This window comes from Pantherophis guttatus, chromosome 1, assembly GCF_059756535.1.
Source record: "Pantherophis guttatus breed Tessera chromosome 1, ASM5975653v1, whole genome shotgun sequence".
In the NCBI taxonomy this organism is placed as follows: domain Eukaryota; kingdom Metazoa; phylum Chordata; class Lepidosauria; order Squamata; family Colubridae; genus Pantherophis; species Pantherophis guttatus.
In genome coordinates, this window is record NC_142063.1 from 292,596,396 (window position 1) to 292,720,706 (window position 124,311).

Below are 124,311 nucleotides of genomic sequence, written 5' to 3' on the forward strand. Positions count from 1 at the left end.
ATTCTAATATCATTATAGCCAGCATCTTGACAATAGGAGGCAATCTGTTTCTGTGCATAAATTTGTAATCCCAAAGATGCTTTTTCAGGAGGCAACTGGACTTTCTTGTTTTTTCTTTTGAAGACGTTTTGCTTCTCATCCAAGAAGCTTCTTCAGCTCTGACAGGATAGTGGGGAATAGAAGGATTTATATTCCTTTAAGACAGCTGGTATCTGCATCCTTTTAGAGGGTCATTGAAGCACTTGGAGGTTTATCTCTGTCCTCAGTAGTGGTGGGTTGCCCCCGGTTTGCACCGGTTCTATAGAACCGGTAGTAAAACCAGTGGGAGGCTCTGCCCCCCGCCCCCGATATCATCAGAACGCTTCTGCGCATGCACAGAAGAGCGCACGTGCGCACGAGCGAAGCAAACACATGCACGTGGCCCCATTGCAAACCGGTAGTAAAGGTAAGTAGAACCCACCCATGGTCCTCAGGGTCACCTGAGTAGTGCTCATGGTTCCTGTAGTCTGCAATTTTTCCTCTGGAAATCCATTCCTACTGAAATGAATGAAATGAAACAACATAGCCAAAGAGGAATACCAATGATATCCCTTTTGTCTTCACTCCATCATATGTAAATTTAATATGCTTTCTAATACATCTACTGCATAGGATTTGGCCCAGGTTTGGTGTTTCACTGCATGTGTAACATTGATTTGACTATGTGATGGATGAAAATAGACCAATTTAGTGACACTTTATGTCCTAAATTATCAAGACATTTCCACTGACATTTCTGAGATTAAAATAACATTGGCTTATATTAGGTAAGCAAGCTGCTCAGTGTAACCAGAGATAGAAGGGGAGCAAAGCTAGTGAACAGATGCATAAGAGAGTTTTCAGCGATTATTTCCAAAGAGAATAATTGGAATAGTTCAAAATATGTACAGCTTCATATTAGGTCCAATTTATGTGGGATTATTTACATTTTGGTTGGTTACTTTCCTTTGATTAGCATAAAGCATTATTATGATTATTTAAACTACCATGACGGGAATTGATCTCTTTTAAGTGTTGATACCCTAGACAATAAAATGTTGAGCCTTCAGCAACAAGGCTAATTTGATGATGAATTTGTGGTGTTATCTAATGCTGTGCAGAACAATCCTCATACATTTTTATTATTACCAGTTCTAATTAACTGATGAAAGAGAATTTCTTTTTGAAATGTTTTTCAAAGGAGAAGTGATTTAAATGAACTGTTCTGAGTGAAATCTGGGATTATTGCATTTAATTTGTTATCAGTTGGCAAGACATATATGCAAATGTCTTGTATTTTATTGTACAATCTTCTTCCTAGAGATCTGTTACCCCCCTACCTTCTCATGCTGCAATTATTTCCTAAGACAAGGGAACTATGATTTTTATTTTCAGTATGGGAGGTTTGGGAGCTGTGAAGGCTTAGTGGAATTGTAGAGCTAGACGAGACCACAAAGATTATCTAGTCCAATATTGCACTTCAATTGTTTTTAATGCACTTCTCCTATTAGAAGAATAGAATAAATGTCTATTTTACTTTTATCTTTTCCTTTGATTTTAATTTCTTTGTATAATGTAAATGTAGGAGGAGTGGCAGAATCTGGGGTTGGAGCCAAAAGAGGAATCAGCCTAGAATCTCTACATAGTCACAAATAGACTAAATTCAACCTCCCTTGAATTCCATATCTAGTGCCAAAATAGTGCTAACCCTTAGTTGAATCAATCAGTTTAATTAGAACTTCACATGTGGTTCTGATCTTTTGTACCTGACAGTAATTTCCTATTTGTATAAAAACATTTAGTCAATAGTTACAACAAATGTGAACTTGAACTCTAACTGAAAGTGCTACCTGAGAAAGAAATAATTGCACTGAAAGACAATCAAGGATTTACAGACATCTTGTGACCTCTTAGAGAACTTTACTAAGAATGAATCCCATAAATATAGAGCTGATTCTTTCCTGTAACAGAAATAAATTAGTATCAGTTTAAGCATCAGAATAGTGCAGTAATACTTTTTAAAGTCAACTTTTAGGAAATTCAACAAGAAAGTGTATTAGTTCAATATTGCATGGCGTAAGGGAAAGAATTTTGAAACATTTTTTAAAGATATATAGCATTCTAACACAGGATATTTTATTTTTAAAATTACATTTTATAAACAGGTTCATGATGTAACAAACATTTTAACTTATTTTAAATAAAAAGAGAAAGTGGCTGTTAACTAGATGACGAGAGAATATTGAAGTTTAAAACATCATTTCTGTAGAATTATATTTTTAAAATTAAAAATACAAGAAAGAAAATAAGCACCATGTAGAAATGCATTTGTTTATGAATGATTATGCATGCATATTCCAAGCTTATTTTATAAGATTTCTAAATGGTCTGCCATGGAGACAACAATTTAATAATTGATTTTTAAAAATTGGATTACTAAATGGATGGTATTTATTCATAGACTAAATGAGTATAATGGTGGAATAACTGTGAGGAAAATGATTTAGAGAAGATGGCACCTTATAAGTGTGCTTATTCAGAGTGGTTCATGAGCTATGTTTTCTTTTATGCATTGAGTGTATTAGTATTGATCTAAGGAGCAGATTACTATCCTAGAGATATATAGTAGCTTATAACAAATGGATTATTTTACACTAGCTACTTGATTGAAATTTGTTCAGACATTTGAAGAGGCTCAATTTTTTTTTCCCAGAAAAAGATTTGTTTTTTGTATGCACTGAAGAAGTTTCAAGTGTGATAATCAAAGTTTTCATACTCCCCTGATAAGCTTTTCACTCATCTTTTCACTCATCTTAGTCTGCTAATTCTATGATGTAGCACTGGATGAGTGCTATCAGATCCTTGAGTTATTTTGTGTGACAACAGGATTTTAGTTTGAACAGTTTATGAAAACAAAATAAGGGAGGGAGGGAGGGAGGGAGGGAGGGAGGAAGGAAGGAAGGAAGGAAGGAAGGAAGGAAGGAAGGAAGGAAGGAAGGAAGGAAGGAAGGAAGGTTTCCAATGTTCCCTACTTCCCACAAGGAAACTCAATAAGGAAGTTACTCCTTCTCCCACTGTTTTTTTTCCCACCTGTGGTCATTCTGTTTCTCTGTTTAGGTAAGGAAATATTTCTGAAACAATAACTTAATGGATCACAGGATGTCTAGTTCTTGTTTAAAGTTGGTAAATATTTTATTATGAAAAGTCACTAGATGGCAATATTACCTCACCGAAAATGTAGGTACTTCAAGAATTATATTATTTTCACTTTACTTCTGTGTGAGTTAAAGATGTAAGCCGCAAATAGTGATAAATCACACCTTATAGTAGGTACCAGCCCTCTCCAGTCTGATGATTTCCAGATATTTGGATTGGAACTCCCAGAATTCAGGCTAATATGAGCAGTAAGAACTATTATATTTGTAGTTCCAGCTAGTCTGATAGCCCTCAGAGGAAGGAAATATGATCTGTACGTATATAATTTTTATTATTCTTTTAAGTAAAAAGGGTATCTCTGTTCCTGATAATGTAGATAGAGCTCTGCCATTTGTGCATTCTGTATATAAAGATCTAATGAAGATACAGAAATTATCTGGATAGCAGCTTGTGACAATCTTTTGTCCATCTTTCAAAAATACATGAAATGTTTCATATACACATATCATGGCATCTTTCATACATAATTAAGGAAGTCAACTGACTTCAATCGTATTATGGCCACATCTCTATATCTACAAAAAATATCTGGGTAAGTAGGGCTTCTATTACTGATGAATAAATACCAGTAAAGATCATGCCAGCTTCCACAAGGCAAAAAAGTAGGACTTATTGTTTTTCAGTTTCCAGTACATTATCTTGTCTAGAATCCAGTTGTAAACATCCACTTGGCCCATTACTCCAGAGAAAAGTTCTCATACATAAGAGGAGGGCTGGTCCTGACTCTGATCTCCAAATTAGGTGTATGTCCGACACCACCATGTTGATTACATGAATAACAAGAAAGGGCATTTTCATTTGAACAAATTGAACCATTCCCAGCAATTTCTATTGAAGAACTGAGTACAACTCCAAATTTTCCAAGAAAAAGAAATGGTGCTTAGACAACTTTAGCTTTGGCTGGACCTTATCTTAAATCAGTGATGCTTCCAAGCACCACAGACAAATGCCATTTCTTAGCAATCAGAAATGACAGGTTGTTGTTGTTGTTGTTGTTGTTGTTGTTGTTGTTGTTGTTATTATTATTATTATTATTATTATTATTATTATTATTATTATTATTATTATATTTTATTCATTAAACATGGAACTCGGTCAACTAAACATTCAAAATGCATCACAAATACCATTAACTGGTGCTAATGTTTGATGCAAGTTGCTGCCAGCATCCTAGGTATCAACCAAGTACCTTCTTAAGATGTACGATGTTCCGAGTAGCGCAGTTTTTTGCAGTTCCGCTGGTGTTATTGCAGGAAGCTGCAATTTCTTGATGTATTTTATAAAATTCTTGGACATGGTACCAAGTGCCCCAATGACAATGGGTATCACTGTTACATGTTTCATCCATAATCGCATAGTTTTGATGGCCAGATCGCGATATTGCATGATTTTTTCCAGGTTTTTTCTTCAACTCTGGCGTCTCCTGGTACCATGATATCAATAAATTGTATGTTTCGGTTTTCGACAACTGTGATATCTGGCGTGTTGTATTCCAAATGACGATCCATCTGTATTCGAAAGTCCCACAAGATCTTCATCTTCTCACTTTTGATAACTTTTTCCACTTTATTATTACCGTGTTTCCCCGAAAATAAGACATGTCCGGATAATAAGCCCAATTGGGCTTTTCAGCGCATACGATAATATAACACCCCCCTGCAAAATAAGCCCCCCCCACCAACTACTTACATGCATGCACAGCCGGTCCAGCCTTTTCCTCTGATTGCTTGCTGCACAACCAAAATGAGTTGAGGAGGCGAGACCTGAGGGTGAAAAGTGGGGGACATGCCCTCCCCTCCCTGTTCTTCGTGCCAGCTGAGGGGCCCAACATGTCCCACCCCAGCCCAATGGCAACAGCAACCTGGCTGCTTCCCTTCCCTGCCGTCTCTTTATCAAGAGGGGTGTCAGGTGGGGTGGGGGAGAAGCAAGATGTGTGGAGTGACTCCCCTTGCTGTCTCTTCTTTCCCCCACCTTCGCCGGGCATGGCAAAGCTCCTGCTGCTCGCTTAGCCACCCGCCCCCTTTAGGGGTGCAATTTGGGGGTGGCAGGTGGGGCAGGCGAGAAGGGGGACACAGGTCTTACCTTTCAAGCTCCATCGCGTTCCTTGCTGTTGTGTCCAGGGAAACACACAGTAAAAAAAAAAAAAAAAAACTTCTTGCAAGTTCAATTAAACTTCTCAAACTCGCAAGGTTTTCTTTTACAGCGTGTTTTCTTGGACACAATGACGAAGAAAGCTAAGGAGCTTGAAAAGTAGACCTGTGTCCCGCTTCTCACCCGCCCCACCTGCCACTCCCAAATTGCATCCCTAAAGGGGGCAGGTGGCTAAGCAGGGGGCAGGAGCAGGGGTGAATCTGGTAGTGATGGAGGCAGGTGGTTCAGAGAACTGGTAGCAAAAATCCCTGCCCCCCGCATTGCCCAGCTGAGCCACACATTTATCAGAGGCCTTTTTTTATTTTTAAAAGCATTTTTTCTACAGCCTCTTTGGCCGAAAAAATGCTTTTAAAAGTTTTTTTAAAAAGTTTCTGATGATTGTGTGGCTCAGCTGGGATCGTCAGAGGCTTTAAAAAAAAAAAGAAAGCCTCTGCCGATCAGGCAATTCAGTTGGGATCGTCAGAGGCTTTTAAAAGCATTTTTTTTTACAACCTCTTCAGCCGAAGAGGTTGTAGAAAAATTGGTTTTAAAAGTAAAAAAAAAAAAAAAGTTGGCCACGCCTACTCAGTCATATTACCCCCCCCCCCCACCAAGCCATACCCACAGAACCGATAGTAACAAATTTTACATTTCACCACTGGGCAGAAGCCCTGCCATGCCCAGCGAGGGGGGGTTAGAAGAGACAGCAAGGGGAGCCACGTCTCACTCCATGCATCTTGCTTCTCCCTCGCCCCACCTGCCACCCCTCTTGATAAAGAGACAGCAGGGAAGGGAAGCAGCTGTTGCCATTGAAGTGGGGTGGGACATGTTGGGCCGCTCAAAGAACAGGGAGGGGAGGCGACGGCAGCAATGGGACATCCAGTCCCACGCTTGCCGCCTCCTGCATCACCAAAATAATACCCCCAGATAATAAGGCCAAGCCTTATTTGGGGGGGGGGTGTCAAAAGAAAATAAGACCCTGTCTTATTTTCAGGGAAACATGGTATATTATTATTATTATTATTATTATTATTATTATTATTATTATTTAATCTTTAGTGAGATTCACAGCCTTTGAGGCTGGTTATTAACTCAGCAGCTTGAGTCCTAACCAAGGACCTAGGAACTGTTAAGGTTGTTGTTGTTGTTGTTGTTGTTGTTGTTGTTGTTGTTGTTGTTGTTGTTATTGCCTTGTGCCTAGGAGTTCCCAAACATATATAAAATATAATTGTCCTGTTATACTGTACATCCCAATATTAGTCGCAATCATTATTGACCTGGTTTTTTTTTTAACCTCGGGATACTAAACACCTTTGACTTTGCTTGGAGTGGTTGATCAACAAAGCTGTCACAATGATGGATTTTTCCTGAATTATTGCTTAATTAGCTTAGCTGAAGGTATAAATCAAATGCTGTGCCAATTGCTTTATTCCACACACTGGCGCCCATGCTCAGCCTGCCTGTAATGAATTATTAGCTTCTGCCACAGAATAACTGTAACGTACAATATCAAGCTCATAATGAGAAAAAAGCCCAAATGCATGTATAAATCTAAAAAATGGGACAACTTTACCATGGATGTAACAATATGGGTTACACTTTTAATTTCATTACTCTGTTAAGGGATGGGCTTTCAGACCTGTGACTAAATTCAGATCGTGATCTGACATACATGTCACAAGAAAATATTTTGCCTTTGGCAATGTCACATCTTGACATATTTAGCCAGCACATATCACACAAAAACCAAAATGCTTTTGAAGTTTATTACAGATCTCTATAATATTATATAATTCAAGTGGGGAAATGGGCAATCTTAACACAGAAATTCCAATTTAAGATTGATAAAGGTAATTAAAAACAATATTTTGCAGATTCTTACTATTTAGCAACTGAGAGTTTAAGTTGCTTGAATTCTATTGAAAAGCAAAGTAATAAATTGGAAGAAACTCGATGATCTATAAATCTTGGGGATTGGAAATGATTTTTTATCAATTCAGTGATCTGGTAAGCAAGTGGAGAAGGGAAACCATAAACTAATATAGAACTCCAAAGAAAAATCATCTCCAGGCAAATGGTTTCCCCTCTTCCACTTTAGTTTTCCAGGCTAGGACTGAGCCCTTTGATTTAAAGCCTTGGGTACTTCTCTATTTGGCCATGCCGTTCGCATGGGAGGGACTGAAGTTTCATTTAGATCTGAAACTTATAAAATGCTACTGAAGACCTCAATTTCTCATGGGCACCTGAGCAATACTAACAGTGACATCCTAGATTTTGGGAATTCTGTGAAATTTCATTCCACAGCAGGGTTTCTCGGCCTTGACAACAAGAAATCTGGAACTTGAAGTCAGGGGTGAAAACCAGCAGGTTCTGGAGAACCGGTAGCGGAAATTTTGAGTAGTTTGGAGAACTGGCAAATACCACCTCTGGCTGGCTTTGCCCCTATCTATTCTCTGCCTCCTGAGTCCCAGCTGATCAGGAGGAAATGGGGATTTTGCAGTAACCTTCCCCTGGAGTGGGATGGGAATGGAGATTTTGCAATATCCTTCCCCCAGGAGTGGGGTGGAAATGGAGATTTTGCAGTATCCTTCTGCTGCCACGCCCACCAAGCCACACCCACCAAGCCACGCCCACAGAACCGGTAGTAAAAAAAAAAAAGGATTTCATCACTGCTATACATATTCAAGTTGCCAAGGTTGAGAAATACTGTTTTACAGGAAGCAAGCTTGAAGAGGATGTCATTTGATTTCTAGGAAATCAAATGCCCAGAATCTTCAGCAGCCAAAGTTTCTGGGCTTCCAAAAGTGTACACATGAATGTCCCAAAGGCGCTTCTTCAGAGCTGAAGAAGCTTCTTGGGTAAGAAGCAAAATGTCTTCAAAGAAAAACCAAAAAGTCCAGCTGCCTCTTGAAAAAGTGACATTGGGACAATCATGACTTGGATGACTGAGAATCTCCATAGATATATACAAACAAATGAAACATATAATCTTTATTGTCTGTAGAGTAGTCTCTTTTTATTAGCAACAGACCACAGAAATCTCTCTCTCCCCTACCTATTCCTTTTAAAACTTGTTATGGCTATTGAGGGAGGAGGCCATTTCTATTTCTATTTTGAATCATGGTTAAAAAAATGGAAGAGAATTCATTTGAGTATTGAGATCTCAGGATACAGCTCAGCATCTCTAATGCTCCAAACATTTGTGGGGAGGAGAGAGGAAATGAGTGGTCTCCAATAATGTTACTTATTGTTGTCAGAAGGAAAGTAGGAAGGGAAACAAGGTGCTGCGATGGGATCTTAGCTCATGAATTGGTTAAGTGCTGGATTCTATCAGAATATGGCTAAGTTTATAATAAGTCCAATCTTTTATTTTAGAACCCTTCTCTCTCTCCCCCCTCCTCTCCTTTTCTGAACTTTAATGCCATTAGGTTGTACAACTTCACCTTGGACAAACAGAATAGGGGAACAGGCAGGAAAACTTTTGGGCATAATTTATTTGTCTTTTCAGGTTTGTTTGAAATATGTGGGGATTCAGATTCCATCTGTTACTGCAGCAGCAAAAAGACAGCAGGACAGGTATTAACGCAGCCTAATAATCATGGATCTCTGGAACTGTTGATGCAAAAACCAGGTAAGGCACTGTGTCAATCTGTGACTCACTGCTGTAATGAAATTTTAATGCAGCGCTATAGAATTTTCTGTTTGTTTACTTTTAAAATGAGTTGGCTATGGATTATTGAGTTCTGATTAGGCAGGTAGCATGTGGAACTGTCTTCTCTAGTGATTAGCTAACATACAATGGAGCAGGTTTAAAAATATTTTTAAAGCTACATATGCTCTATGTGTTAAAGTTATCTCTCACTCTCTTTTACACATCCAGATTGTTAAATTATACATGTAGGTTTCTATATCAGGGACTTGCAGACTTTAGAGATCTATTTTGTATTTAAATTGATCTCCAAGTTTCTAAAACCAGGTGCAACAGACTTACAATAGCATTTTATTAGATACAAGGGCGTTTCGTTTAAGCATCTTCTAAGCCAAGGATTTGACTTTCAGCACCAGAACCAAACTGACTTCTAACACCTTTCATTTAAAAATCTTCTGTTACTCTAAATTTCAGGATTTTTGGGAAGGAATTGGCACCACTGCCTATTCTAATATAACTATATGTGCTCTTGGGTTTATTACAGGTGCTGCCATTTGCTGCCAGCTTTGCCTTTCTCTCGACATCTCTATTACTTGGGATATTTGAAAAGTAAGGTAAAACTGACAAGAGTTCTGCCAGGTTCACTTTCCAGTCCGTGATGCAAGAAGGCTCACAATTTTCTGAACATCTGGTAAACCTCTAGCTAAAACAAATGCTAAGGGATTAGGATGGACTGCTTTTGGCTTTTTGTCCCACAAACTGTTAGCTGGGTCAGTTTTAGACTCAAGTCTACTTATCTTCCAGAAGACCAATAGATATGTGTTTAGAAATAGGCCACGTAACAGGTTACCAGCTGATAATAAATCATCTGAGTAATCTGAATGGGGCTAAATTTTTTGCCCAAGGCTCTTTACACAGTCTATTAGGAGAATAATTAGTGGCTTTTCTTCCACAGGCTAATGACACAGGGAAGGCAGGGATACAAGCCTGGGGGATTTACCAATTAATAAAGTCTCAAGGACATGGCCTTGGTACTGAGTCACATTAGAGCTGAGTCATCTGGACAATGAAAAATATGTCAGCATATTTTTCCTTGGACTCAAGACTAGAGAAATACATATTAATGAGGATAGTCCTACAGGCTGGAAATATATTTTCTGCCTGTGTTATTTTCCCTTGCTCACCTTGAAATGCAAGTGAAAATCACAGTCATTGCACCAAATTGCAGAAATTCATATTTGCTTAAAGGTAAATGTTCCCCTCGCACATATGTGCTAGTCATTCCCGACTCTAGGGAGCAGTGCTCATCTCTGTTTCAAAGCCAAAGAGCCAGCACTATCCGAAGACATCTCCATGGTCATGTGGCCAGTATGACTAAACCCCAAAGGGGCACAGAACACTGTTACATTTCCACCAAAGGTGGTCCTTATTTTTTACGTGCTTTTGAACTGCTAAGTTGGCAGAAGCTGGGACAAGTAATGGGAGCTCACCCCATTATGCACTAGGGATTCGAACCGCTGAACTGCCAATCTTTTGATAGAAAAGCTCAGCATCTTAACCACTGAGCCACCACATCACCCATATTTGCTTAGATCAGTGCTTTTTCTAGATAGTTGTATGACTTTGCAATAGTGGCAAATATCTGTAGCTCGGGTATAGGATGAGGGTGAATGTTCATTTTCTGAACTTGAGGGTTGATTTCTGAACGTTTCATTACCAGGTTAGGTAATATCTTCAGTGGAGTTTAGGGAATGTCAGTGTCAGTGTTCTTCTGTTTATAGGGGCTTCAGATGTGGATATGTCAAGTGAGGGTCTTGTGATTGGTCAGCTGTGAGTCATCAGTGAGTCTTGTGACAGGTCTTGTGTTAAGGAGATTACATGAGATCAGGGTCATTGGGAAGTGAACTGCTGGGGGTTCCATGGGTTAGTTGAGAGTCAGTGCTGTCTCTGGTTGGCTTGTAGTTAATTTGGATTCTGAGGGGGTCGTAGGCTGGTTGTAAGTCAATGTGTCTATTGATGGAATTGCTTGTGGAGTGTCAGGCTTCGATGAACTCATGAGTGTGGCAAGTGGTAGTGTGGCTGATTATTTTTGTGTTGCTCCACTTGAACTGGTGCTGTTTGGTGTCAGTGTGAATAGAGTTGTATGATTTCCAACAGTAGCCCAATAATAGTGTGGAAAGATTAGGTGCATTCCTAGCTTGGGAAAAAGTCTACAAATAGAGAAGCAAATAAAGATGACTTCTGCCCATTCCATTAGATCCAACACAAGAGGCATGCTCCAAGTCCTATCAGTGAAGCATCTGGTGAGACTTGGGAGATGCCTTCTCTGTCATGGAACAGGCTCCCCTTGAGTTTTGCATGGCTCCAATCCTATGGTCTTCTGCAAGTGTTTGAAGGCTTGAGTTTTTCCTCAGTCACTGATGTTGGGATGTTAATAGTAGGTGCATGTGGGAAATGTTGCTAAAGTCTTTCTATAGTGGCTTCGACTTGTTTCTTTTAAGGTATAATGAATTGTATGCTATTTTTTGTTTGCTGTCCATTAGTACATAAACAGTTACATAAATTTATCAAATAAATAAATAAATAATTCAGTTTCTCTCAGAATTGTCAACAATATTTATGCAAATAAATGTTTTTCTTGGGGGGCGGGGAATGGATTCAATGATTTCAGATGGTCTTTTCAAAATATATTTAGGACTGGCTCCAATCCATTCTGTTCAATTTCCCTTCCAGCTAGGACACAAATTATATTACCAACGAAGCATATAAGAATATATTTAAAACATGCCCCCCAAATGTTTGTGATTCATACATTTAAATGATAGTGTTGACATTTCAACAGTCATAAAATTGGATAGAGTGCAAACTGAAATCCAAACTTGAAACTACATTTCAAAGAATTATTTCTTGAAAAGCAAATGGCAGAGGGGTATCTCCATTATTCTGGTGTAGCAAAAACAACAGAACAAAATACATCAAGTTCCTTTCCCTCCTCCTTTTGTTTCCTTAAAACTATTATAGTACAAGCTTTCATGTACTACTATAGCTCATGAAGCACATACCATAGTAAACTTCTCAACCTTAAGATGCTACAATGTACTTCTTTATATTCAAAGGCTTAAAGAAAGGTGAACATTTGTTTATACCATGTGTACGTTGGAAACATTTTCATACTTCATTTCTATAAGCTAAATTTGTGTTTTTCATCATCTTCAAGTCAATGCCATTCAATAGTCATATCTTTGATTTGCTTATATAATATTTATTATTATTAATCATTGCATATTTACCTTTACATATTTATCCATGCTTTCAACAGCTTTATATGGTTCTATTCCTTCCGCCCCCTCTTTTTGTACTCAGCCTAAATCATTTTATGTATTACATAAATGAATACAGATTTGATACCTCTATATCCTAAACCCAGAATAGGCAATTTGATATTATTCTAATTGTTGAGATACATCTGGAAAATGGTTGTGGGAGTTATAAGACATCAAGTTACTTGTAACTGTAAACTATCTTAATTCATGTACTTGTGAGTTTTTCCATTTGATCTGCATCTTACAGAAAGTGCAGTGATTTTAGAAAAACCAAATGAAAATTCACATTGGAAATTCCTCATCCTAGGAAAAGTGGCATCAGCTCAACTTTGTTTAAAGCAAATTATAGACAAGATTTTACTATGCCATTTTTCAATGTATCCAAGTATTTTAAATATCCAAATAATGATTAACAATATAGCTGCCAACAGTAAGACAAAGTATAATAGGCTTCATAGCATTTCACTTCAATCAAATATATCCAATAGCCCTAATTTCGGTGGACATATTATTTCCTTAGTCAAAATATTAAATTCATCAAAAACTTTTTTAAAAAAAAAAGAACTAATACTTTTTCACAGTTTGACCAAAGTGGAAAAATGTTCTCTCCTATTAACAACCCTTCTAATGTTAATCTGAATCATTATGGGACACGTGCTATTATTTATGGGGATTAAATGATCTCACTGCAAAATCTTCAAATGTAATTTCTGCCTATTAATTTCTCAAAGTTTGTTAACAGGCAATTTGAAAATTTCATTACCTGCCTAGTATATAAAAATGATTTTATTGGAAGCCATAAAAATAGTGTTTTATATCCTAACTGTTGTTCTCTTTCCTCTTTATGAGAAGGTAAGGGACACTTATAAAAATCTCTTAGCTATATAATACCTTTCTACATTTTTATCTGCCCATTTCTGTATTATCTGCAAAAGCTCAAGAGTTTCAAAGGTTAGGGTTATAAGTGCTGCATAACTCATCCTCCAGTTCCAGATCATAACTTATATAAATTCATTAAAATAAGTTTGATTGTACTTACTTTAAATAGATCTTTGAAGAAAACAATTGGCTTAAGTATTCAAATTTTGTAAATTTTCAAGTTCTGCCTGCTGTTTTGACTGGTCTTTCAAGGTGAATGCGATGATTTGTTTTAGTTGCACAGTCCCATTTTAAACATGAAACACACTGTCTCCAACTTTTCCATTGTCCAAGATATATAGAAACTTTTTCTATTGATTTTTGAACAGCCTTGGTTAGCATGCTCAATTAAAATTTAAGAAATGGACACTAGGGAGAGCTAAAGGGAATTAAAGATTACAAACTTGACTTACAATACAAAATAAAGCAAAATATTTTAACAATAGACTTATTGGAGGGCATTTTAAAAAATGGACCCAGCCGTTTATTTTAGCAGTGCTGACAGAGATATCTCCCAGTATGGAAAGACTATGTCCAAAAATGTTATGGAAGAGGAACAATTTCTACCTGACAAAATCAAGACTAAGCTGAAAGTGGACTTATAAATGACTGACTATAACAATGACATAGAAAAAGCTGTTATATTGGAACTACAAAAGAAACTAATTGATATCTTAATAATTAAAAAGGATGTACAAACAATAAACCAACAGAAAGATTTTTTTGCCCTGTTCTATTTACAGAAGAGATTTTTTGAAGTTTTGAAGAATATCATGCGAAGGAAACAAATAAAAAATGAGAAGGAATCAAGTTCCACTGTAGTATTTGAATAAACTAAAGATTAAGATTGTTAGAAGTAGAAGGAAGAAATATAAGGTTGGTTTATTTGATCAAGGTTAAAATATACATATTGTATTTTGGGTAATCCATAATGGATTTTTGCTGATATAGGACTTAAATGATGATACTTTATAGATTGTTTATATATAAGTGATGGAATATGAGAAGAAGATATAATTGTTTGGATATCGGGCATCTCCCTTCTTGACCACATCACAAATGACACCATTCGACAGCATTTTGGTGGGGCACCAATCATATGAGAGAAGCCCAGCTCCACTGGTATGGACATGTCCAGAGAGCAGCACCTTCCACTGTTGCCAAAACTGCCTACCAACTAGAAGTCAGTGGTCAATGACCTCGCAGCACCCAAAACAGAGATGGCAAGTCTCGGGAAATAAAGTGCTAAAACACAATCAAACCAATATAAGATTAGGAATGTAAATTTATTGGTTACCGGTACATTGTGGATGATGGGAGTTTATAAAGTTCAACAAACCTGAATGGCTGTAACTTGGAAGGTTATTCCATGTAACAGAATAACAGTTGGAAAGGATCTTGGAGGTCCTTAGTGTGGATTATTTTTAAAAAGTCATCCCAAGACATTCATAAGGTAGCAAACATTTTTTTTCTGCACATTTTTAGCATTATCTTATGTGGGTACCATTCTTTGCATGTTTTTTATTCTTCTGATTATTTCTAGATTCCTTGATGCCTTTGACTGATTCTATTCCATCTCCAATTAAACAGGCCTTCACAATCAACAACTTTCTTTTGAAACTTGGAAAAGTGAGCAGCCTAAAAAAGAAAATGAGAATTAAATCCAAGGTCTTTTTGCTTACAGTATTTATTAAATACATCAATGATCAGAATTATACAGTACACAGTATTTAAGGATAAAACTCCAGTTTTGTCCTACATGTATCAGCCTAGCCTTGCTATATTTTTAAACAAAGAATTAACAAATTAACAATTTCCATATAAGCAAGAAATGTGCAAGTTCTAGGAATATCTGGGCCAAGTCTTACCTGTATTCAAAAGTAGTTTAATTAGATTAGCAATACATTATCATGGTCATCCACTAAGATAAAAGGAGGATAAGAAGAAAAAAAAGAAAACACTAATTAACATTTTTCAATAAAAAAAATTGTAAAGTATATGTAGGCAATAAAACAGCAAGAACATGCAATCCTATTTTCATTTTGGAGCTGAGATTTATTTCATGAATGTTGGTAGAAATGACTTCCTTCAGATCTGTTAATTGTGAAAACTTTCACATTCTTTTCCTGTGTTAGTGCTTTTATGTTCCCTTAAAGGGTATCCTTTTTGAGGGAAAGATTTTTTTCTGCTTTCTTCACTTACTGCATATGTACCTTCTGTTATATATGACCACAATCCCAAATGCTTGAGGCACGTTTTTCAAATAAGTGATAGAAACAATTACATGTAAAACAATCATCCTAGATTATCACAGGGATTTGGAACATTTATTTGTACTGAAGGCTGAATTGCTCTATTAAAGGTATACAGCCTGTTTTTATTGGAAAGCAAAAGTGTTGTTCTGAGCCACCAACCTTAAATGTTAGGAACTGAATCTACTGTGTTTCTCCAAAAATAAGACCCTGTCTTATATTTTTTTTTGAACCCTGAAATAAGCACTTGGCCTTATTACCATGCGCTCAAAAGCCCAACTGGGCTTATTATCAAGGGATGTCTTATTTTGGGGAAAACAGGGTAGGACTTTCTACATAAAGAACAAGTCATCTATCACTGAATTCCCTGAAAACACTGTGGAAAAATATTGCTGAATCAACATCTAAAATTGATAACAAAACAGAGAGTGGAAAGCAAACCATGTGCTGAAAAGTCTTTTTAGAACACCTTGAGCAGTCTGCAAAATGCTGACAGATGAATAGGTTATTTATTCCATATGTTGAATGGCTAAACCTGGACATTTTTTTGGTTTTCATTCTCTCACCTTAATGAATTATCTGGTTCTGTGAGTAGCACCACATAATTAATATTATTGCTAGAGAATCAGTGTGTGAAAGTATCTAGGAGTATTTTTCCCTGTTGAAACAATTTGGGATATTCCAGTCTAGGCTCTAAATATTAATTATATCAAGGAAACTTCCACAACTTAGGATCTCTGTTTTGTGGACTTCAATTTGCAGAATATTCAGCAAATTCTCCCCAGAGTCACTGGGAATCAGGCAGTATATACATTTCATAAATTTTATAAATAAATAAATGGAAAGAAAAGAATCCTGTGAATTGATGTTATCATATCTAATAGAAGTTTGGATATCTAGTTCACATCATCCAGAACCACTTTATTGGTCAAATAAGCCTTAATATTAAAGTAATAAGAACTGAAGAAGGGAAAATTTTTCTGACTCCCTCATAAAGCCCAGCAATTTTATGATGGCAATAGTGGAATTTTTCTTCTAAACTCCACTGTTTTATTACAAATATGGCAGGAGGCAGGTGGATTAACTGCCTCAGCAGTTTTGAGTCTTCTCTGCAGTTCTTTCAAAGTAAGTTAAAAGAAGATGGTATGTCCCTCACTACATCCAGGATATCCTACTTTCTATGCCTAATGTTATCAGCTTTCCATGGAAGTAACAAGAAACAAAGACATTTTAACAACAGGGCTTTTTCGCTGTCAACACAAAAAGATACTATTTCCTACTGCTGCTCTCAACTGGCAATAGGATTACATTCTTATACATGTCATTTTCCCAATTTAAAAAATACCAAAATCCTATAATACACACACACACACACACACACACACACACAAGCACACACACATTTTACTGTGAATATTAAATTCTGTTTAGCTTTTTCAATTTTTGCTCCTTAGAAAACAGTTTCATTTGAGGAGAAAAGCCATTTATTCCCAAAGATTTTTAAAAAAAGACACAAAGGGGGGGGGATTCTACTCACCTCATCTTCAGTAAAGCAAATACTTCCCGTATTTTTTGATAAATTGAGGAATGCCTCTGTTTGATAGAAAACAAAATTATTTTGAGGATGCTAAAGAAGACAATGCAGTTTTTATTTACTGTAAATTCAGTCAACATTTGAAACAATGCAAGAACTAAAGATTAAAACCAAGTATGCAAGTATAAAACTTCAAAACTATTTTTTTAAATAATAAAAATAATTGGGAAACTGTAGAGTAATTCCACACAATGTGATCCAGCCCTGGCACATGTTTATTCCAAGTCATGACATGGTCTTCCACCGAAGCCTGTGCTATCTTTGAGGAACCCCCCCCCAAATTTCCTCTGAAATTGCATTGTGTCCATTAGTTGCCTGATCAAATAGCCCCCATCTCTCTACAGTAAGGATGGCTGAGAAGAACTCTAGGGCCAAGGGGAATGATCTGTTCATGTCAAGGGGCTAAAGTTAATATCCTCCAATTCTAAATCATGACACCACTGTGTGATGTGATCTAATATGTGAATTCCCATGTGAATTGGGCCTTACATCACTTGACATGTTTGAAGATTGCCATGAGGCCATGAACTCCTTAGCTACTCAGATTCCATGCCAAAAAATATTATCTAGCATATTTATACAGAAACCTTTTGAGTTACTAGGTGTAAAACTACCAAATAACCTTAAGTAACTTTTTAACATTAGCTATGGACAGGGCCAGATTTAGATGAAAAGAAGCCCTAGGCTATTCCACTTATGAGGCTCTTTCACCTATAGTGAAAGTGTAATTTTAATTATTTTAATTTTGCTAACAATTTGAATGTAGGCCCCTCTTGATCTTGAGGCCCTAGGCTGAAGCCTAGTTAGCCTATAGGAAAATCCGGCCCTGGCTATGGAGTAGCATAAGAAGAAAGGTAATCAATATCTTGGTTATGAGTTCAAGAAAACACCTTTTATTAGGTCTGTGCAAGGAAGCATTTACCTCAACAAGGGACTTCAGGCTGACATGCCTCAATAAGGCAAAGAGGCAATCGATTTCCTTCAATCAGTTATTTTCTATAGTGTCATAGATAAGATACAAGAACACTAATAAGTACTAATACTAATAGGTTTGAGCACTGAACAATGAACAGACCAGCCATCTTGTTTACAAGCCTGGCAGAGCCTTTTCAAGGACACCAACGTTGTAAATCTCACTTTCCAATTGCTTTTGGAAACTGCCTATTAACCATCTTAAAGCTAGTAGAGACCTTTGGAATGACAAATTTGAAAAGTCTTCATTGAATAAGTTTATCTTCAACTCTGAGCAAAACAAAAATTAATTATAAGTTTAAGAACTTAAAAAAGTTGAAATAAACAGCAAGTTTAGTTTTTAATGGTTATTAATTGTTTAGTTTTAATCTGTAAATGGGTTTTAATTCGCATTGTTTTAATTCGGGCCAAAGTATATAATTCTTTTAATTAATTTTAAATTTTGTATTGTTATGTATTTTAGTTTTGGCTGTGCACCACCCTGAGTCCACTAGGAGAAGGGCGGTATATAAATTGAATAAATAAATAAATAAATAAATAAAATAAAAGCTAAATAAGCTTTTCCTCTAAGAAAGTTATAAATGGACTAATGGTCCAAATAAATTTGGAATATTGACTTACTATAAGATTTTGGAATGAATTATAAACAAAATAAACAGCTTCTCTTGGGAAATAGATTTAAATTAGACTTAGATTTAGAATAACTTTATTGTCACTTTGAATGTACACTAATCAGCATACATTAAAATGAAATTTCATTGCATACAGTTCTCAAGGGGTCACCACCTCCAAGATACACTACATAAATATGACTAAATAAATAAATACAAAATTATGCATATATCCACATATATTATATGATGCAGAGAAACAACACATTCTAGCTCAGATATATGTTTGGATGTGAGAAAAACAAATCTTGCAAGTTTACTAGAGGAGGGCATAGGGAACAAAGCTGAACAGAATCTGGTAGTCCTGCTAGAAATAGAAATTTATCTATCCTGGCTATCATAAGTCATAACAAAATTTAGTGATGGCTTGAGAAACAGGATACTAGAGAGTATCAAAGATTCTAAGTCTTTTTTTAAAAGACTGTTTTTAATGTCAGTCAATACTGACAGTAATACTTACAAAATGGCACAAAATGTTGTAATACCAGAAATGTTAAAGGAGATTTTTGAAGAATGGAATCAGGACTTAGTAACTATAATATTATCAACACTATCAGTAATGATGTCTGCTTCTATGGATAAACTATGTCTAAAAGATGTTAATGAAGATGTGGAACAAATGTTACTTGATCAGACAGAGAAAGTACCAAAAATGGAACTACAAAATCCAAGAAAATGGTTTGAAAAAGGACATTTTACTGGTTATACAAAAGGAAACGGCTGTAATTTTATAAAATTAAAGAGAAATAAACTAAGAGAATAACCTGGAAAGTGTTTTCCTATTGCAACTAATAAAGAGGCTTGTGAAGACATTGAAGAAACCTGTGCCTTGGAATAAAGAAGAATTGAAGAGAAATAAAATTCTGTGATAAAGGACTGATCAAATTAAAAATTAAGACTGTTAAAAGTAAAAGGAAGCAATGTAAAGTTGGTCTATCTGATGAAGGTTAAGATAAGACCTTTTTTTAAAAGTTCTGGCAGTTCTTTATGGACTCTCTGATGACCCCAGAATTGAAAAGTTGATGGATTTGTTTATTGATTAGTGATGGGAAAAGGATTGAAGAGATTTCATGTAACTTTATGGAGGTGGGAGTTATTGTTTATACTTCTTGTGATGAAGGTTGGAAGTTAATATTTATTGTTTTATTATATTATTATTTTTCTTTTTCGTCTTTCTTCTTTCTTTTTTCATTCTTTCCTCTTTCTTTAAGTATACTTTGTGTTAGTTTTCTTAATCAAAAATCAAATGATGACAATAAATAATGAGTTAAGTTACAATCTGAGATGGAGAACAAGATACTTATACCAAGTATTAGGTTTAAGAATGCAGTTTCTTTGTGTTTGGGATGTTGTCCTGATGTCTGTAACCTCAGAACCAATCTATATATGCAAAACCAAGACATAATTCTCAACATCAAAGTAATTCCCGAAGCAAGGGAAGATGCCTTGGTAGTACAGTGGTCTAAGGCACCCTGTTATTAAGCTGGTTATTAAGACCAGCTGCCTGCAATTACTGCAGGTTCGAATCTCGCCAAGGCTCAAGGTTGACTCAGCCTTCCATCCTTTCTAAGGTAGGTAAATTGAGGACCCAGTTGTGGGGGCAATAAGCTGACTTTGTATAAATATACAAAAGGATGAAGGCTATTGCTGAGCACATTGTAAGCCGCCCTGAGTCTCCGGAGAAGGGCGGCATATAAATCAAATTTAAAAAAAAGAGAGAGAGAGAGAGAGAAAGAGAAATCACATGCATAAATGGCTGACTTGGTTGTTTACAGTTTTTAGCATCAATCTGAACATACACTGAACTTTAAAAGGTACATTATATATTTCAATCATATTGTGTGTGTGTGTGTGTGTGTGTGTGTGTGTGTGTGTGTGTGTATTCTAATTAAACTGCTCTAAATTGGCTCTAGTTAAGCTGCAGGCTTAGAAAGCGTAGGCAAGAATTCTCAGAACAAAATTGTTGTGGTCTTAATGGTGCTTCTTCCGTTTACTACAAATGATAAAAGAGGAGATTATTTTGATGTAGGTATTATTAGCATGATTATGCAAGGAAGAAAAGCCTATTTATTTATTTAATTATCTGTTCTCAATTTAGGTTGCTGGTATACTGCCCCCCTCTCCCCCCCCCATTAGCTCAATGATCTTTTCCTGAGAAAGCCTCACAGGCAATGTATAATGCACTTTAAACCTTCAGTAAAATAGTAACTGAAAAGAATTAGTAAATGTTAGGTGCTAAGCTTGGAAGTGTGCATATTTTTTCAGTAGTTTTTGAATGATCCCACCCTCCACCCCGGCAATCAAAGGCACTTTCATTTAAATACATATCCTTTCAAGTGACATATCCTTAGCATCCGTGAGATGAAAAAATTAAGGAAATGTCCTGTAATGTACTTTGTTGCCTATGATTTTTTTTTCCAAAAGGTTTTTTTCTGAATGATTTTTTTTAGCAGTTGTACCTGGTAAAATCCAGTCTAAAGAAAAAATCAAAGATAGGATAATGAAATAGCACAGATGCAACATCAGCTCTCCTTTTGCCCTGATTTTTCCAGTTCATCAGAACATAAGCAAAACTTTTGATGATCAGGACAAAAGCTTATCTGGCTCATCATTCTGTGACCCAGTAGCCAACCATACAGAAGCTTATAAATTGAATATGTGAATGATCTCTTGTACTTCAACTGCTGGTATTTAAACACTTGCTGCTTATGATTCCATAGCCATCAAACTTAATTCAAGAGATAATAGGAAACACATATGAAAATCATTTAATGTATGTGAGGGACAACTCTCACCCTGGTCATCACTTCTTTACCCTCCTACCATCGGGAAGGAGATATAGAAGTATAGCCAACTGCACAAACAGGCTGAAGAACAGTTTTTATCCGTGGGCTGTCAGACTCCTGAATGAGAAATAACATCATAACTACGTAGTATGATGGACTGCAGGGCTGGCGCAATGTGTAACATGTTCACGCTGGTGCAATAGGACTAGGTGTTTTGTTAATGTGATTTATTGGGTTGGGGATTTTCTGTTTTCACTGTGAGTTGTATTGTGTTGGAGGGGGCTGCACTGAGGGAGCTCAACCAATCTCATTGTACATATGTTGTACACTGACAATAAAGGTTTGAATTTATGTATGAGAGCTAATGTGGTATAGTTGATGAGGACTGGGGAGACTCAAGGTGAAGTCCGCCTTCAACATAGATGCTCACAAGTTGAAACAAGATTTGGACCCCACTGAAATCAAAAATTACAGACCAATCTCCCTCCTCAACGTAGATTACAAACTATATACATCCATCATAACACAGAGACTGAAAACCTTTATCAAACATTATATACATCCCGACCAAAATGGCTTTATCCCTGGATGACAAATCCAAAATAACACAAGAACAATTATGGACACCCTTGAATTCTATGAGCAAAGACCGGACAAACAACTAGCCTTAATCTTCCTGGATGCTCAAAAAGCGTTTGGTAACCTTAATTGGACATTTCTCATTGCACAACTGGAAAAGATGAAATTTGGAGAAAGATTTGTAAAGATGATTAAAAGGATATACAGTACCCAAACTGCAAAAATATTAATTAATGGTGAGACAACAGGACAATTTGATATAAAAAGAGGGGTAAGACAAGGATGCCCCCTATCCCCCATATTGCTTATATTAACTTTGGAAATACTATTAGAAGAAATCAGAAAGGATACAGAAATAACGGGATTAAAAATAAAAAATCAAGAATATAAATTGCAAGCCTGCGCTGATGACATAGTACTTATATTAGAAAAACCACTACAATCGGGATTAAGTCTACTAACTAAAATACAGCAATATGGAGAAGTGGTGGGCTTGAAAATCAACAAACAAAAAACTAAAATTTTAACAAAGAATCTCACCAAACACCAAGAAAAAGAGTTGGAAAATATGCTAGGAATGCAAACAACAAAAAAGTTCAAATACCTAGAGGTATGGCTTACCAACAAAATATCGATGCTGAAGGAAGATAATTATACTAAACTAGCTAAACAAGTAGAAAAAGACTTGGAAAAGTGGACAAAACTCCAGTTATATTTTTAAGGTAAAATTGCCACTATCAAAATGAATATTCTACCAAGAGTGCTGTACCTATTCAGGGTGATTCCAGTAAACCCGGGCAGAACATACTTTAAAGATTTGGACAGGATGATACTAAAATACATATGGCAGAAAAAAAGGCAAGAATCAAATTAAAGCATTTACAGGATAAACGAGATAGAGGAGGAATGGGACTTCCCAATTGGCAGATTTATTACAAAACGTCAGTATTAACATGGATAAAGGATTGGATTGAATTGAAAAATAGATGAACATTAACATTGGAAGGTTTCGACTTGACAAAGGGATGGCATGCATACTTATGGGAAGACAAACCCACAAAACAAGAACAATTCCGTAGACACATTGTGAGAAATACCCTGATCAAAACCTGGAATGAAATCAGAAAGATTCACTATGATAAGATACCACGTTGGATCTCTACAATGGAAGCACGAATCTACCCAAATACAATGGACCCAAATAAAATGATCTTGGGCTGGTCATTTTCACTCAGCCCAGCCTACCTCTTGAAACTGGAGGAGAGGGGCTTACATTTACCACCTTGATAATTTGGAGGACAAACCTACCAAACAAACACTGCTAGCAAGTTTCATTTCATATGGCTAAATACAGATTAAGAATCTACACAATATTGCAGAGTACAGATCAAAACTCCAAGAGAACACCTTAATATCTGTTGGGACCATGTAAGTACAAATTTGAAAGGTAGCAAACAATTAGGAGGTAGTTTTAGACAAAAATAAAAGCTTGGTACTTTTACTACACAATCTGTTTTAAAGGAAATCAAAATGTTACAAAGATGTATTTCATTACTCTTTATTTGAAAAGAACACTATAATTATTGTGCCAAAAATATTCTGCATATTTTTTACTGTTCGATCATTAAAACTTAAGTGGAAAAAAGTTACTTTCTTCTTTTCCTCCCATGGGTAAAAAGATTAACTTTAGTGAAATTCCTATGAGAGGAGTGTGGTGTTCTTGCATTTATTTAGTGGCAATGTACACAGCGTGTGTCTGTGTGTCCATCTGCATGCACATGTGCATGCTCAGTTTACATTTGTCTCTCCAGCTCTTTCCCATGCTTCAATTGGGAAGCTATCTTGAGGGACTAATTCCCATACTGGTTTGTGTATATTAGTCAATGTAGGCTTCTGAATGATGGAAAAAGATATTGCAAAATAAATATCATCATCACTATTACTTTGCAACAGTAAATAAGCCATGGGCTTCAATAAAAAAACTTCTAAAACAACTGTAAAATACTTCAAAATGAAGGAGAAAAACTGAAGCTTCTTTCACAAAACACTATTAAACTCTAGGCTATTAGAATATGGATTGTGGAACTATATTGTCTCATATACTTGTTATTCTATGAAAGTTGGTTGAATGGTGGTACCTATACCTCTATAACTTTAGTTTAAACAGGAATATTTCATTTGAGTCAGTCAGATATCCACAATGATTTTCCTTCAGTTTTGGAAAAGATGGAAAACACATTCTAAGACTGTATTATAGATGGGCTGCTATGATGATTTGCATTTTTGGGGTGACTTTTCAGATATGAGGTATGGACTTACCTTGGAGCAATGTTTCCTTCTTGAGTTTTGAGCTCTGCTTAATCATTTATTCAAAGTTTTGAATGTTACAAGGTGGCACTCTGAATTCACAGTATGCCACTTTCAAGGAAATTCACGCGAATAACACCATCTGCATCCCCATAAACTGTAACTATAGGTTTTCTTGCTGAAATCTGGATTTTGTTTTGCGGTTTTTTTGATATATTTTTTTAAATGAAGCACGGTAACCATATTTCATGGACTAATGCTTTATTTCTAGATTATAATGTTTTGTCAGTACCCTCACCTTCATTTTTATAGTATGAGAGTGACTGCCAATTCAACTCTTGAAACTCTTGGAACTCATTTGTTCCATCAGTATGTGAAGAGCTCATTTTGCACATAAAATCCAATGCTGAAGAACATCAATAATTTAACTCATATTTTCCTGTGAAATGCCAAACTTGACAGCAATTTCTTCACTGATGGTCCTTAATCAGTTCATCAACTTTTCTCATGTAAAACTTATCAGTTGCTGTCACAAGCTGTCCACTTCATTCTCAGCAATATAAAGCATCTCTTTTTAATTCATGTTTACATTTTTTTGGCCCAGCAGTTCCCAGTACTCATACCAACATGGTTATGACCATAAACAACTAATCATACTTCAAAAGTAAGCCAGTCAGTCACAGCATATTGCTTAAAATGGACTGACTTCATCCTTTTATTTCATAAACAAAAAATGTCTGTGGAGATTCTCATCACCCAGGTAATAGTTGTCTTAAAGGTGCTTTTTCAAAAGGCAACTGTCTTCTTCTTCCTCAAGGAAAAAAAAAAACAGTCCAGTTGCCTTTTGAAAAAGCACCTTTGAGTTCACAAACAGTAGCAACACAAACTTTATTTTATTTATTTATCATATTTAGAAACCACCCATCTCCCTCACACAGACACCCTGGACAATGTACAGATAAAATGTTAAAAACATATAAAATGTTAAAAACATAAAAACTGGATATAAAAATTTAAAATACGGTAGGAATAGTTAAAAAGGGACTTTAACTGATTATATTGATCTTTCACAGTGGTGAAATGTAAAATTTGTTACTACCGTTCTGTGGTTTGGTGGGGGGGGGTGTAATGTGACTGGGTGGGCATGGCCAACTTTTTTTTTTTACTTTTAAAAGCATTTTTTCTACAACCTCTAAAGAGGTTGTAGAAAAAATGTTTTTAAAAGCCTTTGACGATTCCAGCTGAGCTGCACGATCATCAGAGGCTTTTTTTTTCTTTTTTACTTTTAAAAGCATTTTTTCGGCCGAAGAGGTTGTAGAAAAAATGCTTTAAAAAATAAAAAAAACCAGCCTCTGCTGATCGCGTGGCTCAGCTGGGCATGGGGGAGGGCACAGGGATTTTTGCTACCGGTTCTCCGAACCACCCGCTGCCATCGCTACCGGATCGGGCAATCCGGTCCAAACCAGGAGCATTTCACTCTGATCTTTCACCTAAATAAACATCATGATAATACTGTTCAAATTCAGTTTGGTAAGGAGATCAACTTTCTAAAGATATATTTTCTCACAATTGTAACTTTCTACCAACTGCAGTGAAAGAACATATGTTTAAAACACATCTAAGATCCTAGCACATAAGTATTGCCATCTGTTGGCAAATTATATAATTGGAGACATTACATTTCATTCAACCCTCTTATTTGCAATCTGTTTTCAGGTTCCTTCAAGTGAATCCAAGAAAAATGCACTTTCCGATCCTGAAAATATTACAGATAGTTCTCGCTTAACAGCACTAATTGGGACTGGAATTTTCATATTGAAGCAAAGAGGTCATTGGGAAAAATGTCACGTGACTGCACCGCTTAGCAACAACACTTCCAGTAGTCCTGGTTGTGGTTGTTAGGCAAGGATTTGCACATCTCCTGGTGTGATAGAATATGTAGATGACCTTGGGGAATGAGGGAAAGAGATGCTGTCTAGAAAACAATGGAATAAAAGATCCCCCAGTGGCTTAATATGTCAGACAAAGAAACTTAAGAATGACCTGCTCATTCAGTTAAAAGCAGAGGTGGAAAGTCTGTACTTTCAGACATGCAAGATTCTCTTAATGTAGCCTCATAATAAAGTAGAATTAATTAATCTAATAATATCTGGTTTATCAGGGATGGCTGACACCTGTTTTGCATGAACTGTTGGATCTATCTTGCTACCTCTTCCTAAACTGGGCCTGGAAGCTCCCTTTGGCAGATGATATCTACACAACTCTTCTGTACTCATCACTTCAACTCCCCCCCACATCATCTAACCTATCATCTCTGCCCTTCATATAGGATATCTATGCCCTTTAAATAGTTTGGAATGGAAAAGGTATTATTTCTAGCAGCTCACAGGATAGATAGAGAGTGAACAATCAGAAAATAGATTCCCATTCAAGATGAAATCTTTTACACATGCTTTGTTGCTGGACCACTTTATTTTGCTGCTGCTCGGTGCATCAAATACCTGCTGAGTGTACCACTTACTTGCCATTGTCTCAAGACGAAACATACAGCACACAAAATCAGGAAAGTTTATTCTCTGGGTTGAGTCTCCATAGCGTAAAACCAGGAGCTGGAGGACTTTGTCACTGACATACGTGCCTACAAGCAACCATAGAAGAAAACCATATGTTCTCAAAATGACACAGCATAACAGTGCTCAGCAGCTGTAAGGATCTGCTACTCCTATCATTTCATGCAGAGCAACTTATTACATCAACACTGTTTGAAACAGCTAACAAATTGGAAATAAATCTGTATGTGTGATTGGGAAGTGCACCAAATTACAACATAAACTACTGATGTTGGATGATTTCAGTGAAGTTACTCCTATGTCCGTGGGTATTTAAAATCCCAAGTTAAAATTCACTAATGAAAGCAATTTTGATTTTTGTGCAAACTAGGAATCTGTAGATCTTCATGCATACGCACCAGGGGTGGGTTCCACTTACCTTTACTATCGGTTTACAGTGGGAGTTTGTGCATTTCTGTGCATGCGCAGAAGCTTCTGCGTATGTGCAGACCACTCATGATGACATCATGGCAGTTGGGCGGAGCCTCCCACCAGTTTTACTGCCGGTTCTATAGAACCGGACAGAACCGGGAACAATCCACCACTGATACACACTTAGGGCTGCATTAGTTCAGATTAGGATAACACTTTAAAAAAAAAATATGCTACTTCCAAGAAGCCCCAGAAAAACAAAGAATGCAATAAAACTATCAGCAGCCTACCTCCTTAAAGCAAGCCAGGGGTTTAAAAAAATTAAAACAAACTGAAAGAGACAGTCTTCTTTAAAAATAAATTTTTAAATACATTTTTAAAAAGTAAACACACACAACTCCATTCTTTGTGAATTTTGGTGTGCTGATGTTCCTAAATTCCTCTGAGGAGAAAAACCTAAATCTGGCCCAAGAGGAATGTATGGTGGATTTATTTACATCCCAAGGGTAATTGTCATGCTTGAAATCAAAATAATATTAAAAACTAGACTCAGGTTGAAACTTGACCTTTACCTTACCCTGTGGATAACTAAACATAATTCCAAAAAATAAAACCATAGGGTTTTAGAAAGTGTAGAAGCAGGGATAAGAGATGCTTCAGTGAATAGATTTCTCTTCCCTTGCAGCTACTCAGGTTTCATGACAAAAAGACAAAAGGAGCAACTCCAATTGTAATGGATGGATTTTTTATCTTGAACAATTGGAAGAGCCGAGGTGGCGCAGTGGTTTGGGTGCAGTACTGCAGCTACTTCAGCTGACTGCGAGTTCAGCAGATCAGCGGATCAAATCTCACCTGCTCAAGGTTTACTCAGCCTTCCATCCTTCCGAGGTGGGTAAAATGAGGACCCAGATTGTTAGGGGGCAATATGCTATTTAGTATACTGTCTTTGGTGTAAGCCGCCCAGAGTCCTCGGAGAGTGGGCGACATAGAAATATGACTAATAATAATAATAATAATTCATCCATGAACTCTTTTACTTCTACAGAAATGAAACAAATGTTTTTAAGGTGCAATGAACTCCTCCGTTATTTTTTTCCTTTTCTTCGAGAAATAATTAAGTGATCTCTTGAAGAACAGAGATTCTTAAGTTTTAAAAACAATCTTATCTTAAAGGGTTCTTTCCCATCTAAGTCCCAAAGCAGGGAGTAATACTACTAAGTTTAGTTCTAAATGAGTTTGTTTAAATCACCTCACTGCAATATTACTGTTCTAGTACAGTAATAGATTTTAACACCAGTGAAACAAGGTATAGTGAAAGCTAAAGATGTGATACAGGACAAGTCCAGTTATGTAAGTAACCTGAATTTTTGAGTTACTAGTAAAATTTCAGGCAACCAAGAGGATACTAATAAAGGATAATATTTGGTGCTCAGGGTTGACATGAGGGGTTCTTGGTGCTCTCGGAGCTTGCTTGTTTTCTTTCAGATGTTCATTACCCAAACTAGGTAACATCATCAGTGCTACTAAGGAGTGTAGTTTGCTGACAGTTTATATTCTGGTGGCTTGTCCTGGGGGTCATTTAGAGATTCTTTGATTGGGCTGTTTGCTGTTGGCTTCTTTGGCAGTTTCTTGACTGGGGTATTGTTTATTTGATTGTTGGTCTGATGTTAACCTTGGAGTTAGTCTATGCTGATCTGGTGCTGATTGCTGGTGGAGAGGTGCTTGGATTTTTGTTCCTTTTTGGGCTGGGTGTTAGTCACTTCTGCATAATTTATAGATGTTGTTAATGTTTATGTGTCTATTGATGGCTGATTTGTCAGAGTGCCAGGCTTCTAGAAATTCCCTGGCATTTTTGGACTTGGCTTGGTCTAGGATGGTCACATTTTCCCAGTTGAAACTATGGTTAAATCTGTCTATATATGTTGTGAAATATATATAGAATTTTCATCATGTCTTCTGACTGCTAGTTGGTGTTTATGGATGCGTTCTGCCAATCTTCTGCCTTTTTGTCCTACATAGTGGTTGTTGCAGTCCTTACATTGTATTTTGTAGATGACTTGGGTCTTTTGGTCTGCTTAGGATGTTTTGAAGGCCTTTAGTTGGCTTGTGTGCTATGCTGATTCCATATGGTTGTAGTAGTCTGTTGGTGGTTTCTAAGATATTATTGATATATGGCACTATAATTCTTTTTAGGGTTTGTGTTGGTTGTGCTGTATTGGGTTGCATGAGTTTTTGATAAAGTTGCAAAGATACCCATTTTGTTGGAATATGTTGTATAGATGTTCTATTTCCTTTTTCTGCTGTTCTGAGTTGCTGTAGTGTGTTTGGACTCATCACTGCAAAGAGGATTTCTGAGGACTCTTTGCAAGATTAATGGGCTCTCATGTTCCACAATTTCCTTTGCATAAAATATGAATACCAATAATGTACGTAATGTGGCCATTGAATGTAGAAATAAAAGATTTGATTTGACGATACTTAGAATAACAATTCATCAAAATCGTTAGGATCCCCTGTTAATACTGTACTAAATTCCAATGATTTCAATGGATCCATTTTATGAATGAATATGCGTAGATCTAGTAACTAAAAACCTTGTGGCAAAGCACATCCTAATATTCAGTTTGGAAATTCTGTGTGCTCTGATATAGAAGAGATTTCATATTATTCAGTACCCTCACATAGGAGAGGTGACAATGAAAGACAATTGTGCTGCTCAGGTCACTTCCTGTTGTTCTTGTTGCTTTGTATAATTCCTTTCCCATTGCAAGCTTGGGAGGGTATGAATTCTAGGGTTTGTCTAAATACTTCCTGCATTTGGGAGTGGGAAAGTGGGGAGTGAGGATAAGTTTAAGATCCTTTAGCTTTGTAGATAACACCCCATGTATCTTTTTCCAATCTTTCTTTGTTTCTATTCAGGACCCATCTTATATATAACAGAATAACAGAGTTGGAAGGAGCCTTGGAGGTCTTCTAGTCCAACCCCCTGATCATGCAGGAAACCCTGTACCATTTCAGACAAATGGTATATATATCATAATCCTAAACAACCACAAAAAAAACATAAAATTATAAAAATCACTAATAAAACTGCCGATGTCCCAAAACCAAACACTTCTTCATACTTCACCCTAATCCAACACTTCCCAAAGTCAAAGTTTCCATAACAGGAAGACCTGACCATAGAATCTAGTAGGGGAATCAGATGTTGGCTTCCCTTTGTAGAAAATCTGATGTATTCTGGAACTTGGAACTATAATTCTGCTTCTTTTTATAAGAAAGCAGTAGGGGTGTGGGGGTGTGGGGTGTTTGACATGTAATCCACAATCAAAGCCAAACAAGTATTATTTTTAAATAGTTTACTCAGATAGATAGCCCTGAGGTATAGTATTAACCAGATTGATGGATTCTTTTCTAAGAAGCCAAGAATATTTGTTAAATGGAGAACAGGAAAAGAATTTTATTTGGGGTTATACTTTCCGCCGTTTCAGAAAAAGAAGCAGACTTTGCTATATACATATTAGTATTTTTTCAGGCAAATAGAAACTTTTCTTCAGTTCATTAACTATACTGTTTGCTGCTTGCCTTTAAGGACTGCACAGCATGGAGTTTACCATTCAGGACTATACTGTATTGTCTTGATTATTACAATACCCTCCTTTTATCTCTATTGATGCAGTACATTAGTGATAAAAATCATAGTACTCTTAGAGAGCTAACAATTTCCTCCTCCCTTCTTCCTTGTCACCGTTCTCCTCCTCCTTCTCTCTCTGGCATTTGCTTACCTCTTCCTTTTTACTTCCTCACACGGGAAATCAATACTGTAACTTGCACTGCCATCTAGACTTGTAAATGTTCATCTTAAAAGTACATTAGTGGATATTAGCATCTTCTGTACAATATGATGGATTCCATATATAAGTACATCCACCAAACAATTCAGTTACAACTCAGAAACTGAGGAAGTGAACATGAAACTGCAAAGAGAAAGGGTTTTTTTTTTTTGAAATTCCTTCATTATTCAGCAGATGGCAGTGTTAAGACAAAGAATTTTGAAGTTGCATTCCATGGGAATGAGTGAAAATGAGAGTAAAATTGAAATCAATGAGTTTCCATTTTTTTTAAAAAAATCTGGAACAGAGGAAAAAGCTACCCTGTTGATTTCTACTTTATTTTTTAAAATGTATCATACTTCAAAATAACTTTGAATATATTTTCAAGGAACATCAGCGTATCAACTTACCTGTTTCTTGCACAATTCTTCGCAAACTTGAAACAGTTAGGAATCCAGAATTATTTTCATCCTCTCTTCCAAATATATCCTGAAAAATATTTATATTTAAGATAATATATTAAAACAGGAAAAAAATCTATTTGTAAGTACTGTGGAAGATCACACTTGTCTAATGACACAAAGGCTGGGAACTGAAATATACTTAGTTTAATAATGTAATATTATTAACAGTTTAACAAATAATAGGACAAAAAGATAGTCATGGCAACAGTTGAGAAACTAAGTGAATAAATTGCATACATACCTCATATTTCTTGAATGCTCTCCACAGTCTTTTAAATTCTTGGAGTGAAAGTTTTCCATTAGCATTTATCTGTATTTGTAGTCAAGTTTTAAATAAGGTGTGATATAAATGAAGCCATACAGTAGATATAAATGAGGAATAGATGTAAACTTAGGAAACACTGCAGCTTACCTTGGAGAAGTATCAGAATCTGCATTTTTGCCTTATTGACTACTATGTTGTGACACAATTCTTTCTAAACTGAGAATAACTGAAAATAACTACAGGTTTTAATGCCTCTCTAACCAAAACAAAGTAAAACATCTCAAAGCTAATGCCTCTCCAGGTACAGAGCAAACTTGATGAGAATCTACCTGAGATATTTTGTTTCCATCCAGCAGGTAATGCTTCTCTATGTGTGTTTTTAAATAGGAGATGGATCAGACTGCTTAAGAGACGTACTGTACATATGCCTTATGCAAAATACCATGTGCCTCAAACAGCAGATCTGAATGTGTGGTAGCTCATATATTTGATCTGTTGAGCTCCCTCCCAGAATGCCTCTGGCTTTCCTTGCTGGCCAGAGATTACTGCCCATCTATCTGTCTGCTGGATTTGCAACAGCAGGAAAAAGCCTACACAATTCCCTAATCCACAGTACAGAGTAAGGGATTTGGTACAGTGTCTCCAGAGACTCCTATTTTTTTCTTGTTCTAACAGCAAATACTGTTTGAAGTATTTTTAAATTTGATGGAAAGAGAGAGAGAGACAGACAGAGAAAAAACAGAGAGAGGCGATTCAGAAGGAAATAAAAGAGAGAAACAAGTAGAAAAGTCCATTACTCAACCATTGAGAACAACACATTAGGTAATAATGAAGTGCACCACCAAATTTTGGAGCCAATGCTTGAGCATCTCTTTACTTTCCAGCATGTGACTGAGGCAATTAATGATGGTCTGATCATAGAAGCCTTCTAAATTTGCCTTCCAACCTAGGCTTTTACATAATTGTTTAAAATTTTATACTAAAGGTTAATTCTCATTGTCAGAACTCTAGATAAACATTTCAAGGCTACAACTGTCTGTCTGTCAGGATGAAACAATTTTGACTGCATCCATTCTATCCTTTTTAACCTTCAGTTTGAAGGTACTTGATTTTTTTTTTTTATTCCAAGCTTAGAAAATGCAGCAGAAGATTAAACAATTATCAGATTGTTAGAATAGCCACCCCAAGTCACTAGGAGTTGGGTGGCAGACACATTTAATAAATTATTAATATTATGGTTGGTTTCATAGTCAGCCAGATGTTTAGACTAGATTGAGCCATTCCCAAGGATCTTATTAAAGGTATCATCACATCACAGTTCCAAGTAAAGGTGCATTTTGCAATTGAGTGATGGTGATCTCATCAAAGCCGATGGTATTCAGATGGTGCTCCAGATGTTTTGGGGTTGCATTTAAGGTGTCTCTTACTATTAGTACTATCTTTGCTTTCTTTTGCCACAACTGTTCTACTTACATTTGCAGATCATTGTATTTTGTGATTTTCTCTAATTCTTTCCTTATATTATGCTGTGTCTAGGCATTACAGCTTCACTATCCAGACTTTTTTGTGACAATTGTTAAGTCTGGAATGTTACATGGCAGGTACCCGTCTGTATTTTAAAATCTCAGAGACTTTAGCTTCTTCATTTTCTATTATTTTAATTCGAGGTCCCACCATTTCTTTCTAGCAGGCAAATGGTACTTCTTGAGGCATTCTAATACACTATTGTTGCTACTTAGTCATGCCAATGTTTGTAGTTATCCCTGTGCCTCTTTCCTCAACTTTCCTGCTCTTAACCATTTCCAGGTCTTATGTTATCTGCTTTGCCTGCTAATTTTTTATGCACTGATCATATAATGCTTTGCCTTGCCATGTCTCTTGCCTTTTTTATTTGGTCTTTCTTGTCGCCCAGTTTGATCTCTTCAGTATTTGGTAAGAATATCTGATGTACTAGCTTCAGGGCATCTTCTTCATTATCCTTCAGATACTTTTCCAATGCCCTTTTATCTTCTTCTGATGTACTTGCAACTTTCCACACCCACCTATGCTACTTGGTAAGAAGAGTCTGTCAATATCACTGCATGGATGAAAGGTATGATCATCGTTATTATTTTTCTATCTTTTGGAAATCATGGCATTGATAAGATCCCAGACCAATGGAAGAAGGGAAATGATGCTTCATTTCCCTTCATTTCACTTATTCAGAAAAGACTGATCCAGGGAACTAGTAATAATACTAAGGTTTTTAAAAAGATTCTTAATAATGAGATTTCTTTATAAATATCTTGAAAACAATCTAGTTGTTTAGTTCTGCCAGACTAAGCTTATCTATTTTTTTAAAACAAATCTGGCACTTTCATTGCAGGAATGCTATAAATGTACTATATCTTTATTTCAGAAAGGCATCACAAAGTACTTCATGTCATTCTGATTAGCAAGTCCATTATGTTTGGCTTGATGATAATGGGATAGATGCAGAATTAGTTCAAATAGGAAGTGCTCATCAATGGTTCTTCATCAAACTAGAATGAGGTATCAAGTGAAGTGCCACAAGGGTCAATACAGGTTCCTATCCTCTTCAACATCACTTTGATTAAAAACTGGAGGGAATGCTTACCACTTTTGTAGACAACACACATTTGGATGAGATAGCTAATATGATAGAAAATGGAAACCTACTTCAAAACAGACACTCTAAATTAACAGAACAGGCTAAAAATAACAGAATGAAATTTAACAGAAATGTGTTCTTCCCTTGGGAAAAAGAAATCAAACATACAGGTATAGAATGGAGGATATCTCGTTTACTAATAGTACTTGTGAAAAAAGTGACAGAAACTGTAGTTGGCTACAAACCATGTATCAGGCACTGGGATGATATAGCTCCAAAGGAGATTAAATGCAGATTTAAAATATAGCCACAGAAGTATAGCTGTTGTTTTTTCTGTGATTTCCTGCATTCCTCTATTGGTCATACTCTGTTTTTCACATTGTATCCAATCTAGCTCACTAAATATTAAGAAGCATTCAGATAAATTGGAACAATGATCACAAAACTACAAATTGAGTTCTATGAAGAGAAGACTGAAGGCATCTGATTGAGGCAAGGATAGAAATTTTCTGAACAGACAGACAGACCTGGAAATTGGATAACACACAAGATTCCCAAGATCTATTTTATACCAACCCAGGAGAAAACAAGAATATGTGGCAGAGGAAAACAGTTTCAAGTTGAAAATTAGGAAATTATCAGATAAAACTATTTTTTAAATGGTGAGAGAATCTTTCCTTGACTGACTGTCTATGGAGATTCTCAGTTATCCAAGTCATGGTTGTCCCAAAGGTGCTTTTTCAAGAGGCAATTGGACTTTCTTGCTTTTTCTTTGAAGACGTTTTGCTTCTCACCCAAGAAGCTTCTTCAGCTCTGACCATCTCCCCACCATCCAGTGTGAACACCCTGACTCTTTTGGGGCTTCCCTTGACTGCATGTTCAAGCAGAGGCCATCTGTTACAGGAACTTTAAGTTAGAATCTTTTGTGGAGCAGAATGTTGGGCTGGGTGGCATACATGGTCCTTCTATGAGACAGAATCACAGAAGTGTTGTAAGGACAATTGGTTTGATTAAATGTCAAAGTGTCATTAGTGAATTTGGATCCCCATTTAGACTGATGTTTTTATTAATATATAATCAATCCATCTGTGGTTAGTCCCTAATGAAAGCTTTCTTATAGGGTAGAAGATGAAATATTTTCCCCCAATAGTTTATTAGCACGAATACAATCTGGTTTTGTTGTTGTTGTTTATTTTGGATTTTTGGAGAAGGGGATTGGGGCTTTCTGAAGCTGAAAAAAAGGGACATTCAGGGAGGATTATTATGAACATCTTCTCCTTCCATGTAAAAATCTCTGGCAGAGAGAAAAGTCCAAAGATGAAGATTATAGCAATTCATAGCATTTCTTCATAAATACTTGGCAGATCTTATGGTAAGTAGTTATTTGCAGGACTTGTGCAATGGGAAACTCAGCACAGCTATAACTCAAAGCAAGGAAGGGGAAGCATAAGGAAAGTTTATTGCATTTGTTGAAAAGATACATCCATCAGAGCTAAAAGGCTTTTGCATGAATCAAAGCTGAATCCATCTCCAGTTCCCAGGCCAGCCATTAGATCTATAAGCAGAGAAATAAAAAAGCAACATACATCAAGAATGAGGGGTTAGAAGCCACACCACACTGAAATGGCTTACCTTGAAACCAGGAAAATTGGAGTCCAGTGTGATTGTTGTTCACAGCATTTTGTGAAATACATGAGCATCTGGGAAAGAGCTGGATCATGCCTTGTGTATCACAGAGAGATCGACAAAGAGTATGATTTTAATACATATAAAACAGCTTTCCTGACAGCAGGAATAGATTGGGGTAGGGAGAGAAAGGGCACAATAGTCATATTCTATCTTTGGTATGATACAAAAGGTGGATGAGATCATAACAGAACAGAATGGTGCAAGCTCTAAAATAACAAGATATAAAGGTCCAGATGTGGATTCATAAGTGTTTCACAGCCTTCCATATAGCACAATCTTCCCCTACTTTTGCCAGCCTTACCCAACATTTTAAAGCTGAAACCGAAGACAAACTGAAGACATTTCTCTCTTAGCCTCTCAAATATTTTGTAAACAGACAAGACAATGAAAATGCAATTTAAAAAGATAAATAGAACAATTGCAAAACATTTTTTTTAAAAAAAATTGAACTTAATGTAAAGGTCATCCATAAGTCAGCCATAATATCATTTGGGACATTTTTCACTTGTCAGCTTCACTTTTCTACCCCTAAATCTAAATATTATAGAGAAAGAGGCAATACTTTTAAGTAGTTTGCCACCAAAGTTCAACAGCCTGATTTGTCCACCCCAAGGATAAAACACCCAGACAGAAAGTGAGCAACGTGGTATATGCAGTACAATGCAGTGAGCCATATGCAGATCTGTACATTGGGGAAATGAAACAGCCACTTCATAAACACATGGCACAACATAGAAAAACAAACACCTCAGGACTAGATTCAGCAGTCCATCTCCATTTAAAAGACACAGGCCACTCTTTTGAAGACAACAAATTCCATATTTTGGACAGAGAGGATCGCTGGTTTGAAAGAGGGGTCAAAGAGGCCATCTATGTCAAAAATTGAACAGCCCTCTCTCAACAGAGGGGGAGGGATACAACATCATCTATCTCCCCTCTACAACACAATCCTTTCAACAGTTCCAAGAAGGCTCCACACCAATTTGCACCACTCAGGTGACCCTGGTGACACAGAAAAATCTCCAGGGGACCTTAATGATCTAGTACAAGAATGCAAATGATCAGCTGTCTACGAAGAGCATAAACCCTTCCACTCCCCATCATCCAGTCAGAGCTGAAGAAGCTTCTTGGATGAGAAGCGAAATGTCTTCAAAGAAAATTCAGAAAGTCCAGTTGCCTCTTGAGAAGAAAAAAAAAAAGCAACTTTGGGACAACCATGACTTGGATGGCTGAGAATCTCCATAGACAAGACAGAAAAGGAAAGGTTTATGTATGAAAACACTCTGTCTAGTAAAAATCTCTATCTATCTATCTATCTATCTATCTATCTATCTATCTATCTCTATCCATTTCTATGACAGTCTGAAATACTGTTTGTTTAATACTGAATACATTTCTAGCCCATTTTTCAGGATTAAAAAGATTATGACTCAATAATGTAAAATTCACAAATATCTGCCTGTCTATGTATACATTCCTATATCAAAATATGACAGCATGAAATACCAATTTTTATAGTAATGTTGTGGGCATGTTTGTTTAATATTGAATACATTTCTGGCCCATTTTTTCAGGGTTAAAAAGATTATGACTCAATAATGTAAAATTCACAATCAAATCTAAAGTCAATATTCACTGTGTAAATCTTAATTAGTGAGATAGAAAGAATTGGAAAGTAGCATCTGGTAACCCCTTGAGTTAAAATGCAGAATACTAAATACTTCCTATTGTTATTTTTGTTATTCTATTCGTTCTACAGGATCTTTAAGATATGCACAGAAAAAAGAATAATACACATTTCAATAAAACAATCTGACATAAAACAAGCAAGACAATAAAAAGGATTAAAAATAAACATAGAAATATATAAGTGTTATAGCAATATTCTTTTGCAAGGGACTCTGGACCCGGAATATTTGTTAACCAGCAAAATCCTGGATGAGCCAGTGCATTAGGATTGCTAGACAATTTTGGGGCCAGCTAAATTTAGATCAGAGCAAATCAATCTTTCAGATCTTCTAGAAGTCCAGGGACTTCCAAAGATCTATGTCACTGCAGAAATATCTTCATTTCCAATTAGGGTTGTGCAGACCTTTCAAGAGGCATTTTCTTGTGGTGAAGGTTCAAGTGGAGAACTTCTTTGAAGTGCTTATGTGATATGTCACAATGCCCCAGTTCTTACTTGCAGAACAGTTGCTGAAGTTTGATTCGCTTTTTAAAAGTGCTTTCTGAACATTAACAGAGGCCACTTTGATCAAAGCCAAGCAACAGATTAGCTCTGCTTTGATGCCTTATTTGCTGATGTACCTGTATGAGGCAAAGCACCTCATTCAGGTGAACCAGTTACAATAAATATATACAATATATATAGCCAAAAGTAGGGATATTATAATTAGGCCTCCAAAGGAGGTTTTTTTTTCTTTTCTTTTCACCTGCACCATATACTGGAAGTAAGGGAATCTGGAAAGGATTGATGGGAGGAATGTGGGAAACTGGAAAGTTTTAGTGCTAATCAATAAAGCCTTATTATGACCACACTTGGAATATTGCATTGAGTTTTGGTGACCATATTATAAAAAAGATGTAGAGACTCTGGAAAGAGTGAAGAAAAGAGCAACAAAGATGATTAGGGAGCTGGAGGCTAAAGCATATGAAGAAAGGTTGCAGCAATTGCATTTGTCTAGTCTAGTGAAAAGAAGAACTAGGGGTGACATGATAGCAGTGTTCCAATATCTAAAGGGCTTGCCACAAAGAAGATGGTGGTCAACCTATTTTCCAAAGCACCAGAAGGCAAGACAAGAAGCAATGGGTGGAAACTAACCAAGGAGAGAAGCAACCTAGAACTAAGGAGAAATTTCCTAACAGTGAGAACAATTAACCAGTGGAACAACTTGCCTCCAGAAGTTGTAAATGCTCCAACACTAGAAGTTTTTAAGAAGAGATTGGACAACTATTTGTCTGAAATGGTATAGGGTCTTTTGCTTGAGCAGGGGGGTTGGACTAGAAGACCTCCAAAGTTCCTTCTAACTCTGTTATTCTGACTTTTGAGTTCTAATGATCAGAAATTCCTTTTGCTAAGCAAATTGGAGCCCCAATCCTACTGAGACACAGACACTGTTTAACAGGAGCTCAATTATTGTCACTTTGCTGACGGTTTGCAGTCTTTGTCCCCACAGTAGTGAGTAAACAGAGTTAATGTGGCCCAATGTACCAATTATGCCTCTTACTGAAGAAACAGCAACTGAATACAACCAAATGCAAAAGAAAAGTAAGGGGACAGAATCAGATGTAGATAACAGTTAAAACTGGACTGAAAATATGAACTTTACCTTTTAGGAGAACATCATTCAGAATCCTTTGTAACTGTGTGGCATCTAAGTAGGAGTTCTAATGTAGAACAAACATACAAACAAAAAATGCTTATGAACATCATGGTTCCTTGGAAACCTGTCTTGTTACTATATCCACTTAATTGAAGGACTTATTTATTTATTTATTTATTTATTTATTTATTTATTTATTTATTTATTTATCAAATTTCTATACCGCCCTACTCCCAAAGGACTCAGGGCGGTGAACAGCCAAGATAAAATACAGATAATACAAATATTAAAAAAATCCCTTAAAATTATTAAATATGTTCTAGGGTCACTGTCCATTCCAGGCAGAACATCCCAGGTTCAATCTCAGATAGCAGTTGAAGCATAGGAATCCTTTTGTCTTATTTCTCACAGTAGTTCTTAATTTTACATCTATGGAAATAATTTTTATTTATTTGGGATAATTTGCAGCCTTTCCCACTAGCTCATTTTCTTTTGCCCCTCTTTCTAGTCCACCCCCTTTTTTTTGAGGCTTCATTTCTCATTTGGTGGTTTATTTTTGCAGGGTTCCAGATAGCCCATTTTAAAAATGCAAGAAAGAATTGCACCTGACAGATGTCAGAGGAAGATACAAAAGCTAGATTTCATTATTTATTTATGTGCTAATTTGAAGATATTGTTTCTTCTCTAAATTCCCTTGATTCATTTATTATTGGGAAATACAAATACACATTCCGAGAGACAGAGATGTTTTCTTTATCATGTTGTATAGGCAAATAATCAGCTGATTTTTGTAACAAATGTTTAAGAAATGGGTTTCTCATAATATTCAATTGCCTTAAAAATTACCAAACATAGGAAAAGCAGTAACTTATATGCTGACTGCTTGAATGAGTTTCCTATTTCTACATAAAGAAGATAGTAAAATGAAACAAATAAAGATGAAACACAGAGAGAAAAACAGAAGAGTGTTTCTCTCCACAGTGTTTCACAGATGAGTGTTTCATTCCACAGTGATTTAGATCAGGGGTCTCCAACCTTGGCAACTTGAAGCCTGGCAGATTTCAATTCCCAGCTGGCTGGGGAATTCTGGGAGTTGAAGTCCGCCAGGCTTAAAATTGCCAAAGTTGGAGACCCCTGATTTAGATAGTAACCACCATTTCTTTCATTAAGCCATAATCAAGGTAAACGTACTAGTGGCTTGGGGGATTCAAAGAATCACAGAAATTTACAAATAAAAATTACAAACAAAAACAAAGAATTATGTTCAATTTACAAGCTCAGTAGGAATGGAAAGCAAAATAGAAAACTAAAGTAGAATGTATAGAACCTTGTCTAATCTCTTAGGAGATTGTGTGTGTGTGTCTATGAATTTTTATATTTTCTGTACCCAAAGCCATATATAAATATAAAAATTCAGTGGCCATACATACATACATACATACATGTGTACGTATACGTATACGTATACGTATACGTATACGTATACGTATACATATACATATACATATACATATACATATACATGGCTTTGGGTACAGATAATATAAAAACTCTGTGGCTACATACGGAGCCACCGAGTTTTTATATTATCTGTGCCCAAAGCCATTTCTAGTCTTCCATTCTTTTCCAAGCTAAGTTCTGAGCTTCTGAGTGATTATTAGAAAAGAAAGGGGGATGATTTATTTTGGCATGTTCAAAGAGTTTTAATAGGAGCCCCAGAAGATGCATAGAAGCTGGGGGTATCTGTCTTCCAGCAAGGACTTGCTTGGCTCAGGAGACTACTATCATTTTCCTTCCTTGCCCTGACTGCTCCTGGAGACAAACGGTGTGCACCTTTCACAGTCAGCACTGCTGTTTTCACCTTTTATGTGCCGATACAACCATTAGCTGTGAGAAGTCTATTGTACAGAGGCTTTTGGCAGCAATTTTTCTCTCGACTAAGTCAAGGAATCTTTTATAACAGTTTATTAAGCCATTAAGAGCATCTCCTGTGAACACATGCAGCTTGGCTCAGAAAGAATGCAAATCAATTACCCAAACATTGACTGATGCCTGCTTTCCAAATGTGGAAAGTGCAAACTGGAAGTAATTCTGATAGACTAAAATATGATCCAGGAAGCCACATCTATTTGTAGCCAAGGGTTACGGTTAATTGCTTGTTTGAGGGACATCTTTCTCCCCACAAGCAATCAACTCCAAGCCATCTATTGTGTAGCCAGGTCCCTTGTCTGATTTGTCATAACAACTAGCAAATCAATAGCATTTTGAGAGATACCCATGAGAGCTGCATGGCTCAAGCATAGATTAACAGCAAGATGGGAAAGTTCCCTTTCTCAATTCTACAAGCCTTGTTGATTCACATTTTGATTTCCATTCAACAAACCTGAGAAGCATATCTTAAGAAGACGCTTTCATAGTTGTCTGGGTCCGAGACAAGCATACCCTGCATCAAAAAGAAAGAAAAAAAATGTATAAAAATCAACCACAAGAAATCAATCCACTTGAGACATCTCATTATTATTCATTCATTATGTTTCTAGCCATTTACAACAGGCAATATTGCGCGACCAACCTCAAAAGCCTGACAGTGACAAGAACAGCCCTATTATCCGATCCTTCATGTCTTTCTTATTTATCTAATTAAATTCCATCCTGTGTTGAAACTTCAAATTGCCCCAAGTCATTTGCAAGTGCATGATGTAGAAAGAAAAAAAAAAAAGACTGCACGATACCAGCAATCAACTAAAGAACAAAAAAGGAAGGATGTTATTTTATGAAAGCTTTGTGAAATGGCAAGTTTTCAACAAAGTCTCCAGGATGAGGGCAGCTTGCAGTGATCTGTGGGGAGAAAGTGCCAGATTTAGGGAGCAAGGAAGAAGTGGAATGAGACAGAAGAGCATCCATAAATCTGGAATGCTCTTGAGTATAATCCAGGGGTGAAACGCTACCTGTTCACTCCAGTTCAGGCAAACCAGTAGTAAAAAAATGCTTTAAAAAAGTAAAAAAAAAAAAGTTGTTTTTTTTACTGTGCTGCGTGATCACTGGAATCTTTTTTTTTTTACTTTTTAAAAGCATTTTTTACTACCTATTCACCAGAACCGGTATGATGATGATGATGATGATGATGATGATGATGATGATGATGATGATGATGATTCTGCCTAACTCCCTGCAATTCCAACCAATTTACAAAGCACAAGAAACAAAATTAAAAACACCAAAAACAAAAGAAGGGTAGAGCTGGCAGAATAACAAACCAGCTGGAAACAAAACAAAAACTACCTGGGTTAAAAGAAGGCTTCTGTCATGCACATCAAAGGTTGTTGACTTATACAGCCCTTGGAATGAGTTATGTGTGGCTCCCACCTTGTATTCATTCTGTAAACCAGGGGTATCCAACCTTGGACATTTTAAGACTTGTGTACTTCAACTACCAGTATTCCCCAGCCAGCCAAGTTTAAGTGGCCAAGATTGGACACCTTTATAGGAACTCTTGAAGATTTGGTTGTTCTTCCAAGCCTTGGGTAGTGATGGATGAGCCCCTTGGGTGTGTTTATTTTTGTTTTCTGTTTGCACTTTGGGTCCAGATCTTGTTTGGGTTACTATTATTATTATTTTTTTATGTTACTATTTGTGAATCACTCAGCCAGGTGGAGTATCCAGACTGAATAAAAACAAAGAAATAAATAAATGTTGATGAGATGCAGATAGCTGTCATTATTCATGGGACACCTATTTCAATCTCTTTATCCATAACTGTGGATAATAAGATCGTGAAAAAATATGCCCTTCAGGAATGTTTCAAACCTATCCACCATTGTGTTCATTTATAAAGTAACCCTCCCCCCTGAAAAAAGATTACACTTTTTGCTGCAAATTCTGGTTTGGCCTTATTTTAGTAACTTGAGATGTGTAAATAAAACGAGGGCCACCCACAATGGGGGTGGGGGATGACCCCCCCTCCCAGGATCAATGAGATTTTCAGAAGAACCTACATTAGGGAAGAGCATTTGCTTCCTTTCCAGCGTGAACACTTAAGCAAGTTTAAAAGCTATAAAACCATGGTTTGAAGGTTGGCTGGGGAATTCTGGGAGTTGAAGTCCTCCAGGCTTAAAGTTGCCAAGGTAGGAGATCCCTGCATCTAGCTGGTCTTAAACAAGTTATTTAACCTCTCTATCTCAGGAGGCTGCAATACTTCCACTGTTGATAAAAAATGGTTGAACTTTACTTGGTATAAATTTGGAGCAGCCTTTTGACTTTAGTGTTAAATTGCATGGTGTCACAAGGACAATTAGGCAATCTATTTTTCAGGGCAACCTAAGATTTGAAAGAATAAAATAGTGAAGTGCTACAGCTCCTTTTTCATTGATCCTGAGTGTTACAGGGGTGGCATTAAATGCAAAACAAATAGCCTGACCTGTTCCTCTCAAGAGAATAGGAAGATGAAATTTCAAACAGAAGAAAGGATAGCAATGCTAGTCCCATTTTTCAATACTGCCAAAGAGGCAAACTTTCAATGTATTTGAAATGAAAATGTATTTCATTTTACTGATAATGGAGAAATATACAGCATCATCTTTGCTTAATTCCCTCTGATAAATAATAATAAAAATAATTTAAAACATGATATAATTACGTTGTCTAATATACAAGCTCAGCATAATCAAGATCCACCTTGGAATAAGGCTTTAGCTTACCAGGAAAGGTTAAGGTGGCACTGAGATGTCATTAAAATAGGCACTAGATGAGCCTCTATGAAAGAACATTACTGTAATTGGGATGCCACCACTAAAAAGACCCTTTCACTAGTGACAACTAACTTTACTTCTGATAACCTGATAACCAACCTGCCTTCCATTGAGGACTTGTATACTGCATGAGTCAAAGGGGGCTGTAAAAATATTTACAGACCCCTCGCATCTTGGACATAAACTCTTTCAATTCCTACCCTCAAAACGACGCTATAGAGCACTGCACACCAGAACAACTAGACCAGTGATGGCTAACCTTTTTGCCGTCGCGTGCCAAAAGCGCGGGAGTCGTGGGGGGGTGCCCACATCTAGAATTCAATGTGCCCCGCCCTCCCGCCCATGCGCACATGACCTCCCCACACTTTCCCCTGCTTTTGGCACGCGATGGCACGGTGGGCCCAGTAGGCCAGTTTTTCCCCCTCCCCAGGCTCCAGAGGCTTTCTAGGAGCCTGGGAAGGGCAAAAACAGCCTTCCCCATCTCCCCAGAAGCCTTCCGGAGGCCAGAAACAGCCAGTTTCCCGACTTCCGGTGAGACCTGAAAATCAGTTGGCCAGTGCGCACATGCACTCTGGAGCTGAGCTAGGGCAACACTTGCGTGCTCACCAATATGGCTCCGCGTGCCACCTGTGGCACCCGTGCCATAGGTTCGCCATCATGGAACTAGACACAAGAACAGTTTTTTCCCAAACGCCATCACTCTGCTAAACAAATAATTCCCTCAACACTGTCAAACTTTTTACTAAGTCTGCACTACTATTAATCTTCTCATCATTCCTATCACCCATCTCCTCCCACCCATGACTGTATGACTGTAACTTTGTTGCTTGTATCCTTACAATTTATATTGATATTGTTTCCTGATTGCTTATTTGTCCCTATGACTATCATTAAATGTTGTACCTTATGATTCTTGATGAACGTATCTTTTCCTTTATGTACACTGAGAGCATATGCACCAAGACAAATTCCTTGTGTGTCCAATCACACTTGGCCAATAAAAAATTCTATTCTATTCTATTCTATTCTATTCTATTCTATTCTATTCTATTCTATTCTATTCTATTCTATTCTATTCTATTCTATAGAATAGAATAGAATAGAATAGTATTCTATTCTATTAATAGAGGCATCCATGCAGGCCTAAGGAAGGCAGAAATTCTTTAGGTGCCATAGTCTCAAAGGTCTTTTTAAAGATCAGCATGAACACTGGTTGCTTCAATAGTCAATAAATACAATCATGACTTTCGCACTGCCCTGATATAAAATCTAATGCTACCCTTGTCTCTACATTTCTAAATACAAGAAGGTATTGAAGGCTTGCAAGAAGGTTCAGGCCTAGAGCTGCTTTTCAATTCTGTCTGAATCATGTTCTGAATCATAGAACATCAATAATAGATGTCTTTCATTTAAAGTAAAAAAATTCTTCACCTCTAGGAAATGGCCCCAAAAGGAAGACGGTTATCTCCAGACTTTAGAGATCAATTAAAGGCTGTACAACTATTTCTATTGGAGTGCAACATTTTGGTGTCCAATGACCAATGATTTTCTAGGGTTTTTTTCCTCTGTAATTTTGGATGGAGCTTAAGATTTGTTATTTCTTTATCATCTAAATGATAAAGAAATTTATCATTCTAAATGATTTAGAATCATCTAAATAATTTAAATTTATCTAAGAGCTTAAATTGTTCCTTGGGTTTGGGTTTTATGTATTTGATGCCTCAAAAAAGTACTCCAATATTGAGAAGTTTGGAGATCGCACACGTTTGTACACGCTCAAGTTACCCGTCCCTTCTTTATATCCACATACCATTGTCGTCTCTGAACTGAATTCATTGTTTGGCTTCCTAAAAGGGGGGGAAAAATCACACACACGAAAATGAGAACTGCATCAGGACAGACTATTTTTATTTATTGCTTACAAGATCCAGAGAGGACAGTGTGTTATCATATTCAACTTTAATATGTGTTTATCAAGCAATAGTGTGCAAATCATTATCTATGCCCAAGTACTAAATTATGGAAACCACAATTCTTTTTGACAAGAATATTCTTTTGTCCCAAGGGGGACCAATGTCCACATAAACAGTATGACTTTCTAAATCCACAATGAAAATTATGTTTTATTGTCGGATAAATCAAGACAATGGAATTTTATTTATTGCACTGTAGTAACAGCCCTCTGAACAGTTAAGTGAATGCAAAGGGATCCAGGGTAATACAGCTTTGCCTTAGGTCAAATTATCTTGTCCAATATTTGATAATCAATACCATAATTATATTAGACTGAAATATCATGTAAGATGGAGATTTATATTTGGTTTTCCTAATGGAGCTTCTCAGATGATTTAATTTCATCAACAATAAAAAATCATCTTCAGTTAAATGCTACATACTACCGTATTGCAAACAAACTTTCAAACATTCAATTTCTCCATGTTACTTCATATTGATCATCAGATATGTAAAACACTGCTCCATGACAAGAATTAACTATTGTCAAATATCAACCATCAAATCTAAGAACAAATTATCATTGTCAAGTATTAAGTAGTTCAAATAATCTCATCAAATGTTTAGCAACTTTTTTTTTAGACAGGTTTAATTTGTCATAAAACAGCTAGAAGACAAATGGATGTTTGTCCTTAAGAGTCCCAAGCTTCTTTAAAAATGACAAAGGAAAAGGTGGATTTTCTTTGCCTCACACTATTCGCGTTCTAATTGTGATTGCTTTACCTTATATCACCTTGACTTCTTAGAAAGATTCTTAGAAGAAACTTTAATTCTTGGTTTTGTGGTGATCTCATTGGAGTGATTATGTAATCTCCGGGTTTCAGTTGATGGCAAGTGGTGATATCTCGTGTTTTCTCAAGCTGCATGTCATGAACTATGGTTCTACCCTTAGACAAAATATTATGGAAAGAAGTTATTAGTTACTTTGAATTGAATATTAACTCTCAGCCTTGTTACTGCACACATACACTTTCACACACACTTACATGGATATTTACCAATTGATGGTAAGAATGCTAGATTAGATTTTGTTGAAGGGTCAAGGTTTCATGGATATCCATAGCAAAAGCACAAGCCCATGCATGCACTTTATTTGAAAGTGAGATTCATTTGTTATAAATGGGCTAACCTCTAAATATCTATGCCTGAGACTGTACTATCTATAATTTATGGAAGATATAGTAGAATCAACAAAAGGAGTGGAAAATATTTAGAGAGAGGAGATTTTAGCTGCATCTTTAGGTTTGTCATGAGCATTCTGAACCTTGTATCAAATCCACTCTTATAAGAAAATAATAGACCCTGCCATATTTCTTGCGGCTCCAATATTTTCAACAAGATGGCACAATAAATAAAATGCAACCATTATTACCGTGATGACATACAAAGACAACATAATAAAAAAAAACAACTAAACAAATTCTTACAAAAACACTGGAGTGTATAAATCCCATTTAGAATGGTTACTCAGAGTGGAACAATAATTTATGAGCCATGCCTTTGATGGGGGGAAAAGGACAAACACAAACACTGCTATCTTGCAAAAAAAGAAAAGAAAAGAAAAGAAAAGAAAGGAAAAAACATTTTCAAAGGGAGGGGGGGCAAAGGAAGTGTTGAACTTAGAACGTGATGAATTAAAACTTCAATAAACCTAAATAGGGACAACTCTATTCAAGGGAATGGAATTTTTTTTATGTATAATCATTTCTTTTGTTCAAGATACTGAGAAGCTTTTATAATATTTGGATGTTTTTTAACCGAGCATCTTATCCTTAAAATTGTCTTGATGAAAGCAAGCTATTCTAACAATGGAAAAAGAAACTCCAGATTTTCTGTATATAAATATTGGATGAATGGTTTTCCTTTCATTTCTGTTTCCCTCCTCCCACCACCCTCTGCTGCCTTTATACTACATACACTTTATACTGTTTTTAATTGATTTGTTGTGTGTGAAGTATTTGGTAAACAGCTATACCATGATTAAGTATAGAAAGCAACATAAAAAGATATCATCATGGTTTAGTTCATTACAGCACAGCCACCACTCAGTCTGAGATATTATTATTATTTATTATTATTATTTATTAGATTTCTATACCGCCCTACTCCTGAAGGACTCAGGGCGGTGCACAGCCAAACAATAAAAACACATACAATACAAAATTTAAAAAATAGAATAAAATCAAATTAAATAATTTTGGCCCCGACAAATTTAAAACCCCAAACTTTTAAAACCAATTTAAAATTGAATATATAAATACTAAAAAATATTTAAAATTTTAAAAATCTTTTATAAAAGAGGGGGAAAATTAGGCCAGGCCGGCCTGGTGAAATAGTAAGGTCTTTAAGGCGCGGCGGAAGGTGCGCAGATCCGGGATCCTCCGTATCTCTGGGGGGAGCTCGTTCCAGATAGTAGGTGCCCCCACAGAGAAGGCTCTCCCCCTGGGGGCCGCCAGTCGGCATTGTTTGGCTGACGGCACCCGGAGGAGCCCCTCTCTATGGGAGCGTACCGGCCGGTGGGAGGCTATTGGTGGTAGTAGGCGGTCCCGCAAGTACCCGGGTCCTAAGCCATGGAGCGCTTTAAAGGTGGTAACCAAAACCTTGAAGCGCACCCGGAAGACCACCGGGAGCCAGTGCAGCTCGCGCAGGAGAGGTGTTACATGGGAACGCCATGTCGCTCCCATTACCACCCGCGCGGCCGCACTCTGCGCCAGTTGGAGCCTCCGGGTGCTCCTCAAGGGGAGCCCCATGTAGAGAGCGTTGCAATAGTCCAGGCGGGAGGTGACAAGGGCATGAGTGACCGTGCGTAAAGAGTCCCGATCCAGAAAGGGACGCAACTGGCGAATCAGGCGAACCTGATGAAAAATCCTCCCGGTCACGGCCGTCAAGTGCTCTTCTAAAGACAGCCGTGAGTCCAGGAGGACGCCCAAGTTGCGAGCCCTCTCCGTGGGGGCCAATGATTCGCCCCCAATAGTCAGTGATGGCGTCAACTGACTATATCGGGACGTCGGAAACCACAGCCACTCAGTCTTGGATGGGTTGAGCCTGAGCCTGTTCCTCCCCATCCAGATCCGTACGGCCTCCAGGCACCGGGACATCACTTCAAGGGCATCGTTGGGGTGATCCGGGGTGGAGATGTACAGCTGGGTGTCGTCAGCGTACTGATGGTACTCCACCCCGAAACCACGGATGATCTCGCCCAGCGGCTTCACATAAATGTTGAACAGGAGAGGCGAGAGGACCGACCCTTGCGGCACCCCACATATGAGGGGCCTCGGGGTCGACCTCTGTCCCCCTGTCAACACAGACTGCGACCGGTCAGAGAGAAAGGAGGAGAACCACCGCAACACAGTGCCTCCCACCCCCAACTCTTCCAACCGGTGCAGCATGATACCATGGTCGATGGTATCAAAAGCCACTGAGAGATCTAACAGGACCAGGACAGAGGAGCACCCCCTGTCCCGAGCCCTCCAGAGATCATCAACCAACGCGACCAATGCCGTTTCCGTGCTGTACCCGGGCCTGAAGCCCGACTGGAACGGATCCAGATACGTCGTTTCATCCAGGTGCTGGGGGAGCTGTTGCGCGACCACACTCTCAACAAGCTTCGCAACAAAGCGAAGATTGGAGACCGGACGATAATTTACCAACATTGCCGGGTCCAGGGAAGGCTTTTTGAGGAGAGGCCTCACCACCGCCTCTTTCAAGGCGGCGGGAAAGTCACCCTCACTCAGCGAAGCGTTTATAATCCCCTGGAGCCAGCCTCGTGTCACTTCCCGGGAAGCCAGTACTAACCAGGAAGGACACGGGTCCAATAAACAAGTGGTCGCGTTCAGTCTACCCAGAATCCTGTCCACGTCCTCAGGGGTCACAGGATCAAACTCATCCCAGATAACATTCTCAAGACCTGCCCCTGTCTCTCCCCCTGAGACTACCCAGTCGGAGTCCAAATCTTCCCGAATCTGAGTGATTTTGTCATACAGATACTGAACAAAATCCTCGGCTCTACCCTCCAAGGGGTCCTCCCGCGCTTCCTGGTGGAGCAGGGAGCGGGTCACCCTAAAGAGGGCGGCCGGGCGATTATCTGATGACGCAATAAGAGCAGCAAAATAACTACATTTCGCTGCTTTTATCGCCACTAAGTAATTCCTAATGTGGGATCTTACTAGTGTCCGGTCAGATTCAAGAAGACTGGCCCTCCAACTACTCTCTAGGCGTCTTTTCCGGCGCTTCAACTCCCTCAGCTCCTCGGTAAACCAAGGAGCCAATTGAGATCGGCGCCGGGTCAGAGGCCGCAAAGGCACGACCCGATCCAGAGCACCAGCAGCCGCCCTATCCCAGGCGGCCACCAGGTCTCCAGTCGAGGCGTGTGCCAGAACCTCAGGAAATGGCCCAAGCTCCGTCTGGAATCTGTCAGGTTCCATCAGGCGCCTGGGGCAGAACCATCTGACCGGCTCCGCCTCCCTGCGGCGGGGTGCAGCGGTTCGAAAGTCGAGACGAAGGAGAGAGTGATCTGACCATGACAAGGGTTCAGTAACTATATCCCCTATATCAAGATCCCTCAACCACTGTCCAGAGACAAAAACCAGATCCAGCGTGTTTCCCCCTGTGTGGGTAGGGCCATGAATTAACTGGGTCAGGTCCATAGCTGTCATGGAAGCCATGAACTCCCGAGCCATCTCTGACATCTCACCCACGGACGGCAGGTTGAAATCCCCCATAACTATAAGCTTAGGGGTATCAACCGCCACCGCGGCGATGACGTTGAGTAGCTCGGGCAGGGCTGTTGCCACGTGGCAGGGAGCCAGGTACGTGATCAGCAAACCCATCTGAACCCCATGACCCCATTTCACAAAAAGGGATTCACAGCCGGCCGTCTGAGGAACAGTGGCCTCCCTCGGTCTCAGACCTTCTTTAATGATAACCGCTACCCCCCCGCCCCTCCCCTGTGACCTCGGCTGATGGAATGCTTGGAAACCTGGCGGGCACATTTCAACGAGGGGAACCCCCCCCCTCCTGGCCCAACCAGGTCTCCGTAATACCTGCCAGGTCCGCACCCCCCTCCTGAACAAGATCACAGATGAGGGGGGCTTTATTTACTACGGACCTGGCATTGCACAGCATCAGCCGAAGGCCTGGGTCCTGAGGGTCTATGCAACCTGAGGAGCGAGTAGAGCCTTGGGGGCCGGAGCACGCCACCGCTCGTAGACAGCGAGTGCGCACTCCCCTAACACGATATGGCCCCCTGCTCCCGCCATATCTACCCCTCCCACCTACAGTACTGATGTTCAAAAAACTATCCGGACAAGCTCTAACCCCCCCCTCGATCCCGGGTCCTCCATCCCCCACACCACGCTTCACTGCCAGACCCGACCCTCCCCCTTGTGGGTTATCCCCCATACCCACAGCCCGAATTCCAATCTGACCCTCCCCCTCCCTAGGACCCCTTAAAAATTTGACTAAAAATTTTGTTAAAAAACCCCTCAATCCCCTCGTTTTCACATGCCACCTCTCTGGGTCCCAAAACCCTTCCTTGAGGTGGGCCCTCGATAGTGAGGAGGGCCACATCTGCGAGAAGGGGGAATCTCGCAGCGCAAGAAGATCTGCAGTCGTATACATCTCCAAAATGCAGCGATGGAGGCCCAAAGCTCAGACAGGGGACTTCACAAAAGATGTAACACAGCCAATTGTTCATCGATGTGCTGTTGGTGTCTCAACTGTCCTCCCACAACAGCAGGAGGGTCCTAAATTATCTCCTCCAAAAAGATATCTCTTTTCTCTGGGGAATAGTTACTGAACGGATGAAAAATTTGAACCTAATTACTGATAATTCAGAGAGCCATTTTGGTGTAGTAGTTAAGCCTTAGGAAGGAGGCAATGGCAAACCACTTTGGCAAGAAAGCTGCAGTGACCTGTCCAAGCAGCAGTCAACATTGGGTCAAAGGCATGCATGTACACACAAACAGAGAAAGAGAGAGGGAGGGAGAGAGGGAGGGAATGAATTCAGAGAACAGGAAAGAGGACTTATCTGTAGCTCAGGGGTGTCAAACTCGTGGGCCATGGGCCGGATGCATCAGGTGCTGGCCCCGCCCAGTTTAGCGAAGGGGGAAAAAGTCCTGACGTGACACCACTGTGACAGCGCGAGTTTGACACACCTGCTGTAGCTTATTGTAAAATAGAAGAAAAGAAGCAAAGCACATTAAGCATACAATTTGAGAATAAATATCTATAATATAATTACCACAGTCATCTTCTTTCATTCTCCTTCCCTTGTTGTAGAATGTTGCCCCTCCCACCCCACTTAGTGCTATTAGCACTATGTGTGTGTGTCACAATCTTCTGATCCAGAAAGACTTCTACTAGTTAGGAAGATGCACACACAATGAATGTCAACAATCCAATTTGTGTTCTTATATGATGTTCCTTGCCTGTGGAAATTACTGGTGTGGTCAAGGCAGAGGCATGCTATTAATAGTTCTGAGCTTATATCGATTTTAATTGTATACGTTATTATTTGTATAATGTTGCAAAAAAAAAGACATTTCTTAGCTCAAAAGAATGGTGACAATATTGTACAGACTAAGAAGAAAGAATGGGGTTCATAGATAATGCATGTTAATGCTGGTTTCATTAATTTTTATCCCATCTGCACTGACATGGCCTATCATTATATGGCAATCTATTCAGACTTTATACATGTAGTAGGAACATGATTGAGGTAAGAAGGCTGTTGGTAGCAATGAACGATACAGGCCACTACATGAAACATTATAGTCCAACCAGACAAACATGCAAACTGCAGTTGGTACTGGAAGTGGCCAATATTCCTCTGGGAAGGGCATCTTTTCCAGTGACTAGAAGATCATTGTGGTAATTTTTGGCTTTTGCTAAAAAAGACAATTTCCTGGGGTAGTTGGATGTTAGGTGGCTCTTTAAATGCAAAATAGCAATGTTCAGTCTTGCAGAATTTTAATATGTCATAAAAATGAGTGATTTTCTATTATATTTTGTCTCTGTAATCCTGAAGAAGTTGGGAATTAAAATGAAGGAGCATAAGAAGAAGTATGTGAGATTATTCTTAGAATCATAGGGCTTGAAGGGACCTTGGAGATCTTCTACTCCACCCCTCTACTCAAGGCAGGAGCCTTATGCCATCCTAGTCAAATGCTATTCTGTTCCTGCACACATTGCTATTCACTATGTTCATTTTTGCTCCCTTGGAGGTACCTGCTCCTGAAGATTTCTAAATATGAAAATGTAATTCTCTTCCTCTAATATAGGTAACAATCTAAAGCAGACCCAGGTATAGAGTATATCTTGAATCTACCTATGTGAAAACTCTTTATAAGTGATGGGGAACTCAATTTTTGTGAGATTTTTGTTCTGCATGGACAAACCTTGTTTTTATGTGTCCTGGATCTATACACATAAGTTATTGTTTATAATAATTCTCTTCTGTCACAGGACTTTCAAATAGCTTTCCTGATATTTTATTGTAGTAATCTTCCAACTAATAAAAATTGTAATTTAGTATAGGCTTGTTACAATGGTTTGGGGGAAAAAACTGAATTGGTCTGTAAACCTCAGTTGTGGCATATTATAAGAATGCTATGAATAGTGAAGATGCTTTTAAAAGATAGTTCAGTAAAAATCTAATTAAAATCACACATTTTAAATTTGTGCGTAACTATAAATTAACTTAAATTAATTATATTTATTGTCCAATTAATAATTTAATGCTAATTACAGCTTCTTGAATCAGAACACATTTCTTATTCTCTGAAGGTTCTTTCTCTTTCTTGCAAACTTTCCTTTCTATCTAGAATCACATTGTTATATTTTAATATATAAGCACACAAAACAACATGAAAGTTTAATATTTCCCTTACTTCATTTCATATGCAAGGCTTCATTTCTACTGGTTCTTTTGTTGTTTAATTTCCTTATTAAGGGTGTCGTTTGCTTCCTCAAAATCTAACTGGTTTTAAATGAAGTCCCCCTCTATTAATTTTATAATAGCTGTTTAAAAATATCTGATGATTTAAGTAGCTTATTTTTTAAAACACTTTCATATCAATTTACGATTGAAATGTGAAGGGAAAAAAACCAGTGTTTGCCAAATTAAAATAAATCCTTATCAAATATATAAAGAAATTAATCATTTAGGTAAGCAGTAATGAAAACTGTATTTGGGAACACAATGAAATTCTATCCAAATCAATGGATATCAATAATCTATTGCTAACTGCCAGTTAAAATGTTTGTTGTTTGATCTATTTAGAAGAAAAACCAAAACAATGCAGCCAAAATTATACAAATCCTCCCTTCAGTAGAATTTTGGGCTTCTTCTCCTTTATGAATGACATGTTTTATAATCTTATATTAAGGACTTTAATTTTTGTATGTTTGGTGAAGTCTTGGAAGTGCAAATTACAAGCCCTGGCTTTGACTAGTAACCACAAGGGGACAGTGTAAAATACAAGAGATAGAAGGTTTTTAAATTTATCTTTATTTATTTGTTAAATTTATATGCCAGCTATCTCATTGTTGAAGCAACTCTGGGCCACTTACAAAATGATAAAAGAATAAATATAAAACCAATTAAAATTCCTGTGAATTAAATAGAGATTAAGAAACAAGAGCACCAATGGTACAGAAGTGGAGTCTCTAAGTTTTAAGGCTCTTCTGGAAGGTTAGAAGGGTGGGGACAGATCTCACCTGTGGCAGCAGGATGTTCAAAAGGGTGGGGACCACAGTAGAAAAGACTCTTCTCCTAGACCCCCTCCCCAGTCAAAATTCCTTGACAGACAGGGTCTGTAGCAAACCGCTTCTGCTAGAAAGAATGGGATGGGCACAGAGGTGGGTTTGAGCAGGTTCTGACCAGTTCTGGAGAACCGGTAGCGGAAATTTTGAGTAGTTCGGAGAACCGGTAGTAAAAATTCTGACTGGCCCTGCCCCCATCTATTCTCTGCCTCTCGAGTCCCATCTGATCGGGAGGAAATGGGGATTTTGCAGTATCCTTTCCCCAGAGTGGGGTGAGAATAGAGATTTTACAGTATCCTTCCCTGCCACGCCCAAGCCACACTCACCAAGACATGTCATGCTCACCAACCCACACCCACAGAACCGGCAGTAAAAAAATTTGAAACCCACCACTGGATGGACAAATTCTATTGGACCGCGATGGCTCTTCAAATATGTTAAGGATGAATGAGTTAAGGATTTATTCTGTGCCCTTCTTTGTCTACTATTCTGCAGGCAGTTTATCCAAAAGATTGTCAATCTGAAGTCATTTATTTTGGTATGCACAAAACGTGCATGTTCTTAGCTTCTCCAGGGTAGGCTGTAGCTAGCTAAGTGCTTTGCCTATCTCTCTAATGTATTTCTTGTAAATAAATGCCCTTTCTGTAATACTTGTGCCACCTGCTCCACTAATCCTCGCTGAAGTCAGATTCCTATTCCTGGAAATATTCGCATGCACATGTAGAACAGTTCAACCTCCAAGAATAGGCCAATTTATCTTTCTGAGAATCATATGAAGCTGAAATAACTACAAATTTGCAGCCAGCCTCACGGGCTAGGCTATAAAGATTTAATTCCGATCTGACTCTCTACAGGAGTTGCTATAAATGAGTTTAAACAACTGATGCTCTCAAAATGAACAGTAGCTGAGTTTTTACTGGGTTTGCAAAATCAGACAGGGCTACTCAGAAATAAGAGGAAGTATAAAGCACACAGAGGAGCATCCTAAAGTCTGTGGAAGTAGATTAAAAGACTAAGGCAGAGAATATTTTTAGAGAATAGGGCATTGCCTCCTTCATTACTAATCTCTTCAGAGGCTACTTCAGTGTGTAGGACTGCTGGTAGTGTTAAAAGACTGTTAAAAGGTAGAAGACTGTTAAAACTTGCTTTAGGATGAGGAGTAGCTAAAAGTTTCTCTCTCCTCAACAATGCTTGCTATTCATTTTGGGAGGATATAACCCCCTTCCTCCTGACAGAGGAAAAGCAATGAAAACCAAGCTGCTGGAAAGCAAAGACAAACAGGAAACCTTTAGGGCTGCTCTAAGTTTCAGAATAGTATTTTTTTTTCAATGATGCTTGAAGTAGATATATTTATTAGAAAGTTATTGCAATTAAATTTAAATATTCTTTGCTGGGCACAACATGAGAAAAGTGGTATCTTGATTTAGACCAAACAGACAAAAGACCAGAATCTATACAGGTCTTTGTTCAGAGACTGTCTCGGATAATATCCATTCGCAGTCATAATGGTGATGAAAAAGGACCTTTGTGATCAATCCTTCCATTTATGACCAAAAGACAAAATAAAGCTGAAGCAAGTTCATAAGCACAATCGCAGTTTCACTTAGCAACTACTTTGCTTAATGATCGAGTTGCTGATCCCGATTGTGGTTGCTAAGCAAGGAGTAATTAGTAATCACAGCACCAATCCATATTTGACACCTTTACTTACCTTACCTCCTAATCTAATCAATGAGGGCTCAAAAATGGCAAAATGTCTCCTCCTAATTCAGCCAGGTGAATTGTGCCACTTTCATGGCCCATGGGAACATTGTTTCACACTTCTAATTGCTCTTACCATTTTTATCTGGAAACCCATATCTACCAGACTCCGTGAGGTATTTGCAGGTCTTTGCATCAATGCTACTACAACGTTGTATTTAGTCATAAACTCTGGAACTTCGATGAAATATTGATGATTTCTTGAAAGAGTACCTATTGTGGATTAACAGATATGATAACACAACTCAGACTTGATTAAGACCTTCTTTCACTCTCACTCTCATTCTCATTCTCATTCTCATTCTCATTCTCATTCTCATTCTCATTCTCATCTCACACACACACACACGATCTTTAGATACAGACAAGTGGATCTAATATCTTCCAATAGTTATTTAACTCTAGAGCAGGGGTGTCAAACTCAATTTCATTGAGGGCTATAACAGGGTTGTGTTTGACCTCGGGGGGTTGGAGTGGGCGTGGCCAGGGTGGGCATGGCTAGTTCAGTGTCACTGATGTCGGGGGGCCCCTGTGGTGGCCCAAACATTGCCAGCCAAAACGGGCTCCTGAGCTTCGTTTTCAGCTGTGACGGCCTCCTGCAAACCTCTGCCAGTGAAAATGGAGCTCAGGACTCTCAAGATCCATTTTTGCTGGCAGAGGCACTGTGGGCTGATCCTTTGCTGTTTGCAGCCCCCTGTGGGCCAGATCTATGTACCCCGCAGGCTGGATTCAGACCTCAGGCCTTGAGTTTGACACCCATGCTCTTTTTTTTTTGAAAAAAGTTTTTTTTATTTTTTAAAACACAAACATAAAACACATCTTTTCCAAAACAAAGCATTGATCCGGTCACAAATTAATACAAATCATTAACAAATCTTAACTTCCAATTAACACAATTTAATATTTTACTCAGTTATTTCTCTAAATTCTATCAATTTAACTATGCCCTTATCCCAAAAACCCGTTACTTAAATCTTAAATCCTAACCAAATATCATTCCATTTTTCTCTTCCTTTTTGCTTAGATGGATATATTTCAAAAATATAAATCATTACAGTTATTGTAAACATTTAAAAAATATTTTAACTATTACTCCCAATATAATCATCTTCATTACTTTACTATTAATCCCGACACAATCGTTTCATTTTTACTGTTCCCAACATAATCATTTTTATTTTTAGCTGTAAATTCTTTATTTCTATGGTTAAATCCAATTTATACATTTCATTTTTACTGTTAATCTCAATATACTCCTCCCTATTTTTGCTGTCCTACCCAGCATAATAATTTTTATTTTTGGCTGTTAATCCCAGCATAGTCATTTTATTTTTACTATTAAACCTAACACCTTTGTCTTTGTCTTTGTTGATAAATCCAACATAATCATTTCATTTTTGCTGTTACTCCCAGCAAAATCCTCTTTGTGTCAAGTTACCAAAAGATGCCCTAATTAATTGATGAGCCATGATCCAAACTTCAAAAGAAATATAGTCATTTATTAGGAGCAACATTCCGGCAATACTCGGATGCAGTTAGGACTGATCCCACGTAGATTTACGTTCCCCTATGACCCTGTCTCTCCCCTCTTCTCTGGCCATGTCATAAATCACATTCTCCAATTAACCACTTTGGCTGGCTGTGAAACCTAACACCCTCCTTCTGATTGCGGTCAGAAAGAATGTGTGGAGTTCACTTCAGTTCTTCCTCCCTCCTGCTCATGGCAACTTGAAAGCTTTGCAAGTTGACACTTTGTTTTATTGTCCTACCCAACATAATCATTTTTGTTTTTTGGCTGTTAAACACAGCATATTCTTTTTTATTTTTTGGCTGTTAACCACAGCATAATCATAGTTAACTTTGTTATTAATCCCAGCATCCTCCTCTTTTTTGTTATTTCCATCCATCTATACATTGCTTATTTCAGTTAATCATATTTATCATTATCCTTTTTTATGACAATTTAACATTGAGACATGGTTCTTACTTAAAACATATCTTTGTATATATTTAAAAATCTCTTTCAATATGCTTAATTTCTCTTATATTCTAATTTCCATCAATATTTCAATTTTATATATCTATGTCATATTCTTATACATCCATAATTATCTTATAAGAACCTCCTTTTTATTATTACCATCACCTATACATTATTTCATTTTTAATCACATTGTTTTAATCTTCCTTTTTCTTTTTCCAGCCGTGTCTATCTCATTTCTTCACTTTCTCGCCTGCTAGCATATATTTCTTTCCATTTTCAAAGTCTTCAAATTTTGTCCTCCATATATCATATTAAGTCTTTTCTTATTTTTAATCCGGATAAAATGTATCAAGTTCCCTTCTCTTGAGCCTGTGCTAAATCCTTCTTTTATTCCTGTGCCAGTTTTTTAAATTGTTATTATTCCAATTATAGTAGTTCCATTGAAGTTTCTTTTACTTTTCACCAAAATCAAGCTGCCTGCAGATGAGAAAAAAAAAAAAAAAACCCTCCTCCACAAAATCCCAGGACTATTATCGTAAAGTTCAAAATTTTCCATAACAAAGATGAGTTACAATGTTCCTTTTTAAACCAGGTGTACTCCCTCTACAATCCACATTTTCCATTAGTCATGCAAGTATCCATTTTATTGCAATTATATAACAGTCCATCTTAATTACTCTTCTTCCTTTGATTTTAAAAGTATCAAATCTTCTTCTTCTTCTTTTTTAAAAAATCCAATTCCAGTTTAAATATCCAGTCTTTTCACCATGTCTCGATATTTAATTCCATTAGTTCTGTTCTAGAATTAGTTGTTTGTTGGGTCTTTGTCTCTTTAAAATTACATTTTAAACTTTCCATAGCCCCTTTGTTGTTCAGCTGCTGTTTTAAGGCTAGGGGTCTTATAGTTAATAATATTTCTCTAAGTGTTGCTGCAAGCCTGGGTTGGTCGTCACTCACCTGGCTTCAAAATGCTCTGTTTCAATCCACTCTCCTCCTGCACATCTCTTAGCCCAGTTGTCCCAGCTTCATGGCAGCCACCATGGCTTCCGCCCCCTGCCGCCGACTCACAGAGGGTTCCCTCTGACCTCCGAAGAACTTGCCTGTTCCTCTTGGTCGTTCAAGGCACCCCTCCTTTTCCCCCGTCCCTGCAGGACGGTTCCAGTCCAAAGACCCATTGGCGGTGGTTCGGCAGCTGGGGTTTTCGCGGCGCTCATCAGAGCCCGCTATTTCCCCAACTGTCTCGTCGCGACACCAAACTAGAAATCCCGACACCCATGCTCTAAAACAGTGATGGTTAACCTTTTGGGTGCTGAGTGCCCAAAGCATGCGCACACACACATGAATGCAACCCCTAAAATGCAATGTGAGTGCCCCCATGCATGTACCCTGTGCATGCATGCATGTTCCTTGTGCATGCGCCACCCCTGCGCATGCGCCATGGGCCCCCGTTTTGGCTTCCAGGTTGGTGCAGGAGGCTTTTCAGGCCCAAAATGGGGTGCGGGGGGGGGACAACTAGGACTTGATGGGGGTAGAAACTGCAAAGATAGGAGAAGGCACGGAAGGCAGGAGGCAGCTAGGACTTAATTGGGGAGAAACTGTGGAAATTACATCTTAGCTTTCTCCTGCACTCCTATCTTCCTGCCTTCTCCAAACTTTGCAGTTTCTCCCCCATCGAATCCTAGCTGCCTCCTGCCTTCCTGCCTTCTCCGATCTCCAAAGTTTTTTCCCCCACCAAGTCCTAGCAGCCTCCTGCCTTCCATGCCTCCTCCGATCTTTGCAGTTTCTACCCCCATCGCATCCTAGCTTTCTCCTGCCTTCCTGCCTTCTGTGCCTCCCCTGATCTTTGCAATTTCTCCTCCCATCATGTGCTAGCTTTCTCCTGCCTTCTGTGCCTCCTCCAATCTTTGCAGTTTCTCCCCCCATTGCGTCCTAGCTTTCTCCTACCTTCCTGCCTTCCATGCCTCCCCCGACCTTTGCAGTTTCTCCCCCCATCGCATCCTAGCTTTCTCCTGCCTTCCTGCCACGGAGAGACACCTGCGCAGGGTGGAACCTGCAGAGATCGGGGAAGGCCCCACCCCGCGCATGCACAGCAGAGACCCGAAGACCAGCTGGCCGACGGGAGGTGCATGCATGTGCAGTGGAGTCCTGGGGTGATGGCTGGCATGCCTGCAGAAAGGGCTCTGCATGCCACCTGTGGCATGCGTGCCATAGGTTTGCCATCACAGCTCTAGAGGGTCACTACCCAATGCTATCAGAGAAAATAAGGAATTCCATTAGTAGTTACAAATCTGAGAACTTCTCAGACCCATTTATATCAGAATAATGCCATTTTATCCAGGACAATTCTTTGTTAGAAGGAGCTTTAATTATTGAGCATCATGGAAATATATTCTCATATACTGCAGCCACAATATGCCTTTGAACAGTTAACATTCCTGAAATAAAGCATGCAACTCTCAGTAATCTTTGCCAAAGAATAGTGATCCAGAAAACTGCCCGGTGTTGACACAGATAAAGGTAAAGGTAAAGGTTCCCCTCGCACATATGTGCTAGTCGTTTCCGACTCTAGGGGGCGGTGCTCATTTCCATTTCAAAGCCGAAGAGCCAGTGCTCTCCGAAGACATCTGCGTGATCATGTGGCCGGCATGACTAAATGCCAAAGGTGCACGGAACACTGTTACCTTCCCACCAAAGGTGGTCCCTATTTTTATACTTGCATTTTTTACATGCTTTCGAACTGCTAGGTTGGCAGAAGATGGGACAAGTAACGGGAGTTTACCCCATTATGCGGCATTAGGGATTCGAACCATTGAACTGCCGACCTTTCGATCGACAAGTTCAGTGTCTTAGCCACTGAGCCACTGTGTCCCTTCAATTTTTGAAAAAAAATTCAAAATTGACACAGATACATCAAGCTAAATATTTTCTCCATTGATTGGAAACAGCTTCCCAATCCCTGGAAATGTCAGAAATTGAAACAGGAAGCTCTGGCTCCATTAAATTCAATAAAACGTAAGTGAAGATGGATACGCACAGATTATACATTCATGAGTTGTAAATGTCATATGCTTCATTAAATGGAAGGCCATTCATTAGCCTTGTGTAAGATGATCTTTGTTAAAGAATAGCAATACCGTAGATACTATTTCATGTTAAATACAATATGTAAACATTTTAAATAAATGCATGTATGTAAATAACAAAAATAAATTAAATGACAGACACTTGGAAATAATGTAAAGATAACTAAGACTGAAATTCTCATTTGCCTACGAGTAAGCCCTAATGTGTGTGATTGCATTGCTGAAGTATGATTTAAGAAAGCCCAGCTTTACATTTTGTGCCTCCAACAATGATGTGGTTGCCAAAAATCAACAGCAATTTGAGGGCACATAATCAGTCAAAATGATTATTATTGTCACCATCATTTTCTTCCCAAATAAGTGTGTCTAGAAATTGAAGCCAATTTTAATTTGCCCTATTGTCATCTGTTTTAAAGATTGTTTTAAATCCAGGTTGTTTTAATTGAACATCCATTCATTCAGTGATAGTTCAAAATTATGACAGCATTGAACGAGGGATACTTTACTATGGGTCCTTGTAGTTGTTGCAGTGTCCCTGTGGTCACATGATCATGATTTGGGCATTCATCAACCAGTTTTCAATCACAACATTGCAGCATTCTGCAGTCATATGTTCATTATTTGTAACCTTCACTTGGCCTCCAAACAAGCAGAGTCAATGGGGAAGCTGGCAGGAGATTGCAAATGGGAATCACATGACTGTGGGACACTGTGACCATATGGGAGTCATCTAATATTGGCAGCTGGGACTGTTGCAATTACCATCATAAGTTGGCACAGTCATGGATGCCGTGTTTTACAATCACATTGCTTAGTATTAGAGTTCCCATTCCCAGTTACTGTCGGCAAAATTGGATTACCTGTAATCTGAATAAAAACTCAAGAGATATTACACATTTCTATTACATACAGGGCACAAAGTTACCCATCTCCAGATTTGCAATGTAACCAGAATATTGTTAAACATGATATTCCTGTGAAAATGGTTTAGGATATCAACTTATTACCTCAGGCTACTTACTTCGAAAGGTGCTCCCTTCTGGAGATAATTGGTTGAAATATGAAACCAGAGACCAAGATGTATTGCTTTTCTTACCAAAATCCAAGAATGTGGGTAAGTTATTGCAAACAGACACGGATGAAAAATTGTCTTTCAAATCTTCAAATGATATCCTGAGAAAAGAGAATGTGGATTTAGGCTGCAGACAAATGTTAGTTACCATTTCTAGTGTGCATTTGCAATTTTTAGAAGCCTAAAAATTTCCTAGTATGCAAGTATCTATATAGATAAGTATGTGTGTAGATATATAGAGAGGGGGGGGAGGGGGCAAGGGAGAGAGAGAGAGAGAGAGGGAGGGAGGGAGGGAGGGAGGGAGGGAGAGATTTGGAGATGGAGATATCGTAGAGAGATATGCAATTTAACATAGAGAAATCCCCCAAAGCCTATTTCATGAATGTGATAATACCAGAATTCGCCATCAGCCCTGTTCACATATAATTTGTCCTTGAATGATTGAGGGACTTGATCCCACTCCACGGAACTGTAAAAGAGATCAAAATCATGTATCACTTGAAAGATACCAATAGCCTTGCCATTGTAACACTAGCTTATAGACCTTTTCATGCATAAACCTCCACATTGAGGATTCACATCAAAAGGTTGAAGTCCAAATGGTAGAGAATTGCACCAAAGAAAAGGCCCTCCTCCAAGTGTGCATTTCATTTTGGATTTCTTTTATGCAGAAAGATTAATTTGTTCAATATATTTTGTAGTAACTTTTTCATCTGCCCATGAGCTTGGCCTGTGTTACTACAGAGTTTGTGGAATTCTTCTCATTACTGGATTCAGTTTGCTTCATTCGGCTGCTTGTAATGCTAGTGTGACCTTTGCAACAAAATTGCAAGGATAATTACAGGGGAAGAAAGTTTTTCTCTAATGAGATAGTCAGCTTTCCACAACAAAACCCAGGAAGTGAATAAAATAGTTCCTGGAAAATAGAGCTGATGCAAATACATCCTAACCAATTGTTCCAAGCAATAGAATTGAAAACAGTGTCCCTGTTCCGTTCCCCATTGTGATGATTTCTGCCAATCATGTAGTGAAGTTGCAAAGAATCCTTTTATCATGACAGCAAATCAGTGGTGAAATATGAACCAATTTATTACCGGTTTGCTGGCCGTGCATGCGCCAAACATGCGCTGCGCACATACATGTGCAGTGCGTACCAAACGTGAGCTCTGCGATGTGCAATGCACACCAAAAGGAGGCTTGGGGAGGTAAGTAGAACAGTGCACGGGGGGGGAGTGATCAGCTGTGGCGCGTGTGGGAACCTTTTTAAAAAACTTTAAAAAAGCATTTTTTACTACCAGCTCGGGCAAATAGGTAGTAAAAAATGCTTTAAAAAAGTAAAAAAAAAAAAAAAAAGGTTCCTACAATCGTGGCACAGCTGTGATCATCAGAGCCCTTTTTTTTTACTTTTTAAAAGCATTTTTAACTACCTATTTGCCCGAGCCAGTAGTAAAAAAATGCTTTGAAAAGATAAAAAAAAAAAAGGCTCCAACGATCACAGCTGTACCGTGCGATCATCGGAACCTTTTTTTTACCTTTGAAAAGCATTTTTACTACATTTTTACATTTTTTACTACATTTTTACTACCTCTCAGCAAACTCATTACAGGGAATTAGCTATCTAATTTACTACCAGCTTGGGTGAATAGGTAGTAAAAAAAATGCTTTAAAAAGGTTAAAAGAAGTCTCCGACGATCAGCTGAGCAACGCGGGATAGTCTGAACTTTTTTTAAAAAAACTTTTTAAAGCATTTTTAACTACCAGTTCGGTGAACCAGTAGCATTTTTTACTACCGGTTTGCGTGAACCGGCCCAAACCGATAGCATTTCACCCCTGAAGCAAATATAGGTAGGTGGTGCTCTTTACAGCAGTTTCCTCCTATTTCTTGAAAGAGTGCATGGACCCCTCTTGTCCTTTATTGTTACACATAGTCCTCAAGTTACAACAGCAATTGGAAGCAGAATTTCAATTGCTACGAGACATGTAAATAAAGCTCAGTGTCACATGAATGCACCACTTAGCAGTAGAAATCTTGGAAATCCCAGTTGCCATTGTAACAGGATTGTGAGGGTTGTTAAGCAGAAACAGTGATGTGGCGTGGCTGTACTGTATCTTTATACCAACATTCTGATTTAGGCGCTGAGGACTGGTGTGCAACTGAACAGGAAAAATACCACTGAAAAAGAAGCTTGACGCAAATCACTATGCTATCATATTAAGAATGTTGAATCTATGATTATCTGTGATTCACAATAAGTGGAGAGGATTGAAGAGACCTACTACTGATTTGCATGTATTTTACATGTGTCCATGGATGAAAGTCAACCAAAAAAATGACAGGACCCAAAGTCCCGTGCAATTCTCAATATAGAATTTTGGAATTGAAAACAAAGAAGTAAGTTTCAAATGTATTTTGAAACTCTTGCTATTTAATTAAGAAACTCAAAATCTAGACCGAAACTCAGAGGGAGTGATTTTTAAAAACCTAACATTTATTTATGCAGGTCACTCATCGGCTGGTCACTGAACTGGAATTGCTGGGAATAAAAGTTTACCATCATCATGAACTGAGGATATGCTTGGAATGCAGGTCAAGTTCAATTAAGGTCAACCTCAATGTTCTCATTGGTTAAAGTATAGTCTTGGATGGCCTCTTTATTAAGAAAATAATTCTTTCTATCTCTGACTTCTGATATTACCTCTCAGCAAACTCATTACAGGGAATTAGCTATCTAACTGTGTTAATTCCCAGGCTGCAATTTTATAATTAAGTGATAATTGTATTGTCTGCTTAGCATGAGCTAGGCATGAATCAATAACTGTATTGATTCACACAACTTAAGGCTGCTTCACCAAAATTTCAACTGAGTCCAAATTAAACATTAATTTTTTGAACATAGAAAAACTGTAGACGTTAGTTGCATTCCAATATGATTTTCAAGGAAATTTTATTTCTTGATGCTTTTCAGCAAGAGTTGTGTTAACAGCGCCAATAGAAAAAAAGCTGTAAAACTATAGCATTGCTCCCAATCTTAAAACCAGCAAATGGCCCATGTTATCTAATATGATCATTCTCTGTTTTCTGCATAGAGTACTAGGGAAAAAGCACAAACTGTTACGATTTTTTCCACCGATGTTAATAAAACTATGCAAAATTATTCCCATGGAAAGCAATGAGGTTTTGTTTTGTTTTTTGTTCTGTTATTTTTCTTGTTGTTGTTTTTTTATTGAACCCAGGGTAATTCTAGTAAATTGTTTCTAAATGTGATGAAGGAAAATACTATACAATGTCTGAAATTAGAAACCAGATGATAACCTGCCAAAATTGAATAGCTGGCAAGGCTAAAGAGAGCTATTTTAGTTTCTCCAAGCTATAATTTTGCAAATGATTTTAGCAGCCGAGATGGACTATTTACTACCGTGGCAGGTTGCAATGTTGGTTTCCTTTCCTCCCACATTTTTAACTTATATTTATAAATAATAGCTCTCCTACTGTCTGTGATGTTGCTGGCAGCAATAAGCAGCTGTCACAAGGCTTTTCTTGGCACCTCCTACTGTTCCCTTGCCAGAGATGGTGATGGTGGTAGTGGCAACAACAGTGGAACTCTGCTTCTACAACTACATTCCAAGCATTTTAGGGCAGCTGAAAGATCCGTTTCCAGTTTAGAATCTTTTAGATCAGGGGTGTCTAACCTTGGCAATTTTAAGACTTGTGATCTTCAGTTCCCAGAATTCCCTAGCCAGCATGGCTGATTAGGGAATTCCGGGAATTGAAATCCACAGGGATTGATGTTGCCAAGGTTGGACATCCCTGTTCTGGATTATTTGGCTTCATGATTTCTATATCCTTGCCCACAGACATATTGGCTGAGGTTTTCTATAGATATAGTACATAAAAGTTATCATTTATCCAATTTAAATTTGTTTGTACGTGAAAATTGCAGTAACAATTCAATTTGGGGTGGGGGAGGAAACAATTAATCAAAAATGGTAAGATCTGGCATTATCCAAATGAAGATAAATGATATGGAAATGCCTAGGGATGCCTTAAATTTTAATATAGAGCATGAAATGCAGACTCTTGGATTGCAAGATTAGTTCCTGCAGAAGTATTATTATTCCAAGTCCCTTCATGCTAAGTCTTAAAAGAGTGTTCTCATTCCAAGACCTCAAGGGAGTAATCCTTCTTAAGAAATAAAAGGTTGCAAAATCATACTGATCACTCCAAGCTCCATTCCATTCCACAGTGCCCCACGGATTCCAAAGTTTGATCAGAGGTTCTTTCCTGTTCATGTAAGGAACCTGTTAAAAAGAAGGAAAGGAAAACATCCTAACTTTATATATTTAGCATGAGGGAAGAGGCACATAGATATATTTCCTTTTATACTTTGGTGGATATCTCTTGAAGTATCTTTAGATAAAGATAGATGTGATCCTGTTATGGAAATCCTTTTCTGAACAGGGACAGTTTAGAGGCCAGACCATCATATCACTTTATTCAGAATATCAAATCCTATCAGAATTAATCCTGATCCCAAGGATCCTACTAGGCCAAATTTATAGATATGAGTCCTTTTTCTTCATATTAACGTTTATTGTTGAAAAGAAAATGAAGATGACCAACCAGTGAGATAGATGGGCTCAGTTACAGTGATGATGGGTGCAATATTGGAAGACCTGAAGGAACAGGTTAAGAACAGATCATCCTGGAGAATATCTATCTATCTCTATAGCCTCTAAGAGTCAACACTGACTTGGTGGCACATAATCAATCAACCAAGATTTATTAAAAAAATAAAAGTAATATGTAGATTTATGAAAATTTCAATTTGGGTTTTGAGTGATATGCAGATCTCTAGAAAAAAAACCAAAGTTTCTTTTAGGCGGCATTGTTTTATACACTTCTACTTAGGAAAAAATAAGAAACATAAAAAGTTTCCAGGGAGATATATAATACATCTAAAAGGTCTGTCATCTTGGAATATATTCACTGAATTCTGAATTTGACTTTCATTTGGATATTAACTTCTCTGTCTCATTATCTAAGTTCTATCTGTTCACACTTGGAATGTATTTTTTTTCTAACTATACTTATTGTCAAAAAAGGTCTCCTTCAAGGTCATTTTAAGATCCTTTTTCATATAAGTCTCTGAAATGTTTTACTTAAGAAATATATGATAGAATATCAGTAATAAATTCTGGCGAGGGGGAGAGAACAAGCTCAGATTTCAGGCAATTCATTCTATCAGAAATAACCAAAATTTCCCCCTTCTTCTTACAACTAATTCAGCCATGTCACCCAGCTGCTTTGACTTTCACTCCTAACTCAGTGCTGTTTCAGCCTGTGATGACACTGCATGGACAATGACTGGCATGAGCCAGCAACTTATATAACTGCAATGCCATCATTTTATAACTCAGAAATTGCTACACACCATATCCAAGCACAGGCTAATTCAGTCTAGTTTTCTCAGTATAATCCTTACCATACAGTGGGGGAAAATGAACTTCTGCATATAAACCAAATCCTTCAATCTTTTTGTTTGGGGGTTGATTAGAATAACCTGAGAATATCAGGAGAATTTCACTTCTGTGTAGAGAAATCATTGGTAGATAAGTACAGTATTATCTAGCGTAGTTCCTGGTATGGAGCCAGTGGTTAATGCATCACCTTAATCATAAAAGTTTATGGCTTAAGCAAAGTCATTATAATAATTAAAGTCTTTATGCTTAAAGGGAATATATTAAATCATAATACTGAATGAATATCATTATCTGTTTAATCATATATTCTGTACAACAGTGGTATCATTCTTGGCTTACAAAGTGCTCTATGCAAATGCAAAAAAAAAAAATCACTATTTTTTTCTCATAGGGGATTGGACTGTCACTACAGTAACATTTCATATCTGTATGTGATGGTGTGCCGTGTGGGTGGGAAGGGTATCTGAAAGAGGTGTCCGGGTTGTAATAACATCTGTGAACACTGATAATTAAGCTAGCCAACTGGATTTGCTATTTCAATTTCCCATAAGACTCATGAAATACATCTCACAGTCATCTAATGTGGTACTCTTTTTTCCATGACCCATTATCCACAGGTCTAGGAAGAAACCCACTAGAAGTTACGTTGTGAAAGGCTCCTTCAGAAATGGAGCTGGTCTTCAAAGAGAAATGTCTTCATAATGTATTTGGCTGCTTAACACTAGATCAAGATCTTTGCAAGACAATGGATGTCAACAGCTATTGTCACCACTGTGCCCTTCTCTTCCTCTGCAGAAAGCCAGATCAATTCTGTATCTCATATTATGGGGTAGGCTTGCTGCTACTGATGTGAGGAAAACCAGAGGATTAGATAAAATCGCTGTCTTTCAAGACCTCTTCTCTTGTCATTGTGGATATTAGCATCAGAAATTATGTCTCTGGTGGGGTGAACACTAACCTCATCCTGATCCTCTTAACTGCAATAACTCCTTTGCTTTCTTTCACAATTGTTGGATTATTTCTTCTGGCTAAATTGATCTACTCTGGAGAAGATGATATTAATATTTGGGGAAGGCAAAAGCTTGTGCTTTGGAAGAATAAGCCTGAGTAAATGACTTCTTCATCCTATTCCAAATTTCTGACTCTCCGTTTCAGTGTAAACTGCAAAGCTGAGCTTGAGCTTGAGCTCTGTAGCATAACCCACATTTCTTGGGTGGTTGTCACTGGATGTGGTTTTATTATCCTTTAAGGGATGTATAATTCTATTAAGTTTTCTATCAAATAGAAAAGGTTTTTAAGGCTTCGGCAGCAGCAGACTTTCTGAAAAACTTAAATTACATTCAATCCTTCTTGCTGTCGCTCTGTCTTTTATTACACAAAAGTATGATCCTTGTTCCCAGAAAATGAAAGAGAGATATTTTCAATGCAGATGAATTTTCTACTGAATATGTGTGTGTGTGTGTACGCGCGTGCATGTGTATGAGCCGAGGTGGCGCAGTGGTTAAAGTACAGTACTGCAGCTACTTCAGCTGACTGCTAGTTCAGCAGATCAGCAGATCAAATCTCACCGGCTCAAGATTGACTCAGCCTTCCATCCTTCCGAGGTGGGTAAAATGAGGACCCAGATTGTTGGGGCAATATGCTATTTAGTATACTGTCTTTGGTGTAAGCTGCTCAGAGTCCTCAGAGAGTGGATGTCATAGAAATATGAATAATAAAATAAATAATAAAATAAATAAAATACTATGAGATTACACACCTGTAGAACCAAACATAAGCTGTTTGCATGGAAGTTGAAAGGGTGAAAATAGCATGCCGTTCATTTTTAGTGCTCATATATTTACTCTCATTTTAAAAAAATTCTGGAATGGAATGGAAATCAAGGCCATGGAATATCCAAGTGGTTTCTTGCACAGACATTGTCTAGATTTAGCCGTGCTTAACTTCAGCATCATGCATGAACTATCATGTGCAACTATCAGACAATAGTTGAAAATCAATCTACAGAAATATTCAATGTTCTTATCTATAGGGGGCAATTGTTTCATTTCACCCGAGAAAAAACCTGTTATTCAGAGATTTTTGTAGGGGTCATGTCATTCTAAGACTCAGAACAAACAGGGTTTCTCTCTCCCTCTCCCTCTCCCTCCCCCCCCCCTCTCTCTCTCTCTCTCTCTCTCTCTCTCTCTCTTTTGCTGTATCTCAACAAACTTACATACTGCACATGTGGACATTATGAGCATGTTTAATAGGGAAGATTTCAGAAATGGTGCTGCTACTCTACTACACCCCCTGCAGAAAATAATGCAGAAAATAACGAAGAATCCCATTTTCTGTCCCTCCTAAGTATCTCTGGGTCCTACAACTTGACTGCCCCACTTTTTGTCTTGTACTTGAAACAAACTTCAGAGCTTTTGCTTTTCCCTGCAGTTGAATTGCAGGATGCATTTTACATTGGCTTCAGCTGTAGAATAGTTTTCTCAGTGCCTAGAAAGCCAACAGAAATTGCTCTGACTTATAGCACAAGGTTAGATGATGACGGTAATGACAATGATGATAATGGTAATAAGAATGCATCCCACTCTTTCTTCACATAGAAAAAAAGGAGATATGGTGGGAGATTTTTGGTTATTCTCTGATGCAACTGCTTGATTCCTGGCAGTTGAATTACATGAATATTGATGCCTTCTCAACAAACAGAATGAAGAATCTTTCTTGGGCCCTATGCAGGCATTTAAATGAAAGTGCAGAAGCTGGCAGTTGGCCAATGACTCATTAAATTAATACCTTAAAGGAGCATCTGTCATGCTCTTTTCAGGAAATCTTGTGAGTCCTCATCAAAATCACCCGCAGCTATAGATTTGAGTGTTGCTGTGGCAACTCCATTCTTTTGGCAGCTTGTCCTTGAGCAAGGTGGTTCTGCCTTGTATCAGATCAATCATCAGTCCTGTGAGGTCACACTAGCATCCTTAAAATATCTACTTAGGTTATAGAATGTCATTTCTACTACTTGGTTTCCAACCCTTGAAATCTTCTGACGTTAAGAATGAACCCTAAGCAGCTTACTAGTTCTCACTGCATTGAACACAATCAATTTGCTTATGATAGTTTCAAATTAAATTATCCCCATGGAATGAGCCTACTTATGTCTTCATTCATTTACATTCTGTTAGCCTCTTAAAATTTGCTGGGGTTTTTCAGTAGCAAGTTATCTTTTAGTACCATTGGCTTAGACAATAAATATTAACTAAGGGCTTAGAGTTCTTAATCCTTTACTTGAAAACAGGGCATTGGCTGACTATGGACTTGACTAAATTAATCATTCATTTTTTTACTCCAACAAAAAGTTGTTTGGAGTACTTTTGGAAAGCAGGACCAGGGGTGAAATGCTCCCGGTTCGGACTGGATCGCCCAATCCGGTAGCGATGGTGGCGGGTGGTTCAAAGAACTGGTAGCAAAAATCCCTGTGCCCCCCCCCCATGCCCAGCTGAGCCGCACGATCATCAGAGGCTGTTTTTTTTACTTTCTACAAACTCTTCAGCCGAAAAAATGCTTTTAAAAGTTTTAAAAAACCCCCACTGATGATCATGCGGCTCAGCTGAAATCGTCAGAGGCTTTTCAAAACATTTTTTTCTGCAACCTCTCCAGCTGAAGAGGTTGTAGGAAAAAAAATGCCTTTAAAAGCCTCTGGTGATCCCAGCTAACTTGCCTGATCATCAGAAGCTTCTGAAAGCATTTTTTTCTGCAACCTCTTAAGGTTTTAGAAAAAATGCTTTTAAAAGTAAAAAGAAAAGTTGGCCACGCCCACCCAGTCACATTACTCCTCCCCACCAAGCCACGCCACAGAACCGGTAGTAACAAATTTTAGATTTCACCCCTGAGCAGGACTGAAGTGGTGAAACCACTGTGAGGGAAGGAATATTGCCTTCTGGTTCATAAAGCAATGTATCAACTAAAAAAAGAGGCGGGGGGGGGGGAACAGTAGGACAGTTGCCAGTTAGAAGATAAGACAATAGTGAAAGGAGAGATTTATTTACTTTACCTCTGTGGCATCTATAACAGCATAGACATGTTGCTGCACAATTCCATTCTCCAATACTTGGCTACCTGGCTTTTTCTGAAAGAGTACAAAACAGTTTTACTCTAAAACATTTACATTTAGTCCAACAAATAACTGGATAGTTTTGTTTTGATGGTGAAGTGGCTCAGCCAGCTGTTAAGACACTGGGCTTGTTGGCTGAAAAGCCGGAAACCCAGGTTCAAGCCTGGTGCCACGCAATGGGGTGAGTTCCTGTCTTTGCTCTAGCTTCTGCCCACCTATCAGTTCAAAATCATGCAAATGCGAGTAGATAAATAGGTCCCACTTTGGTGGGAAGATAACAGCCACATGACCTCAAAAATGTCTTCAGACAACACTGGCTCAATGGCCTTGAAATGGAGTTAAGCACCCCCACCCCCCTAAAATGGGAACAAGTAATGGAGCAAAATCCAGAGGCTTACATTTACCTTTTTTTTGATAGGAATACAAATCTGGATCTTTTTTCATGGGAGATGCACAACCACCACTAAAATTATGGGTGCTTACCCTTAAGACATGTACTACTTATGGCATAAACATAATTGAGATAAATCAGCTGAATAGCTTTGACTTGCCACCTGCTGTGCTCGATAAGCTCCCTATTTTTAAAGCAACATAAGCCGTGAAAAGAAGGGGTTTACTTAAGAGCACTACAAGGCATATGCATTTTATTTTGCCTCTTCTCCTTTTGAGAAAGGATGATCATCTTCCCCTCTAGCGGGGTAAATTTCTGGATCTCATTTTTGTTCCTAAGAAAGTCTGCTTAAGCCCAAATAGTACACTATTACTGGGAGTTAGCAGAGGCAGATGGGAATTGTATTTCAGAAAATATATAAGCTGATCAAAGACCCATCCAGCTTTGTTTAACCTTTAATAAGTGTGGTCAGTTTATAGCAGTACTGGGCTCTGTATACATAGGCATTGGATTTTCTCTGGTGCTCCATGAAATGACCAAGAAATAGAGGATAAGATGTAGAAATCTTTCTGCAGAAAGCATGCTGCGACTGTATGCCATTTTTTTTTTAAAGTTTTAAAGAAAGCTAGAAAAACATTTCTTAACAACCTTATGCATCGGGTTTTTTTCCACTTTTTTGGTGAGGTGGAATGATAAATGCTAGCTGTGCTGTGCTTGTTTGTTTGTTTCCAGCCTTTATTATTTTTTACAAATCACTCAAGGTAGCAAACACCCACAATACTTCTTCCTCCTCCTGTTTTCCCCACAACAAACTTGTGAGATGGGTTGAGCTAAGAAAGAATGACTGGCCCAATGTCAGTCAGTCAGTCAGTCAGTCAGTCAATCAGTCAATCAGTCAATCAGTCAATCAGTCAATCAGTCAATCAATCAATCAATCAATCAATCAATCAGAATAGAGCTAGAAGGAACTTTTGAGGTCTTCTAGTCCACCCCACTGCTCAAACAGGAGACCCCATTTCCGACAAGTTAATGTCCAGTCTCTCCTTCTCTGAGGCATCTCTGAGTGAGGCGACCTTTCCTGCCGCCTTGAAGGAGGCGGTGGTGAGGCCCCTCCTCAAGAAGCCTTCCCTGGACCCAGCTGTATTAACAAATTACCGTCCAGTCTCCAACCTTCGCTTTGTGGCGAAGGTTGTTGAGAGTGTGGTGACATGACAGCTCCCCCAGTACCTGGATGAAGCTGTCTATCTGGACCCTTACCAGTCGGGCTTCAGACAGGGGTACAGCACGGAAATGGCATTGGTCGCATTGGTGGATGATCTCTTGAGGGCTCGGGACAGAGGTTATTCCTCTGTTCTGGTCCTATTAGATCTCTCAGCGGCTTTTGATACCATCGACCATGGTATCATGCTGCAGCAGTTGAGGGGCTTAGGAATAGGAGACACCATGTTGCGGTGGTTCTCCTCCTTCCTCTCCGACTGCTCACAGTTTGTGTTGGCAGGGGGGCAGAGGTTGACCTCAAGGCGCCTCGCTTGGGGGGTGCCGCAAGGGTCGGTCCTCTCGCCCCTTCTGTTCAACATTTATGTGAAGCCGCTGGGTGAGATCATCCGTGGTTTTAGGGTGAGGGTACATCAGTACGCTGATGACACTCAGCTGTACATCTCCACCCCAGACCACCCCAATGATGCCCTTGACGTGATGTCCCGCTGCCTGGAGGCCGTACAGGTCTGGATGGGGAGAAATAGGCTCAGACTCAACTCTTCCAAGACCGAGTGGCTGTGGCTACCGGCGTCCCGGTATAGTCAGCTGACGCCATCGCTGTCTATAGGAGGTGAATCTCTACCCTCCACAGAGAGGGCTCGCAATCTGGGCATCCTCCTGGATGCACGGCTGTCTTTAGAAGAGCATATGACGGCCGTGGCCAGGGGGACTTTCTATCAGGTTCACCTGATTTACCAGTTGCGTCCCTTTCTGGACCGGGACGCCTTGCGCACAGTCACTCACGCCCTTGTTACCTCTCAGCTGGACTACTGTAATTCTCTCTACATGGGGCTCCCCTTGAAGAGCACTCGGAGACTCCAACTGGTCCAGAATGCGGCCGCGCGGGTAATTATGGGTGCAACTCATTGCGCCCATATAACACCTCTCCTGCGCGAGCTGCACTGGCTCCCAGTGGTCTTCCGGGTGCGATTCAAGGTGTTGGTTACCACCTTTAAAGTGCTCCATGGCTCAGGACCTGGGTACTTACGAGACCGCCTTCTGCCACCGATAGCCTCCCACTGACCAGTTCGCTCCCACAGAGAGAGACTCCTCAGGGTGCTGTCGGCCAAATTATGTCGGCTGGCGACACCCAGGGGCAGAGCCTTCTCTGTGGGAGCCCTTTGGAATGAACTGCCCCTGGACATACACAAGATCTCTGACCTCCGAGTTTTCCGCTGTGCTCTTAAGACCCTGCTCTTCCGACAGGCAGGGCTAGCTTCATAATTGAGTTTTAAATTCGGAGTTCTTAAATTTTTTGGGTTTTTTAGCTAATTTTGGCCTTAAATGTAATACTTTTAAGAATTTTTTAAATTTAAATTGTGATATTTGTATTGTGTTTTACCTGGCTGTACACCGCTCCAAGTCCCTCAGGAGAGGGGCGGTATAGAAATAAAATTATCCTTATCCTTATCCTTAAAAACCTCCAGTGATGATGGTTTTCATTCGAGTGAGCGAACCAGTAGCAAAGGTAAATGAAACCCACCACTGCTACCTACCTACCTCCCAGAGCATTGTGGGAAGCTTTCAGGGAAAAAGTCAAGGAGGAAGCTATCAGGAAGTTGCAAATCCAAGGCCATAGACAAGTAAATGGCTGCTGCCAATTAGGGAAGGAAGTGAGGGGATGCAGTGGGATGCAGATTGGAAAAGGTGCACCGGGGTGCCATGTGGGTTGGACTGGTTTCTGGGTGTGTGCACGTCAGGGAGGATGCATGGTTGGGCTCAGTGGGTCAGGAAGGGTATATAGGGGTGTGAGAGATTCCGAGTGAGTTGGGCAGGGCATATGGGAAAGCAACAGAGGTCAGAAAGGCAGCTGGGGAGTTTGGGAGTTCACTAGAGGTGCCATGTGAATAGGTATAGTATGCAAGGGGGCAGGGTGGATTGGGACGGTGAATGGACAATGGTGTGAGTCAGGGGTGGCATATGGGGGAACAGCATAGGCCAGTAAGGGTGTAGAGGGGTTTCCTTCCCTCCCTTCCTCCCTATTTCCTCCCTTTTCCTCCTTCCCTCCCTTCCTCCCTATTTCTCCCTTCCTCCATCCCTTCCTTCTCTCAAGTAAATAGTTGCTTTGGGTGGGAAAGGAAGGGACTACAAGAATGACTGGGAAACTGTCATGGATCTTTGATAGTAAGGATCACATGACCACAACAGCAACCAGCAGCAGCCACTCTGGCATCTGAAGTAGCCACAATGCTTCCAAACTTCATTCCCTTGGGAGTCATGATTTCTGGATTTTGGACATCTTATGAGTTAGCCCATTTGAGCTACTTGGTTCAAAAACTGTTGCTCTATAATGCAGTGTGTCACCCAGTTAAAGGTTATAGTAATTAAATAGCATAACACTTCACTTAATTTAATAAAATTGCTACATGCTAATCAGGACATTTGCTGCACTCAAGATTTATACCATCTTCAAACCATCGCCCAGTCTTCGTGGATGTGGTAAAACATTCTTCCTCATTATTATTTTGTCACATCAATGATTGGGTGACTTTAGAAGAGTGGGAAAATAGTAAAGATGTGATAACATCTATAAGCAGATGATTTCTGGATTTATTCAGGGTTGGGGGAATTTTAACTCTTTTTTTTTTTTTTTTTTGCTACAACCTAAATAATATTTGGGACGGGAATGGTTAATAATGAAAAGTGTTATAATGTTACACAGTTCAAAGATTATGTTCTATTTATTTCCAGAGGGGAAAAGTGGCAAACAATAAAAAATCAGCAATATTTAAAACAAGAACCTATTAAAAACCCAAATGACTAAATCAGGGATAAAAACGTAAGAAATCCAATTAATCCAAGAGATATTACATTTTTAACTAAATAGCTCCTGAATACTCTCTGTTGGCAGAAGATTTTATAACTGGATGGAACCACAGAAATAATTCTAGAACTTTTAGTTATCTTAACTGATCAAAAAGTCTAAAATAGTGTCAAATGACAAGTGTGAAGCAGGGATATATGGAAGAAGCTGCTCCAGAAACCAATTGGAAACAAACAGGGAGAAGAGATCCTGCTACATCTTGCATCAATCAGTTTCCTAACAATTTCATGGATAGCCCAAGAAAGAGTTTTGCCATAGTTTAATCTGGAGTTGATTAAAGTAGGCTAAGATGATGAGCTTGTCAATCAGAAGGTCGGCAGTTCAGTGGTTCAAATCCCTAGTGCCGCATAACGGAGTGAGCTTCCATTACTTGTTCCAGCTTCTGCGAACCTAGCAGTTCAAAAGCATGTAAAAAATGAAAGTAGAAAAATAGGGACCACTTTGGTGGGAAGGTAACAGTGCTCCGTGCACCTTCACCATTTAGTCATGCCGGCCACATGATCATTGAGACGTCTTCGGACAGCGCTAGCTCTTCGGTTTTGAAATGGAGATGAGCACCACACCCTAGAACCAGAAACGACTAGCACGCATGTGCAGGGGGAACCTTTACCTTTAACCAATGAGTTCTGCTTTTGTCAGAAAGTCAACAAAACCCAGAAAAAAGGCACATATCAGAACTTTAATATGATCTGCACATGTAACAAGGAGCAGTGCCAAACAAGTTTAATCTTCCACAGACGGTTGTTGACTCTGAAATCCTTACTCCCCTTGGTTCCTTTAGTCAAATTCAAAATTTTCTGTGGCTTGGATCTCCCAACTTTCTAGTATTATCTTGTGATCATATATGTTTGGTTGATCAACATAAATATTAGTTCATATTTTTGCTTTCTGGCATTCTTCTTAGAAGTATCCAGACTGTGAACTGTTCTCCACCATGAAAGGATTGTTTGTGTCCCACATGCATCATTTCATTACAAGTATTTTTTTTAATTTTCCAAGACCCTTCCATCAAAACTGTACATTGTCATGGTTGTTGTTTTGATATCTAAAGGATTTTTTCTAGTAATTTTAGAGAAACTATTCTGAGAATCTCTTCTGAGCAACAGGATACCAATCTCTGTAAAGCTAACTTCTAACTTACCATTTGAGTGCTGCATGCCATGAGACAGCCTGACAAAGCAGCATTTTTCATTATTTCAAACAAAGGATCAGTAGGGCTTCTAAGATTGAATGTCAACTGGACCCCACCTGTGAGATCCATGAAAGCTTCTGAGATAAAACCAAAGTGCAACTTCTCATAAGAACCACGCAATCTAGAAGAAAAGGGAAGACATTCAGGGTAGGCATTTGTAGCACCACTAGTATGTCCTGTTAAGTCAGACTAGAAATAGAAACACAGCTTTAAACTGAAATAATTTTTATATTATATTGTCATTTTTGATTTACCTACTAGGCTAGATCAGGGGTGTCAAACTCGCATTGTCACAGTGGTGTCATGTCACTTATCGGGACTTTTCCCCCCTTTGCTAAACTGGGCAGGGGTGGGGCCAATATGTGACGCATCTGGCCTGCCGGCCGCGAGTTTAACACCCCTGGGCTAGATAATCTTTTTTCTTACTTTGTCAATTAAAAATCAGTAAATGTATTATACTGTATATTTGTTAATAGTTCATTGTTTTAGATTTATTTCATTTCTCAATTCAACACAAACAGAAGCCTTTCCTTGATTCTAATTCATCACCTTTCTTTCCTTTTCTTTTTTTCTTCCTTCCTTTTCTTTCTTCATTCCTGTCTTTCCTTCCTTCCTTCCTTCCTTCCTTCCTTCCTTCCTTCCTTCCTTCCTTCCTTCCCATAAATGAATCAATACACATCTAGCTATCTAGCCCCAGGCATGTCCTGGAATAGGTTCAATACCTCATATGCAATTAAGAGAACTGAAGAATGTTTGTGGTCATCATACAATACAGTTACCCAGAGAAAATGAGAGGCAGAGCAAGTCCATCTTGTGCTGGATATACTTTCTAAAGCTATTGTGGAGCACACTATGACAGACTCTGCAAGGTAGCCTCCCACTTTCTATTAAACTGAATGAAAAATGATCTCAAAGTTTCAGATGGTACAAGAATATTATGGTTCCATTTTTTTGAATTGGTTAATTATTTATTTATTTTATTTTATCATATTTGTATACCGCCCTACTCCCGGAGGACTCAGGGCGGTGAACAGCCAAGATAAAAATACAAATAACATACAAAAGTTAAAAGCTATTAAAAATAGATTAAATAATTTGGGCTCAAAAAACAAATTTAAGACATCCAATTTATGTAAAACATTTAAAACCCAATTTAAAAGGGAGAGTACAAGGAGCCTTATTTAATCCTCCCTCTAGCCCAGAAGATTGTGGGCTCCGATAGGTTGGAAATTTTCCCAGTCTTCCAAGAAGAAGGGTTGAGTGAAGCTGGGTTGAGATGATACATAAAGACGAGCTTCAGAAAAAGTCTTCTACAAGAAAAAGCTGTAGAAAGATTTGCTTTTGGTCTATATTTGTCAGACTCTCGAAATAACTCGAAATACTTCTAAAAACTTCCCTGTTGTTTTCTTTTCTTACAAATTTCCATCCCCAGATAAGCCTTTATACATTGTTTAATGCTGCATGCAACAACTACATAATGCATCAAATCCTGAAAGATAAAACACCACCCTTGGTTACAACCTGAAGTTAAAAACATTTTCTCTGTGGAGATCTGCCACAGATAAGTAAATAGGAAAATTAGAATAAAATTAAGCACAGCCTAAGTGTTTATTCTTTGCTCCATTTTTATTTAGCTCACATCATTGATTGTTCATCAGATAGCGGCATACCTAATACCGAAAAGCATGTTTTAAGTTTTTATTTTATTTTATTTTGAGCTTGTAGTTATTAATGCAAAAGAAAAAAAAGAGGAATCAGAGTTCATTACAATAGTAACATATGCCTTTTAATAAAAATAAGTACACAATCGTAGCTTCATCCTGAATTTAAAAAAAATGGAAATCCATGGTTTATTTTATTTAAAACTAATGTTCCCAACCTAGCATTTTCCTTTTATTTCTTCTTTAACTTGTTTCTTTTCTTGTATTTTTTAACTTTCCCTTTGCTTGCTTTCTTTATCTTTTCTTCTTTATTTTGAATGTTTGTATTAGTTTTTATTTTCTTTTTCAAAATCTTTAATAAAGATTATATATTTTTAAATGTACATAATTCTGAACATAAAAAATATAATAAAAAGATAACATATTCATATTTAATATTAAAGTATTAAAAACTAGCAACTAGAGAAAAGCAAATATAAATAGTTGGAAAAATGTATGATTCCAACTGTAAACTTGAGAAATAAAAAAATTAAACATCAATTTATAATATTTTAGACTTTGAAGAAATAGGATAGAAGAGCATTAACAGATCTGAAGTCTGAAAAAGACTCCTAAAAATACCATGAATAGCCATCAAATGTATCATAAAACAAATCAATCTAGAGGTCTCACTCAAAGCAGAAATGACCGGGCTCAAATTATAAAATTTTGGGCATATTATGTGAAGACGTAGCTTTCTGGAGAAGCTTCTAATGCTGAAATAGTTGGGAGGAAAGAGCAGAGGTTGACTAGGAACAAGAGAAATGGAGCCAGGGAAGCAATGGATGCACCATTAGACCTAAAGAACCAGCCTTTGTAACATTTTACAAAGTGTCACTTTAGTGACACTTAAATTTTTCTCTAGAAGTTTCACTAAAAGTTGACGGTAGCACATCATCAATTAATTTTCTCTGTGGGGGCACCTACCCTCTGGAATCAGCTGCCCCCAGAGATAAGGAGAATCCAAGACCTCGGTGCCTTCCACCGTGCCCTTAAAACTTTCTTTTTTCAGCAAGCCGGGCTGGCTTAACATAATTTTTTAACATATTTTTAATTTTTTAATTGGTTTGTTATCTTAAATTGGGGCCAAGTTAATATATATCCTTTTAACTGCTTTTTAATGTTTGTATTGTATGTTTTTATCTGGCTGTACACCGCCCTGAGTCCCTCGGAAGAAGGTGCGGTATATAAATTCGAAATAAAATAAAATAAAATAAATAAATAATTTAGAATATCTCTCTCTCTCTCTCTCTCTCTCTCTCTCTCTTTCCCCCCTCCCCTTCCCCCTCCCTCCCTCCCTCCCTCCCTCTCCAGATGACCTGTTTGGAGGGATTTCCTAAAATAACTAAAATTGTTGAAACCTTTTTAATTGCTTTCCCTGTCTTGTTTTTTTTTAAATTGTCCTTTGGGGACAGACAACTCAACTGACATTTGATTAAGGCTGTGTTCACTTAAAATGATCTGAACTGATTCTAGTTGAAACTGCACACTAGTTAGCAACAGAAAATACACACTGGTGTATTTATACTGATTTATAGAAAAATGTGGTTAGAAAAAGCAAATGTCAGATGGAATCAAAATACATGCATACATTTCCAGAAAGAAGATAATAAAAGTTCAGTAAACGGACCTTGACTTTTGATGACTATGCAGATATATCATTGTCATTTCTTGCCTTCCTCCAGATTGTTCCTTTCCCACCATGTTCTGTTCTAAATCCTGACAATTTCCTGGAAGTTTCCAATGCAATTACTAAAAAAGTCCAACCCTTCACCCACTGAAAGTTTGGTATTGATCCCAAAAATGACCCCACCAACTTTGTAATTGATTTGCATTGTACTCTATATAAATCTGCACAGGGCTGCACTGCAATTTAAGGAAGTTTAAAATCCATTTACAGAAAGTTGTTTCCCAGCCGCTGGAATTAAAAATGCATGAAAAGAAACAATAAGAAGTCTATCACTATTGCTTTGCTTGATTGCCAGAAAAGTTACTAGCAATGGTTGTAAATTTGCATAGATTGCCTTAGTTAGCTATTTATTTGGCTGCCCATCTCATAAAAATGACTCTGCGTGGCATACAAAAATTAGAACAAATGCTACAGGGTTTCTTGGTAAGGTTTCTTTTTTTTCAGTGTTGTACCAGATTGCTTCTTGCTGCTCTTAGGCATGTACAATATCTTAATAAATTATGATGCTTTCCATTTATGTTTTTTGGGGAACATACCTAATAAAAATAGCTATGGTCTAAATTCTAATTTTATTTTCAGAATTTTCTGAATGTTTTGGTGTACTTTTTCCAGTTCTTCTGACGACATATGATAAAATATTCCTTTCTTATTTTGGCATTTCCAATATTTATTGTTGAATGATTTTTTTCCACTTTGGTAATCATTCATTATATACCATCTGTATAAGATTTTGTTCCAATTTGCCTTCAAATGGTAACTTGGAATAAACTTCATGATTTTCCCCCCATAGTTTTTCCTATTGTTCCACTGTTATTACTTCTTTAAAAGTTTTGCATTCATTTGATCATACAATTTTTATTTTGTTCTATCTCTGTATCATATTTTCAATAACAATTTTAAATATGTCCTAACATTATCTTAATTCTTTATAGGTATTTCCAATTCTGACATCTTTGGACTGTGTTCAGCTTCAGGGTTTAGTCACCATTGTTTACACAACAGTTTTCCTCACGTTTCGCTGGCAACCTGGCTGGCATCTTCAGAGGCAACTTGAGTAGGGATTGATTGGGCTCCTATTTTTATAGCTAAGTGATCTGATTTTGGATTGGTCTTAAAGATTGATCAATCATATCAACAATAACAGAACTCACTAACCTTGTGAGAGACTAACAGAGCTGGGGCCATTTCAGGGGGATGCTGTTGCACAGAGCAGGCACTGCCACCAAAAAGACATGACTCCGGGAACAAACCAATAGTAAGGATTCAGAACATATTGTACTTTCTCTGCTAGATTTGATAGGGTGAATTTTGCAACCTTCTGATAAGCAAAGTCAACAGGGAAGCCAAATTCACTTAATAACTGTGTTACTAACTGAACAACTACAGTGATTCACTTAACAACTGTGACAAGGCAAGTTATAAAATGGAGCAAAATTCACTTAACTGTCTCGCTTGGCAACATAAATTTTGGGCTCAATTGTGATCATAAGTCAAGGACTACCTGTAAGCATATGAGTTTTAAATGAAACAGGAAGGTAACTCCCCCCCCCATTGGTGGCCTCATGATATTTTTCATGCAGAATCTGTTAAAGATATCTATACATTGAAACCTGAGTAGGTGATTGTACTAGTAAATGACTATGAACAAAGACATATATATGTATCTATCGTTTGAATAAGAATGATCTCTTGGCAATATGTTTGTTACATACAAATCATGGAATTACTGTCTGCAGTCCTGGCTAAGCAGACTACAGCAGTGAGACATGTAAGCAAAACTTGAAATAGAAGCAGCTTTTGGAAATATTTACTTGGCATAAGCTTTCTCAAGCAGAGGTGGCCAGAATTCATTGTTGCTCCTGGGATGAACTGATAAGTAACTTCCCTCAATGAAAGGCAGTCGGTCGTCTATCACCACATCAACCCAGTTTCCAAAATACCAGAACTACAAAACAAAAGAAAGAAATGTAATTTTAGATAAACAGGGTTTTTTTATGATAGCACATCATAAAATGATTTTTTAAAAATAATTATTACTAAAGTTCTTTCCTATCCTTTGGAAGTCAAGGGGGTGTTCAGGGAAGTGTCCTTTCATTATAAATCCATAAGAATCTTTTGAGTTAGACCCGATTCAGAGAAAATGCGTGTTTTGAAATTAACAGGGACTTTCATGATTGAGTGGAGGCTATTTTTTTTTAAAAAAAGTATATATGCAAAATGAAAGAAAGAAAGACCATAAAGAGACAGTGAGAAAAAGAAGTACCCTTCTCTAAATTTATACATGTCTCTTAATGAAACAAAGTTAATTTTATATGCATATCCATATCTAGTTATACAATTGAATTAATAACATTTAAGTCTGTCTAATTTGGAAACAAATGGGGAATTAAACATATAAACTACTTTTCTTACCTTCTAATTGGTAAAATAGGTTTGGAAGGAAATTGCTGGAATATAAGGAATTAAGTTCTTCAGACCATTACATAGTTTTTTGAGAATAATTACCATTCAAATTTGTATCATTTAATGTTATACTGTACAAGTATACTGAGAGCATATGCATCAAGACAAATTCCTTGTGTGTCCAATCACACTTGGCCAATAAAAAATTCTAATTCTAAGAACACTGCATCCATTGCAATTGTCTTCATGTTAATTTCCAAATTACTGGAAAATAATAATGATCGTCTACAACCAATGAATTTTCCAAAACAAAATTAATGTTTTCAGTGAATTAAGGCTTTCATCTGGATTTCCCCAGTCTAACATCTTAACCAGCAGTGTGGCTTTAACAATTTCCCACAGCCAGGTAGGAAATACTAGCCTTGGCCCTGAATAATTTCATAGATTAATAAACTATTATAATGAGCCTTGCAGTATTAGACTACAAATTGTCGTCCTGTTTTTAACAACAAACATCCAGATGTTTTAAGGACACTATCAATGACAACATAAAATCCTAAATTGATTCTGTTTTTACATGCTCCAGCAAGAAATATTCAAAGATATATTGCATCTGAATCTATAGTTATGATCATAACTGAATCCGTCTAATCCCATTTTAAAGTTCCTATACTTAACTCCACATTTATGACAGCCAATTCTATAAGGTAATTACACTGTGACCAATGAATTGGGGTGTTTCAATCTATCTTGAATCAAATAAAATTGTTTCACTGGATGAACCAGACTCTATAACACTACTCTAGTCAAAGTATTATCTTCCACTTTTCTTCACACACACACAAAAAACCCCCCAACTTTGAACTAACTTTGTCTTTTCTCTAAATCATCATTAACAACAAAAAAGAACCTTTTCTTCTTTTTACAGAGTGAAAGTTTTTATTTTTATGATCCATCTATATAATTTTTCAATAATCAATTTTTCAATTTCAATTAAACTATAATTATATGAGATTCTACCATAATCTCACAAAGTAGGCATTTTATGTATTATAAAATAGGGAGATTGAATACTGGAGGACAGTTAACTAAAACTCCTGCATCTAAGGATGGTCTTGTCAGAAGGGCCTATACCCCTTCTCAAACAACTTCCTTTCAGAAAGCAGTAAATCACTTATTTAAATATAAAAATGGAGGGATATTGTATAGTAGAATGATGTGTATGGGTATTTATTGTAGAATTATTGTGTGACTCATTGATTAAAACAGTCTAAGAGATAAACTGCTTTTTCAAACAGCCTAGCTAACAAAGATAGTGTGTGAAATTAATTGCATTTTTTTAAAAAAATAAAAAACCTTCATTCTCCACAAGCGTTATATTTTCAACAACTATTGATTAAGCATGAATTGCTTGGTTCTTTTTGCCAAATCATAAAGTGGACTTTGTCGATGTGGAATTGGGATTGTAGAAAAAACCCAGGAGCATAGAAGAGTTCAGAGGTGAACAAATGTCTTAAATGTATTTATTCGTATAATAAAGCATATTAACTATGTACAAAAGGCTGTCTCAGTATTCATTATAGGATAGGGGGCACACAGTGTGTGTGACTACCCTGATCAGAGATCAAGTCTCATGAGGAACAAACTCATGAAGAGAGAGAGAGAGGGAGACAGAGACAGAGATAGAGACAGAGACAGAGACAGAGACAGAGACAGAGACAGACAGACAGGTGGAAAAGGTTGGAGGGGGTTTTATACTCAGGGTAAGCCCCTCCTTTCCACATAGGGGTGGAGACACTCTCTGCCTCCACTGGTGTTTATATGGCACATGTGCCAATGGTTTGCAAATACTTGATAGTTGACAATGAAATTCAATAGTTAAAAGCTATTATTTTACCTATGAATGAAAGGGATTCTGCCGGCCACTTAAGCAGCTGGAGGGCACAGGTGTTCATCTATCAAGTACAGCTGATGAATTGTTTCAAGAAAGGAGTAAAGGAAATCTTCACTATGGACAAACCAAAGAATCCATTTCTGCCATCATTAGCAGCCTAATGGAGTGTGTCATGACTTTGCTAGCTCTATGGGACAAATCTCCATAGCTGTAAAACAAAGACATAAACTGAAGTATTAGGGATCAACTTCAGCATTGAATGGTTGCTTAGATGGGGGGCTTTGAAAGATCCAAGGGAGAACAGAATGAAGCCCTTGAAAGGTCACATCTTTGGAAGGTCATAAAGCAACATGAAGGGGATGCTTTTGCCATACTGTCATTTAATAAGTAATAATCAAGTAAAAATAGTCCTAAAGGTTTTATGTGAATATGAAATTAAAAGCACTATGCATGAAAGCAAATAATGTTTATTGCATGGCTCGACATTGAATAAGGTGTAAGTCAAGGAAGTGGGATGTATTTATGAATCGATGTATGGGGAAGGCTTGTGATGATATTAGAAGAGTTTAAGTTGGGGATGTGACTGCATGTGTACTTTTGTGTGCAGATGATGTGTGTTGTTGATTGAGAATACAAATTATCTGTAACAAACTTTAGCTTGCATAATGGTCTGAAAATTAGTTTATCGAAATACAAAATAGCTGCCTTTGATGGGGAAATGGAGCAAATTGCTGCAAGTTATATATAAATGGTAAAGACTAGTGAAAGTAGATTTTATACACTGGAATACAATGTTTAATAAAGATTAGGAAATGGTGGAGAACTTTTTAAGAATACAAATGCTGGTAGAAAAGTAATATAGTTGTGTGCCGAGATAGCAAGGAACACTTTTTGTTGTTGCTGTTGAAAGAAGAGAAAATACATGTAATGGTGTGCTTCTGCCCAATTTGTTATATGAGAGTGCAAGTTTAAGTAGATAGAAAAAAACCATAATTTGTTTTGAATTATGAAGTTGAATGCAGTGGGAATGGAGTACTTACTGTAAGTAGTGTGTGGTAAAAGAAGACGAGATGGGTTCAAGAATGAATGGGTGCTAAATGAATGTGGACAATACAGTCACTTATCACTATGTAAGAAATGTGTTAAGATGCATTGGAGATGCATACAGAGAGAATGAATGAGAAGTGAATTGCAAAACAAATATATGAAGAGTGAATGGATTGGGAGAAGAGGAATACTTAGAAAGTTATGGATGGGAAAGAACTGATGAGTTACTGAAAAAGAGAATTGTGAGAAGCTTAGAAAATAAAAGGCAAAATATAAATAGTGTGTGGAAACAGTGGAAGCAAGGATGGTTTAAAAGGATAAAAAAGTATCAAGGTATAATAAATAGGGTTGGCATAGTTTTAGCTGTTATATTTTTCTTCTTTTGTCTTATCGCATGTTTTTTAATTCCTTTGGTTTAGTGTTTCTTGTATCTTCTGTGCACTCAGCATAACATTACTTACCCTGAAAGAAAATAGTATCCCAGGGATGCATATAACAAAGGTAGATAGGTAAGTAGATCTCTCTTTTTAAAAAAAAGAAGAAGAAGAAAAAGAACATTCTTCACAAAGTTGCACAAAAACTAATTAGCAAGTTACATTGTGTTACCTGCAACTTTGAAGAGATAATATTAAAATATTACAGTCAAGATCTTTTGATTTAGAGGAGTAAGGTCAGGAGTTTCTTTTCTTTGCTTCAATTTGATGTTGCAGGAAGAAATATAGATCCAGGTGTATTGAGCTGCTGATAAGGGGGCAGTGAAAAATGGCTTCAAATAGCATTTATAGATTCTGCTTCTTAATAAGAATAGGTTGCTTCCAACGAAGTGCCGGTCAGGAAGCACTTCCTAGCAGAGTATTTTGTATCTATATTGGAATCAGTATTACAAAGCAAGCCATATATAATATTCAGAACTAAATATAATATGTGGAATTGATTATCGTAGAGAATCTGACATGACTTATTCTATTGCATGCTGAATAGTATTTATACACTACAGTGGCTAAAAACGATTGTAGTGAATACTTCAGCTATTCTGAAAAAAACGTTCATTTGATAAAAGTATACAACTTAACTTAATATTCTGGCCACCTAATGAGAAGGAAGGACTCACTGGAGAAGAGCCTAATGCTGGGAAAGATTGAGGGCTAAAGAAGAATGGGACGACAGAGAATGAGGTGGCTGGATGGAGTCACTGAAGCAGTAGGCGTGAGTTTAAATGGACTCCAGAGGATGGTAGAGGACAGGAAAGCCTGGAGGAACATTGTCCATGAGGTCGCGATGGGTCAGACATGACTTCGCAACTAACAACAACAACAATACTCTGGTTCAGAATGCAGCCACGTGGGTGGTGATGGGGGCGACTCGACGCTCCCATGTAACACCTCTCCTGTGCAAGCTGCACTGGCTCCCAGTGGTCTTCCGGGTGTGCTTCAAGGTATTGGTTACCACCTTTAGAGCCCTCCATGGCTTAGGGCCCGGGTATTTACGAGACCGCCTTCTGCCGCCAGTAGCCTCCCACCGACCAATACGCTCCCACAGAGAGGGGCTCCTGAGGGTTCCATCGGCCAAACAATGTCAGCTGGCGGCCCCCAGGGGGAGAGCCTTCTCTGTGGGGGCACCGACCCTCTGGAACAAGCTGCCCCCGGAGATAAGGCGGATCCCGGATCTGCGCACTTTCCGCCATGCCTTAAAGGCGTTTTTGTTTCATCAAGCTGGGCTGACCTGACCATATTTTTTAAATTGTTTTAATTTTAAATTGCTAAATTATGGGTTTTTTTAATATGGGGGTGTTTTAACTGTGGGCCAAATTAATTTAATTGGTTTTTAATATTGTTTTAATTTTTGTATTTTCTGTATTTTATCTGCTGGCTGTTCACCACCCCGAGTCCTTCGGGAGAAGGGCGGTATACAAAATAAATAAATAAATAAATAAATAAATAAATAAATAAATAAATAAATAAATAACAACAACAACAACAACAACAACAACAATACAACTTAACATTTTTCTATATGAATCTTTTTACACATCTTAATTAATATACTGATAATTGTGCTTATTTTGTTGTTATACTTGCATTTAAAGATCTTTTGATCCTTAATAATTCTAACAAGAAATATGTGTTGGCTTCCAAGCTCTAGGTTTTAGAAAAGTTGAAAAAGACACTGCAACATTTTGCATTACATACCTGAAAATGAAAGATCCCTGCATAAGTGTGATCAAATCCTTGGTCTTTAGGAATCACATTTTTCAGGAACTGTTGTTGTTGGGTCAAAGCACCCAGAGCTGCTAAAACCCAACAGTCACCTTAAAGGAAGGAATGATAAATTACAAAAGTTCTAATACTCAACTTCCTCTCTAAAATTCACAAGAACCTGGCTATTAGACCTATGGCCTATCAAACCTGATAGGCCATGGGTCTTCAGGTTTGTAGAATATTGATTTTTCCAACATGTCTGGAACATGCCGGGAAATCAGAAAGAGAGTCATTCATTCTCTCCTTACAAAGCATGTGCTCTCCAGTGTGATATGGTTCTTTTCTATGGCTCATAAAAAATTTGCCTTATATTTGCCCAATTCTAACAATTAGGTATTATTTACTGAATGGGATTTTCCCAAAAAGTTTCTCTCTGGTTTGGAGATGTTGGTGTGGTGAGACCATAAATTCAACCTCAGTTATTCTGTAGGCCCTTGAATTTATTTATTGAAGTTATTCCTTTCATTCTTACTGAAAAACAATTCTTGGTTGCTCTGCAATTATTTTGTAAATGGATGCATTTTAAGTTTTTAACTGATATCCCTCTATTCTTGATTGAACATCTATAAATTGTTGTGGAATATTTCACTGGTTACCATTTAGAGTAAGTGCATTATCTTGTCTGATGAATGTCATATCTGAGTCAATCCATTGACCCTGGTTCCATCAGGACCATGGTTGGGAGGGGCAGATACGGCAGGAGCAGGGGACCATATCGTGTTAGGGGGGCACGCACCCGCTGTCTTCAAGTGGTGGCATGCCTCGGCCCCCAAGGCTCATCTCGTTTCCTGGGTTGTCCAGAGCTTCAGAGCCCAGGCCTTAGGCTGATGCTATGCAACGCCAGGTCCGTGGTTAATAAGGCCCCCCCTCATTTGTGAGTTAATTCAGGAGGGGGGAGCGGACCTGGCGGGTATTACAGAGACCTGGCTGGGCCAAGAGGGGGGGATCCCCCTCGTAGAAATGTGCCCACCAGGTTTCCGAGCATTTCATCAGCCGAGGGCCCAGGGCAGGGGTGGGGGGGTGGCGGTTGTCATTAAGGAAAGTCTTGATCCGAGGGAGACCACTGTACCACAGATAGCCGGATGTGAGTCTCTCCTGGTGAAGTGGGACCATGGGATGCAGATGGGCCTGCTGATCACGTACCTGGCTCCCTGCCATGTGACAGCGGCCCTGCCCGAGCTTCTCAACATTATTGCCGGAGTGGCAGTTGATACCCCCAGACTGGTGGTCATGGGGGATTTCAACCTGCCGTCGGCCAGTGAGGCGTCTGAGGTGGCCCGGGAGTTCATGGCTTCCATGATGGCCTTGGACCTGACACAACTAATTCATGGCCCTACTCACATGGGAGGACACACTCTGGACTTAGTTTTTGTCTCTGGTCAGTGGTTGAATGGCCAGGTTATGGGGGATATAGCTATTGAGCCCCTGTTATGGTCGGACCATTCTCTCCTGAGGCTGGACTTTCTAACCGCTGCACCCCACCGCAGGGAGGTGGAACTGATTAGGTGGTTCCGCCCCAGGCGCCTGATGGATCCGGAGAGATTCCAGAGGGAGCTTGGGCCATTTCCTGAGGCTTTGGCTCACAACTCGACTGAAGATCTGGTGGCTGCCTGGGATAGGACGGCCGCCGGGGCTTTGGATCGTGTCGTGCCTTTGTGGCCTCTGGTCCGGCGTCGCACCTGCCCAGCTCCCTGGTTCACCGAGGAGCTGAGGCGGATGAAACGCCGGAAAAGACGCCTAGAGAGTGGTTGAAGGGCCAGTTGCTCCGAATCTGACCGAACACTAATTAGGTCTCATATTAAGACCTATTTAGCGGCAAAGTGTGATTACTTCTCCGCTCTTATTGCATCGGCAGATAACCGCCCAGCCGCCTTGTTTAGAGTGACCCGCTCCCTCCTCCATCAGGGAGCGCGGGAGGACCCCTTGCAAGGGCAGGCTGAGGATTTTGCACAGTATCTGCATGATAAAATCACTCAGATTCAGGAAGGCTTGGACTCTGACTGGGTAGATTCCGGCAGGGTGGCTGAGGCGGGTCTTGAGAATGTTATTTGGGACGAGTTCGATCCTGTGACTCCTGAGGATGTGGACAGGATTCTGGGGAGGTTAAACGCAACCACATGTTTACTGGACCCGTGTCCCTCCTGGCTGGTACTGGCTACCCGGGAGGTTACGCGAGGCTGGCTCCAGAGGATTATAAATGCTTCTTTGGGGGAGGGTTTCCTGCCACCTGCTTTGAAAGAGGTGGTGGTGAGGCCCCTCCTTAAGAAGCCTTCTCTGGATCCGGCTGTTATGGCTAACTACCGTCCTGTCTCCAACCTTCGCTTTATTGCGAAGGTTGTTGAGAGTGTGGTTGCGCAACAGCTCCCGCAGTACCTGGATGAAACCGTCTATCTAGACCCATGCCAGTCTGGCTTCAGGCCTGGGTACAGCACGGAAACGGCATTGGTCACGTTGGCTGATGATCTCTGGAGGGCTCGGGACAGGGGTTGCTCCTCTGTTCTGGTCCTATTAGATCTCTCAGCGGCTTTTGATACCATCGACCATGGTATCATGCTGCACCGGCTGGAGGGGTTGGGGGTGGGAGGCACCGTGTTGCGGTGGTTCTCCTCCTATCTCTCCGACCGGTCACAGTCTGTGTTGGCAGGGGGGCAGAGGTCGACCTCGAGGCGCCTTGTTTGTGGGGTGCCACAAGTGTCAGTCCTCTCGCCACTCCTGTTCAACATTTATGTAAAGCCGCTGGGTGAGATCATCCGTGGATTTCGGGTGCGATGCCATCTGTACGCTGATGACACTCAGCTGTACATCTCCACCCCAAACCACCCCAACGATGCCCTTGAAGTGATGTCCCAGTGTCTGGAGGCTGTGTGGGTCTGGATGGGGAGGAACAGGCTTCAACTCAACCCTTCCAAGACGGAGTGGCTGTGGATGCCGGCATCCCGATATAGCCAGATGGCGCCATCACTGGCTATTGGGGGCGAGTCATTGACCCCCACAGAGGGGGCTCGCAACTTGGGCGTCCTCCTGGACACACTGCTGTCTTTAGAAGAGCATATAACGGCTGTGGCCAGGGGGGCTTTTTATCAGGTTCGCCTGATAGGTTCGCTCTTTGAATTCTCATTTCATTTACTTCCAGGATCCAAGCTTTTTTGTTTGTCACACATACTTTTTCCTCCCCCCCCCACTTCAGCTGCTAATATGCCTTGCATATCCAGGTCATCTTTCATGAAGACAATTTTCTTGTTTTCCTTGCTGTTGTTTGCTTTTCATTTACTCTATCCTTGGTCCACTGGAGGAAGGGTGTCATTTATCACTCTGAGTACATGAGCTCTTCATTTTTGTCGAAGGCATTATTGCTTTAGCCTGCTGTTTGCCACTTGAAATGCTTTTAATTTGAAACAGATATGCTGTATATTTAGCTTTATCAAATATATTTAGATGCATAATATGCCATATACTGTATGCATTATATATAATTATATATGAGATAATAATGTTGAGATACCAGTTAATTTTCTAATGTGAGGACCTAATTGTATAACTAGAGATTACTGAGGGCTCCAGGTCCTCCTTCCTTGATTGAAGAGAAAGGCTCATGTCTTAGGACACCAGACACCCCAAGTAAAACTAAATGTCTGGTATATCCTTATCATATATATTCTCCAATGAACTATAAACAATGCATACCAAATCACCTTTTGAAGGGTCTTCATACTCTCAATTTATAGAGTCCTCAGGAAATTGTTATCTGACCTTCCTTACCAAAGAACAAACTTGCCAACTTTAAGATTTGTCAACATTAGCAAATATGTGGACTTCAATTCCCAGAATCCCCCAGCCAGCCAGCTTTCTTGGACTGAAAATTGAGGTAAAGGGGAGGGAGGGAGGAGATGCATGTTTAGACCTGCAAGATTCTGTTACCATAAACTTGCAATAAAGATAGTGTCAATACTCATGATTGATGTTTCTTGTCTGGACCACCTCTAAGGGCTAACCTCTGGGAGCTGAGGTCCGTATATCTAAAAGTTGCCAAGGTTGAGAAACCTTGTCATTGGTCTATGTCATTGCCTGTTGCATTTTATTGCACATGTCATGTATAGTATAGGTGTGTAACTATACTGCATGTGTATAAACAACATACAGTAACTTTACATCGGGTCTCTTTGCTACCTCCCTCCCCTCAAGGCATTGGGCCAAGCGAATAAAACAATAATTTGGATTCTCTGCAGTTATTTAGGATAAGTTCTTTGGGTGTCTTTTCCACTACTTCTCCCGTTTCTGCACAGATTCACCACTGGTTTCTATTATCCCAAAGGTGCTTTTTCAAGAGGCAACTGGACTTTCTGGTTTTCCTTTGAAGACATTTTGCTTCTCATCCAAGAAGCTTCTTCAGCTCTGACGGTGAAGGATGGTAGGGAATGGAAGGATTTATATTCCTTGCAGACAGCTGTCATTTGCATTCTTTTAGCGGGTCGTTAAGGCCATCTCGAGGTTGATCTGTGTCGACAGGGTCACCTGAGTAGTGCAAATAGATGTGGAGCCTTCTTGGAACTGTTGAAAGGACTGTGTTGTAGACTGGAGATAGATGATGCTGTATCCCTCTCCCTCTGTTGAGATGGCCCCTTTAGCAATAGTAATAGCACTTAGATTTATATACTGCTTTACGGTGCTTTACAGCCCTCTCTAAGCGGTTTACAGAATCAGCCTATTGCCCCCAATAATCTGGGTCCTCATTTTACCCACCTTGGAAGGATGGAAGGCTGAGTCAACCTTGAGCCTAGTGAGTTTTGAACTGCTGAACTGCAGCTAGAAGTCAGCTGAAGTAGCCTGCAGTGCTGCACTCTAACCACCTGTGCCACCTCGGCTTTGACCCCTCTTTCAAACCAGCAGTCCTCTCTGTCCAAAATGTGGACTTTGCTCTCTTCAAAAAGAGTGGCCTTTGTCCTTTAAATGCAGATGGACTAATGAATCTTGTCCTGATGGGTTTGTTCTAGGGGTGAAATCTATTTACCTTCCCTACCGGTTCAGATGTGCATGTGCCACGCATGCGTGCAGACCCTCTGCGCATGTGCAAAACCTTCTGCACAGGCGCAGAGGGTAAAAAACAGATTGCTACCTGGTTATAACCAGGAAGTAACGACGACCGGGTGGGTGGGCGGAGCCTCACGCTGCCGTCGCTACCGGTTCTCTGAACCACCCGCCATCGCTACCGGTTCGGCCAAACCAGTCTGAACCGGTAGCATTTCACCCCTGGTTTGTTCTCTTATGTTGTGCCAGGCTTTTATGAAATGGTTGTTTTGTTTCCCCAATGTATAGATCTGCACATGGCTCAGATTCATTACTATATTGTGGTAACTTTATTCCCTTATCCCAACCCACTGCTGTCAGTTCTCCACAAGCCTGTTCTTAACATGTTTTCTTTCACCCATATCCTATTCATTTTTTTCTTCACTTGTCATTTGCCTTGCTTCTTTGCACTGTCTTGCTTTATCAGCCAAACCATCTTTCTTCTCTTTAAACCTCTCCTAATCAAACCTTAATTTTCTTTTTTTCCAAAACACATCCGTCACACATCATCGGATTCCTATTTGGAACTACGCTTTCTCCGCTACCAGTTAATACTCCATCAGCTTTTCTTTTCACTTATCAAACTCTAGCACCTGTTTTCTGCTGTTTTGTATTTATTACAAAGCTGATGGATGAAATTCGGAGCATAAAATTAAATGTATGCTTAAATCTCCCTCTGAAATCAGTAGGCTTCAGACAGCTTAACTTTGAGATTGCTTCCTGGACCAAATTCTGTTCTCTTCCACTTAACACCATGTCAGGCAATAATCAATACAGTCCTGTTCAAAAGACAGGGTGGGTATCAAAACACAAGTAAGATAGGCTAGAAGAGGACCGTAAAATAAATTTTTAAAAGTGGAGAAAATAGACAGCGGATAGAGATTTTCCCCCTTATCTCAAAATGGTAGAATGCAGGTTTTGTCATGAACCTAAAGAAGGGGTTAGGGGTAGGTGAAGGAGCACTTTCTACAATGCAAAGTGAAATGATTGAATATGCTGTGATAATATATGGCATGTGACTCTCAGTCTGGATTATACAAATTAATAGAGAAGATTATCAATGTCTTCTATTCATCATGGTTACATCCTACGTCCATATCTCAAGATATTATACCTCTTTATACAAATTGCTGGAAGCCATGAATTGCCAGTTGTAAGCAATCAGATCAACATGTGAAAGGTTCAAGTTGGCTATTTTATTGTATTCTACCTATAGTACAAGAATCTACTCAGACAGCTCGCCCTCCCTTGCAAACAAACAGATAAAGTTCCATGGAATCAGAAGAGGGGGGAAGGAGTCAGTCCTAGGTCTATTGCAGCTGTACAGCAACTCAAGGCTAATACCCTATTTGATCCCTCCTCCTTGCCTGGCTGGTAATTTCCCAACACAAATTCTTCTATGGCATTATTGTTTTATGTCCTATTTCTCATAGGAATAGCTTTGACCATTAGGAGAACATATTATGCATACACAAGATCCACTGAAACACTTTAATGAAGAAAGAGTAGAACCAAGGAACCAGTCATATTTCCAAACCCATACTCTTACTACTTAAATATTCAATGCCTTACCTATTTTTTGTCCTTGAAGAATATCAAATCTGCTTATTCCATCCACAAATAAACATGGATTTCTGACCAGTGCCTTCGATGGAAAGTGAAAAACAATATTCATTAATTATTGATTAATGAATTATTTAATGAATTATTATTACCAATAGCACTAATTTAAATAATTATTTATCCTAGCTATCGCCAGCACTTCAATATAAATAAAAAAAAGAGAGAAGTCCTGTGGGTCCTGGTTAAGAGACTTGGGGAAGTAGAAGACATATATTTAATTGGAAGTGATTTTCATACTGTACCTATATGTTCATCTTGAAAATCTGAAGACCTGAGATTTAGAATGGTATATGCATACTCTCATCATCTGTCCAGACTGCTTTGAAACTAGACATGCATTTGGAAACTATGGCTGCCAGTGAGATGTATACACCAAATAAATAATTTAGAAGTAGTGTGTTTCTTGCTACAAAAACTTCCAACTTCTTCTACCAATATATAATCCAGTTTAATGAATTATACTACAAGAGAGAGATTTAGAATGTACTTCATTCTATTTGAAGATATTGCATTACATCAAAAATGGAGCACTCAGTATGTTTTAGCAACTTTGTTTACTGGACTTGAAAGAAACTGCTGGAGTTATCCAGCTGAGCCTTGTTACCTACGGCAAGAAATTATTTATCTAGACATCCGTTGTTAGTCTCACTGCTTTTTATTTCTTAAAAAAAACCCAGATATCTGCAAAAACCTCAGTGATTACTCTTTTACATCTTTCCTAGTCAATTTAATTAACTGTCAGGGACTCCTCAAGGGTAATATTCGCACCCCCACCCTCCTTGGAAAGCCACACAGATTTATATTGCTCTAACTTAAAGGAAAGATTCTGAGTTGTATGCCACCCCGTCAGGTCCAGTTGCCTCTTGAAAAAGCACCTTTGAGATATCCATTCAACAATCCTCTATTTCAGGTTGTTTTTTTGGAAAATATTCATAACTATGTTTAATTAATGAAGTAGAAATATACATATGCATGTTTAGAAACATTTTCTCCTTGCTCCATCCAATCTTTGTCCTGATCCTCCTTTTCTGGAGTGCAGTCCAAAAAAGGATATCCATCAGAACATATAGCTATTTACCTCCAAGCATCAATTCATCATCTCCATCACTATCAATCAATAGAATTAGGAAGCTGAACTATTCAATTCTATTTCTCTTTTGCTGTATGTAATAAAATTTGACATGTTTTTTTTTTTTAATGAGCATTACTGGGCTTTTTTGGCGACATACTCAATATCCCAAAGTAAAAATTGCATTCCCTCAGCTCAAGAAGAAGTGGAGTAAAATTTCCTGACTGTGACTCCTTCATTAAAGTCATGTCACTACTTATTTATCTGAATAAATTCCATGTGGATTTTGAATTGTAATTGATGGCTGAGAAGAAGAAGCAACAGCCTGTGATGTTAGTATTTGCACCAATTCAGTTTCTCCAGCAGGAGACCTTTTCAAAAAAGGGCATGACTCATTACCCTGAGGTCAGTTTTATTTTCTCAGGGCAGAATTCAGTCTTCTTTAGAAAACTTGTCAGAAAATCCCTTGTGATTTTATTAACCTTTTCTATGGTGGGTAGTACATTACGCTTTATTTTCCTAGATTGTGCTACTCTAGTGGACTGTAAAAGGAGGAGAAAGAGACAGGGAGAGAGATTTAGACAATTGAGAAATCGGAAGTTGCTACGGATAGTGCTTATGAAGGATACTTTTGTATAAGATACTATGAAAGAGACCAAAAAAAGCATATTCCTTCTTCCCTTTTTCTGACAATCCATCATCCATAAGCTATTGCAAAAGAAGACAAATCCCACCCACTTTATTATTCATTCATTCATTTATTAATTTTTTCTATTTTTGTGGCCACTCATTTCAAAAATGCAACTCAGGACAAGTTTACAACATGTTAAAACACTTTTAAAACTCCATATTAATAGGCACTTTTTAAAAACAACAATGGTCATGAAAGATCAATCCAAATCAAACAGTTAACAGAAACTTATCAACTTATCTAAACTTCTGATCTTCAGACTGAAGCCCAGTCATGAAAGATGAATGAAACATATGAATAGTTGAGGTTCAAACAGGGAAGCTAATTGATGGAAGATTTTGATAGCAGATACAGTACACCATGGGCGGGGGGGTTTACCCTGATTAAGGGGCTGGGCCACTTAAAATGTTTCTAAAAACAGATGAAATAAAAATCAATAATACCATTTAACTTAATTTAGCTAGAAGACTATTATATTTTAACACACATTTATAGGAATCCCCATCCAGCATTTTATGTGAATTTCAGGTTTAAAATAAATTAAGAGTTAATTTAGCTGGCATAAAACCACTGGCATAAGACCAGTGGTCTTCCGGGTGCACTTCAAGGTTCTGGTTACCACCTTTAGAGCGCTCCATGGCTCAGGACCAGAGTACTTATGAGACCGCCTTCTGCCACCAGTAGCCTCTCACCGACCAGTTCGCTCCCACAGAGAGGGGCTCCTCAGGGTGCCGTCAGCCAAACAATGTTGACTGGCGGCCCCCAGGGGGAGAGCCTTTTCTGTGGGGGCACCTGCCATCTGGAACGAGCTCCCCCCGGAGATACGGAGGATCCAAGACTTACGCATCTTCCGCCGCATCCTAAAAACGTTTTTATTCCAACAGGCTGGTCTGGCTTAACTCTCCCTTTTAAATTGGGTTTTAAATGTTTTATATAAATTGGATGTTTTAAATTTGTTTCTTGAGCTCAAATTATTTAATCTATTTTTAATAGCTTTTAACTTTTGTATGTTTTTTGTATTTTTATCTTGGCTGTTCACCACCCTGAGTCCTCCGGGAGTAGGGCGGTATACAAATATGATAAAATAAATAAATAAATAAATAAAATCTAACTAGTTTACTGCTAATGTCTGCCAATCAATCTGCCAGAGTTGGCAAAAAGATTAGCAACCCCTGTCTCTCTTTCACTCCTATGTTTCCAAATTCTTCAAATGGCCAAAGGCCCAGAAGAGACTAACATGAAAGGAAAGAGTTCTTAAACATCCACTGATACTAAAAAAGAAGCAGTCTAATTCTCTCTAGCCTTTGGCCACTCTGTTTGGGGATTCTATGGAAAGAGTTATAATCCAACTTCCCTGGAGGCCACTAAGACTGGTTTTAAACCATAAGCAATCACTGTGTGGATTGGAATTTACTTAACCATGTCCTGAGGATGTTTAAAAGGTGAAATGAATTGTGCATGCACACCAAAGATGTCTCAGCAGGGTAGAGCAGCTGGGTCATCTTGTAAGGAAGCTGAGCAAGATTGGGCCAGGTAAATTCTTGAATGGTAAATGATCAGCGGATATCAGAACTATAGGCTAGGTGGGAAACTGAAAAACCATCCTGGAAGAAACCCTGGTAAACCTTCCACATTGTGGCTAAGAAAACTGCAGTGTTATCAGGAATTCAGTTTGATTCAAGGGCATCTTCTTTTATTCTCATCAGTAAATTAGCTATTTGATCAGTGTTAATTCCTATCCATTATTATTAAAGTGCAAAAACAACAAACCACTATATTGTTGCCTATTAGATGGAAGTGTAAACTAGTATCAAATTTCTACATCAAGATATTATAGATTTTTAATTTTAAGCATAGCATACATGATTGTGTGATTTTGATTATGGGCAAATCAGTGACATAATATGTGTCTGCCATTGTGGAGAATTTATGTAGCTCAAGGCTAAGTTGTTCAGTTCTCGGCGTTCTTTGAGCTTGTGTCTCTTCCTGGAGTCATTTCATTAGTAGGCTAGGTAACGTCATCAGTTAGTGTGTGGAGGTATGGAGTTTTCTGGCTGTTTAGTTTGGTAGCTTGCCTTACCAGCCATGACCGGGGCATTGTTTCTTCTCTCTTTGCTTTTGGCGTGGAACATTGTCTATTTGTTTATTCTTGTTTCTCTAGTCTAATGCAATGAGGGAATATCTGTTTAAATCTATTTGCTTTTTTTCACTTTAGATTGCTTCCTTTCTTGAATAGTTTATGCATGGTTATCTCATTGTGACCATTTATGCCTGAGGCATCAGATTGCCATGGCCATGCCTCTAGTTCTCTTGCATTTTAGTGGTTTCGGTTTCTAATGGAAAGAAAGCAATCAAAGTTCAAGGAAAGAAACAAAAGACCTAAATACCTTCTTTTTCGTCCCACACCTATTAACTAATACAAAGATAACCAGAAATTCCAATCAAGGCTGCTAAAACAAGCTATCATACACCCCAGCTGTACAAGCTATTCTCCAAAGCACCTGAGGGTAGGACAAGAAGCAATGGGTGGAAACTAATCAAGGAGAGAAGCAACTTAGAACTAAGGAGAAATTTCCTGACAGATCAATTAATCAGTGGAACAACTTGCCTCCAAAAGTTGCAAATGCTCCAACACTGGAAGTTTTTAAGAAGATGTTGGATAACCATTTGTCTGAAGTGGTGTAGGGTTTCCTGCCTAGGCAGGGGATTGGACTAGAAAACCTCCAAGGTCCATTCTATTCTATTCTATTCTATTCTATTCTATTCTATTCTATTCTATTCTATTCTATTCTATTCTATTCTATTCTATTCTATTCTATTCTATTCTATTCTATTCTATTTTTCCATGCTTCTTGTCTGTAGGAAAAGAAGTCAACTCTGAGAACTCCAAGAACCTCACAATACATGTTTACTATGAATACATCCCAATGAATTTCTGAATGTGTTGCCTTTTCGAAGAATTGGCACAAATGATTATGGTTTTTGTCAGAATTTTAATTTTAAACCAATTTACTTTGCCAAGTAGCAGCCCCTGCAAACAATGGTTGAGCTGTTTCAAAAGGCAATGACTTCGTTTGTTTTTCCATGAAGACATTTCGCTTCTCCTCCAAGAAGCTTCTTGGGTGAAAAGTGAAACATCTTCAAGGAAAAACAAAGTCCATTTGTCTTTTGAAAAAGCACTTTTGGAACAACCATGACCTGGATGATTGAGAATCTCCATAGACACATGACTGAGCTCATAAATAAAGCAGATTTGGCCTTGGTCAGTACTTGGCTGGGAACCATCAAAAAATTCCAAGGCATTTGGCTAGTTGGCAACATTGAAAAACATGCTGGGAGAGAGCTGTGCCACACCTATTTCAAGAAAACTGTCTGGAATACAGTCACGACCTCAATTTGAAATTAATATCTTTTTAAATATAATAAAACCCAACGCTTTACATCTGTGACTAAAGGGTGGGGGACTAAGGCTGTGTCAGGAATGATAGTTCTGTGTTCCAATCCTGCTCCCTTTGGGGATTCCTGTTGTTAAATTGGCTCTCTTTACAAATCAAAACAAGCTGCTCCAAGCTGTCAGCACTGCCTGGCATCTGCAAATCAAGCTGTGTTCTTTTTGCTTTGTGCTCCAAAGATTCCAGGCTCTAAATGTAATTGGCAATTCTCTTGTCAATGCATGAGATAAAACTGAAACCTGCTTTACTTCTCAGCTGCCACATCGGATCTGGAAGGGTGACAGTATTAAAAAAAAAATGTTATCTGTCACTTAAATAACCAGATATGGCATGACTCAGAAAATGCAAACCAAGCAAAGACTTCTTAGAAGAGTAAGGTACTCTTCTTTCTTTACCGTCACTTTTCAAAAACCAATCTTCAGGTGGAAAAACAAAGAAAAAAACATCTGAGAAACAACATGAATGTTGTGCAAAATAGATATTTCAATGAAGGTGGGTTGAGGTAATTACTCATTGGAGCTTTCAATTAAAATTAACATTGAGATTCTACTACTTTGAATAGAATCGCATATGTAGCCTTTTAAATGCAAAACACCTTCTGCTCTACAACTGAGCTTCACTATTTGTGTTCACTTTATAAAACAGCTAGGAAAATGACTCTTATAAACTTCATTAATTAATTTTAAGAAAGAGGAAAAGGCAAATGCTGTTATGGGAGATGAATGAGATATTCCATACTAATAAGGAAGTGTAACTGGATAGTTGTATCCTGTTACACTTCCTTATCCACACCATGTATAGTCAGATAACAATTCAATATGACTTTCTCGCAGTTAGATGTGTACAGGGGCAGCCTAACTTTCAGAACACAGGTTACACTTGAACGACTTAATGTTCCTTTTTAAAAATTGACTATTAATTAATTGAAAATAGTTATCACACCTTTCAACTTCCAGAAATTTCTAGTGCTATGTCAAGAATTATTTTAACTGCAGTAATATACTGTAGATGTTGGTAGCAGAGTCAAGCTAGAAAATGCCGTTGCCAAATTTTGACCACATGTAGGCAAAAATCAAGAATCTGCTGGAGATGTCTAGCACAAAAGTAATCTAGTTACAGTATATTCCAAATCCTTTGAATTTTCCAAATTAAGGTTGTTTTTTAACTAACTTTTTTCCAGGATTTTTTTTTTTTAATGTTACCATCTAATATCTGCTGCTACTCCAACCAAAACATTTGTGGTCCAGAAAATATTACAAAGCTTTACTTATACTAACATGGTCCATTTGAAATATATTGGCTGACTTTATGATGGTGAAGTTGTGTCATTAAGGTGGTATTAATTTTTAATGACCAAACAGATTTTCTTCAAAAAGATCTGTCCTCAACCTGATCCTTCAGGTCTGCTGACTTTATAATCATTTTAAATTCCATTATGCTTAGGGATGGATGCATGCATGCATGTTTAAATGTATGCCTGGATGGATGGATGGATGGATGGATGGATGGATGGATGGATGGAGAACTGAAGACAACAGTTGAGATACATGTAGATGACCTATAGGCTATTCAGAGTAGGTCATAGGAGCAGTTCAGACTTGGATATTTAACTGGGCAATTTATTACTGAGGTGAAGATGGATTTAAGTTTGGCTATTGAAAAAAGGTTAGAATGGGTTAGATTGATCAGAAAGTAAAGAATGCAGTTCCTAATAGTCCCAGGCTACATAGCCAATGATAAATTAATCCAAAATATTTGGTAGGTATCAAGCTGCTAATTGCTGGATTAGAGAAATACTCTCTAGAATTTGATTTGTCTTTCTAATTCTGCTCCATGGGCTAAAAAAGTGGGGAACTAAGCTCTTCCCTTGGAAGGCTAACATCAAATAAAGCACTTTGGCCTTAATTCAATGAGCAACTGACAGGAAGAAGACAGCAGAATTTGTACCTGTTATAAGAGGGAAGGCAAGAAGACATATTTTAAGGTAGAGCAGAGGTAGATTGGATTTAGTTTGGGTTGTGAAGGTACTTATCATCTGTATTTTCTGTACAACAATAACCTAGAAATGGATGTCATGCCAAGCAGATAATTCTGATTATACTATATACAGATACAGATACCCCAAGGGCACAACAAGTTTTATTAATACTCACGGGAGGTCTCAACCACTGTACTTTTCTCAGTTTCTCTTGTGCAAACAAATTTCTGGTAAGTCCAATGGAATAACTATTTGCTGGGAATGTATCATCTTCAAAAAGTAGGCCCTGATGCAGGCAGTAGTTTTGCAGTTTAACAAAGTCCTGGTTGTTAAATTGCAAAGGGAAAGCTGGGCTTCCTTCAGTTGCTTGATTTTGCTTGAGAAGCACATTCTTGTCTATTTCCTTTAATGAGAAAAGGGGAATGGAGAAGAATTTCATTAGCTGACAAATCTAAGAACTGGAATTCACTGGGGGGAAAAAAAGATCACTCCTATATCACCAAATCAAGATGACCTATATTTGTCTGAAATGTGTAGTAATCTTTTTTTTTTTGAAAAAGTTTTTTATTTTATACACAGACAAACATTTAATACATTGATCATTTTTTCCGTGTGACATCGCGGTGTTTCCTCCATGACATCAACTTTTTGCAATTTCTTTTGTCTTCATTATCACCCAGTCTTTTACCACATATCTCCAAAATACAATTTTCTAGTCATATCATTTTTACATAACTATTAATTACTTATCTATATCTCTCTTCTAACCAGTAATAAAATTGATCCCATATCTCAAAATATTCTGAATCCTCTCTTTCTTTAATCATCATAATCTATTCATTTCTGCACAATCTAGGATTTTTTAAATTACTTCTCCTTCTAAAGGTATTTTCTCTGCTTTCCAATTTTGTGCAAAAACTATCCTTGTAGCTGTTATTACATGTATAATCAAATAAATGTTTTCTTTACAAATTTTCTCTGGAAGGATACCCAATAGGAACAGCTCTGGTTTTAAATCAATGCGTTGTTGTGTCACTTCTTCCAACCATGCCTTAATTTTATTCCAATAGTTTTTAGCTTCTGGACATGTCCACCACATACGGTAATAGGATCCTGGTAGCTGGTGACATGAAATGTGCAGTAATCTTATGCAGAGAAATGTAGAAACAATTAACATTCAAATGGGGAAAAATCAATAGTGGGCATTTTTTTTAGAATTTAGTTTCCTTATGATTGAATAGGAATTTAACTCAGAGATTAATGACATTGGTGGGGGTGGGGGGCTCAGGACTGCATTTAATAATTTTGGAGGGTGGTGTCAAGTTCTTTACACAGTCAAAGAAGCAAAATTATCCTAAAGTGAGTTAATACTCACATTAGGATTAAAGTACATACTTTTGGAAACGATAAGGATCTCCATCTCTAATGTATTAGTGAGTTAATTAGTGAGTTAATTCAAGCAGAATCTGTTGAAACATTTTGAATCTAGAACATAGAATAATAGGGTTGGGAGGGACCTTGGAGGTCTTCTAGTCCAATCCTCTGCTTGAGCAGGAGACCTTATATTAATCCAGAGAAATGGCTGTCCAGTCTCTTTTTGAAAGCCTCTAGTGATGGAGCACCCACAACTTCTGAGGGCAAGCTTTTCCATTGGTCTCTTCTTCCTGTTTTTTTTTTCCAGCAGGACTGAACTGCCATTTATGAGATAAACTATGATTAAATCTCTTTATTATCTGTGATTGTTTCTGTCTAAATTCTTATTATTTTCCCAATCTCACTGCCAACTTTCTCAGGTAAAGCACATGTTCAATTCAGAGGAGTCCTTCCTCCTATTCTCTGCAGATCAAGTTGATTAAATACCCTGCTAAAGATCATGATCTGATAGGAGCAGCTTGGCTATGAAAATGTGCAGTCCATGATTGAATGATGTGCATGCCAAATTGGTTCTGTTACAAGCAGGATTTCCTGCACATGAAAATAAAATCTGGATTTTCAATCCACTTGCTTCCGCCTACAAATGCTTTGCCCAATAAAAGTAAAACCACTGGGATAATTAACTGGACACCATCTAATTGGATGAAAATGAATTCTGAACCTGACTAAAAGAATGAGTCTATAGAAGATTGCTTTATGTAACTGAGCATTCACACCAACTTCAAAGCTTCCCCCAGAGCTTTTTAAATTATTTATTATTTATTTATGTAATTTATATGCCACCCTTCTCCCGAAGGACTCAAGGTGGCTTACAATGAGGCATTCAGTAGACAAAATTACATAAAATTAAAATCCAATTAAAAATTAAAAATGATTAAAATTATTTCAGTGTAAGTCACCCCAGCGGATCAGCCCAATTGATGAAAGAGCCACATCTTCAATTCGCGGCAGAAGGAGAGGAGCTCAGGGGCTGTCCTAAGCCCGGTGGGCAACCCATTCCAGAGGGTCAGCGCTCCCACAGAGAATGCTCTCCCCCTGGGGGACGCCAACCGACATTGTCTGGCTGACGGCACCCTGAGGAGGCCCGCTCTATGCGAGCGCACGGGATGGTGGGAGGGTAGCAAGAGATGCTCCTGCAGGTACCCCAGGTCTAAGCCATGTAGGGCTTTATAGGTGAGCACCAGCACCTTGAAACGGACCCAAAGGACCACCGGCAGCCAGTCCAGCTTGCGCAGGAGAGGTGTCACACGGGACTAATTAGAAGCCCCCGTAACAACCTGCGCAGCCACATTCTGGACTAGCTGTAGCCTCTGGGTGCATCCCAAGGGCAGTCCCATGTAGAGGGCATTGCAGTAGTCCAACTGAGAAGTAACAACGGCATGAGTGACCAAGGCAAGATCATCCCGGTCTAGGAAAGGGCACAACTGGCGCACCAGGCATACCTGTGCGAAGGCCCCCCTGGTCACGGCCATCAAATGATCTTCTAAAGATAACCGTGAATCCAGGAGGACACCCAAATTGTGGACCCTTTCTGAGGCAGTGAGTACCTCCCCTCCTATCACAAGTGACGGGGCCACTAGATCACGAGATGCTGGTATCCACAGCCACTCAGTCTTGGATGGGTTGAGTCTGAGTCTGTTCCTTCCCATCCAGGCCCACACCACTTCCAGGCAGCAGGACATCACAGAAAGGGCATCCCCAGGGTGGTCCAGGGTAGAAATATAAAGCTGAGTGTCATCAGCATATTGATGGTACTTCACCCCAAAACCACAGATGATCTCACCCAGTGGCTTCATATAGATGTTAAAGAGCAGGGGGGAGAGAACCGACCCCTGAGGCACCCCCCCATGTGAGGGGCCCCAGGGTGGATCTCTACCCCCCTGTCCACACAAACTGTGAGCGACCCAAGAGGTAGGAGGAGAACCACCATAAAACGGTGCCTCCTACCCCCAACCCCCCCTCCGCTGCAGTAGGATACCATGGTCGATGGTATCAAAAGCCGCTGAGAGGTCAAGAAGGACCAGGATGGAGGAACAGCCCCAATCTTGGGCCCGCCAGAGATCATTTACTAGAACGACCAATGCCGTTTCCGTGCTATAACCGCGCCTGAAACCCGATTGGTACAGGTCCAGGTAATCCGTTTCCTCCAGGAACTGAGGGTAGTTGTTAAGGGAGTCTGGATCAAGGGTGGGCTTCTTAAGGAGGGGTCGAACCACTGCCTCTTTAAGTGTGACGGGGAAGACCCCTTCCTTCAAGGAAGCATTGGTAACCGCTTGAATCCAGCTTCCAGTCACCTCTCTGGCTGCAAAAACAAGCCAGGAGGGACAAGGGTCCAATAAACACGTGGAGGCACCCAGTCGACCTATAATCCTGTCCACTTCATCCATCGAAACAGGCTCAAACTCAACCCAGATGTTGCCTTCAAGACAAGCCCTCGACTCCTTGCTAGACTCTGCCCAGTCAGAGTCCAACCCAGTCCGGATCTGAGCGATTTTATCTTGCAGAAACTGTACAAAATCCTCAGCTCTGCCCTGCAAGGGGTCCTTCCTCGCTCCCTGATTGAGAAGACAGCGGGTCACTCTAAACAAGGCTGCTGGGTGGTTTTCTGAGAGCTGCAAAATAATGATGTTTCACTACCTCCATCGCCACAAGATAAGACCTAATATGGGTTCTTAACTGTGTTCGGTCAGATTCAGTCTGGGAGGATCTCCAACCGCCCTCCAGGCGTCTTTTCCAACGCTTCATTTCCCTGAGCTCCACGGTGAACCATGGAGCCACTTGGGATCTGCGTCGGGTCAGAGGCCACAAAGGTGCGATTTGATCCAAGGCCCCCAATGCAGCCTGTTCCCAGGCCACTACCAGGGCCTCAGACGAATCGTGGGTTAAGGAGGCGGGAAATGACCCAAACTCCGTCAGGAACCTCTCCGGGTCCATCAGGCGCCTGGGGCAGAACCATCTTACTGGTTCCGCCTCCCAGCGGCGGGGTATGGCGGTGGGAAAGTCCAGCCTAAGGAGGGAATGATTGGTCCATGACAGGGGGGAGATGGATAAGTCCCCCTACCCCGATCATTTATCCACTGTCCAGAGAGAAAAATCAGGTTGAGTGTGTGTCCTCCTTCATGAATTGGGCCCTGTACAACTTGAGTTAGGTCCATGGCCGTCATGGAGGTCATGAACTCCCGGACTAGCTCAGATGTCTCCCCGACTGATGGCAGGTTGAAATCTCCTACAACCAAAAGGTTGGGGAGTTCAACCGCCAACTCAGCCAAGATATCTAGTAGTGTGGGCAGGGTTGAGGCTACACAGCTGGGAGATAGGTACGTAACCATCAAACCCGATTGAACTCCAGGGTCCCACTTCAGAAGGAGCGATTCACACCTGCCTATCTGAGGAACAGTGACCTCTCTAGGACTGAAGCTTTCTCTAATAACAACCGCCACCCCCTCGCCCCTACCCTGGAGTCGTGGCTGGTGAAGCACACGGAAACCTGGAGGACATAAATCGGAGAGAGGAACACCTCCTTCCGGCCCTAACCAGGTCTCCATAATGCAAGCCAGGTCTGCGTCCTCCTCGTCAATTAGATCTCGGACGAGGAGGCCTTCTTTAAGCCCTCATCCCATGAACCAGATGGTTGCACACCTTAAACAACGCATTTAGACCTGGCTTCTTTGCAGACTGATTTTGCATCTTGCACTAGCTCTCTGCCACAAAGGTACATTTTTCATGAATTGATTAATTGCTTTCTACATTGACTTAAATAAGGAAAGCAGCCCCTTTTTAAAGATGAAATTGGATGACATGCCAAACTAAGCTTCCACTGACACCAAGAATTAATATTCTTTTCCTGGTTCCATTTCTCCTACAATGGATATAAATCTTATGTAATGTAGCATAACACGACAAGAGAATGGTTTCCCCTTAACAAATACTCATTTGCAACAGAGCTCAAGTCCCTGCATGCAAAGATCTATTTCTCCTAATGCAGTCCCAGCAAAACAGATGACTAATTCCACAGCCCAAATTAAAACTAACAGAGCTTGAAGACCGGGGCTGACACATGCCCAATCTTTCTTTTCACTCCCCCTTGATGAAGAACAGAAAGAACTTTTTAGCATGTGAGCATGTATGCTTAATTACATTGTTTAACACACTGGGAATAATTTAGCAAGTGAAGTAGAAAAAAGGAAGGCATTTTGTCGCCTCTGTGCTCCAGAAGAACCTTGTCAACTTCCTAAGAAAGGGTGTTGGGAGACATATGAACAAATGTCAGAGGCAGAATTCCCTGCCATTTAAAATTTCCTGTTAGAGAAAAAGAGGCTGATCACTAGCCAAAGATAGATAGTATTTAGACTTGCGATTGTAGAAAGCTGCTTTTTGTTAGTTTAGCTGGATTAGTACTGTCCACTCTAAGAACATAAGAAGAGTCACAGTGGCTCAGATTATATAAATCCATCAAGTTAAGCCTGCAATTCCCACACCAACCAACAAGCTTGGATGCATTTTTTAAAATTTTTCTTTATACATTTTTCTTTAACATAAATAAGTATTTAGCAAACAATGTATTGTATGGGTCATTTTACATATGTATAATAATAGTAGTAATACTAATATTCTTTACTTGTATATAATAGTATTCTTCCAACTTCTAATTTCTACCGTTATTATCTAACCATTGATAAAACAAATCCCATGTTAAAAAATATTCTGTGTCAAATACTTATTTTTAACTGTATCTTGCATTGATGACCTTAGAATAATTATTAGAAGTTACTTAAGACTGCCAATACTTAATTGCAGTCTAGAGATTTTTCTAATATTCCTCTCAGATTTCACCAATGAGTTCAAAAAATAAATGGCTCTTGGTTGTCTGAAAAGATCCAATGTGTACTGAATTTAGCAAAACGGTTTCAACAAATTAGAAGCTGTACTAATTATGGCATTGGCAGGTTAACATACATGATTCATAAAACAATACTGAAGTGGAGAACTAAAGCAAAGAGAAGATGTATCTTTGTTCAATTCCTCCATAATAGTAGTTACTAAGCCTGGGTGGATATTTGAGAATACATTGCTTTGTTGAAGATCTGAAGGAAGTGGCTTTATTGAAAAGATGGACATCAGATTTTCTTTGTTGAAGGTGTAACAAAATTGTGAGTCAAGTGAACATCTGGTATCTTTTTGGAATGATATTTTCATGTTTATAAGCAGCTATTTATCTCACTGATCCTATGAGCCCAGCTCTGAGACTTGGCCAACTCATCTATTTCCTTGGTCCATTTAAAAAAAAAATCATCAGACAAGAATGCCAAAAATTAAAATAATAGGAGAAAATATCCAGTGTGATAACCTGGCAAGTTTCTTGATAAGAGAAAGTGTAAGTATGAAGTATTGCATTCCAATTATGCTTGTATACTGTATATCTACACATATCATCTCTAAATGCCATAATTACTCATACCTCATCTCTTTGCTCACATATAGTTGTCTCCTGCTGGAGTGCCATCTGTTCTATAGTGAGGATTTTTAGATAGTAGTATCTCAGCAAATGACTGAAAATTTGCTTCAGTAATTAAGTTATACAAGTTAATCTCTCTCTTTTAATTACCTGGACAAGATTGTTTTGAAGACTCCCACACACCCGCACACATACTTCCATTCTCTGTAGATACTCTTTTTTTTGTATTATATGAACAAAACAAATGAAATGTAAAAGATGCCTTGTTGTAAATGTTCATTTGGAGATTACCAACCACAATACTAGGGAGCAAGTCTGTACAGTTGGGAAGCCCTGTGCAGAATAGTAAATAAATTACAAGCAATATATCTGGAAATTTCAACTGTAGTGGGAAAACTCAAATATAAGATTGGTGCTTGCCAAAAAGAAATAAGACACAACTAAGGGCCAAACATGAAATAAATGCTTTAAATCTAAAGCAACCATTTGAGCTAAATGGGACAAAAGAACCTTTTGGGATATTTGACAGTAGTTGTGAAAATTGTGAATTAAAAAAAAATCTGATAAATAATTTGATAGACATGGATGAATTGAGGGAACAGATGAACTATACACAGTGGTTACATTGTTCAACCAGTTCTGTAGCCATCTAATGAGAATATAGTCCACATTTTTCAATTTTTAATAGGATCTCATTCCACACTACATTCCTCTGATTAACTAAACTGGTTATTCTATTAATAAAGATTTGTTTACTTAAAGGGTGATTGTTTTGGCCACTAAAACTGCATGGAATAGCATGCTATTTGGAGCTTGAGTGGGGTTACTATCTTGAGTACCTTAATCCTAGCAGAGGCTTATTACACTTATTTTTTTCTGATAAAGTGTGCCTGCTTTTGAATCTAAACTTGGGCAGAAAACTGATGCAGCACATAGGTCACTTATTCACAGTCTTCCCCATTGTGCAAGCATGTATTGCGTTTCTATTTACACAGAATTTTTTTTTACATATAAAAACTATATCCATACCCATAAACGAGTATATGTCTATTTCAAGGAATCCTGGTTTCTTTCTCTCTTCTTTGATGATGATACATTTTAATTTCTTTAACGATGCAAAAGATTGCATGCCATATAAGATTTGCCTGCAGCTGGCTATTTATTTTCCAGTACAGAATAAACTAGGATTGTCTATGTGTCATCATGATTTATCCACCGCGGTAGGGGAAATTTAATTAACTTAACCAATCCAGAAACAATTTGTAAAATAAAAAGAGCAAGGAGGAAGAGAAGTTGAATCCTAAGAACATTCAGATTGATCATTGAAGCTCAAGCCACCCCACCAAGGGACCCACATCCACAGACCTGGAATAGTTGTGCAGTTTCCTGGCCAGGTATATAAAAAACACTTGGAAGGACCACCACAATTCTACTTACCATCACAGGTCTAAAAATTTTTTTTATCCAGGGTTCTGATTTGTACCCATTTTAGGAGAATGAGGCATGAAGTCTGGAAATTATTGAGAGATTAAGACAAAAAATAAAATATGATACAGTGGGCCATTCAGCACGAAGCCGTATGGTGTGGAGCTTTGCTTTGTAGCCTCGGCTTCCTCCCTGGGGATGCCACAGACTTCTGCCAATTGTTGAACTGCACCAGGCCTTGATTTCACCTGGATCCTTCTCTGCAGCCACACAAACAGGAGCCATTTCTAATCACTGCATTATGTAACCTATAACAGACTTTCTTGCTGTTAGTTGCGAAGTCATGTCCGACCCATCGTGACTCCATCCAGCGACCTCATTCTCTGTTGTCCCTTTCTTCTTTTGCCCTCAAACTTTCCCAGCATTAGGCTCTTCTCCAGTGAGTCCTTCCTTCTCATTAGGTGGCCAAAATATTTATTTATTTATTTATTTCATGTATTTATATGCCGCCCTTCTCCAGAAGGACCCAGGGCGGCGAACACAAGTTAAAAACATGTACAACAAAATCCCATTTTAATCCAAATTAACTAATAAATAATAAAACCCAGAATCAGAGTCAGCCTATTTGCTTGAACAGCCAAGTCTTCAGGTCCCGACGGAAGGAGCGGAGATCAGGAGCCGTCTGGAGCTCGGTAGGCAGCTCATTCCAGAGTTTGAGTTTCGTCTTCAAGATCTGGCCTTCTAAAGAGCAGTCAGGGCTGATCTCCTCTAGGACTGACCAGTTTGATTGCCTTGCAGTCCAAGGGACTCACAGGAATCTTCTCCAGCACCATAGTTCAAAGGTTTCAATTCTTTGGCGCTCAGCCTTTCTTATGGTCCAACTTTCACAGCCATACATTGCAACTGGGAAAATCATAGCCTTGACTATACGCACTTTTACTGGCAGGGTGATGTCTCTGCTTTTTAGTATGCTGTCTAGATTTGCCATAGCTTTCCTCCCCAGGATCAAGAGTCTTTTAATTTCTTGGCTGCAGTCCCCATCTGCGGTGATCTTAGAGGCCAGGAAAATAAAATCTGTCACTACCTCAATTTCTTGCCCATCTATTTGCCAGGAATTGAGAGGGCTGGATGCCATGATCTTAGTTTTCTTAATGTTAAGTTTCAATATAACAGACACTACAGCTATAAAAGACTCAAATCCCATCCTCTTGGCTCAGAGGTTTTCTTTTGTATTATAATAGAAAACAAATTGCTTTCTTTGATCATTCTTTTTATTAAAAGAAAAAAAAGGCTTGCACAGTTTCAGTCTGAATTTATTCAATTGCTATCCTGAGAATAGGTATTACTGTTTCTGCTGCTTCTATAATGAATATGTAGCTAAACCACAAACACCTCCTTTTTCTTTTAAGCTGCCATTGTTATTGTTATCATCATCATTTTCATTTTGAAAGTATTTGCTGCTACAGTTTTTGCTACTAAGAATACTTTACCTATGTTACTATGCTTTGTTTAGATACTATACATGGGATTATATACACGGGGTTGTGAAAAGAAAGGCAGTCATGAAACAGGATTGATCTTTACTTAAAACAGGACTTTCTGATTTTTCTTTGAAGACGTTTCACTTCACATACAAGAAGCTTCTTCACTTTGAGCCGAAGAAACTTCTTGGATGTGAAGAGAAAAACCAGAAAGTCCAATTGCCTCTTGAAAAAGCACCTTTGGGAAAACTATGACCTGGATGAGTGAGAATCTCCATAGATACTTACTTAAAACACGTATCAAATGTTCTTTCCCTAACTCTGTGGGATTTTCCACAAAATTCCCTATGCAAAGTTTCCTAGTGCAGATAGATTAATTTATTTACTGGAAAAATAGTGTGAACATTACAGGGATTGCTGTTTGCTTTCTCTTACCTAGATTCAACCTTGGCTTGAAAAACCCCCATGATGGAACATGGCTATTCCACTGTTTAATAATTCTTACTATCAGAATTATTATTTTTTTGTTTGAGTTTGTCTCTCTCTGTAAAAATTTCCACCCAGGGGTTCTTGTTGTTCCCTCAGGGAATAAACCCACATCCTTTTCCCTGTGTCAGCCCTTCAAGAATGCTGTAAAATCTCCCTTAGCCTTTTCTACTTTATGTTAAATGTGCCCAATTCCTTTAATATTCTTCATTGGATTTAGCCTGCAAGCCCCTCACCATTTTTGTTACTCTTCTCTGCCCTCTTTCAATTCCTCAGCATCCTTCTTGAACTGTGGTAAGCGAAAATGGATACAGAGTAGTCTGCCCAGTGTGCGGCAGAATGGAATTATCACTTCCTGTGAGCCTGACATTATTTCTCTGGCGATGCAGCTCAGGCACCACTTACCTTATCCCCATGCATCTGGCTTTTCCTAGCTACCTGAGTGCAGAACTCTATATTTTTCACCACTGATTGCATTTGATTAGGGAGGGCCTTATGTTCAAGTCTAGCAAGATCCTTTTGATCTACATTTCTTTTTTACCCACATCAGTGTGGCTTCTGACAATTTGGACCAATTTTTCCTTTTGTGACAAGATAAATGATAAATGATAATTAAAAAGCTCAGTCTTCACCCTACTGACTGTCATTATTTTCTTCAACTAATGAACCAACCACTTCCTTGGCTTTCTTCTTGTTCCATGAATACGAAAAAAAAAAAAAACATGTTTTGCTATTTTTGATTTTGATTACAAGCTGAACTTCAGTTTTCCTAACCCCATTGTTATAATTTCAAGATTCTCTTTGATATTCTGTTTTTTATATGTGCTTCTCTTTCCTTTTTTAATTTTATTCATATTGTTTTTCAGTTTATCAAAGAGCTATTTATGCAACCTTAATTATTTTATTAGGTGTTTCCTTTTGTTTTCTCCTTGCTATTGCATTTGGACCTTAATTAATTCACTTTTTTCAGAATTTTACAACCCTTCTGAAGATTGTTTCCTTTCACAGTTTTTATTAATATCATTCCTAGTTTTCTCCTTAGCCTATTCAAGTAAATTTTCTTGAAATCTAGAACAGCAATCTTTCTGTTTATTCTTCCTGTAGTATTCTAGAATCACATAGTCACTCTCACAATGTTTCTACAATTTCTACTTTCTCAATGCTTTGTTTCTTATTAATAAATACTAACTCCAGTATAGCTGATCTCCTAGGTCCCTCTTACATTTTTTGGACCTTGACATTTTCTGCAAGGCATATCAAGAGCCTGTTGGCTTTCCACCTGCTGCAGATTTTGATTTCCAGCTGATGTGGGAGTAGTTGAAATTCTCCATTACCAAATTAATGTGTTTCCTGCATAGTTCAGTCATCTGATTTGTGAATATATGATTTCTTCTGTATCTTTAGCACAGTTGGGTGCTTTTGGCATAAACGCATAGACCAAACCTGCAAGATTCTCGTTTTTCTTTTCTTTTCTTTAAATTTTTGCCCTGACACTTTCAGCAAGGTTTTTACCATAGCTGTCATAAATTATATAAGTTTAGTCATTCTTTACATACAATGCAATACTCTCTCTCTCTCTTTTTGTACTGCTAATTTGTTCTTTGGAACAAATTATATTCTACCACCATATTTCAGTCATGAGTTCCATCAGGTTTCAGGAATACTAACAATGTGATATCTGCCCCCTTCCCTTTACCAAAATTTCGAGTTTTCCCTATTTATTTCCATACACCTCCCTTTGTACACTTCCTTGGCTAGACTTCACTCTTCTTTGAGTCCAATGTCTCTGCGGCTCATGGCATTTAGCTTTGATTCTCTTAACTTTCTGATTCTAGATAAAGTTCCTTCTATTTAACCAGCTATGATGATGTTGACAAAAATTAGATGACTAGTAAGGCCTTTGAACAGTTTACATTCCAAGTTACAAACCGAGTTATAATGAAGAATATTTTTTTTTAACTAATGTCTTCAACAATCAAAAGCTTATTCAAAGAGCTATGTTTTATAATATAATGCCGTGTATATATATTTAGAAAGACATTTCACTGAATCTTACTGTCAGTCTCTCTGGCTCTAACTTGACAGAAGATAACTTGACTAAATGAGAATTTTCACTGCAATCTAAAATAAAGCCATGTTCAATTGCTAATGGTCCAACATCAATTTGAGAAGGCAGTCACCTCTTATATTCACTGCTATTTAAATCTGGCCATTTCATTTTTTCCCACCTTTCTGCTAGCTCGACAGACATCTTGCTTTGTCGTGCTAAGCAGATAACATAATTGCCATTCCTGTCCTGGGAAGTTCTGTCAACATAACTCCCACACTTCCTCCAAGAAAAGTCTGTACAAAATGATGGCTTTACTTTGATTTTGATTGTATCTGACACTTCTATTTCAGTGAAAATCAGTGATGTATACTTAGTTTTTCAGCATTCAAATGCCCATCAACATAGTAGATTGCATTGGACTGAGCATCCAAAAATCAGATTTTAAAAACTGTCCATCAAGAAATCAGTAAATGATTGGTTTACTTTCCCTCGACTGGGTTTTGTAGACTTAACAGAAATTACTCTTCCTTTTTTACATTATAAAGGTATGTTACATTATTAGGTAGGGCCTTATGTTCAAGTCTATCAAGATCCTTTCGATCTACATTTCTTTTTTACCCACATCAGTGTGGCTTCTGATAAGTTGGACCACTTTTTCCTTTTGTGACAAGATAGATGATAAATGATAATTAAAGAGCCCAGCCTTCACCCTATTGACTGTCGTTATTTTCCTCCAATTAATGAACCAACCACTCCCTTGGCTTTGATTAGTTTTGTAGACTTAACAGAAATTACTCTTCCTTTTTACATTATAAAGGTAGGTATAGCACCATTCTTCTATACATTAAAGCAATTCAACTTTTTTCAACTTTCTACACAGGCCTAAAAAAGCTGCAGCAGCTGCTGCTTTAAGAGGTTCATTCATTATAGATGATGCAGTTCTTTATTCATAAAGCAGAAGCAGCAGAAGCTTTTTTTCAGGTTTGCTTTCACAAAGTCTAAACCACTTTTTCTGAATCATTTTTGAAGTATGCATAGCCTATTTATGCACACACACTCGTTTTATGCATGCATTACTGTCCTTTCAACAATTTTACAATGGTTTCTTTTGATCAGCCTTCAGCTGACTTTTTTGCTTTATTGTTCCTTTATTCTAAGTTGGAATCTGATAAAGAAGGATGTCATTTAATAATTTCTAAGTAGTATGTCTCAAGGTGCCATCAAGCATATTTCCCAAGCTTTTTCAAGTGTTTTGCTGTCTTCTTGCTGTCTTCCTCTGATTTATTGCATTATTTTTATTGAAGTTTCATCAGTTTAATATTTCTCTAAACTGCTTTAAGCTGTTAAGTATCTGAAAAGCATCATAAATATTTAAAATAAAATAAATTCTGTTTTTGTTTTTTTTTTGTTTTGTTTTGTTTTACTGTCACGAAGCATTAGCTGAAGACAGGGACAAGATCAGCCATCGCATTTTCAGCAAGCACTTTGAATGGTTTAGATGCTAGGGAGCAAAGATATTTATATTTTCTTTACAACAGAAGCAGCTTCTGGGGGGAAATGATAACAATCACTGTCCTCTGTTGTGCAAAGAAGGGATAATCTGGAGAAGCTAAAAGAAGAATGGTATGAGAACTGACTTGGTTTTAGCTGAAATTATGTAATGACATAATTTCAGCCAGATAAACATGACCAAAGAAGAATGTAGTATACGTATGGAAGTTTTCAAGGTTCTTAGGTGATATAATTTATTCTGGGGATTGATTGGGTGAAACTATTATTTGGAGTTATAGATGACTACTTCTAATGGGAAAAGATATCACCAAGACACAGAGTTCATGTTTTAACTGTAAAATGTCCCAGGTTCTGGCCTCAGCATCCATTGCCAGGCACAAAGAAGTTTATTGGATTAGTTCAACCTTCTAATGCGGTGCCACCCAGAGGTGTTCACTCAACTTGCAGCATTTCTACCCAATTTTTTAATTTATTTATTAATTCAATTTATATGCCGCCTTTCTCCGAAGACTCAAATGGCCATTTGGATTAGAAATGCAAGGAGGCTGAAACCAAGCAACTGCAGGACACCAGGCTAGGCAAACTGAGTGCTTTCCCATTCCCTTCTGTACATGTGCCTCTAACTGGAGGATCTCATGCAGCTATACACCATTCAGTTTGAGTAGCCTGAATCCCCACATCAGCAAAGATCTACCCATACAGACTCTGTAAAGATCATCAGGAGACTGGTGGATGATCAGACTAGGCCTGTTAACATAAGACACTTTGTAGAAACTCAGTGTATTTTTACATCTCTGGAAAAAGGAAGAATTAATACAGATGTTCTTAACCTTTTTATACCATAGACCCCTTTGAGAGTCTAGTGGAAACTTTAGACTCTTATTGATGAATATGCATTGAAATACATAAAATAAAATATATGGATATGGGTTGTATTAATAGAATATCTGTAACTCAGACTTGAACTTTGGAGTTCTTGGTGCCCTCTAAACTTGGTTGAATATTGATTGCGGGACACTGCTATATGAACCATCACTGGACCCACTGAGATAAACCACATTTACACACATTCAAAAGAGACAATAAAAAAGACAAAAGAGAAAATAAAAAAAACCTAGGAAAGAAACAAAACGACTAGAACGTATCCCTTCCATCAACCAATATTTAAATAAACAGGGATCAATACCAGACAAACAATCAGGCAGAAAGCAATATTCTAATCAAAGAATCACCAAGGAGGAATCCCCTTCCTCCAAAAAAAATCTAAGAGGGCAAGCTGCTCTTACATAAATAGGGAGGAAACTGCATGCTCACTTGAACTGATGCTATTACCTAGTTGGGTAATGAAACATCTGCAAGCAAGCAGCCAAGCTCAGGGAGCATATAGATTGCATTATGAAGGAAAATAATTATTGTTAAATAAAGTTATCAAAATATCTTGAATAAATAGGGAGAAAAAAAATCAGATTTTAAATAAAGAGCTTGACATCTCTTGGACTAATCTCTATTAACCATAGTTATAGCTAGACTAGTCACGTTGTATAAATTAATTGTCTAATCAAAATTATTCTGGATAGGCTCGTTAAACCTGGGCAAAAAAAATCTACACATTTGGTTTGTGGCATAATTTGTGTTCACCACAATTTTATTTCTAATTTGCAATTTAGCCTCTATTTGTTAAAGTGCTGCTGTTTTCTGTAATTATCTATTACTTAGAAAAAGCTGTAAATAAGCCACTCCTGCTACAATTACTGCTCGTTAATGCCTTGGGAGATCAACATTAAGCTAAAGATATTGTATGCAAATCCCAGTCATACATACTATTTTGGCACTTCATGGTCTTTAATCCTATTAAAGGGGATTTTCTTATTTGTATTCATTAGAAGATGACTATTACACTTTGTATATAAAATAGGCTCTACTCAAAAACTTTGCCATGTAATTTAACTGAAAAATGTACAATCACTGCCACATAGTTTTCCTTCACTTGAAGTTTTGTGACAGGTTGTTGTTTTTTAAAACATGCTCAATTGGATTGATCCAGACTCAGGAAAGTCACAAATCCACCGGACCCTGGATAGGTAGGTTCTTTATAACTCCTTATAAGGATTGGGTAGAGGTTTTAATTTGTGAAAACAAACAGAAAAGGGATATGAAAATGCTTTCTATATTCTATTCTATTGCTATCCCTATACTGTTACCATGATCTTTACTACCATCTTCAATTATTATTATGACAATGATTATACTCTAAATCATTACCAATCGATATACTATACTCTCTACTATTACTATTCAATTACTTGTATACTAGCAATGCATCAACATTTCAAATGTTGATGCATTGATAGTATGTAAAGGTGTTTGGAAAGAACATTTCTGTCTTAAGTCTGTTCTGTCTATCCCCTGTATTTTATCCTCTTTTTCTGTTAATAGCTAACATGTCCAGCTCTTCCACCTTTTTTACATTGTGCTTTGTCTTCCTGTGCTGCTATACTTCTTTTACCTCAAATAGAAAGGGAAAGAAGGCAGCACAGATGCCACAATTTTGCTAAGCTTCCTGCTCTTCCACAAGCTTCCTCTCTAATTCATTTTATTTAAAAACTTCAAAGAGTGTATTTCTGATTGATCTATCAGCCTAAGCTATGGTTTCCTTTAAATATATTTTAGAGAACAGTAGTTTAGTTTGTACATAACACTAATCCATAAAGCAAGGCTTATAAACCCTAACAGTTGGGTTTATAGACATCTCATGAGGCAAATCTGACAATTTTGGTTTTGCATTTCAGCACCTGGGGGTCCATTCTTACATAAATTCAAGATTTTATTCAAAAAGGCATAATTTACATAATAATTATGCTTGTTTTCATTTCTATATCTAATTTTTAAGTAGGATTATGAGCACAAACTAACTTGGGAAGGGGGCATGGATTAATGTTTAGCCTGAAAAATATAGTCTAATAGCACAGTGGAGAATTTCAGCTGTTTTTCCCACCAGTAACCTTGATCAGATGGTACTAGGAACAGAGGGCTGGTTTTCTGTATCTAATGGTGAGCGCAATCCAGAGTTGGTATTCAGCCGGTTTGGACCAGTTCGGGCGAACCAATAGTGGAAATTTTGAGTAGTTCAGAGAACCGGCAAATCACATCGCTGGCTGGCCCCACCCACCCCATCCCGCCCTATATATCTTGCCTTCGCTACACAGCCCAGCTAATCTCTGCGCCTCACCTGCTCTGCTCATTAAAGGTAACATGCCACCCGCTTGCCCTTCGCCCAGGGACACACCATTCCCCAGCTCCAGCCTTGCCCCGGAGCCTCCACCCACTCAACATTCGCCTCGGGCAGGTCGGGGAACATGCCAGTCTCCCGCTCCAGCCTTGCCCCAGGCCTCTACCTGCATGCCGCCGCCCCACTCTAGCCATTTCCCACCTTAGGCCCAAAGTCAGTTGAGTACCTTGGGCCAGTCATTTTCTCTCAGCACTAAGGAGGAGGAAATTGCAAACCACTTCTGAAAAACCTTGCCAAAAAAACTTCACAGACGTGTCCATCAGTCTTCAGAAGTCAAGGGGAAAAAAACCATCTTCTGACTCAATCCAAACTTGTTTCTGGAAAGGCAAAAAATCAGGAGGGTTCTGGTAGCACCTTTTGCAACTAACAAATTGTTATTAGAAGACATAACCTTTTGTGAGCTGCAGCTCACTTCATCAGATGCTAATAAAAATGTGTTAGTTGAAAAAAGGATTATCAGCACCTCCTGATTTTTTGCCCCCATTGCCTAACACAGATCTCTTTTTATCATACCTGGGAAGGGTAACATTTAGCAAGTTTTTATCTTGCCTTTAGGCAGAACAAATCCTTTTGCCTTTAGAATAAAAAGGTTAGCCTCAATAGCCAATACTCTACTCATAGGAAAATATTATCCTCAAACTCTAGATCCTATGAAAGATACAGAAGAAGAAGCCTTAAAAAATATTCTCTTCTGTTTGACTAAAACAGCAAATTTATTTGCTAGCTCAGATAATCACTAGAAGAAAGTTTTACCAGAACAACATTCATTCTTTTTATTTTGTGATTCCCCCCACCACCATTCCAGAGTTTCTAATTTCCTCAATGAACTTGCTCTATACATTCAACAGTATAGCCAGCCCACATCTGCAATTTATTTTTCTGATATCCTATCAAGGTGGCACAAGTAGCCACAGATTTGAAAAAGATGTCGTTTCCACCTCCCGCGATAATTGGCAGACAGATTCACAATGTTACCAAAGTCCTTTTTTGAGATGTTTGCACATGGCAGATTCTTTTTTTTTTAAGGCATTATTTTTTTCTACCTGCTAAAACACCGTCTATAAAGCCTGTGAATTCTGCAGCTATGCAAGTAATGAGCAGAAGGATCACGAAAGCTGGCCGTAACTCATGAAAAGACTGATAAAATTAGTGCCATGCCTAAATGTGCATCTGTAACTTTTCTAGAAGTTACTTCTAATTAAAGAGAAAGCTGAGATGGTGCATATTAGGTCGAAATCTTAGCAATTCCTCTGTCCCTCACACATGCATACCAAGATTATTCCCTTTGGGCATTTTCCAGAAAAAATTTGAATGAGATATTTTTGAGAACATACCATTTTAGTCTGAGCTTCTGTACAAGAGAATGATCCTTCTTGCTCCTCAGATGCACACTGTCTCCAAGGAATATCAATCGCAAGAGTGTGCCTCAGTAGATGATACTATCTTTTGATTCTTCCAATGTTTGTGCAAAAGGCACTTTTTCAGTGTCAGAGTTTTCTGTTTCTTTTTTCTTTCTTGAGAAGCAGGAAAATAAAGTTATGTTTTACCTATAAAAAAAATTATAGTTACTAACTCTAGCAACGTAATACTGTAAATAAACAGAGTTCAACTTTGCAAAATGTGTTAATCACCACCTTGAGTAAATACTGCTGGGGTGAATATGAGCTCTGGATTAAAGGTCAAGGAAAATAAAAAGCCCAAGTACAATATAGTACTGTTCAATTGTCAACCTCTTTTTTCAGGTGTTGTTCAATTCATGTCCTGGATTTTCTTCCACCAAGTTTAATTTGGTTGGTTTTTTTTCTCTAAACTCTTGCAGGAAATGAAGAGAAATGCATGAAGGAAATGAAAAGTCAATCCAAAAATGGTACATGAATTGGCACAACTCCACTGATGAATATAGGCTATGATTTATTTAGGGCTAGGCAAGAAATAAAGAAATCATTTACTTTGAAATTGCACTTTAATCAATGTATGATTGGGGTTCTCAGACTTTCTAGTACCTTAGCTGTCAATTGCGTTTTGAAGAAGAAAAGCTGGAACATGATAACATCCTACTCTGTCTATGTAAGGCTGATCGGGTGCTATGAGGAACCCCCTCAAGGTGCTAGTGAACTTCAACAGGGCCCTGATTCACTGTTTGATAATTTCCATATTATACCATTCAACAAAAGAGTTCCTGTCTTTTTGCTTTGCATTTCTTTACTTTTCATTTAGCACATTAGTTGTAATAATTCTGTTGGCTCCTTTCACTGACAAAAACATAATGAAGAAGTGTTATGGGATCACTTTCTGGTTTTATTTTATTTTTTTAATGTAAGGGTGGTCAGTGACTTCCTCCCAACTTTTTTAAGCATTAACGATCCTGCCCTGTTTACAACTGTTTGCAAAGTTTGCCTCATTTTCTCATAGCTTGCTGAACTGACCGAGCATGTCAGACTTTGAAAAGCTTAAACAAAACTGAAAGAGTTTCCTATCTCCATTTGGTCAAAAAATATTATTTTTTAAAAAAATCCATTCAAAATGGTTTGGGATCTGAAAACACTCTACCAAAGCAGCACAGCTCAACTAGATGTCTATATGATGGGAACTGCTTTGGAAAAGCTTGAGAGATTACCTTTAAGGTTCTTCTCAAAATGTAGTAGCCAGGTAAAATTAGTGTTCACAGAACTGCTAAGGTTTAATAGTGAAGCAAAGGAAAGGATGCTGATACAGTCCTTGTTTGGCTTGCTATAAACTAGTCAATCTTCCCTTAGGCTCCAATCATTACATAGACAACTACCTAGACTCTAGAATCTAGAGATCTAGATTCACTCTCAAGATAATATGGATAATGGATAGTGTTCTGCTTGTTTCTAGTGGAACCTCTACCTAGAAGCAAGTTAAATTAAACTAGATGAATTTCTTCCCACTGCTTTGATGCAACATAAATAAAAAGGCGATTATGGTACCTTAGGAATATATAGAAGTCCTCCTGTTTTTTTTTTTCTTAGCAAGAAGCTCAGAGGTAATAAATATACCTTATTTTGGCTTATCTTGATAACAGGTACGCTCCATTAATCACTGGTTATCTTGGGAAATAGCAGGTAAACTCCCCTCCAGGTGCTATAATTGATTGTCTGCAACTTGGTTTAATGTGATTTAAGAAAATATTCATTGCTAACTTGATTAGAAAGTCTTATCAGCAGCTTGACGGGGGGGGCACTCAGGGTGAGGTGGCACCATTTTGTGATTGTCAGCTTTTGTCTTTAGGAAGTGCAAATACAGATGTGTCAGTTATATATTGGATTCAGAAACACTGCTATATTTCACTAGTCTCCTTCCATGAATAAAAAGTTGGGAAACTATAGCCCCAAGATTGCATGTATCCTTGTATTGAAAAGTGGGCCATGCAAGCTTTTTTATCATCTCTGGAAACTCCTCTGACCATAGATGATTTTTCTCCCTCCCATTCTGAGGCAGGAAATTTATGAAAATTCTAGAGTATTTCCAAACGCTTTTCCATACGGTCTCTAGCAAGATATTGGGTAGGGAAACTGGCAGTCAGAGGTTTGCTTTGAGTAATTAACCTCAGTTTATATATAAAAAAATAGTGATCAGATTTATTTTGTTTTAGGCTGGTAACATTTTCAATTCCTTGCCTTAGTCATATTGATTCTTTCCAGCTAATAGGTTTTGAAGGCATGGATAAGACATGTTTATTCAAGCTAGGACAGGAGACTTCCCATGGCTAAGGAAGAAGATTTGGAGGGTACATTCTGTTCTTACTGGTAATTATAAAATTACCTCCTTTGAACCAAAAGATCTCTGTAAATCTAGGTCAGCCTCAGACATTCTATTGCTGATAAAGATGCTAAGAAGATGGTAACATTTCTTAGAAGGTGCTAATATCACAGCTCAAAACCCAGAACTTTGTTTGAGATATGATTACCTCAATAGATGATTGAAAACTAGATGGGAGGAAATGTGATTCTGGTTAGTACCATAGTTTGATATTTTTTAAGGCCATCTGTTCACTGTTTTTCAGTGAGGCTGAATCACTGATTTCATGGTACATT

At 38.5% G+C, this 124,311-nt stretch overlaps 1 protein-coding gene across 1 annotated transcript; it reads right to left on the bottom strand.

The window, feature by feature from the left end:
* Positions 1-14,521: 14,521 nt before the first annotated feature.
* Positions 14,522-121,683, bottom strand: LOC117671786 (calpain-13-like). The gene is made up of 22 exons (XM_034427964.2): positions 121,588-121,683; positions 103,297-103,524; positions 95,881-95,953; positions 89,176-89,294; positions 83,454-83,587; positions 78,202-78,373; positions 72,529-72,603; positions 67,219-67,304; positions 63,400-63,474; positions 62,955-63,106; positions 56,943-57,079; positions 47,066-47,229; positions 46,140-46,176; positions 41,965-42,024; positions 39,588-39,645; positions 36,051-36,124; positions 31,935-32,003; positions 31,640-31,718; positions 26,937-27,053; positions 17,044-17,099; positions 15,123-15,175; positions 14,522-14,892 (listed from the first exon to the last, which is right to left on the bottom strand). Exons 1-21 carry the CDS (start codon positions 121,588-121,590, stop codon positions 15,149-15,151), a joined length of 1,995 nt encoding a protein of 664 aa, XP_034283855.2. The 5' UTR covers positions 121,591-121,683; the 3' UTR covers positions 14,522-14,892; positions 15,123-15,148.
* Between the last annotated feature and the right edge of the window lie 2,628 nt (positions 121,684-124,311).

Excerpts from the sequence above, each read along its gene's own strand:
- LOC117671786 (XM_034427964.2), bottom strand. Across the intron at positions 72,604-78,201 it reads TGGCATGCAGCACTCAAATG|AAAAAGCCAGGTAGCCAAGT; the intron begins GTAAGTTAGAAG and ends GTACTCTTTCAG. Across the intron at positions 47,230-56,942 it reads TGGGTTTCCAGATAAAAATG|GGTAGAACCATAGTTCATGA; the intron begins GTAAGAGCAATT and ends ATTTTGTCTAAG.